At 50.9% G+C, this 141,621-nt stretch overlaps 2 protein-coding genes across 4 annotated transcripts; one reads left to right on the top strand and one right to left on the bottom strand.

Annotated features, from left to right (window-relative positions):
• The first annotated feature begins 35,601 nt into the window (after positions 1–35,601).
• On the top strand, positions 35,602–73,087 carry PCNX4 (pecanex 4). Of its 3 annotated transcripts, none has more exons than XM_077323945.1 (12): positions 35,741–35,846; positions 38,120–38,200; positions 40,759–41,487; positions 44,108–44,287; positions 46,465–46,979; positions 49,142–49,242; positions 51,324–51,446; positions 55,022–55,385; positions 60,325–60,428; positions 61,959–62,983; positions 63,234–63,420; positions 71,135–73,087. In XM_077323945.1, exons 3-12 carry the CDS (start codon positions 40,790–40,792, stop codon positions 71,384–71,386), a joined length of 3,549 nt encoding a protein of 1,182 aa, XP_077180060.1. In that variant the 5' UTR covers positions 35,741–35,846; positions 38,120–38,200; positions 40,759–40,789; the 3' UTR covers positions 71,387–73,087. The 3 variants fall into 3 exon arrangements, with proteins under 3 accessions (XP_077180062.1, XP_077180060.1, XP_077180061.1); XM_077323946.1 differs by having other exon boundaries at positions 35,753–35,846; positions 38,099–38,200; XM_077323947.1 differs by lacking the exon at positions 38,120–38,200 and having other exon boundaries at positions 35,602–35,846.
• Positions 72,587–121,897, bottom strand: DHRS7 (dehydrogenase/reductase 7). Its single transcript, XM_077323948.1, has 7 exons — positions 121,708–121,897; positions 103,365–103,517; positions 88,484–88,590; positions 85,417–85,656; positions 85,014–85,136; positions 78,884–79,099; positions 72,587–74,596 (listed from the first exon to the last, which is right to left on the bottom strand). The coding sequence occupies exons 1-7, from the start codon at positions 121,847–121,849 to the stop codon at positions 74,561–74,563; spliced, it is 1,017 nt and encodes a 338-aa protein (XP_077180063.1). The 5' UTR covers positions 121,850–121,897; the 3' UTR covers positions 72,587–74,560.
• Positions 121,898–141,621: the final 19,724 nt, after the last annotated feature.

Here is a 141,621-nt window from a genome sequence, read left to right as displayed (position 1 = left end):
GATACAGCCCAAAATGTCATTTGCCTTTTTTACCGCTGCATCACACTGCCTGCTCATGTTTAGTTTACAATCCACAAGTACCCCAAGGTCTCTTTCACACACAGTGCTACCTAGAAGCGTATCCCCCATCCAGTAGGCATGCTTTTCATTTTTCTGACCCAGATGCAGAACTTTACACTTATCTTTATTAAATTGCATCTTGTTCTCATTTGCCCATTTTTCCATTGTGTTCAGATCTCATTGAACTCTGTCTCTATCTTCCAGAGTATTTGCCAGTCCTCCCAATTTGGTGTCATCTGCAAATTTGATTAGTCCCTCCACCCCCTCATCTAGATCATTAATAAATATGTCAAAAAGTACCGGGCCGAGTACCGAGCCCAGAGGTACCCCGCTACTCACCTCTCTCCAGTCTGCTGAAACACCATTGACAACTCTTTGAGTGCGGTTCTCTAACCAATTCCCTATCCACCTAACTATCTGAAAATCCAGATTGCAGTCCTTCAACTTATCCATCAGAACTTCAACTTATCCATCAGAACATCATGGGGTTGATTCTGGGAAGGCTCAAGGGGGTGGCAGGTGACAGTGGATAGTGGTGAGTGTCCTGCATAGTGCAGGGGGTTGGACTAGATGACCCAGGAGGTCCCTTCCAACTCTATGATTCTACGATTCTAAATTCCGTCTCAACCTCCGGAAGAAGTTCCTGACAGTAAGAGTGGATTCTCAGTGGCACAGGCTTCCTCGGGAGGTGGTGGGTTCTCCATCTTTGGAGGTTTTTAAGCAGAGGCTGGAGAGCCATCTGACGGAGAGGCAGGTTCTGTGAAGGTTCAAGGAGGTAGCAGGTGACAGTGAATGAGCAAGAGGGTTGTGAGTGTCCTGCATAGTGCAGGGGGTTGGACTAGATGACCCAGGAACTACCCTCCATAATTCTGTGATTCTATGATTTTAGAAACTCTACGAAAACTGTTTACCTGCACCAGTAATTGTCACGGAGATTGGCGATGGTCTTGACCGTTGTGATGTTAACTAGGCAGGGGAAGGTGGAGGGATGGGAGGGAGGGCCAATATTTAGACGGTCTAACTTCTTGGCTTGCCTCAACCATAAGCCCGGCAGAAGAACACTCTTTCTTGCCGGCCTTGTAGAACTTGGCAGGGGAACCCATTCTGTCAGACTAGAGCTGGGGACAAGAAGGCCCAGGCTGTGGTTGAGACCTGAAGTCCTTAAATCGTTCAAAGGGGTAGTCAAACTGCGGCCCGCCAGATGTCCATGGACTACAATTCCCATGAGCCCCTGCCAGCATTTGCTGGCAGGGGCTCATGGGAATTGTAGTCCACGGACATCTGGAAGGCCGCAGTTTGACTACCCCTGATAGATCATAGTGCTCTCTGGGGCTCATGCCCAGTTGGTAAGCCTAGCCTCACCCATTTCACCCAGTCGTTATGAGGATTGAATGAGGGGAAGGGAGAACTTTTTTGGCGGCCTGGGTGGAAGGGGGTATAATGCCACAGGGTCCACCCTTCAAAACAGCCATTTTCTCCAGGGGGATTGACCTCTGTGGTCTGGAGATTAGCTGTAATTCTGGGGGATCTTTGGGACCTAGCCATTCACTGGGTTCAGAGCTCTCTCAGCCCCACCTCGCTCACAGAGTGTCTGCTGTGGGGAGAGGAAGGAAAAGGAGTTTGTAAGCCACTTTGGAACCCCTCCAGATAGTGAGGAATGGGGTATAAATAACCAGCTCCTCTTCTCTCAAATGTGTTTTGAAAATTCTGAGTTGAATGCTGCGGAACTAAGCCAATATAGCAGCTCTCCGTGTATCTCAGCTTGGTATAGTGGTTAGGAGTCGGGACTTCTAATCTGGTGAGCCGGGCTTGATTCTGTGCTCCCCCACATGCAGCCAACTGGGTGACCTTGGGCTCGCCACAGCCCTGATAAAGCTGTTCTGACTGAGCAGGAATATCGGGGCTCTCTCAGCTTCCCCTCCCTCGCAGGGTGTCTGTTTTGGGGAGAGGAAAGGGAAGGTGAATGGAAGCCGCTTTATATAAGCAGCATATAAGAACCAACTCTTCTTTTTCTTCAGTAATATCAGGGCTCTCTCAGTCTCCCCTCCCTCACAAGGTGTCTGTTGTGGGGAGAGGAAAGGGAAGGCAATTGGAAGCTCCCTCTCACCGGCAGTTTTTAAGCAGTGGCTGGACAGATAATTATCATGGTTGCATTAGGATGTTCTGAATTGAGTAAAGGGTTGGACTAGATGGCCTGGATGGTCCCTTCCAACTTTACGATTTTATAAACTGACCCCCAAAAATCCATTATCAGCCAGCTACCCAAACAGATCTAAAGGGTGTCTGCTAGAAATGGTTATTTATTTACAAAATGTATAGTCTTTTCTCACCCAGACTCAAAGTGGGTTATCCGGTTTACCACCATGCGGAGAAATCATACAACTGACAGGGAATGAAACCGGACTATGAAATTGGAGAACCATGCTTGAAGAACTGTACAGCGTGTACAAAGAATGTAACTGAGCTGAACTGCAAAGCTGGCAAGGAACAATGCTCTGAAAACAAGCCCATTTTCATAGATATTTTAAAAAGTGTATCACCTATAATATAAATGCCCTTTGAAACTGTTCCTTTTACACTTCCTGCTGAACAATAGAAGCAAGGGCCACGATGTCATTGGAAATTCATGATAAATACAGACTAGGGGAATCCTTGATTCGTCTTAAATGGATGATAAAAGGTTCACAGCAACCAGTGGGATGTTTGGGGACGAGGAGACGGGGGAACATGCAGTCCCACTGAGGGTGCCCAGAAGTGATGGGTGGAAGCTCTAGGAATTGCTGGAACCTCTATCGTGGATTGGTTGTTGCAAAGTCTATGGCTCGTCATAGTCCTGTGAGAGCTGTTTTCACGGAGCAGTTCTGTCAGAGCTCTGTCCGCCCTACCTATCTCACAGGGTGTCTGCTGTGAAGAGAGGAAGGGAAGGTGATCGGAAGCCACTTTGAGACTCCTTTGGGCAGTGAAAAGTGTGGTATAAAAACCAATTCTTCTTCCCCACATCAGTTCTTCCCTGACAATGATGAAGGAACATCAGGAAAATATGTATTTTGTGGTTTTATCTCCCACCACCTTAGAGCTCTTGTAGGAATGTTTTTGGCCCATGTCTGGTGAGGCCTAGCTGACCCAGGTAGAGATAGTTACCTCCCCATGAAGTGATTCCTGCTGCCTAAAGTGAGCAGATCTCCTATGTATGAGTGTTTTCTCCCTGTTGTTTGAGGGGTTCAGCTGGAGAATTGGCCCTGCATAACTGTCCACATGAGACTGACCCTGTTAGGCCAAATCTCACAAACAGACTTCAGTTAGAAAGTAGGTTTATGTTTGCGCAAACAGGAGCAAAGCTTAGCCTACTTTGGTGAAAACCTTTACTCAAAACTTGTTGGTCCAAACAATCTTTTATACAGTTCAACCAGGAAAATTCCATCTAGACTGCCCCTCCCAGGGCAGTCCTGGGCTGGGCTCACACTCTTTTCCCTAAATGCCCCAAACATACAATTTCAATACATCTATGTGCATTAAAATGAGCTCTTAAGTCCACCCAAGGGCGGTGATTCTACTATGCTAATAAGCCTAACTATACTGCACAAGCGTCAATATTTATGACTTTTACCTTTTCTCCAAAAAATTGGAGTCTTACAACAGGGGTCTTATCTACAAGAGGGGCACCAGGATTCTAGTTAAACAGCTTCTTCAACCCATTTTATTACCATGAGACAATGATGGTACTAATCAAGAAATCTAAATCTGACGCTTCAACGCAAAATGGGAGCCAGTACCAAGAAGGCACTAAAGTAATTAGGAAGGGAGATCAGCAAGTGAGTTTCGTTGTGTTAGTGCATGAAAGTTACTTGGAACCGATTCTTGAGGATGGTTCTCCAGAACTCACACTAACTTGACCTTGTATAATAAAAATGGCCAGATCAAGTTCTTTATCTCCAGCCCTTTCGAGTTTATATAACATCCTTTTGATCTGATGTCACCACAGAGGCACAGAGGGAGAGGAAAATAAATAAAAGGCTGAGAGCCAGTTTGGTGTAGTGGTTAGGAGTGTGGACTTCTAATCTGGCGAGCCAGGTTTGATTCTGCGCTCCAACACATGCAGCCAGCTTGGTGACCTTGGCCTAGTCACAGCATTGATAAAGCTGTTTTGACTGAGCAGTGATATCAGCGCTCTCTCAGCCTCCCCTCCCTCACAGGGGGTCTGTTGTGGGGAGAGGAAAGGGAAGGCAAATGGAAGCCACTTTGAGACTCCTTCTGGTAGAGAAAAGCGGCATATAAGAACCAAGTCTTCTTCTTCTTCAGTAATCTCAGGTCTCTCAGCCTCCACTCCCTCACAGGGGATCTGTTGTGGGGAGAAGAAAGGGAAGGAGACTGTAAGCCGCTTTGAGACTCCTTGGGTTAAGAAAAGCAACATATAAGAACCAACTCTTCTTCTTCTTCTTCTTCTTCTTCTTCTTCTTCTTCTTCTTCTTCTCCTTCTTCTTCTTTGTCCATCAAAAACCTCCAGGGTTTCATGAAGTCCTGATTGAGAAAACCTTCTCTACCTAAATAAATCAGAATCAGAATATCTTGATTGGCATAAGGAATCGGCAGAACAAAAATATTAACCTGAATATTTTTATGGCATTTTAGAACTCATGGCCAAAAGATTGTCTCTTGGAACAGCCAACAAAGATTTATTCAAGGCGTGAGCTTTCGTGTACATGCACCTCAGATCTGAGAACAGAGGAAGGGTGCCTGCACATGAAAGCTCACAGCCTTGAAAAATCTTTGTTGGTCTTAAAGGTCCTGCTGGACTCAAATTTTCTTGTGCTACTTCAGACCAACATAGCTGTCCACTTGAATCTATCTTAGAACAGCCGACAGGATCAAGCCAATTCTCATGATAGATGTAGGATCTGTCTCGCTTAACATAATCTCTATCCAGTGTTTCTTGTCTACACAAAGAGTACTTTGTCTTTTCAAACGGTCAACTAGCAAGATTCCATAATGAACAAATTTGGGCCATTCTAGTAGTATGTGGGTTAGCACGTCTGAGACTTTGCACCCATGGAGGCAGGAAGGGATTTGTTGGGATCAGTCCTCGGTCGAGTTAGATGGAAAGCGATTTAAACTAACTAACAAATACGTTATTTTTAATGAGACCTCTACCACTATGTCATTTCCGTTCCGTTGTATCTGAAGGCCTTCGCATGCCCACTTATGCATACACCTCGAATAAAACTTGGTAGCCCTTCAAGGTGCCACCGGACTCCAAACTTTATTCCAGAAGTGCGACGAAAAGGAGCAATTCCAAATAATGCCTCGGTGCCTTTTTTAAAAAAAAACAAAACTAAAAGAGAGAGGAGCCAATTCTTTAAGAGGCGCGTTGAAGTGCAAAATATGCCCATTTTGATTTCTAGACCTGCCGTCTCCCCGCATTCATTCGACTCCTGCTTTTAGCCCCCTTCCATTCTGAGGATTTTAAGTCCCTCTTTAGAGAGCACCCGTCTTCTGTTCCACCTACCGCCTCTTAGTTTAACACAGATGTCTAAGCTTGGTCTATTGTTCCAATTGTCTGTAGTTTATAAAGCTCCGCGGCGTTTTACTCTTTCTATTGTACGGCTGGCTTTCCATGAGTGTGTTGTTCGCGGCACCTCGCTTGTCTTGGCTCCTTTTTTTCCTAAGCTCATTTATGCTTTTCTCCCCCCCCCTTGCCCCCCACCCCTCTTCTGCAGACACTTGGGGAGCTTTAAATTGACTTCTCTCCCATGCTGTTTCCTTAACTAAAAATGTGCCATTAAGGCTGATTGAGGTCTTTTGAAAACACTTCATGAAAAATGAACGGGCCGTAAGAAATGAGGCTACCCGTGTTTGCAAATACCTGTTTTTCAGACAAATTGGTGGGAAGGAATCGGAAAGAATTGGGAATTTAACAACGCTATTGATAGGTGTTTATGCGTTCTCTTCTTCCCTTTTTTTTTTTTTTTTGGCACGCAATTGGAAACATGTTAAAAGAAACCCTCGGGAATAAATGATGGGGGCATTTCAGCGAGGTTTCTTTAAAAAGAGATGCCAGCCGTGAAGGCCCCAGACAAACTCTGAAATATTTGATGTTTCATACAAAGTTATTTCCCTTATTTAAATGCTAGCCCTGCCTTATCTTCAAGTTTCGGTTTGGAAACGATGGGGGGGGGGACATGACATATTTGAACCCCATTCTTAATTAACTGACTTCTGTTTCAAAAGTTCCCTCTTCCCTACAAATTCCATACAGTCATAGCCAACAGGAGCAGATTAGTTATCGTATGTATAGAAATATGGCCTCTTGTTTTGGTGTGTTTATTAGATTAAGGTGCTTTTAACTTGTCCAGCTGTAACAAAACATCGTTAGCCACTTTGAGAATCTTAGAAAGAACGACGAGGTTTTAAAAGCAGAATAAAACCATATGATTATTCTTGTTTTGTCGTTACTGATCTGTAGGAACTATGTTTTGAGATACACTGTGCAGTTATTTAAAAAATAAGGGTTTTCCTTAATCAGCGGGCAAGGACATTGAAACATCTTAATTTGTGGATCTGTTTTAAATTGTAACAAGTATAGCATTTGTAAAAATGATAATTTGTAGCAAGGACAATTTTAACCTGCCACGAGCCGTTCTTGGGAGTGGCGGGAAATAAATTTTATTATTCTTATTATTATTCTTATTATTCTTCTTATTATTATTATTATTAACAATAACAATAACAACAACAACAACAACAACAACAATAATAATTTTCAACCATGATCTTAACCTCTCACCAACCAGTAACGGATGTTTTTATCACTCATTTAGGTTTGTAATCCGAACTCCTCCCCATTATCTTTCCTGTTTTAAGACGTTGTGTTAGCAGTTCTAAAAAGAAAAATCAATGCATTTCAAATTAAGAAAAGAAAAACATACAGGAAATGTTAGCATTAACTAGTAATGTGGGATACGCCCACAAATATTACTCCAGGGCTTTTGTTTAGTTTCATTTTTTAAACACGATATCCAAGGCATGGAAAATGTCCTTTCTTGTAAAAGATAAAATACAATCACGTGCCTTAACCTTTTAAATGGTGTTTTAAGTAGTATTAGACTAGTATTTTTTTTATAAACTGGTTCATTAAGTGATTGTTAGTATATATTCAACGGATGGCTGCTGCTTTGCAAATTGATCTTTGGTGGAGAAGTAAGATATATATATACGAGGATGTAGAAAAATAAAAATGCTGATCGTTTGCATTTGGCAAATGAGTTCTTGGACAGGGGGGAAAACTCCCTTGCAACGGGTAATGCTCCAGCCGATTTGTGCACAGTCGACATTTGTAAGGCTCCGGTGACCTTTATTAAGCAATCCTGAATAATAATTCTTTGCACAGACATTATTAACAGGAACAGAAGACTGCTTAAAGTGGTAAGGACAGGGTTACTTGTGGAAAGCATTTGTTGTTTAAAGAAAGAGACCATTGTAGGGAAAGGCGTAAAAACATAACATTCTGCTTTGTTATTTCTGAGACGTGTCAGCCACACCCAGATTCTTGGTCTTGGTGAAAAGACAAACCAATAGAAATTTCTAGGAAAACGGGATCAGTGGATAGCCATGCTGATCATGCCATCCTTCAAAACAGATGAGATTTGAGGGAAATATATATTTTTGAGAGTCAAAGTTCTCATCGTCAGATACGAATGCTTACACCTGGAGTACCTTGTGGGTCTCTGAGGGCCTACTGAACTCAAATTGAATTCCAGAACTTTCTATTCAACCTTTCTGAGGGCATTATTGATATTCTATAATAAGGCCCACCTAGCAAGGGTGGCTAAGGCCTGACACCTGTATCCTTTTTTGAACTCAACTGATATTTGAGGCAACTAATTAAAAAAAGAAAAGAAAAAAAGCTGTTCTATGCTTTATTACGAAGGTTTTAACACTTTTTAGAGTTAGAAATGGGACGAACCTTTCTGTACATACGAGAGAAACATCTGGGTTAACAGACTGAGGTAAAAAAAAAACAACAACCCTGAGAGATATCTTTCATTCCTTGTGAAATTTTGAGGCAATCCATTTTTTTTTAAATTCGCTTTAATGCTCAGGACACATGGAAATTGCAAACCGAGTCGGTCGGCAAACCATCTGACACCAGAAAAAAAGAGGCCAATTCTAGTGAGTGAAGCTATTTGTGGAGGAAATCTCTATGAACATATGGAAATGTTTCTAGTTGGAAAAGGAGGGATTACATGAAGCTTAAGGGAAGCCGGCTGTTCCCAAGGAAGAAAATAGCAGCCAGCACATGAAGAAAGCAGAGAGATTTTTCTTTCCCTTGAACAAGGAGCTCCCAAATTCTCAGAGGTTCCGATTAAAACCATGATATCCAAGGTATGAGTTATCATGGCATTGGTGTCTTCAGCCCCTCCCAAGGATACAGTTAATCCTCATTGAAAGGCTACATCTCTATAATGTGATATTGTAGAAATGCCTCAGCAAAATGGCTGCCACAGGAGGCGGAGCCAACCACAGGATGTCAGGGGGTGAGTTTATGCATATAGATCTAACAGAATCTGACAGAGTGGTTTCTCAGTGGAACAGGCTTCCTCGGGAGGTGGTGGGTTCTCAATTTTTGGAGATTTTTAAACAGAGACTGGAGAGCCATCTGACAGAGAGGCTGATTCTGTGAAGGCTCAAGGGGGTGGCAGGGGACAGTGGATGAGCGAGAGGGTTGGGGGTGTCCTGCATAGTGCAGGGGGCTGGACTAGATGATCCTGGAGGTCCCTTCCAACACTATGATTATATGATGCTATGACTTTTGGGGCCTCACAATTTGAGGGCCAATGAATGCTCCTGCCTGTGTCATCCTGCCACTTGAGTGGCCAGGAGGTCCCTTCCAACTCTATGATTCTAGAAACTCTTAATGTTTCAGGCACAAGGTATGTGTGTCACAGGATGCCTTTTAAAGTCAATGTGTTGTGTAAAAATATTTCATTGTGTATGCACAGTGTGGCTTCAGTTAGGCGGAGAAAATGCTTGTGCTGTGGCGGCTGCTGAAGCCATTTTTTTTTAAATCTGCTCAGCCAATCAGAAGCCCTCCTGGGCAAAATCCCTACCCGTTTTCTAAAAACACTTTGTAGGCACAAGAAAGGGACCAAGAGGTGCCAGGACACCACACTGGGAGTTCCTGTGGTAGTGGGTCAAAAAGCCTCCTGGGCAGTATGGTTGCCATCTTCCAGGCAGGACCTGGAGTTCTCCCAGTATCACAATTGAGCTCTAAACTACAGACACCAGTTCCCCTGGAGGATGGATTTTAGGGCCCTGTGACCCATTGATGTTCCGTCCTTCCCCAAACCCAATTCTACTCAGTGGCAAAGCAAATGCTCCTCCACTGAGTCACAAACCCTTCCTGCCTGGCTTTAAAAAAACCTCAGGCCTGCCGATTTGTTATTTGTTTAGAAAATGTATGCGGCATCTCCCAGGATACCTGCATAAAATGCTTACTTGAAGTGTAATCTTTGCTATGAATTTCCTGCTTAAAGGATTTTTTAAAGGATTTTTTAAACCGGGAGTGGTCCTTGAGGCAGTCCACGGAAGGAAGCATCGATACAATACAATCGATAGAACCATCAAATTGAAAGGAATTATTATGATCCACCATCCGTACGGAGGAAGAAAGTCAGCCAAGAATACAAATTATTAGCGGATAGCTTGGGACGTCTGAGAAAAATCTTGACCTGACACCCAAAAGGGTGAATAGGTCTTGCATTTTTTATTAATTAATTAGTTAATTTATTTAATTATTTATTTATCCATCCTATGAAATGTATGGTGTAGCCAGGAAATTCAAGGATTGTCTGGCAGCCAGGAAAGCGATTTTTGGAGAGTGGTTTTCAAGGGATGTTCGGAGGATGGGGAAATGGGGTGAATTACATCGGCTACATTGCCAATTCCGTCCTGGAAAGACGCAGAAGAGATGTAGGACAGCTCTAGGAATCGCCAGAAACTCTATGGTAAAAACTCTATGGTAAAAACCATAGAGTTTCCAGAGATTCCTTGAGTTACCCCTACATCAATTCTGACTTTTCCCCAGAAGTAATTGCTACAGCCAACACAGTTTTCTTTTTTTAATTTTCCTGGGCATAGCAGCCAGGAGGCCTGGTAGCCATAGGTTGAATGTCTGCTTTTTATGTAGAAAGCCCAGTTTCCAACAAAGGATTGGGTAGCAGGTGATGAAAATGTTGGCAGAATTTCAGAGAGCTGTGGTATAAAAATCTAAAAATAAATAAATAAAATATACAAAGGAGCACCAGCTGCTTGAAGAATAACAGTTTTATTAAGAAGAGAAAAATCTTTGTATGTAAGAGAGGAGAGAGTCCTAACTGTCTAACTGACTAACAGCTCAGAAGAGAATCAGGGGGGAAGTGTTCTCAAAGGTGTAGGAAGTCCCCAATTGAGCCAATCAGAACACAGGAGGAGATTATTTGAGAAATATCAGGAAGTTCCTAATCTAAATATGCGAACTACACATCTCCTCTGATGCCCCCTGCAGGATATTCTTCATATGCTGTGGAATCATGCACATTACAGGTCTTGCATATTTTAACAGATAAACGTTCCTGTGGGGAGCTGGTTCTAGTCACAGGAGGAGGTTAGCTTTGGTAACCCAAAGATTATCAGCATTTGACAGCTGCCTGTCTTGTGTTGCATCCTATAGACCACGTTCTCCTGATACAGACAACTAATTATTTACACTTCTGAAGCTCTTCACTTAGATTCTCTGACCAGGTTTGTGCCTGCTGGCAAATCCTCCAGCCCCTATGGCTGCTTTGCGCTAAAGCTGCCTTCTAGTGAAGCTGCTGTCTACTGAGTCAGGGCCATGATCCGTCAGAGTCAACATTGTCTACTCAGGCTGGCAGCAGTTCTCCCGGGTCTCTGTTGGAGGTTTGACCCAGCACCTATTAGAGTCATAGAATCATAGAATCATAGAGTTGGAAGGGGCCATACAGGCCATCTAGTCTAACCCCCTTCTCAGTGCAGGATCAGCCTCATAGAATCACAGAATCATAGAGTTGGAAGGGGCCATACAGGCCATCTAGTCCAACCCCCTGTTCAACGCAGGATCAGCCCAAAACATCCTAAAGCATCCAAGAAAAGTGTGGATCCAACCTTTGCTTGAAGACTGCCAGTGATCCTTTTAACTGGAAATGCCAGGGATTGAACTCGCTACTAGAGTGTTCACATGAAGCTGCCTTATACTCAATCAGGCCACTGATCCGTCAAAGTCTGTATTGTCAACTCAGACCGGCAGCAGCTCTCCAGGGTCACATCGCTTCCTACCTGATCCTTTTAATTGGAGATGCTGGGAATCGAACCTGGGACTTTCATTTGTTGTGGTCACATGTTTGCATGAAATTGTACCGAATCAGACCCTTGATCCATCAAAGTCAGCATTGTCTACTCAACCGGCAGTGGCTCGCGGGACTCAGGCTGAGGTCTCACATCACTTCCTACAGGATCCTTTTAACTGGGGATGCCGGGGATTGAACCTGGGACCTTCTGCATGGGTCTTTCCCATCACCTACTGCATGGTCCTTTTAACTGGAGATGCCGGGGATTGAACCTGGGACCTTCTGCATGGGTCTTTCCCATCACCTACTGCATGGCCCTTTTAACAGGAGATGCTGGGGATTGAACCTGGGACCTCCTGCATGGGTCTTTCCCATCACCTACTGCATGGCCCTTTTAACTGGAGATGCCGGGGATTGAAACTGGGACCTTCTGCATGGGTCTTTCCCATCACCTACTGCATGGTCCTTTTAACTGGAGATGCTGGGGATTGAACCTGGGACCTTCTGCATGGGTCTTTCCCATCACCTACTGCATGGCCCTTTTAACTGGAGATGCCAGGGATTGAACCTGGGACCTTCTGCATGGGTCTTTCCCATCACCTACTGCATGGTCCTTTTAACTGGAGATGCCGGGGATTGAACCTGGGACCTTCTGCATGGGTCTTTCCCATCACCTACTGCATGGTCCTTTTAACTGGAGATGCCGGGGATTGAACCTGGGACCTTCTGCATGGGTCTTTCCCATCACCTACTGCATGGCCCTTTTAACAGGAGATGTTGGGGATTGAACCTGGGACCTTCTGGATGGGTCTTTCCCATCACCTACTGCATGGCCCTTTTAACAGGAGATGCCGGGGATTGAACCTGCGACCTTCTGCACAACAAGCAGAGGCTCCACCAGTCCCTCATTTGACTCATCTTTCTTTGGGCTACCGGTAGTCCTTCTCAAGAGTCGGGACCCGGCGGGAATTTTCCTAGCCAGTTCGCTGGCTGCTCTTTTCTCGCTTTTTAACATCTCCTGTGGTTTTCTAGTGTGCTTTATGTTAGTGGTTGTTGCGCTACGGAACTTACTATTTTAATTTCGCCGTCCGTCGCTTTCAGAACCGTAAAGCGGAAAGACAGCATGGGAACAGCGCATAAAGGAAACCAATGAATGGCCCAGGCCTTGACAGCTCACCGCCTTTGTACCGGGGGTGGCTCAGCTCCAGGTGCTTGACACTCACTGCGGTTGTTTTTCCCATCTTGCGTGCTCGGGGAATCAACCTTCATTGTCGGTATGATGATAAAGTAGGTGTGTATTAAGTGCCCTCAAGTATCTTCCGATGTACAAATTGATGACCTTCAGAATGACTTATCGTTAGCAGGTTTGCCGTTGGAGGGCTGCAGCTTCCTTGATCGAGTCTGTCCGTCTCGGGATGGGTCTTCCTCTTTAAGGAACGCAAGGGTGTGTTGGGGGGTATCAAACCCCACCAACACACCCCTCGTTATTCTCACAGTGTTGGCAAGCCGAGGGATTATCCGCGAACACTGCCCTAACTCCAAAAGAACATCTGACCCCAGACAGACCCCATTTTCCCTCTTTATCCTTTGTGCGATTCCTTCAAGGAGGATTTTCGCCCCCTAAAACACACACGCTCACAATTAATTTGTTTGCCAAAATCCTTCTTAAATCTAAGAAGATTGCAGGGAGAAAGGGGGGGTAAAAAAATAAAACCTTTCATCTCCTTGATGGCTTTGTGGACAACCTGATTGCATGGTAATTCCTCCCAGCAGCTTTGTGTGAGCTGCTACAGGGTGTGTAATTGGACTGTTAAGGGAAGTGCGAGACCCCCCCCCCCCCATGTCGGCCAGATCTGCACGTTCGTTCAGCCATTACCTTTTGTCCTCTCTCCCCCCACCCTGCCCTTGTCACTCTCCCATCAAAAATCAAAACGTGTAATTATTTTTATTTCTGCAGTAACTGGTTAATTGGGCGTGTGGGGGGGGGGGACACGGAGCCCATGCGTAAGTCAGAGGGCAGGAACTGGAGTGAGACCGCAATGGCCACCCTCCTTTGTGTCCAGCCACGGAAGACTCTCTGGTCTGCCTTCGCAGATATTGTGGTGTCCTCTGGACATCCAGTTTGGTGTAGTGGTTAGGAGTGCGGACTTCTAATCTGGCATGCCTGGTTCGATTCTGCGCTCCCCCACATGCAACCAGCTGGGTGACCTTGGGCTCGCCACGGCACTGATAAAACTGTTCTGACCGAGCAGGAATCTCAGGGCTCTCTCAGCCTCCCCTCCCTCACAGGGTGTCTGTTGTGGGGAGAGGAATGGGAAGGTGATTGTAAGCCGCTTTGAGCCTCCTTCGGGTAGGGAAAAGCGGCATATAAGAACCAACTCCTCTTCTTCTTCTTCTTCTTCTTCTTCTTCTTCTTCTTCTTCTTCTTCTTCTTCTTCTTCTTCTTCTTCTTCATCCCTTGCAAGCGCTCTGGTTTAATTTCTGCTTCTATGCACTCATATACAAGTGAATGCGGAGTTAGGCCAGATTTGTTGGCTGACTGTGGGCCACAACAATAGGCCCAGTGGAACAACTCTGTCTTACAGGCCTGGCGGAACTGCCTTAAGTTCCGCAAGGCCCGGATTTCCACTGGAAGAGTGTTCAACCAGGCTGAGAAGGCCTCAGGTCTAGTTGAGGCCAGCTTTACTTCTCTGAGGTCTGGGATCTTTGGCAGATTTTGATTGCTGGAGCTGTTTTAAGGGGGACTGGGGAGAAAGGGGTCCCACAGAGAAGACCAAGGTCACCCCAGCAAGCTTCCGTGGTCCAGCAGGGATTCGAATCTTAGTTTACCCAGATCCTAGTCTGATATTTTATCTGTTATACGGTATGCTGGCTCTGGATATCTTCGAAATGTTACATGGTGCTGTTATGGATCGCAGCTGCTGTTCATACCCCCTGGAAATGTTCTTAAAAAAAAACCCTTTTTATTTTCAGAAGTAAGAAAGAGATACAGAAAGAAAATGGATTATACACGAATTAGATATGGCAAAATTCAAAACACAATATAAATGACAGATAAACAGTGTATTCGATCCTGACAATTCCCATGCTACATTAATTTCTATTATTGTTGTTGTTGTTGTTATTAATTAGATTTCTTACCCGCCACTCGCCAACAGCTTGTGGTGGGTTACAAATGTCTATATAAAATCAATTACAATCTGGATAATCATAATAATAAATCACTGTCTGGATAATCATTGTTTATAGCAGTGGTTCACAGCCTTAGGGTCCTGATCCCGTGGGGTCTCCTGGCCCCTTCCGTGGGGTCGCCAGGACAGGTTGGCGGTGGTGGTGGCCGGTGGCTGCTGGCGGCTGCAAGCAACAGAGCCATGGCACCCGCCGCCCCCATGACACCTACAGATGGTTGAGCGCCATTGTGCCTGCGCTCCAGGCCAGGGGTAGTCAACCTGTGGTCCTCCAGATGTCCATGGACTACAATTCCCATGAGCCCCTGCCAGCAGGGTTGCCTACCCCTGCTCCAGGCGACTTTGGCTGCTTCCATCTTTATGCAATCGTAAGTCTAGCTGCAGCATTGCCCGTGGGAGGGCGGTGGAATTCGCAGGCTTTTAGCACCACCTGAAAAATGTTCTTTATGTACCATGCATGTTACACAAGCTTTTGAGGTTCGCTCCCTTTGAATTTTCCTCCACTTCCCCATCTTCTCATGACCCGCCCTTTCCCCCCTCCTCTCTTTGTTCCCTTTGAGGGGGGCAAAGCTGGCATCTGGGTTTGCGGAAAGCTCTGGTGCCAGTGTCCACGTTCAAATTAGATGTCGCCTTGTCATGGGTAAGGGCCTATTGTGGCGCAGAGTGGTAAGGCAGCCGTCTGAAAGCTTTGCCCATGAGGCTGGGAGTTCAATCCCAGCAGCTGGCTCAAGGTTGACTCAGCCTTCCATCCTTCCGAGGTCGGTAAAATGAGTACCCAGCTTGCTGGGGGGTAAACGGTGATGACTGGGGAAGGCACTGGCAAACCACCCCGTATTGAGTCTGCCATGAAAACGCTGGAGGGCGTCACCCCAAGGGTCAGACATGACTCGGTGCTCTACCTTTTACCTTGTCATGGGTGAGGAATTGTTTGAGATTGAGGGGTTGTCTGTGGACAAGGAAAGGTCCCCCCCCCCGAACTTGGGAAATAGAACTGTCATTTTCCAGTAGTAGAGGCTTCCAGTCACTGATTATGTGCTGAACTGTTTTGAGTTGAGAGCTATATATAAAACCACTAGTGGTGTTCTGTTATTGTCTCTTTGGGGCCTGCCTTCCCACAGGTTGTCTCTGGGCATCCTTCTGGCTTTGTCCATCTGTTTCTTGACCTCATTGGGTGGGTACTTTAGTTCCAAGAAGGTTTCTTGTAGATCCTTCAGGTGGGAATCTCTGTTTGTGGGATTATTGTAACGTAGCGCCTTGGGGTTTGGTATGTTTAGGATAACTAGAGGCACGCAGGTATGTTTGTCATAGAATCATAGAATCATGGAATCACAGAATCATAGAGTTGGAAGGGGCCATACAGGCCATCTAGTCCAACCCCCTTATCAACGCAGGATCAGCCCTAAGCATCCTAAAGCATCCAAGAAAAGTGTGTATCCAACCTTTGCTTGAAGACTGCCAGTGAGGGGGAGCTCACCACCTCCTTAGGCAGCCTATTCCACTGCTGAACCACTCTGACTGTGAAAATTTTTTTCCTGATATCTAGCCTATATCGTTGTACTTGAAGTTTAAACTCATTACTGCGTGTCCTCTCCTCTGCAGCCAACAGAAACAGCATCCTGCCCTCCTCCAAGTGACAACCTTTCAAATACTTAAAGAGGGCTATTATGTCCCCTGTCAACCTCCTTTTTTCCTTTTTGTCGGTCAGTCGTTTTCAGCGTAAGGTGGTCTTCAGGCAACCATTGTTTATTTTTACAGTAGCGTCCAGAAAATGTATATCTTACATAGATGGGATCATTGTCAGGTTGATACTGGGGTGCAAGTTATTGTACACTTGTGGAAAGTATCCAGGGCTTCTTTACCATGGGTCAAGACGATGAAAATGTTCTTCCCGAAATGTGATTTTATAAGCCTAGGCATATATAACACCCTCCAAAAACCATCGTTCCACGATAAACCCCCCAAACAGTTTCTTTTCTGCAGAGCAGAAACTCACATCGAAACAGCGAGCTGCAAAGAAGTGCTCCAAGTTGCCTTAATTTTGGACGATTCTGGCCTCTCCGAAGGTCTTTTTCAAGGCTCATAATAGCAAGGTAATGGGACCGCTCTGCATCTGCGAAAACCTCCCGATTCTACCCAAGACAATCTTCTTGACTCATCAGCATAGAAAATCGCCCTTTTCACTTGGGGCCGTAATAGGAAAAATTTAAGCAATACCTTTTGATTGGAGTCTTGCTCGGGAAAAGGGGGGGGAGGCGACACCCACCGCCGAGACTTAGCTGGGTGCCTGATTGGAAACAAGACGAGGCCGAGAGGCGAAAAGCGCAATTTCCCCAGTGAGGTTGTTGGGAAAAGAAAACGGCACTTGTCCCTTTTCTCCTTAATTGTCTCTGATTGCTGTTTGTGCAGCTCTATCACTTTCCGAGCCCGCAAAAGGGGGGAAAAAATCACCTTTGTGGGGGCAGACGGTTGTCTCCCCACCCTCCCGACGGCTCTGTTTCCCCAGAGAATCAAAGAAAGGCTTAAGCGGCAGCAAATCTCTTGACCATTACGACAGCAGGAGGCCTTGTGTGTTGGTTTGGCCTTTAAAATTTGGTTTATTTTAATTGACCTTAAAGAGTAGTTAAATAACAGCCTGTTCAAGCAGCATGGGGAGCCCTTGTTCATTATGAGCATCTTCTTAAGCGGGGAGTTAATGCCTCCGGCCGATTGTTTCTCCGTGGGGGCTGGCGGGAGGGGATGTGCTAATCTGGCAGAGGCATTGCTGCCAGCCCGGTGTTTAGGCCCGAGGTCATTTGAGTTGCGTTATTTCGGCGGAGGCCAAAAAGCGGTCCCTGCGGAAGCCACCGGGTCGCCCTGCCCTGTCCGTTTCCTTGGCTCTGCTCAGAGGCAGATGGAGGAGAAGGATTTTGTTGCCTTCTGAAATTCTCTTGCAGCGGGAAGAATGGCGGGCTGTGTTTCGTGGGAGGCCAAGAGTCCCTAAGGAGCTCCAGAGGCAGAAGTCTTGGCTGGATGGCTCAACATGGACGAAAATGCCTGCCAAAGCTGCAGGTGCCGATAGAAACCGTTCATGAAACCCTGTTTGAGGAAGTCTACCTTAGAGATTTAGGGGAAGTTTCCAGACCGCTGAGGACAATTGAACGTCACGTCTGCCATGTTGGAAGGGACCTCCGGGGTAATCTAGTCCAACCCCCATCAGAATGACACTGTGAATAGAAGTACTACTATTGCATATAAGAACCAACTCTTCTTCTACTATCTATTGGAGCGAGCGATTTAGGATTCCTGGACACTGGGGGACTCTGCATAGCTCCAAGGGTGTGTAGATGTTCTCCTTGAACGGGGTGTCTCTCTTTGACCATTTCTGCATGAGGCCTTCAGCCTGGACCAGGGCTCATCTGGTTGTGGGGCTAATGCCCACTTCCAGATGATGTTGCTGCCGGTCCAGGGCTGGCCCAGGGCTGCTCCGACTCAGGACCTCCATTGCCCCACGAGCACCATCAGGGCCTATGTTAGGCCAGGCCCACCTGGCAGGGAAGAATCAGGCCGTCCAGGCCTGGCCCCTCCACTGACTACGGTGTCCGAGAAGGGACAAAAAATCCCTGGGGCATTTTTTTGTTCGTTTATGAATGTGGTATTGCTTTTGCGTCACCTGTTCGCATGGCGGAACCTTGCCGCCCCGGCTGCCTCATCTGACGTCATACAGGGCGGACGAGGTCCGGTGGAGAAAATGCTTCCCAGTCTGGACCTGGGAAAAGCTCCCCCATCTGGACCCAGTGGGGTTCCGCCAGTGCAGAAAAGGTCTCTGTCTTAACCTGGGAGCTGTCCTCTGATTCCTCCTCCACTCTGTCCTCTCACTCGCTCCACATGGCCTTCCACGGAGACACATGCCTTTTCCGGTCTCTCCTGTAGAGACAAAGCCCTTATACTCTCACACACATGATGCCGGACAAGCTGGCCATTTGTGAATGGGAAAGAACTCTTTCAATTAAGCTTCTTTCTCTTCTTTTGACTGCAATCTAAATAAGAACATCTTAACGCAAGCCCGCGGCGCCACGGGCTAAATAAAACAGTAAGCCCTTGGAAGGCGGGCTGTGTCCGGGATGAGGAAGGGTGCCGATTGGCCCCTTCCCCCAGACAGACTATCGGCCCAGACAGACAAAGCGCCTGCCGATTGGTCCCTCTGATTCCTTGCTGGAGCAACTGAGAGCTGCGCGCAGCGCGGCTTGCAGTTGCTCCTTGGCCGGCGGCCTGACGCCGCGGGAGGCGCAAAGCGCCTCCTGTTGCGTCAGGCCGCCGGCTAGGGAGTCCCCAGCAGCCACTCGCAGGGCGGCTGCTGGGGACACCCTGGGCGGCAGCCTGACGCGGTGAGAGGCGCTTCGCGTGCGGCTGCCCTGCGTGCGGCTGCCGGAGACTCCCGTCCCTTATGACGACGGAGCTCCGAAAATAGAAAATGGCCACCGAGGGACCGCCTACGAGGGACCGCCTACGAAGGACCACCTAGCAGTCGAGGATGCCCCGCCGCCGCCCGCCACCGCCCGCCGCCGCCGCCCGCCCTCAACGACGGCTCCTCTAAGGTTCGCTTCCTTCCTGCCTGCTGCCCTGTCCTTCCCATTCTAGCGCCCATTCTATTTGGGTTACAATGGGCTCTTTTCCTAGTTTTTGAATAAATGAAGAAGAGTTGGTTCTTATATGCCGCTTTTCCCTACCTGAAGGAGGCTCAAAGCAGCTTACAATCGCCTTCCCAAAATGTAAGTTTACCTTCGCTTTGCAGTATACTTTTGGGGAGATTTCTTCTTCTTTTTTTTACTGCACTCAGTACCACACTTCTGCCACTTAGTAAAACTCTGCGACATTCACCCAATATGCCACTGCGGAAAGCAGCCAGGGCTGTAGGCACAAACGGGCAGGAGCGGGTGGTGTCCACCATGCCCTCGCACTCCTTGGGGACAAAGCTCAGCTCACTCTGAGTCAGCCTGCCAGGCCTGGAGGGAGAGAGCCCTGCTGACAGTAGGGCAGCTGTTGTGGAGCTGAGTGTGCAAAGCATGCTTCCTGGTGCAGCTGGGACCCAGTGGCCCCTTCGCTGCTCCCGTGCTCCCCTTCCCGAGCATGAGTGTGTTCTCTCATGTTTTCTGCACCCAGGAACAGGCAGAGCTTGCATGCCTACTCCCGCCTTAAACTGCATCCTCTCTCCCCCTCCCCCACATCCTCATCAAGCCTGCCTGTTAACTCAAGTTGTGATGTCACTTCCAGTGACATGTCACTTCCGGGTATGTGTGTGTGCAGGGAGGTGTGACCAACGGACATCACTTCTGGGGCTCCCCGAAGCCGTAAAAATAATTTCAAGGGCTCCTCCATGGTCAAAAGGTTGCAATGGCTGGATTAGACCATTTTTGTTGCCTTAGATCAGGGGTAGTCAAACTGCGGCCCTCCAGATGTCCATGGACTACAATTCCCAGGAGCCCCCTGCCAGCAAATGGACATCTGGAGGGCCGCAGTTTGACTACCCCTGCCTTAGATCATTTTTGTTTGCTTTTCCAGTTCTGTGCTCCTCCTCTGATTGCGCTGTTTATCGGTGGTCTGTGCTCTCTCTCTCTCTCTCTCTCTCTCTGAATTGCTTTTTGCCTTTTATAACCCACCTTGAGTTCATAGGTGTGCTTTTAAAAAAGGAAACACAGGCAGTATATATTTGTAAGTGGGTGTCCAGTGAAAGCCTGAAGCACAGATTCCTAAACAATAGTTTGTGGAACTCAGAGGGTCTGCAGAACTTCTGATGTCACCACAGAGGGAGAGGAAAATGAATCAAAAGCAGAGAGCCAGTTTGGTGTAGTGGTTAGGAGTGCAAACTTCTAATCTGGAGAGCCGGGTTTGATTCCCCGCTCCTCCTCCACTTGCAGCCAGCTGGGGGACCTTGAGCTTGCCACAGCACTGATGAAGCTGTTCTGACCGAGCAGGAATATCAGGGGTCTCTCAGCCTCACCCACCTCGCAGGGAGTCTGTTGTGGGGAGAGGAAGGGGAAGGCGACTGTAAGCCACTTTGAGACTCCTTCAGGTAGAGAAAAGTGGCATATAAGAACCAACTCTTATTCTTATTCTTCAGTAATATGAGAGCTCTCTCAGTCGCACCTCCCTCACTGGGTGTCTGTTGTGGGGAGAGGAAGGGGAAGGCGACTGTAAGCCACTTTGAGCCTCCTTCGGGTAGAGAAAAGCGGCATATAAGAACCAGCTCTTCTTCTTCTTCAGTAATCTCAGGGCTCTCTCAGCCTCACCCACCTCACAGGGTGCCTGTTGTGGGGAGAGGAAAGGGAAGGCGACTGTAAGCCGCTTTGAGCCTCCTTCGGGTAGAGAAAAGCGGCATATAAGAACCAACTCTTCTTCTTCTTCAGTAATCTCAGGGCTCTCTCAGCCTCACCCACCTCACAGGGTGCCTGTTGAGGGGAGAGGAAGGGAAGGAGATTGTAAGCCACTCTGAGACTTCTTCCGGTAGAGAAAAAGGGCATATAAGAACCAACTCTTCTTCTAAATCCCACTTCAGATTCATAAATGGGACCCTCTATAGGAACCTGTGTAACTAGCAGACTTGGGAGCTCGATCCACCAGGCAAGAGCCAGGGTCGAAAAAGCCCTGGCTCTGGTTGACCAAAACTCTCTTGAATTTGTACAGCCATAAGCAAGATAAGAGAACATTTATCGGGCCGATGAGACCCTATGCGGCCACATGAGGGCGCTGCTAGGCAGGTTAAAAATCCTAAGGCCGCCAGGACCTCTTTCTGCAAACCTTTACAGGAATAAAATAACAGCGTGACGGTTCCCCTTCCAAATAATACCATAGCAACAGGCTCTCCCCTTTACTTCCTGCATCCTCTTAATCAGGACGAAGTTGCCTCCTGGCTTAATTAGAAAGAGGTTTCTTTCTCATTAAAAAAAGAAGCAGCAGCCTATTTTGCCTTCCCAAACACGCCGTAAGATTAAAACGTATTAACTCAGGCTGGGCTTCTTAATGCTCTTTGTGGGATTCCTTCAGTGTTAGGGCTTTGTTACCAAGGTGGGTGACAGTCTGAGCTTGTACGGGGCAAAGTCGGGGAGTTCAGTGGGAGCTGGTAAATTTGTCCGAATGGAGCGGGGGTAGCTCTATAGGACAGCCTGCCTGCCTGCCTGCCTGCCTGCCTGCCTTCTTTCTTTCTTTCTTTCTTTCTTTCTTTCTTTCTTTCTTTCTTTCTTTCTTTCTTTCTTTCTTTCTTTCTTCCTTCCTTCCTTCCTTCCTTCCTTCCTTCCTTCCTTCCTTCCTTCCTTCCTTCCTCTATTCTGGACACTGTGCCTTCCTTCCTTCCTTCCTTCCTTCCTTCCTTCCTTCCTTCCTTCCTTCCTTCCTTCCTGCCTTCCTTCCTCTTTCTTTCTTTCTTTCTTTCTTTCTTTCTTTCTTTCTTTCTTTCTTTCTTTCTTTCTTTCTTTCTTTCTTTCTTTCTTCCTTCCTTCCTTCCTTCCTTCCATCCTTCCATCCTCCCTTTATTATTATTATTATTATTATTATTATTATTATTATTATTATTATTATTATTATTAATATACCACCCTCCCCGAAGGCTCAGGACGGTTCACAGGAAACAGGAAAAAGATACAGATAACAGTAACAACAGGTGATAACAGTAATGACGTTATAATAACAATAACCTTAACATGATTGCAAACATAACATTAAAAGTGATGATACTGTGAGAGCCTCAGCTCAACTCTTACTGGGACCCAGTGGGTTCAGCAGATTAATGGTAGTTGTAGAAGTAGGGGGGGCTTGGGGGCCAATTGGAAGCGGTGGCTTGGGTCGACCTCAACCAAATGCCTGGTGGAGGAGCTCCCTTTTGCAGGCCCTGTGGAACTCTTTAGGTTCTGTCAGGGTTATCCTTGAGAAACCCTAGAAACATTCTTCAGGCTTTGAGAAACCTCAGAAGGGGTGCAATTGTGTAGAATATGGAAGGGAAGCAGAGCTGTGGACACGCCCACCCAGGGCCCCTCCCCTTCCTGCCCACCCCAGGCCCCTCATTGGCCATTGGGGGGGCAGATAGACCGGACTATATATGGTCATAACTCTCTATAAAGTTTAATAAATTTTAAAATTTATATTAAAAATTAGTTGACTTCCACCCATTTGGGAAACCCTTCCAGGGCCATCAAGAAACCCCCGGGTTTCATGAAACCCTGGCTGAGAAAGCCTGCATGGGCTTGTGACCCACCCATGCGCCCCACCTAAGAGATGAAGTATATAAAGGTGCCAACCTCTAGATAGGACCTGGGGAATCTCTCAGAATTCCAGCTCATCTACAGACTACAGAGATATGCTCACCTGGAGCAGACTTTCTCAGCCAGGGTTTCGTGAAACCTGGGGGTTTCTTGATGGCCCTGGAAGGGCTTCCCTAATGGGTGGGATTTAATTGATTTTTAATATATTTTTAATATATTTCTGTGATAGAATCATATATAGCAGTGATTCTCAACCTTCTTAATGCCATGATGCTTTAACACAGTCCCTCATGTTGGGGTAACCCCAACCATACAATGATGCAAGTGTTCTTTCACAGAAATTAAACCAAAACTGACCCATGGCGTGAAGATCCATTGTTCAGGTTTGTATTTAAATTGTTTTTCCCCCCGGGGTTTCTCAGTCCAGTTCTGCCTCTTGTCCCACCATGCCGATCTCGCTCTTTTCCGCTGCTCCAGACAGACAAACGCTCTATCTTGATCTACCTTGCAAGGCTGTTGTGTGGATGGTGCCAGCCCACTGGCAAAGCTGCTTGCCCTGCCATGACCCCAGTGAAAGAGTCGTTCAACCCCCAAAGGAGTTCCGACCCTCAGGTTATGAACCACTGATCTACAGTCATGTTGACCCCCATGGCCAATTATTGGCTTGGATGGGGTGGGAAGGGGAGGGGCCCCGTGTGGGCGTGTCCACAGCTCTGCTCCCCAACCACATTCTGCACAAGCACGCTACTTCTGGGGTTTCTCAAAGCTTGAAGAATGATTCAGGGGTTTCTCAATGGTGAAAAAGTTGGAGGAAATGGTTTCTGTGAAGGGTGGGACCTAGAATCATAGAATCATAGAGTTGGAAGGGGCCATACAGGCCATAGAGTCATAGAATCATAGAGTTGGAAGGGGCCATACAGGCCATAGAATCATAGAATCATAGAGTTGGAAGGGGCCTTAAATGCCATCTAGTCCAACCCCCTGCTCAACGCAGGATTAGCCCTAAGCATCCTAAAGCATCCAAGAAAAGTGTGTATCCAACCTTTGCTTGAAGACTGCCAGTGAGGGGGAGCTCACCACCTATTGTGTAGCACCTCATTGAGGATCCTATCTTCCCCCGGCTCTGACCCCAAACCTCCAGGGTTCCCCAACCTGGAGCTGTCAAATCTCCATCCCGATCCCCTCCCACCCCGATCCTCAATTCCCACTGCTGGCCAGGGAGGACCAAGGCAACCCTAGAAGAGTCTCGGTTTATAATTCTCTAATTCTATCCTGTGTGATGATAGCCCATTTTTAGAGATTCACCTCCTTGCAATTAGGGAGATAATTTCCCCCGTGATTACATACCTTTGAACAGATGAAGTAGCTACAGATGAAGGAATTGGGGGGGGAGGGGGGGAGACACCACGGCAAAGACATACTCTGAATGCAAATAAGAATTGGTTTGAAATCGGAGGAAGAAAAATCTTCAGCGTTCAGAAACAGCGTTTGGGGGGGGGGTTCTACAAAAGGGAGAGAAGGCGATGACGCGGACGTTGCTCTCCCCATTACTAAAATTAGATCATTCCTTTTGTTCTGCTGAACCTTCTGCTCTATTTGCGGAGGAAATCGTATTAGCAACAGAAACTGTGAGAATCTGTCTGAACGCATTAAGGAAACTTAAGAGTCTAACGTCTCATTTGCGGCGGAAGAAACAAAAGATTCCATTTTTAGGAAGTCGTTACGCCGAATCGCAGCCTCTGCCGGAAAACAATAGATCAGCCCAATTAAAGCATTTTCACATTTTTTTTTTTTGCGATTATTGACGTAGAGATCAACTTAGGGAAACAGGGCGGTAGGCGGTCGCTAAAATTTAGCATTTTAACGATCGACAGTTTTAACGTATTAAATGCCGTGATATAATAGCTCCATGAAAATCTCACATTCTGAAAGGCATCAGCTTTCCCGACATTTCTGATCCAGCAGAAATGCAATGAATGTTGTCACTGAATAATTAATGTTTTAAATTAATTCAAATTGGAGACGCCCTCCACCTTGACAACCACCAAGGTTTACTTGGTATAGTGGTTAGGAGTGTGGACTTCTAATCTGCCGGGCCGGGTTTGATTCCCTGCTCCTCCCCCACATGCAGCCAGCTGGATTACCTTGGGCTCTCCACGGCTCTGATAAAGCTGTTCTGACTGAGCAGTAATATCAGGGCTCTCTCAGCCTCACCTCCTTCATAGGGTGTCTGTTGTGGGGAGAGGAAAGGGAAGGTGAATGGAAGCCACTTTGAGACTCCTTCAGGTAGAGAAAAGCGGCATATAAGAACCAACTCTTCTTCTTCTTCTTCTAGAGCAGTGGTCCCCAACCTGCGGGCCGCGGCCCGGTGCCGGGCCGCGTAGGCCATGGCGCCGGGCCGCGGCTCCCTCTCCCTGCCCCCCCCGCAGTAAAAAACTTCCCAGGCCGCAAGCTTGCGGCCCGGGAAGCTTCTTACTGCGGGAGGGCGGGGAGAAGGAATCGGGGCCGCACCCGTGTGGGTGCGGCCCGCAGGTGCGGCCCAATGTGCGGGCGCAGCTCGCGGGCGCGGCTCGATGTGGGGGTGCGGCCCACGGGCGCGGCCCGATGTGGGCGTGGCCCACGTGCGGGCCGCGGGCCGCACCCCAATGCCCTGCCGGTCCCCAACCTTTCTGACCACTGTTCTAGAGCATGCAAGAATGGCAGACTTTGGAAGGAAACTGTTCCCTTGGCATACTGATATGGACCTGCCTTCTGGTTGCAGGGTCTCATGCAGAAGAATAAGAATAAGAATAAGAATAAGAATAAGAATAAGAATAAGAATAAGAATAAGAATAAGAATAAGAATAATAATAATAATAATAATAATAATAATAATAATAATAATAATAATAATAATAATAATAAGAAGAAGAAGAAGAAGAAGAAGAAGAAGAAGAAGAAGAAGAAGAAGAAGAAGAAGAAGAAGAAGAAGAAGAAGAAGAAGAAGAAGAAGAAGAAGAGTAGGATCTTACATGCCACTTTTCTCTACCCGAAGGAAGCTCAAAGTGGCTTACAATCACCTTCCCTTCCTTTCCCCACAAGAGACACCCTGTGAGGGAGGTGAGGCTGAGAGAGCCCTGAGATTACTGAAGAAGAAGAGTTGGTTCTTATATGCCGCTTTTCCCTACCCGAAGGAGGCTCAAAGCGGCTTACAGTCGCCTTCCCATTCCTCTCCCCACAACAGACCCCCTGTGAGGTGGGTGAGGCTGAGAGAGCCCTGATATCACTGCTCGGTCAGAACAGTTTTATCAGTGCCGTGGCGAGCCCAAGGTCACCCAGCTGGTTGCATGGGGGGGAGTGCAGAATCGAACCCGGCATGCCAGATTAGAAGTCCGCGCTCCTAACCACTACACCAAACTGGCTCTCACAAGTCCTTTGAGAGTGAGTAGGTTTACCAGATCTCTGCATCTTGTGCAATTTAATTGTAATTTAAATGTAATTTATGTCACTAAATATAATTTATAGCCACCTTGAGCCTTCTGGGGAAGGGCAGCATGCAAGTGGGGAAGAAAAAGAATTAGTCCCTTTCTGATTTAAAGAAGAGTTGGTTCTTATATGCTGCTTTTCTCTACCCAAAGAGAAAAATATGCTGCTTTTCTCTACCCAAAGGAGTCTCAAAGTGGCTTACAGTCGCCTTCCCTTTCCTCTCCCCACAACAGACACCCTGTGGGGTGGGTGAGGCTGAGAGAGCCCTGATATTCCTGCTCGGTCAGAACAGTTTTATCAGTGCCGTGGTGAGCCCAAGGTCACCCAGCTGGCTGCATGTGGGGGAGTGCAGAATCGAACCCAGCATGCCAGATTAGAAGTCTGCACTCCTAACCACTACACTGAGCTGGCTCATGTTCTGAGCAGCAACTCATGCAGAGTTACAACCAGCAGCTTCCTCTATGGATGGCACTTGCAAATTCCACAGCGTGGTGTATTATTATTATTACTAGTAATCAAGCCTGCTGTACATAAAATACAGCGGGCGCTAGGCATGGGAGCCCCTGGCAGTCGCGCGGAGCGCAGTTGCCGGGGGCTCCCTTGGTCGGCGGCCTGATGCGCTGAGAGATGCTTTGCGCCTCTCGCCACGTCAGTCCGCCGGGCAGGGAGCCCCCGGCAGCCGCGCTCCGTGCCGTCAGGCCGCTGGCAAAGGAGCAACTGCAAGACACGCTGTGCGCGGCTCGCAGTTGCTCCGGCGGGGACTCGGAGGGGCCAATCGGCAGGTCCCTCCAGTATTTTGTCCAGAGGAAGGGGCCAATCGGCACCCTTCCTCATCACGGACACATCCCGCCTCCCAAGCCCTTATCCTTTTATTTAGTCTAATAACAGGCTGTGTTAAGATTATTTTTATTATTATTACTACTACTACTATTACTATTATTATTTCAATTTCTAATCCGTCACTCCCAAGTGACTCATGGTGGGTTACAAAGTCTGTATAAATATCCAATAAAACTTCCCCTTAAAACACAGACATAAATTTTCAATCAGGAAAAGTAAAATGAATAAGATATGGTGGAGACCCAGTTCAAACTCAACATAACCCAATCTGACGAGCTGGGTTTGATTCCCAGCTTCCCCACATGCAGCCAGCTGGATGACCTTGGGCTAGTCACAGCCCTGATAGAGCTGTCAGAGCTCTCTCAGCCTCACTTCTCTCACAGGGTGTCTGTTGTAGGGAGAGGTAGGGAAGGCAATTGTAAGTTCCTCTGAGACACAGGAGGCCTGCAGGGTGACCTTGGTCCAGTCACAGTTCTCTCAGAGCTCTGTCAGCCTCCCCCACCTCACAGGTTGTCTGATGTGGGGAAAGGAAAGGAAGGCGATAGTAAACCGTGTTGAGACTCCTTCGGGCAATGAAAAATGGGATGTAAAAACTAAACTCCTTAAGCCCTGTGCTAGACACTTTAATAGGGGAGCTTGGAAACAATAAAGACCTAAGAGAATGGGTTTTCCTTCAGGATACAAAAATAGATAGATCCTTAATTGTGCAGTCTAGATACAGAGCCCTGAATCAACATCAATTCAATTACTGTTGCAGCGTTGTATTGTTTATTGGTTATACAATTATAATGTTATATGTTTACAATTATCAGTTATTATTGCACTGTTATTCAAATGTTTTATAGACTGCTCCAAGTATTATTCTTATGTTATTATGTAAACCGCCCTGAGCCCCCGGGAAGGGCGGTATATAAATATAATAAATAAATAAATAAATAAATAAATAAATAAATAAATAATAACCATCTTCAAATACTTGAACGGCTGCCATGTAGAGGATGGAGCAGAGTTGTTTCCTGTTGCCCCAGAGGGGCGGACCAGAACCAATGGGATGAAATTAATTCAAAGGAATTTTCTGCTAAACGTCCAGAAGTTCCTGACAAAATGGTTTCTCAGTGGAACAGGCTCAGAATCACAGAATCATACAGTTGGAAGGGACCTCCTTGGTCATCTAGTCCAACCCCCTGCACTATGCAGGACACTCCCAACCCTCTCGCTCACTCACTGTCGCCTGCCACCCCCTTGAACCTTCACAGAATCAGCCTCTCCGTCAGATGGCTCTCCAGCCTCTGTTTAAAAATCTCCAAAGGAGAGCCCACCACTTCCTGAGGAAGCCTGTTCAACTGAGAAACCACTTGGTCAGGAACTTCTTCCAGAGGTTTAGATGGAATTTCTTCCTTGGGAGGGTTCTCCTTCTTTGAAAATTTTTAAGCAGAGGCTAGATAGTCTTCATACATAAATGCTGATTTCATGAACTGAGGCAGATGGTGAGTGGCTGGGCAGGAAGGGATGTGCCCGTGTTTGTCTCTTGTGGCCCTTCCTTGCCTACCCAGGGAATTGCTGGTCACCAGTGAGGGATGGTAGGCGAATTTCCTCCAAGCCAGGCTGCGTTCTGGAGATTTCATTTCTTTTTTTTTTGGGGGGGGGGGTCACTTGGGCATGACATTGTGGTCACTGTGGGTCGAGAGGTAGTTGTGAGTGTCCTGCATAGTGCAGGGGGTTGGAGTAGATGACCCAGGAAGTCCCTTCCAACTCTAGGATTCTATGAAGCTAAGGTTGGCTTTTTCAGCCCTGAGATGCCTTCATTTGCTTTGACCGGGAGATATGCCCAAACTCCTCTCTCACGTCACTGTATCTTTGGAAATCCAACAGTCAAAGATCTTCTGCATTATCATGGAATCACAGAATCATAGAGTTGGAAGAAGCCATACAGGCCATAGAATCGTAGAATCATAGAGTTGGAAGGGGCCATACAGGCCATCTAGTCCAACCCCCTGCTCAACGCAGGATCAGCCCTAAGCATCCTAAAGCATCCAGGAAAAGTGTGTCTCCAACCTTTGCTTGAAGACTGCCATTATCTATGGACTGTTCACTCTACACCAGGGGTAGTCAAACTGCGGCCCTCCAGATGTCCATGGACTACAATTCCCATGAGCCCCTGCCAGCATTCGCTGGCAGGGGTTCATGGGAATTGTAGTCCATGGACATCTGGAGGGCCGCAGTTTGACTACCCCTGCTCTACACAGTTCTTAGGAGAAAACTGATATCTGTATCGTTTTTCTTGTCCCATGTAAACCGCCCTGAGCCTTCGGAGAGGGCAGTATATAAATACAATAAATTAATAAAAACATAATTCCAGGGGCATTATCTTCAGCTCATGACAATTTAAGGTATTTGCTCTCTGGCATGGGTCAAGGGTTTCTACCTTTGCATCAACCGCTAGGCAGTCCAAGCTGACCTTTTGGCAAATATTGTGGCCTTTTCAAACAGCTGGTATCTGTAGTCATAGTTTATACCCTGGCCTTGTGATTGCCTTTAACCTGTTTGCTGCACTGTGTATCTGAACTTGCAACCGCCCACGGCTCAGTGCAATAAAGCTTACTGTACTGAAAAATTACTTAACCAGCAGTTCTCTTCTGGGTCAAAGTGAGGAATTTCTGGGATTCAACCGAGTTCTGTAGGGTCACTTACTACCATTCTGTCTGTGCTCTTAGCAGAAATTCCACCACTGATGTTTTCTTATCGGCCCAAGATGCTGAAAGTTGGCTGCGTTTCCTCCCTTTAGCGCAACCTTTCTCAACTTTTTTACCCTTGAGAAACCCCTGAAACATTCTTCAGGCTTCAAGAAACCCCAGGAGTGGTGCAATGGTGCAGTATATGGTTGGGAAGCAGAGCTGTGGACATGCCCACCCCAGGCCCCTCCCCTTCCCACGCCCCCAAGGCCCATCCTTGGCCATTTGAGAAGCACTAATTTAGAAGTTGCACAATAAAATCAGAGTCCAGTAGGACTATTAAGACCAACAAAGATTTATTCAAGGTGTGAGCTTTCGAGTGCAAGCCCCCTTCGTGAGACATTTGAATCTAATTTAGAAATTGTTATCCATGTAATCATGTAATCTTGTTTTCCACCTTGAGCCAGCAGGGAAAGGCAGACCTAAGGTTGGATACACACTTTTCTTGGATGCTTTAGGATGCTTAGGGCTGATCCTGCGTTGAGCAGGGGGTTGGACTAGATGGCCTGTGTGGCCCCTTCCAACTCTATGATTCTATGATTCTATGGCCTGTATGGCCCCTTCCAACTCTATGATTCTATGATTCTATGATTCTAAAAAAAAAAATAATGTTGTTGTTGTTGCTATTATAACAAGTGTGCGTGCCCTAAAGGCAGTCTGAGTGAACTTCATACGGGATATTACAGTGTTACCCCCATGAAGCATATTTCATTCTTGACAGTTCCGTATAAATGCCAAAGTATCCTTAAAGACTTGAGAAAATGTACTCCTTAAAGACTTGAGAAAATGTACTCACTTCAGCTAGGATCATGGCTACCAACTAGGAATATTCCTTACCTCCCCACCTCCTAAGAGGACAATTTCATCCATTATTTTTAAAGAAAGAGCCCCAGAGAGCAGGCACCCACAAAAGGTCTCAGCACAACAAAATTAGAGACCAAAAGCACTTTTAAGGCCAACAAATAAATAAATAGGGCCTTTAATTGTCTTCAACCAGGTTTTCTCAACCAGGATTTTGTGAGACTGATTCTGGGAAGGTTCAAGGGGTTGGAAGGTACAGTGGATGAGTGATAGGGTGGTGAGTGTCCTGCATAGTGCAGGGGGTTGGACTAGATGACCCAAGGGGTCCCTTCCAACTGTAGGATTCTATAATTCTAAATTCCAACTCAACCTTCGGAAGAAGTTCCTGACAGTTGGGGCATTTCTCAGCGGAACAGGCTTCCCCAACACTGGAGTTTATATATTTCATTTATTTGAATTTTCATACGGCTCTGGGCAGTTTACAGAGAACATCACAGGGTAATGACACGGAACACTGTAACAGATATAACAAATATAACAATCATAACATGTCAACCAGAACAGTATTTTAATAGGAACAGTAACACCGACAAGACCTTGGGTCGGTCGGCTTGTTCGGTCATGGAACGGGGTGTCTGAGGGGGGAACCAGCGGATAGTTTTGGGTCGGTCGTCCTCAAGCAAATGCCTGGTGGAGGAGCTCCCTTTTGCAGGCCCTGCAGAAGTGTGGGCGTTCAGCCAGGGCCCTGATCTCTCCCGGGAGCTCATTCCACCAGGTGGGGGCCAGGACTGAGAAGGCTCTGGCCCTTGTTGAGGTCCGACACGCTTCAGAGGCCAGGGATCCGTAACCAGTTGGAGATGGTGGAGCGTAAGGCTCTTTGGGGGGGGGGGGTATAGGCAGGGAGGGGGGGTCTCCCAGGTCCACTGGGCCCAGACCTCTTGTCCAATTTCTTCATGGTCCAACTTTCACAGCCTTAAGTGGCCACTGGAAATAGCATGGATCGAAGTAATCTCATCTGGATTAGCCAAATGCACACCCCTGTCTGCTGCTATGTGAACCAAATATCCCAACTGGGACACTGTCACGACCCTGGGGTGCAGTTGTAAAACAACGTTTAAGGTATTCAGAGGTTTTTTTTTTTGAAGGGTTTATTGTATTTTATTATTGTTTTATTGTAAACCGCCGCGAGACTAATTGAGAGCAGCGGTATATAAATCCAAAGAGAAATAAAAAAAAAACAATCTACATTTACACTGTTTACTCATTTCATTTACTACTAATTTACTCTCTGTACTCTTAGGATCCCCCTTCAAGGATCGCTGCCTTGTTGTGGCAAGGGGGCTTGCGTAGTTCAGTGAAGCTATGAGCTATACCGTGCAGGGCCACCCAAGACGGACAGGTCATAGCTGAGAGCTCTGACAAAAGGTGATCCACTGGAGAAGGAAATGGCAAACCACTCCAGTATCTTTGCCATGAAAACTCTATGGACAGTTCCAATAGGCATAACGATATGACGCTGGAAGATGAGCCCCTCAGGTCGGAAGGTGTCCAATATGCTACTGGGGATGAGCAGACGGCTAGTACGAGTAGTGCCAGAATGAATGAAGCGACTGGGCCAAAGCCGAAAGGACGCTCAGTTGTGGAAGTAACTGGTGGCGAAAAGACAGTCCGATGCTGTAAAGATTTTTATTCCATAGGAACCTGGAACGTCAGATCCATGAATCAAGGTAAGCTGGACGTGGTCAAACAAGAAATGTCAAGACTGAACATCGACATTTTAGGAATCAGTGAACTAAAATGGACAGGAATGGGTGAATTTAATTCAGATGACCATCAGGTATACTACTGTGGACAAGAATCTCGCAGAAGAAATGGAGTAGCCTTCATAATCAATAAGAGAGTAGGAAAAGCAGTCTTGGGATACAATCCCCAAAATGACAGAATGATCTCAGTTCGAATCCAAGGCAAACCATTCAACATCACAGTGATCCAGGTCTATGCCCCAACCACTGCTGCTGAAGAGGATGAAGTTGATCAGTTCTATGAAGCCCTACAACACCTTCTAGAAGCAACGCCAAAAAATGATGTGCTTATCATCATGGGGGATTGGAATGCTAAAGTAGGAAGCCAAAAGATAACCGGGATAACAGGCAAGTTTGGCCTTGGAGTACAAAATGAAGCAGGGCACAGGCTGGTAGAATTTTGTCAAGAGAATACAATGGTCATAGCAAACACTCTTTTCCAACAACCCAAGAGACGACTTTACACATGGACATCACCAGACGGTCAACACAGAAATCAGATTGACTATGTGCTCTGCAGCCAAAGATGGAAAAGTTCTATCCAGTCAATAAAAACAAGACCAGGAGCTGATTGTGGTTCAGATCATGAGCTTCTTGTTGCAAAATTTAGGCTTAAATTGAAGAAAATAGGGAAAAGCACTAGGCCACTCAGGTATGAACTAAATCATATCCCCGACGAATACACAGTAGAGGTGACAAATAGATTTAAGGAATTAGATCTGATAGACAGAGTGCCTGAAGAACTATGGACTGAGGTTCGCAACATTGTACAAGAGGTAGCAACTAAAACCATCCCAAAGAAAAAGAAATGCAAGAAATCAAAATGGCTGTCTGAGGAAGCTTTACAAATAGCTAAGGAGAGAAGGGAAGTGAAAGGCAAGGGAGAAAGAGAAAGATACACCCAATTGAATGTAGAATTTCAGAGAAAAGCTAGAAGAGATAAGAATGCCTTCTTAAATGAACAGTGCAAACAAATAGAAGAAAACAATAGAATGGGGAGGACCAGAGATCTTTTCAAGAAAATTGGAGATATGAAGAGAACGTTTCATGCAAAATTGGGTATGATAAGGGACCAAAATGGTAGGGACCTCACAGAAGCAGAAGAGATTAAACAAAGGTGGCAAAATTATACAGAACAACTATACAAGAGCGAGCTTAACATCCCTGATGACCACAGTGGGGTAGTTACTGACCTGGAGCCAGACATCCTGGAATGTGAAGTCAAATGGGCCTTAGGAAGTCTGAGCAACAATAAAGCTAGTGGTGGTGACAGCATTCCAGTTGAACTATTCAAAATCTTAAAAGACGATGCAGTAAAAGTGCTACACTCAATATGCCAGCAAATTTGGAAAACTCAACAATGGCCACAGGATTGGAAAAGGTCAGTTTACATTCCAATCCCAAAGAAGGGCAATGCCAAAGAATGTTCAAACTACCGCACCATTGCACTAATTTCTCATGCTAGCAAAGTTATGCTCAAAATCCTACAAGCTAGGCTCCAGCAATATGTGGACCGAGAACTTCCAGAAGTACAGGCAGGATTTCGAAGAGGCAGAGGAACTAGAGATCAAATTGCCAACATACGCTGGATCATGGAGAAAGCTAGGGAGTACCAGAAGAACGTCTACTTCTGCTTCATTGACTATGCTAAAGCCTTTGATTGTGTGGAGCACAACAAATTGTGGCAAGTTCTTAAAGAGATGGGAATACCAGAGCATCTTATTTGTCTCTTGAGAAATTTATATGCAGGTCAAGAAGCAACAGTGAGAACTGAACATGGAATCACTGACTGGTTCAAAATTGAGAAAGGAGTTCGGCAAGGCTGTATACTGTCGCCTTGCCTATTTAACTTGTATGCAGAGCACATCATGAGAAATGCGGGATTAGAGGAGTCACAAATTGGGATCAAGATTGCAGGGAGAAATATCAACAACCTCAGATATGCAGATGATACCACTCTAATGGCAGAAAGTGAAGAGGAACTAAAGAGCCTGTTGATGCGGGTGAAGGAGGAGAGTGCAAAAGTTGGCTTGAAACTCAACATCAAGAAAACAAAGATCATGGCATCCGGCCCTCTCAATTCATGGCAAATAGATGGGGAAGAAATGGAGATAGTGACAGATTTTATTTTCCTGGGCTCCAAGATCACTGCAGATGGGGACTGCAGCAAAGAAATTAAAAGACGCTTGCTCCTGGGGAGGAAAGCTATGGCAAATCTAGACAGCATCCTAAAAAGCAGAGACATCACCCTGCCAACAAAAGTGCGTTTAGTCAAGGCTATGGTATTCCCAGTTGCAATGTATGGCTGCGAAAGTTGGACCATAAGGAAGGCCGAGCGTCAAAGAATTGAGGCTTTTGAACTCTGGTGCTGGAGAAGACTCTTGCGAGTCCCTTGGACTGCAAGGCGAACAAACCGGTCAGTCCTAGAGGAGATCAACCCTGACTGCTCTTTAGAAGGCCAGATCCTGAAGATGAAACTCAAATACTTTGGCCACCTCATGAGAAGGAAGGACTCCCTGGAGAAGAGCCTAATGCTGGGAGCGATCGAGGGCAAAAGAAGAAGGGGACGACAGAGAATGAGGTGGCTGGATGGAGTCACTGAAGCAGTAGGTGCAAACTTAAATGGACTCCGGGGAATGGTGGAGGACAGGAAGGCCTGGAGGATCATTGTCCATGGGGTCGCGATGGGTCGGACACGACTTCGCACATAACAACAACAACTCTTAGGATCCCTGTTCCATTGCGTGAGGAAGCTTGCCTGCTCCCAAAAGCTCACACCTTGAGTGAATCTTTGCGGGTCTTGACGATGCCTCCCCCAGAGGGGGGAGGGGGGCTCAGATTTTGTCGCCTTAATTTGAGAGCCAGGCCCACGGCCTTGCTCTTCCCTGCTGGCTGCAAGCCTTGTGTAGGGTCGACCAGCGCTCCTTTTGTGCAGAGCAGTGCGATCCTGGAGGAATCCATGGAGGAATCCATGGCAATCCCTTTATGCACCATGCACTTTGGAGGAGGGGGGTGGTGGTGGAGAGGGGAGACCCAGCAACCCAGAGCCCCCTGCCTTAATTTATCCGGGTGGCGGGGGGGGGGGGCTGCCTTCCAAGCCAGCAGCTTTATGGGTGGGGGAGGCCTTGAGCAGGTCTCCTCGGAAGCCAGCGCCCTTCCCTCCCGGGGCGTCCCGGTTTCCCGGCCAGGCGGCCATTTCCTCGCCTCCTCCTCCTCCTCCTGGTCGTCCTTTTCGCGGGCTCCGCCAGGGGGAGCGGCCGGGGACGGCGAGCGGGCCCGGGGCTGCTGCAGCGACCGCCCTCCTTCGCCTCGCTCGCCTCTCCCGGGGCTCCGCTCGGCCCAGCTGCAGGCCGCGCGCCCTCCCCGGGGAAACCGGAGCCGAGTGCGGGTATTGCCACGGGGCGGGGGGTGCGCGCCTGGCGGACGCTCAGGGGAGGTGGGTGCACCTCGGTAGGTGCAGGGCTCGGTTGCACTCTGCGAATGCTCAGGGGCGGAGTCGGGGGGTGCAAGGCTCGTTTGCCCTCTGCCAAAGGTAGCGGTATGAGCTGGGAGGTGCTTGGCTCGCCAGCGCTCAGCGGTTGAGCTGGGAGGGTGTATGCCTCGTTTGCACTCTGCGAATGCTCAGGGGAGGAGTCGGGGGGTGCAGGGCTCGTTTGCACTCTGATTGCTCAGGGGAGGAGTCGAGAGGTGCAGGGCTCGTTTGCACTCTGCGAATGCTCAGGGGAGGAGTCGAGAGGTGCAGGGCTCGGTTGCACTCTTTGGGTGCTCAGGGGAGGAGTCGGGGGGTGCAGGGCTCGGTTGCCCTCTGCCAAAGGTAGCGGTATGAGCTGGGAGGTGCTTGGCTCGCCAGTGCTCAGGGGTTGAGCTGGGAGGCTTCATGGCTCAGTTGTGCTCTGTGTATGCTCAGGGGAGGAGTCCAGAGGTGCATGGCTCATTTGCACTCTTTGAATGCTCGGGGGAGAAGTCGGGGGGTGCAGGGCTCGTTTGCACTCTTTGGGTGCTCAAGGGAGGAGTCGGGGGGTGCTGCATGGCTCAGTTGTGCTCTGTGAATGCTCAGGGGAGGAGTCCAGAGGTGCATGGTTCGTTTGCAGGCTGTGAATGCTTAGGGGAGGAGTTGGGGAAGTGCATGGCGGGTTTTTACTCTGAACGCTCAGAGCATGAGCTGAGGGTTCATGGGTGCATGGGAACTCTGCAATGTTAAGGGAATGAAGGGGATGTGTGTATGTGCTCATGTATCATTTGCACTCAGCCAATGCTCAGCAGATGAGTTGGCCTGTAACTACCTGTGTGGCTGGGTAGACCAGCGACGGCATATCGAAGCTGCTGCCTGGAGGATACTTGGAAAATTTTGTGGGTGGAACTAAGAAAGGGTAGGATTTGGGGAAGGGGGGCCTTTAATTAATTAACTAATTTATTAATTTGGGATTTATATTCTGTCTTCGGAAACCCATTGAATGGATATAATGCATGGTATGATGCTGCTGAATCCATCATCCAGTTAGAATTCCAGGAGATTCTCCAGCCCTCCAGCTGGAGGTTGGCAACTCCGCAGCATTTGTGGCCTGTCTGTTAGGTCTGCAGGAAACCAGAGCAGCTTTCTCCGGGGGCATCTCGCCCTCTTGGTATCTAGCTAGTTGTATCCAGGAGTGGGAGGTAGCTAGGCAGATACCATTTCAGAGGGTTATTGTGTTGGTTCCGTCCAGCAGCACCTACAGGTTATTGTGTTGGTTCCGTCCGTTCCGAGATGTTCTTGTTTGTCTCCAAGATAAAGTAGTACTGAGATTACAAATAGGGATACCTGATGATATAGACCAGGGGTAGTCAAACTGCGGCCTTCCAGATGTCAGTGGACTACATTTCCCATGGGCCCCTGCCAGCATTTGTAGTCCACGGACATCTGGAGGGCCGCAGTTTGACTACCCCTGATACAGACAGATTCAGGTGTGTAGCTGTGTGGGTCTGAAGCAGCTTACTCAACATTTTTACCCTTGAGAAACCCCTGAAACATCCTTCAGGCTTCAAGAAGCCCCAAAAGTGGCAAGATCGGGCAGAATATGGTTAGGATTTGGGAAGCAGAGCTGTGGACATGTCCACCCAGGGCTCCTCCCCTTCGCACCCCCTCCAGGCCCATCATTGTGCCTACACACAAAAGCTCACCCCTTGAATAAAACTTTGTTGGTCTTAAAGGTTCATCGTGGGACTCACAGTTTTTTCTGCAAGTGGCCAGCATGGGGTCCCACCTGAATCTCCCTGCATTTATAGCTAGGTATGCTACACCCTGCATCTCCTGCATTTGTTTGTTCCCTGCCATGGACAGCCGAGGCTTGTCAGGTTTGGGATGCTAAGGACAGTAGTCCCAATTTAGCATTGGGAGGGGAATGCGGCAAGGAATTCTGGAGTGGCCACCATGCAGTGGCAAAGAATCTCTGTTCTTCTCTGGTCTTAAAAATGCTACGGTTTGTTGCCAGATGTCAGCTTTGTCTAAAAGACAAACAAAAAGGGAATGTGGGAGGTTGTACACACACCTAGACATAGTGTGTGTGTGTGCTTGTGTTGTGTTTCGGCAGTTGCCAAGAGACTAGGCCCAATGAAAGTGGTTTCTTTCATCTTCTTGTCTCGCTCTGTCCTTTGTCAAAAAAGAAATAGTTGGTCTCATTTTAGGCCATTGGGATGTTAAAACGGTGCTTGTGAGCGGACTTCAGCACCCCCGGATTGTCAGAGCTTCTGTTGGCATTTAATCAGGTACGTTGGTTGCACATGTTCTTGCGTTGCGTTCTGTATGACTTCCATGGTCAGAGGTTCCAGTGGAGGAGCTGGGTTTGATACCCAGCTCTCAAAGGTCTTTCGCCCCTACCTACCTTGTAGGGCAGGGGTAGTCAAACTGCGGCCCTCCAGATGTCCATGGACTACAATTCCCAGGAGCCCCTGCCAGGGGCTCCTGGGAATTGTAGTCCATGGACATCTGGAGGGCCGCAGTTTGACTACCCCTGTTGTAGGGTAAGGGGACCAGATTTTAACATGGGTAAAGCGGGACACCATTGACTGGGGGGGGGGGGTTCTTGATTAAACATTTGGTCTATATGGGGCAACAAAAGGTTGCATAGAACGCAAAAATAGTATTGTAATATATATTTTAAAATTTCAATATAAGTACTATTGGCCAGGTACCCCCAGATGTCCCTCCAAAAGTGGGACAATCTGGTCACCTTATGGTAGGGTGTCTGCTGTGGGGGAGGGAGGGGAGGCTATTGTAAGCTTTGAGACTCCTTTCGGCAGTGAAAAGTGGGGTATGAAAATCTGGAGAGCCAGGTTTGATTCCCAACTCTTCCACATGCAGCCAGCTGGGTGAACTTGCTCTAGTGATAGTCCTGTTAGAGCTGTCCTCTCAGTGCAGTTCTATCAGGGCTCTCTCAGCCTCGCCTACCTCACTGCTGCGGGGGGAGGAAGAGGAGGCAATTGTAAACCACTTTTGAGATTCCTTCAGGCAGTGAAAAGTGGGGTATAATAACCAACTCTTCTTCTTCTAAAGGCATAATAAAGGCATTAGCTGTCCCAAGGCTCTTTTAATGTTCCAGATCAGTATTTTTAATCCATTTTCTTTCACGGAATATGCAATACAAGGAGAGTTGGTTTGTATATCCCGCTATAAGAGTCTTAAAGCATGTATGTTAAAAGAGGATGGCAAACCATATCAGCTGGTCGCTTTTTTTTCTCTTTTACTTTTCTGTAAATGCTTTATATAATATAATAAATAATAAAATTACAAAAAAAAGAGTCTTAAAGCAGCTTACAAACACTTTTCCCTTCCTCCCCCCACAACAGAAACCCCATGAGGTAAGTGGGGATGAGAGAGCTCTGACAGAACTGCTCTGCGAGAACAGCTCTAAGAGAACTGGGACGGATCCAATATCACCCAGTTGGCTGCATGCGGAGGAAGGGGGGGAATCAAACCCAGGTCTGCTGATTAGAAGCTGCCGCTCTTAACCAGTATGCCACGCTGGTTGCCAGCGTATGCAATACTATATTATTGAATTCCCCCCTCCTGCCCCCCTTCCCAAGTTACAAGGCATCTTTGGGATAGATGCATGTGGTGCACAGTTCTTGGGCAGATTTCCAGTGAGGCCTCTGTGCCTCGTGGCCTTCTGCCAACTCCTTAATTGACGATTATTTGCTCTGCTCCGGTTTTTTGAGGGCTTGGAATGCGGTCTTTAGAGCAGGGGAAAGAGTTCCAAGTAGCTTTTTTTTGGTGTGCAGCCAGGTTGGTCTGAGGCAGCAGAGAAAAATTGGGAGTCCCAGGGGCACCTTTAAGACCTGCAAAGTTTGATTCTAGGGGTCAGCTTTTGTATGCCAACACAGATCTTCAGACCAAAGTTCGTTGATCTTAAAACAGGGGTGGCCAAACCGGGGTTCTCCAGATTACATGGACTACAATTCCCATGAGGTCCTGCCAGTGTGCTCTCAGCCAGGGTTTCGTGTAGGAAACCTTGACGGGCCCTGGAAGGGTTTCCCAAATGGGTGGGAGTTAACGAATGGTTAATATATTTTTTTAAAATTTCTTAAATGTTTATCAGGGGATATGATGATATATGGTTATGTTGATCTGCCGCCCCCTCCAAAAATGGCCAAGGAGGGGCCTGGAGTGGGAGGGAAGGGGAGGAGCCCAAGGCGGGCGTGTCCACAGCTCTGCTCCCCAACCATATCCTGCACGATGGCGCCACTTCTGGGGTTTCTCAAAGCCCGAAGACTGTTTCAGGGGGTTCTCAGTGGTTAAAAAGTTGAGAAAGGCTGCCTTAGAAGTTTAACAACGTTAGATTCCAGAGGCGCCTTTAAGCCAGGGGTAGTCAACCTGTGGTCCTCCAGATGTCCATGGACTACAAATCCCATGAGCCCCTGCCAGCATTCGCTGGCAGGGGCTCATGGGAATTGTAGTCCATGGACATCTGGAGGACCACAGGTTGACTACCCCTGGTCTAGATCTCCCACAACGAGGGTAGAAGGTAACGTGTTGGTGGAGTTAGATGTTCATGTTTTCGTCGGCCCCAACCAAAAGCCTGGTGAAAGAGCTCCATTTTACAGGCCCTGCTGAACTGTGCTAGCTCCAGCAGGGCCCGGATGTGCTCCGGGAGCTCATTCCACCAGGTAGGGGCCAGGTCGAAAAATGCCCTGTCCCTGGTTGAGGCCAGACATACCTTCTCAGCACCAAAGACCACCAGTTGGTCGGTACTGGCAGACTTTGTCCACATCCAAAACGATGTGCGACTCCCAACGCCCCTCTATCGCTTCTCTTGCTTTCATTGCAGAGAGGATGAGTCCCGCCCGAAATCCGGCCAGATGAGCATGGGTCCGGACGTGCCCCTTCTGGATTACCACAAACGAAGCTTCCTCTTGAGGCGCCTCGCACAGACCGCGTTGGGCGGCCCCCGGCTGAAGCTGGGCCAGAGCGCGCCGGCTTACGTCTACGTGAATCAGATCGTTCTGCTCCTGATGCCATGGGCGCTGGGAGGCGTGGGGACCATCCTCTATCAGTTAGACGTTCTGCCAGACTACGGCGCAGCCTCCCTTTCCGGAGGACTCATGCTCGCTGCCGCTTCGGTCATGCAGGGGACGGCTTGGGAGGCAAGGCGGAGGAGGGAACCAGTGGAAAGTGCGCCAGTGCGCAATAACCTCGCGGACGAAGACGTGTGGGAGTTTGCGAGCTGTGCCGGTTCGGAAACAGTGAAATTCCTTATTCCAGGCAAGAAGCATGTCGCCAACATGGTTGGGCACTCCGTTCTCGCTGGGGCGCTGTGCGCCGTTGGGACTTGGTACTTGCTACCTAATCGACTCACCTTGCTGTACGGCGGGAATGTCGGCGTTTCGGTCACGCTCTTTGTGGTCGGGTGGCTGACGGTTTGTGTAGGGGAGTACTCGTTAATTGTGAACACTCCTGCGGAGTCTGCCGCTTTCCAAGTGCTGGACCCCTATGAGATCACAGCTCTGATGAGACCTTTCTACATTTTCATCTTCGTCGCGGTGGATCTCACCGACAGGTAAAATAGTCCTGCGTTGTCTGGGAGAAAGAAGAGTGGGGGCCTATCCAGGGGGAGTGTTCTGTAATCCACTCGCATTGGGACTTGTATTTTTAAAAATTGTTTTTATTGTATTTTCATCATATAAGAATATAAGAGCCCTGCTGGGTCAGACCAGGGGTCCATCCAGTCCAGCCTCCTGTCTCACACAGGGGCCAGCCAGTTCCTCTGGAGGGCCAGCAACAGGGCAGAGAGGCCGAGGCCTTCCTAAGGACATCAGGAGAGCCCTGCTGGGTCAGACCAGGGTCCCTCCAGTCCAGCCTCCTGTCTCACGCAGGGGCCAGCCAGTTCCTCTGGAGGGCCAGCAACAGGGCAGAGAGGCCGAGGCCTTCCTAAGGACATCAGGAGAGCCCTGCTGGGTCAGACCAGGGTCCCTCCAGTCCAGCCTCCTGTCTCACACAGGGGCCAGCCAGTTCCTCTGGAGGGCCAGCAACAGGGTAGAGGGGCCGAGGCCTTCCTAAGGACATCAGGAGAGCCCTGCTGGGTCAGACCAGGGGTCCCTCCAGTCCAGCCTCCTGTCTCACACAGGGGCCAGCCAGTTCCTCTGGAGGGCCAGCAACAGGGCAGAGAGGCCGAGGCCTTCCTAAGGACATCAGGAGAGCCCTGCTGGGTCAGACCAGGGGTCCCTCCAGTCCAGCCTCCTGTCTCACACAGGGGCCAGCCAGTTCCTCTGGAGGGCCAGCAACAGGGCAGAGAGGCCGAGGCCTTCCTAAGGACATCAGGAGAGCCCTGCTGGGTCAGACCAGGGGTCCATCCAGTCCAGCCTCCTGTCTCCCACAGGGGCCAGCCAGTTCCTCTGGAGGGCCAGCAACAGGGCAGAGAGGCCGAAGCCTTCCTAAGGACATCAGGAGAGCCCTGCTGGGTCAGACCAGGGGTCCATCCAGTCCAGCCTCCTGTCTCACACAGGGGCCAGCCAGTTCCTCTGGAGGGCCAGCAACAGGGCAGAGGGGCCGAGGCCTTCCTAAGGACATCAGGAGAGCCCTGCTGGGTCAGACCAGGGGTCCATCTAGTCCAGCCTCCTGCCTCACACAGGGGCCAGCCAGTTCCTCTGGAGGGCCAGCAACAGGGCAGAGAGGCCGAGGCCTTCCTAAGGACATCAGGAGAGCCCTGCTGGGTCAGACCAGGGGTCCATCCAGTCCAGCCTCCTGTCTCACACAGGGGCCAGCCAGTTCCTCTGAGGGCCAGCAACAGGGCAGAGAGGCCGAGGCCTTCCTAAGAGCATCAGGAGAGCCCTGCTGGGTCAGACCAGGGGTCCCTCTAGTCCAGCCTCCTGCCTCACACAGGGGCCAGCCAGTTCCTCTGAGGGCCAGCAACAGGGCAGAGAGGCCAAGGCCTTCCTAAGGACATCAGGAGAGCCCTGCTGGGTGAGACCAGGGGTCCCTCTAGTCCAGCCTCCTGCCTCACACAGGGGCCAGCCAGTTCCTCTGGAGGGCCAGCAACAGGGCAGAGAGGCTGAGGCCTTCCTAAGGACATCAGGAGAGCCCTGCTGGGTGAGACCAGGGGTCCATCCAGTCCAGCCTCCTGCCTCACACAGGGGCCAGCCAGTTCCTCTGGAGGGCCAGCAACAGGGCAGAGAGGCTGAGGCCTTCCTAAGGACATCAGGAGAGCCCTGCTGGGTGAGACCAGGGGTCCATCCAGTCCAGCCTCCTGCCTCACACAGGGGCCAGCCAGTTCCTCTGGAGGGCCAGCAACAGGGCAGAGAGGCTGAGGCCTTCCTAAGGACATCAGGAGAGCCCTGCTGGGTCAGACCAGGGGTCCATCCAGTCCAGCCTCCTGTCTCACACAGGGGCCAGCCAGTTCCTCTGGGGGGCCAGCAACAGGGCAGAGAGGCCGAGCCCTTCCTAAGGACACCAGGAGAGCCCTGCTGGGTCAGACCAGGGGTCCATCCAGTCCAGCCTCCTGTCTCACACAGGGGCCAGCCAGTTCCTCTGGAGGGCCAGCCACAGGGCAGAGAGGCCGAGGCCTTCCCCTTATGTTGCCTCTTGACTGTATATACACCATGCAAACACATTTTCCTACAGGTTTACGTATCACAGTCAGTCGAACAGATTGTAAGCAAGCATCTAAATTGACATTGCATATCTGAATCAGGTGAAATATAAGCATTTATCTAGTCAAGCTTATGGATAATTAATTTTAGTTGACCAGACTTGAGGTAGGCAATGTCATAATATGCAACATCTTATCTTAGTCTTAATTATCTATAAACCAGCACTGACCTGGGTAGTCAGTGATGAAAGCTAAGTAGGGTCAGCCCTGGTTAGTCCTTGAATGCGAGACCACCACAGAAGTCTAGGGCTGCTGAGCAGAGGCAGGCCATGGCAAACAACCTCTTGTCTTGAAAACCCTACTAGTTGATGGGACAAGCTGGCAGTAAGTAATAATAGGACATAATAAAAAAAAGGATTGTATTTTAAAAGTCCCATCCTTTAAACCTCGGTTATCATCTTTTCTGATTATTCCTGCACGTAGTTCAAGAAGATAATGGAAATAATTCCTGTAAAACAGCATGGCAGGGCAAAGAGTCTTGGGAGCCCTTACTTCGGTCCCAGAAATGATACTTTTGTCCATTTCTATCCAGGTTCACGGCTGACGTGCCCGGTTTAAAGCTGGCGAACCAGATTTTGCATGTTGTGTTTTTGGCTTTGCCCGTCTTCTGGCTGCTGGGGGTTCTGCCTCCTCTGGACGCGCTTTTCCTCTGGGGAATGGAGCAGCTGTTGGAGTTTGGCCTTGGAGGTTCCCCCATGGCCAGCGACGTTAGGTAACTTCTTACAGCTTGTGGGGTGGTGAAGGTGGGGAGCCTTGGAGCTACGGGCAGGCCTGCCTGTTGTTACGTTTTGGGTTTTGGTGAGCCCTCCTGATAGTTTGCAAAACTTCATACAAACACCACAACCCTGCTGGGTCAGACCAGGGGTCCATCCAGTCCAGCCTCCTGTCTCACTCAGGGGCCAGCCAGTTCCTCTGGAGGGCTAGCAACAGGGCAGAGAGGCCGAGGCCTTCCTAAGGACATCAGGGAGAGCCCTGCTGGATCAGACCAGGGGTCCCTCCAGTCCAGCCTCCTGTCTCACTCAGGGGCCAGCCAGTTCCTCTGGAGAGCCAGCAACAGGGCAGAGAGGCCGAGGCCTTCCTAAGGACATCAGGAGAGCCCTGTTGGGTCAGACCAGGGGTCCATCCAGTCCAGCCTCCTGTCTCACTCAGGGGCCAGCCAGTTCCTCTGGAGAGCCAGCAACAGGGCAGAGAGGCCGAGGCCTTCCTAAGGACATCAGGGAGAGCCCTGCTGGATCAGACCAGGGGTCCCTCCAGTCCAGCCTCCTGTCTCACTCAGGGGCCAGCCAGTTCCTCTGGAGAGCCAGCAACAGGGCAGAGAGGCCGAGGCCTTCCTAAGGACATCAGGAGAGCCCTGTTGGGTCAGACCAGGGGTCCATCCAGTCCAGCCTCCTGTCTCACTCAGGGGCCAGCCAGTTCCTCTGGAGAGCCAGCAACAGGGCAGAGAGGCCGAGGCCTTCCTAAGGACATCAGGAGAGCCCTGCTGGGTCAGACCAGGGGTCCATCCAGTCCAGTCTCCTGTCTCACACAGGGGCCAGCCAGTTCCTCTGGAGGCCAGCAACAGGGCAGAGAGGCCGAGGCCTTCCTAAGGATATCAGGAGAGCCCTGTTGGGTCAGACCAGGGGTCCATCCAGTCCAGCCTCCTGTCTCACACAGGGGCCAGCCAGTTCGTCTGGAGAGCCAGCAACAGGGCAGAGAGGCCGAGGCCTTCCTAAGGACATCAGGAGAGCCCTGCTGGGTCAGACCAGGGGTCCATCCAGTCCAGTCTCCTGTCTCACACAGGGGCCAGCCAGTTCCTCTGGAGGCCAGCAACAGGGCAGAGAGGCCGAGGCCTTCCTAAGGACATCCCTGCTGGGTCAGACCAGGGGTCCATCTTGTCCAGCCTCCTGTCTCACAGAGTGGCCAACTCTGTCCACATTGATAATTTATAAACTTCTATCGTGTCCCTTTTAGTCCATTTTAATCAGTGTGCATCCCCTAACACCAAACTTTCAAGTTAGATAAGTCCCAAACTGTTCAGCCTCTTGTATATCTTGAGAGTGCCAGTTTGGTGTAGTGGTTAGGAGTGCGGACTTCTAATCTGGCATGCCAGGTTCAATTCTGCACTCCCCCACATGCAACCAGCTGGGTGACGTTGGGCTCATCACGGCACTGATAAAACGGTTCTGACTGGGCAGTGATATCAGGGCTCTCTCAGCCTCACCCACCTCACAGGGTGTCTGTTGTGGGGAGAGGAAAGGGAAGTCGACTGTAAGCCGCTTTGAGCCTCCTTCGGGTAGGGAAAAGTGGCATATAAGAACCAACTCTTCTTCTTCTATTTGGGAAGGAGCTCAAACTCCCTAATTATCTTGTTTGCCCTTCTCTATGTTTTTCAGCAGTGACCTTTTTGGGATATGATGACCACAACTGCACACAGTATTCCAGTTTAGGCTACCCCATAGATCTAAACAGGAGCTTTATTATATCGTCCGTTTTATTTTCAGTCCAAGGAAGAAGAAGAGTTGTTTTTTACATGCTACTTTTCTCTATCGGAAGGAGTCTGATAGTGGCTTCCAGTCGCCTTCCCTTTCCTCTCCCCACAACAGACACCCTGTGAGGGAGGGGAGGCTGAGAGAGCTCTGGCAGGACTGCTGTGTGAGAACAGCGCTATCAGGGCTGTGACTGGCTCAAGGTCCCCCAGCTGGCTGCACGTGGCGGAGCAGGGAATCAAACCCAGCTTGCCAGATTGGAAGCTGCCACTCTTAACTCCTATACCGCGCTGGCTCTGTCTTGCCACAATTCGGGAGGGGAACCATCTTGCCACAGATCAGAAGGCCTTGCTGAAAATTGTCAGAGATAAATAAACGAACAACTGAATTTTCTCTCATTGGTTCCTTTTGTTCTCCCTTTCAGGCTGCTAGGGATGGTTCTCATCTCTGCAGGGACAGCCGTTGCGTCCTGTTTCATCCCCAGCTCCGTCGGCGTTGTCCTCTTCATGACTGGATTCGGATTTGCCCTGAGTCTGAATCTAAACCAGGCCGGGTTTGCCCTCAGGGTTGTTGTGGTCCGGTGCTTCTCTGTTAAGAAGTTTCAGGACATGACCGCTTCTTCCTGGACACGGTTTCCATGGAGGGAAGCCATTTTCTATCCGACCGTCCTCATGTTGGCTCTCCTAGAGGCCGGCCTTTTGCACTACAAGCTCGGATCTGAGGCGTTCTCGAAAACCAGCCTCCAGGCGGTTACGAGCTACGTCCTGATGGCGCTGCTCCTGGTTACGTGGCTGCTCCAAGAACTCCAGGCCGTGGACGTGTTTGGAATCTTCCGGAACCCGCTTTACCCAAAGGGCGTCTCGAGCGTGAAGGGGTTTGTGGAGAAGCATAGAGCACTTTCGAGAATGGGTGCTTTCCGGAGGATTTTAACTATTGTGGGTAAGGTCACCTTCTGTATTATGTGTCCCATCAGGAAGAAGTTCCTGACAGTCAGGTTCCTCAGTGGAACTGGCTTCCTCGGGAGGTGGTGGGTTCTCCTTCTTTGGAGATTTTTAAACAGAGGCTGGAGAGCCATCTGACGGAGAGGCTGATTCTGTGAAGGCTCAAGGGGGTGGCAGGTGACAGTGGATGAGGGAGAGGGTTGGGAGTGTCCTGCACAGTGCAGGGGGTTGGACTAGATGACCCAGGAGGTCCCTTCCAACTTTATGATTCTACTAGTAAAAAAGCCCATTGTATGAAGAAGACAATGGGCGCTAGCAGGTGGGGACCAGAGCGAGCGGCAGGTGAGGGACAGAGCGAGGGACAGGCTACCTGAAAGAGGAGGCGGACGGCGGCTCCTCTGCATTTTTTTGTTCTTCTGCGGCTTTCCCGGCGGCTCCATTGTGTTCTGGGGCCATGAGGGCAGGGAGCACCCAGCAGCTGCGCTGTGGGCGGCTGCTGGGGCTCCCAAGGCGCCGGCTTGAAGCGGCGAAAGGCTCCTCCAGGGTTTTTTTTTTTCTGCTGGCTCTCTTTGAGCTGAAAGGCTCCTACAGGAGTTTTTTTTTCTGCTGGCTCTCGTGGGCGTGCCGGCTTGGAGCTGAAAGGCTCCTCCAGGGTTAATGTTTTTCTGCTGGCTCTCCTGGGCGGCGGCTTGGAGCTGCGAAAGGCTCCTCTGGGGGTGTTTTTTTTTTTCTCTGCAGCTTCTCGGCGGCTGGAGTCTTGTGTTTGCGTCGGCGGCTCCCTTGGGGGCCGGCCTGACGCGGCGAGAGGCGCTTTGCGCCTCTCACCGCGTCAGGCCGGGAGCAACTGCGAGCCGCGCTGCGCGCGGCTCGCAGTTGCTGGGGCTGGGAATCGGAGGGACCAATCGGCAGGCGCTTCGCGCCTGCCGATTGGTCCCTCCAGTTGTCTGTCATGAGGACGGGTCCAATCTGGACCCTTCCTCATCCCGGACACATCCCGCCCCAGAACCCCTTACTGTTTTATTTAGTCCGTGGCGCCCGCGGCGCCACGGGCGGTGTACAGATGATTCTAAATTCCATCTCAACCTCCAGAAGAAGTTCCTGACAGTGAGAGTGGTTCCTCAGTGGAACAGGCTTCCTCGGGAGGTGCTGGATTCTCCATCTTTGGAGATGTTTAAACAGAGGCTGGAGAGCCATCTGACAGAGAGGCTGATTCTGTGAAGGCTCAAGGGGGTGGCAGGTGACAGTGGAGGAGCGATAGGGTTGGGAGTGTCCTGCATAGTGCAGGGGGTTGGACTAGATGACCCAGGAGGTCCCTTCCAACTCGATGATTCCATTGATAATTTGGAGCAAGTCCTGAAAACCCTGCATACGTAGCTTCTGGAATCTGTGTTGTGAATTCCACGTGGGCATGGAGATGTTGTCATGCATTGGGTAGCAATCACCTCATATTCCACAGGGTGGAATAGTCATTAGAGTCCAAATTAACCCGAACCCGGGGTCCCCAACACCCACGGACATCTTTCCTAGAATCTGTCAAGTGTTATTTCTGAAAGTGGGTGGGGCTAGGTGGCGCTTATGCCCAGCAGGGCTTCTGATTGGCTGTGGAGAATGAAAGGCATTCCATTAAAGCTGGCTTAGTGTAGTGATTAAGAGCGGCAGCTTTTAGTTTTAATTTGATTAATTTGGGTTTGATTCCCCTGCTCTTCCACATGCAGCCAGCTGGGTGACCTTGGACCAGTCACAGTCCTCTTCGAGTTGTTCTCACAAAGCAGTTCTGTTAGAACTCTTGGTTGAAGTGGTTAAGAGCAGTGGCCTCTAATCTGGAGAGCCAGGTTTGATTCCAGACTTCTCCACATGCAGCCAGCTGGGCAACCTTGGGCAAGCCACAGTCTTGTTAGAGCTGTTCTCACAGAGCACTTCTGTCAGAGCTCTCTGAGCCCCACCTACCTCACAGGGTGTCTGTAGTGGGGAGAGGAAGGGAGGGAGATTGTAAGCCACTCTGAGACTCCTTCGGACAATGAAAAGCAGGGCATAAAGACCAACTCTTCTTGACCCTGCATCGAGCTAGTTATAGGACTAAAGCTTGTATCTTTACTTCCTGACATCTTTATATATGAGAATAAATGTTTCCATCTTCCCCCCACCCCTCTTTAATTTCAGTGTCACCGTTTGCGATGATAGCATTTCTTTCCTTGGACAATTCTCTGCATCGTCTTCCTTCCGTGTATATTTCCCTTGGATTCACAAGGAGCTTTAGGATGGTAATTTCTGAGTATTGTACAAAAGTGGCGTAGAACCATGGGGGAAGGAGCACACCTTCCAGGGAAGTTCTGTTGCGGCACAAAGTGTAAATCCAGTATGCTAAAGCAGTGGTCCCCAACCCCCGGTCTGGAGACCGGGACCGGTCCGTGGATCAGTCGGTACCGGGCCGCGGCTCCTCCTTGTCCTCCTCCCCGGCTGCTGCCTCGGGGGCTGCCCTGTCACTCTGCTGCTGGCTCACCTTTGGTGCTCTCCAGCGGCCGCCATGGCTGGGGCTCCTCCTCGGCATGGCACTGCGCAGATGCTGCTGGCAGCGCCCCCCCCATGGGCGGTGGGAAGTCAGGGGCGCCGGTGGGAAAGCAAGTGGAGCAGGGGCTCAGGCGGCAGTGGCAACGTCCCTCAGCAAAAGACTCCCCCCTGGGCCTCAGTAAAATTGTCAAGCGTTGACCGGTCCCCGGTGATAAAAAGGTTGGGGATCACTGTGCTAAAGGATGACTAACTCCAAAGTTGTGCCTTATAAGAGCCGTGGCTTGAAATCTTGGTGCCAAAGGTTCATAGATAACATTGCTAGAATTACCCTTTGCCTGGGATATGGAAGAAGAGTCACCGTACAAAAGAGCCAGAGTCTAGTAACACCACAAAGACTAACATTTGTGGCAGGGGAGGAGCTTTCGTGGGTCACTGCTTATTTCTTCAGATGGGTAGCTGTGTTAGTTGGTCCCTAGCCGTTGTAAAGAGCCAGAGTCCAGTAAACCTTAAAGCAGGGATTTCCAGCCAGGGGTACGTGGATTCCCCAGGGGTTTGTGGGAGCTCTGGAGGTTGTCCATGGTATTTCCCCTCCCACCTTAATGGATTCAGCCACAAGCTAGGAAACTGGCTGCTCCCCCTCCCATCTCCCGAGTTCAGGTTCTTGGTTTCTGAGCCTGGGAATGGGTGGGGCCTGCTTGCCTATCTCCACATTGAACTGCATTGTCTCTCCCCCACTCAGTCTTGGAGCCTGCCGGTTAATTGTTACTGTGTTTTTATTTATTGTTTCTGAATTGTTATTAGCTGCTGCGAGTTGGCTAGCCAGGAGTAGCGGCCTATAAATTTAACTAATAAAATAACCATCTAGTTCCCTTTTAAAACTAATATTATCATCTTAAAAGGTAAAGGTATCCCCTGTGCAAGCACCGAGTCGTGTCTGACCCTTGGGGTGACGCCCTCCAGCGTTTTCATGGCAGACTCAATACGGGGTGGTTTGCCAGTGCCTTCCCCAGTCATTACCGTTTACCCCCCAGCAAGCTGGGTACTCATTTTACCCAGTTTTAAAACTCTAATTTCTCTAGCTGCGAATTTCACGTTTCGGTCATGTTTTAATACTCTTCCGTTAGCTCCTTTCCTCTCCGTGCTGCCAAGCTGCAACCTCTGAATGGAGACCTTAGTAGGGGGCATTTAAGGCAAGCTAGAAGCAGGGGTGGCTTGCTGTGGCCTTCCTCTGCAGCAGATTTTGCCACCATGCACAGTGAAAATCCAGTTGCAAAGTGGATTAAAAGTGCGCTATTAATTTGACTTTATATACCGCCGTTCCCTATTGGGCTCACGGCGGTTTACATGATAAAAGAATAAAAACACAATAAAACCCCATAAATATTCTAATTACATTGCTAAAATTAACAAGACCGAAAGATCCCGGCAGAAAACTGCTATCTTTATTAAATTGCATCTTGTTTTCATTTGCCCATTTTTCCGTTGTGTTCACATCTCGTTGAACTCTGTCTCTTATCTTCTGGAGTATTTGCCAGTCCTCCCAATTTGGTGTCATCTCCAAACTTGATGAGTAGTCCCTCCACCCCCTCATCGAGATCCCTGTCTCTCCTCAAACCAGTGTCAGCTTCCCTCGGATGTGGTTACGGAAACCTAATCCCTGTGTCACCTCTGGGCCTCGGGAAGGGAGTTTGCTAGAGGGCCTGGAATTCCAGAAGCCGTTTCACTGTGGGAGGCCTGCAAAATACAGTTGTGTTGCTAACTTTTAAAAACTAGGAAAGGCGATTGTGGGATGCAAGCCAACCCGAACCTCGGCTTAAACCGGTCTCTCTTCCAGGTGTGGCAGAATACAGAGTGTGCTCTCTTAGACACGGTGGTGGTGTCCGCGATTCAGCTGCTGGTGTTCAATACCGACCTTTGGTGGAACAGAAGCCTCGATACAGGAACCCGGCTCTTGCTGGTAAATCCATTCTGCTGTCCCTGTCGGACGGAATGTGCACAAAGCGTGCGTTTCCCCTTTGCCTCCATTCCTGTTTCTACAAATTTTGGCTTTCATTCTTTATGTTTAGTGCTAGAAAAACAAGGTTGGGATGATGATGATGATGTCATCAGCCAGTCAGTCGTGTCCAATTCTTGGCGATTGTATGACTCAGCTGATCTTTTGATCCCGCTTCCTGTAGTTTTATAATGCAGTGTCCATTTATATATATGTGTGTGTGTGTATGTGTATATATATATATATATATATATATATATATATATATATATATATATATATATAATTTTTATTTTTCCAGAAAAGATAGAAATAGAGTAGATCCATATAATAAACATTAGTGAAGCAATTGTTTAGAATCTAAGCATATTAGAACCCGTTCCTTTCCCCATCTGATTTACCTTTTTCGATAGTTTAGATAAGAAGAAGAAGAGGAGTTGGTTCTTATATGCCGCTTTTCCCTACCCGAAGGAGTCTCAAAGTGGCTTACATTCCCCTTTCCTTTCCTCTCCCCACAACAGACTCCCTGTGAGGGAGGTGGGGCTGAGAGAGCCTTGATATTACTGAAGAAGAAGAAGAGTTGGTTCTTATATGCCGCTTTTCCCTACCCAAAGGAGTCTCAAAGTGGCTTACAGTCGCCTTCCCTTCCTCTCCCCACAACAGACACCCTGTGAGGGAGGTGAGGCTGAGAGAGCCCTGAGATTACTGAAGAAGAAGAGATGGTTCTTATATGCCGCTTTTCCCTACCCGAAGGAGGCTCAAAGCGGCTTCCAGTCGCCTTCCCTTTCCTCTCCCCACAACAGACACCCTGTGGGGTGGGTGAGGCTGAGAGAGCTCTGATATCCCTGCTTGGTCAGAGCAGCTTTATCAGTGCTGTGGCGAGCCCAAGGTCACCCAGCTGGCTGCATGTGGGGGAGTGCAGAATCGAACCCGGCATGCCAGATTAGAAGTCCACACTCCTAACCACTACACCAAACTGGCTCTCCCATTGTTCCTGAAAGGCTTCTTCTGATTTTCCATTAACCATTAATGTCAGTTTAGCCATCTTGGTGAGATCCGCCAATTTGCTCAACCAGTCTTCAATTGACGGTAGCTCCTGCGTTTTCCATTTTCTAGCCAGCACTAATCCTGCTGCCATCGTCGAATAAAAGAATAGACTTCTTGTGTGTGTTGGGAGGCACTGCGGTGGTAGACTTAATAGCATGTATTCAGGCTTCATAAGAAAGTTCAACTCCCATATTTTCTGCATTATTGTATGAACCTTAGCCCGGAACTTATACATTTTTTCACATTTCCACCACATGTGATTGAAAGAACCTAGTTTATCTGCACATTTTCAACACTTATCACAACTTTTTGCAATTGCAGCCATCACTTTTAGTGTTACATATAACCTATAGGACATTTTATACCAGTTTTCCCTAAGAATTTGACTGTTGGTAAGCTGTGTCCATTTTGACCGTGTCCAACCTCCTTGCTCTTTGTCAGCCTGGTTTCTTTTTTCCACTGACCAATCCTAGCATGATTGCTTCTTCTATTGAGTTGGATCCCATGATATGGCCAAAGTAAGTGAGCCGGAGTTTCGTGATTTTGGCTTCTGGTGATAGCTCAGGCTTTATGCTTTCTAAAAAGGTAAAGGTATCCCCTGTGCAAGCACCGGGTCATGTCTGACCCTTGGGGTGACGCCCTTTAGCGTTTTCATGGCAGACTCAATACGGGGTGGTTTGCCAGTGCCTTCCCCAGTCATTACCGTTTACCCCCCAGCAAGCTGGGTCCTCATTTTACCGACCTCGGAAGGATGGAAGGCTGAGTCAACCTTGAGCCGGCTGCCGGGATCGAACTCCCAGCCTCATGGGCAGAGCTTTCAGACTGCATGTCTGCTGCCTTTCCACTCTGCGCCACAAGAGGCTCTTTATGCTTTCTAGTATTTCCTTATTTGTGACTTTTGCTATCTCTGGAACCTGCAGAAGCCTTCTCCAGCACATTCAAAGAAATCAACTCTCCTCCTTTCCCATTTCTTCACCGCCCAACTTTCACCGCCGAAAGTGGCTATTGGAAAAATAATGGATCGAACTAATGTACATTTGGCAGTCCGGCTTCCGTCCTTGCTTTTCCCTGTTTTGTTCAAGCCCGGCTTTGCTGAGCAACCCAGAGCATTTGACGCTTTATTTCCATACTGAGGTTGGGATATTGACCATTACAGCTCTATTTGGCCGGGATCAACATACCTTCCGGATAGATTCAAGTGGGTCGCCGTGTTGGTCTGAAGTAGCACAACAAAATTCGAGTCCAGTAGCACCTTGAAGACCAACAAAGATTTATTCAGGGCATGAGCTTTTGAGTGCTTGCACCGTCTTCCAAGGAAGAGTGCTTGCATTCGAAAGCTCACGCCATGAATAAATCTTGGTTGGTCTTCAAGGTGCTACTGGACTCTGATTTTATTATACCTTCCATATGAATGTACTGGTCCACTCTGGTCATCTTAAGAGGTCCTGTTTTGGTGGCCCCTGCCACCTGAAGCTGGATGGGTAACAGCCCAAGAAAAAATAAGAGTTGTTTTTATACCCCGCTTTTCACTGCCCGAAGGAGTCTCAGAGTGGCTTACAATCGCCTTCCCTTCCTCTCCCCACAACAGACACTGTCTGAGGCGGGTGGGGCTCAGAGAGCTCTGACAGAACTGTGCTAGAACAGCTCTAATAGGACTGACTGGCCCAAGGTCACCCAAGCTGGCTGCCTGGGGAGGCATGGGGAATCCAGCCCGGCTCTTCAGATTAGGAGCCGTCTCTCTTAACCATCAATTACTTCAAAGCCAGTACAATCATTAAACTATCTCTGTCCGGTTTCTTGGCTGTGGCACCAAAACTTTGGCGCTCCCTCTCCAGGGCAATGAGTCTGTCCCTCTCTAACCGTGTCTCCTACCAGTGGGCGGAGATCTTTTTTGTGGTTGGTTTTCTGTTGTGTTTTGTTGGGTGGTTTCATCATGTAAAATCAATGTTTTTAATTGTTCAGTTGTTTTCTACTTGCTGCGTTGGGGAACCTTGATTGGGTGGAAAGGCAGCATCAAAATGTTTCAAGTAAATAAAAGTAAATAAAGTAAATAAAAGTAAATAAAATGGTTCCTCAAGAGGTTTCAGGTAGCAAAACAGAGTAAATGCTCCATCACTCTGTTCACTGAGTTAGCATCTGTGGTCTGATTGCACTGGATGGTATGCTGTAATCCCCAGCTTGGTGTAGTGGTTAAGAGCGGTGGCTTCTAATCTGGGGAGCTGGAATCGATTCCCTGCTATGCCACATGCAGCCAGTTGGGTTCCCTTGGGCTAGTCACAGTCCTGTTACAGCTGTTCTCACAGAGCAATCATGTCAGAGGTCTCACAGGGTGTCCATTGTGGGGAGCGGAAGGGAAGGTGATCGTAAGCCACTTTTACACTCCTTTGGGCAGAGAATAAAAACCAACTCTTCTGCTCAAACTTCAGCCAAAAAGGTGGACTATAATTAAAAAAAAAAAGATCCACACGAAACTATTCTTTCTGTTTTGCTAGGTCGGCTTCATCCGGAATCGACTGTTTCAGTTTGTCTCCAAACTGCAGTTTGCAATAACCGTCCTCTGGACATCCTGGACAGAGAAAAAACAGCGCCGGACGTCCTCAGCACCCCTCCTTGTGCTCAACGTGGTCTTCTTCCCAGTCCTCCTGACCCTCATAGCGCTCTGCGCACTGCTGTCTTCCCCCCTGCTGCCCCTCTTCAGCCTCCCCATCTTTCTGGTCGGCTTTCCGAGGCCCCTCCGCAGCTGGCCGGGACCAGTGGGGGAGACCGCCTACCTGTGTCCGGACACCGTCTATTATCAGCAAATGGTTCCCAGCTTGACATCGGCTTTGCAGGCCGCTTTCTTGTCTGGTAGCCTGGGTAAGTCGGCTTTAAAAACTGGGTATCGTGCACAATGACATAATGGCTCTAGAATCCTAGAGTGGGAAGGAGCCATGGAGGCCATCTAGTCCACCCCCTGCTCAGTGCAGGATCAGCCTCAAGCACCCAGGAAAAGGATCTGTCCAGCCACTGCTTGAAGACCACCAGTGAGGGGGAGCTCCCCACCTCTTTAGGCAGCCCCTTCCACTGCTGAACTAGACCCATAGAATCCTAGAGTGGGAAGGGGCCATAGAGGCCATCTAGTCGAACCCCCTGCTCAACGCAGGATCAGCCCTAAGCATCCTAAAGCATTCACGAAAAGTGTGTATCCAACCTTTGCTTGAAGACTGCCAGTGAGGGGGAGCTCACCACCTCTTTAGGCAGCCTATTCCACTGATCAACTGACTGAAATTTTTTCCCTGATACCTAGCCAATACCTGATACCTCGCTAGTAGTTTAAGCCCATCCTCTGCTGCCAACAGGAATCTCTCCCTGCCCTCCTCCAAATAACAACCTTTAAAATACTTAAAAGACAGCAATCTGTCCCCTCCAAACCTCCTCTTGTCCAGGCTGAACATTCCCAAGTCCCTCAACCTATCTTCATAGGGCTTGGTCCCTTGGCCCCAGATCATCTTTGTCGCTCTCCTCTGTACCCTTTCAATTTTATCTACGTCCTTCTTGAAGTGAGGCCTCCAGAACTGCACACAGTACTCCAGGTGTGGTCTGACCAGTGCCGTATACAATGGGACAATGACATCTTGTGACTTTTGATGTGATGCCCTTGTTGATACAGCCCAAAATGGCATTTGCCTTTTTTACCGCTGCATCACACTGCCTGCTCATGTTTAGTTTACAATCCACAAGTACCCCAAGGTCTCGTTCACACCCACTGCTCCCCAGAACTGCATCTCCCATCTAGTCTGTTACTCACCTTTGCGACCCAGATATAGAACTCTGCACTTCTCCTTAATGAATTGCATCTTGTTCTCTTTTGCTCACTATATCTGTTCCACATAATATATTTCTGATAAGGCCTAGGAGGAAGAGCTGGTCTCATGGCTTAAGTGCATGACACTTAATTCCCACACAGGGTGGCTATCCCGCCCCTGAGTGCCTCCTCCCCCAATCGGCTTTCCTGTCCATCCAGCGGCCAGCCAATTGCCTGCCACCCCCCACCCCTGACTGCTCCCTCCTCCTTCCACTCCTCTCTGAGGCTTGGAGGCTTGTGAGTTCCCTAACAGCTGCCTGCAGCCTTTCCAGGTCCTGGGGGGGATGGAGAGGCCATCCACCGAGTTCTTCCACCACCACCCCCTCAATCTAGCACCCATTGTATTCCTGAATGCAACGGGATTGCGCCTAGTATTACATATATTACATATATTGGTAGATGACCATTTTATATGTTCCTTTTTTGGTCCTGGCCCCAGGTTGGCGGAAGGCTCTCCTTGGTGAGATTGGGTCTCCTCGGGTCTTTAAGCACTTCCGCAGGGCCTGTAAGATGAAGCTGTTCTGCCAGGATTCTGGTTGAGGCTAAGAAAAACTTTGTTAACATGCTGGCTTCCCTGCTTGAGGCCTCTTAACTGCCCACAGATTAACATCATGCAACCTCCCCAAAGGTTGGTAATTATAAAATAGGCGGCTGTTTCCTTTTATTTTTAATACTTTTAAAACCCACTTATGCTAATTGTCAATTTGTTGTACATGGATTATTTGCATGATTTCATCTGTTGTGTGCCACCCTGAGTCAACTGAGAAGGGCAGGGCGTAAGAGTAAATTTCTTCTTACTACTATTGTGACGCTTTGAAACCTATTATCCTGGGAAGAATTTTCCCTGTGTGCATCCACTTGGATATCCAGGTTGCTTCGATGGTAAATCTTTTTGGGCTCCCTTGGGTCATTTAAAAAAAGGCAAAGGAGTTATTCTCTTCTGCTGAACAGTGGTACATGGAAAGGTCACCTGTTCTCCCCGTGTCATTGGAGCACGTGAAGTTGCATTCTACTGAATCAGGCCCGTATTTGGAAATTTTAAAACAGAGGCTGGAGAGCCATTTGAGGGAAAGGCTGATTCTGTGAAGGTTCAAGGGGGTGGCAGGTGACAGTGGATGAGCAAGAGGGTTGGGAGTGTCCTGCATAGTGCAGGGGGTTGGGCTAGATGACCCAGGAGGTCCCTTCCAACTCTATGATTCTAAATTCCATCTAATCATTCCTGACAGTTAGAGCGGCTTCTCAGTGGAACAGGCTTCCTCGGGAGGTGATGGCTTCTCCATCTTTGGAGATTTTTAAGCAGAGGCTGGAGGGCCATCTGACGGAGAGGCTGATTCTGTGAAGGTTCAAGGGAGTGGCAGGTGACAGTGGATGAGTGATAGAGTTGGGAGAGTCCTGCATAGCGCAGAGGGTTGGACTAGATGACCCAAGATGTCCCTTCCAACTCAATGAGTCTGTCAGAGTCAGTATGCCAAATCTGACCTCCAAGGTCTCAGGCTGAGGTCTTTCCCACCCCCTCCTGTCTGGTCCTTCTAACTGGCGATGCCGGGACTGAACCGGGAACCTTATGCATGCCAAGCAGAGGCTCTGCCACTGAGCCTCATTGTCTTGTGGTGATAAAGTTGTCAATCTTGACAAATGTTGAACATTTAGTATTTTTTTTCCCAACGCCTCATCTTTTGACTCCTCCGGCACTCCTGTTGACATGGCAGCACATTCTGTTGCTACTGCCCAGCTTATATAAGCAGCTCCCAGGACTCAGCAAGCGGCTGTGGGATTTCCCAGCACGGCCTTTGTACACTGCTCAGAACCAAGTGTGAACCCAGAAGGGGGTTCACAGTCATTGTCACGCATAGGTTGTGGTGACCTTATTCTGGAATAAGCCTGTAAAGTGGGAGAGAATACTAATTTTTGGCAGAGTTGGCTTCTATTCTACTGGTGATCACGATAGGTCGGAATTGGAGAGAAAAGTGTTGGGAAATTCCCCGGCAAAGAAGAGAGATGCAGTCGTGAGATACCGTCCGCTTGCTGATTTGAAAGTGCAGTGCTGGGGCAAGCCTGCTTTGAGGATCCAAGTGGTTTTTAAAAATTAATTTGTAGAAGAATTTTACCTGGTCTTTAATGGGAAAAGACCTGACTAAACATTCCCTGAACAGGGAATATCGCTTTAGGTCTTAAGATCAAGGTGTGTTTTTTCTCTCTTTTTTTTTTTTGACTGCTAAGCACAATTGCGAGTGATTCATTATTTAATTTTTTTGCAAAGCAGGAGAATGTACTCCCATTAGCTCAGCAGGGTAGAATGGGCTGTTTTAATTTTTAACTAATATAATGGGTTTTGTGGATCGCGCTCAAGTGCTAACGTTGAACTCTGCCAAGAGAGGGAGTTTCGGCAATGCCGGAGATTTCCTTTAGGATGCTTAGGGCTGATCCTGCGTTGAGCAGGGGGTTGGACTAGATGGCCTGTATGGCCCCTTCCCACTCTAGGATTCTATGAGTCTAGTTCAGCAGTGGAAGGGGCTGCCTAAGAGGGTGGGGAGCTCCCCCTCACTGGCAGTCTTCAAGCAAAGGTTGGATACACACTTTTCTTGGATGCTTTAGGATGGTTAGGGCTGATCCTGCGTTGAGCAGGGGGTTGGACTAGATGGCCTGTATGGCCCCTTCCAACTCTATGATTCTGTGATTCTATGATTCCTGATGACTGATAAACAGCCAGCTGGCTTTTGCTGACATACCTCCTACCCTGCCTGTTATTCAGGAAATAAGACATTTTACATTAACTAGGCTGATAAAATGGTGTGGACCATGGAGGTTACACTGTGCTGAGGCTAACTGGTTTGGGTCTGCTTAGCATCTGACCCCCCTGAAACCCTGCTTGCCCCTGAAAATTCAATATAATTCACTAACAAGATTCTTGTATTCTTAGTTGTATAGTGGTTCAGAAAAGATCGGCAGATTGCAGCTTCTCCCTGTTCTGAATCTAAAGTGAATGGAGAAGCTGCATCAGCCAAAATTCTCCCTTCCTGGTAATTGCCCATGCAGCAACCCTGCCCTGTGGGCAGGAAAGGAGTGGGGACCTTATTAATCCATTTTGACACCTTTCTGCCCAGTGATGGACATTGTTGTAAAATAGTGCTGTCTGTTACCATGAATAAAGCTTCAGATTGGTGTACAGGTTCACAGCAGCGTCTTCTAATCTGGCAAACTGGGTTTGATCTCCTGCTCGTCTACATGCAGCCAGCTTGATAGAGCTGTCCTCAGCAGTTCTCTCGGAGCTCTCTCAGCCCCACTTACCTCACAGGGTGTCTATTGAGAGGACGGGAAGGAGAAGCGATCGTAAGCCGCTTTGAGACTCCTTCGGGTCGTGAAAAGCCGGGTTTAAAAACGAACTCTCATTTATTTTTGCTGGAAGGGGGGAAAAGTCCCACATTTGCAATTCAAAGCAGAAAGTCTTTCCGGAATCTCATAGCTATTGTTGCTTTGAAGCAATTATGGAAACTGTATATGACCATCTTTTCCTCAGCTGGCAGTCTTCTTTGCAGTAAGGACGCATGCATGCACTACAGACGGATCTTCCTGCCTTCTCAGATCTGTTCTTGAAATGGCCTGGTGTGCCTTCATTTTCACTTCATGTTTTTTTCAGCAATAAATAGTAACCCTAAGCTTCCCTGTCCTCATGCAGTCTTCATTCCTAGCGCAGGTTTGGCCAAACTGTTACTCTCCAGATGTCCGTAGACTACAATGACCATGAGCCCCTGCTGATTCGCCATGGTGGCAGAGCCTCATGGTTATTGTAGTCCATGGAAATGTGAAGACCCACCGGCCAATCTGTGCAATAGCTCAACTCTCAGGTTCCTGCTTAAGTGGCGTCAGGATTGCGTCCATGGCGTAAGTGGTGCGGTGTTCTTTTTTTTCCCACCTGGCAGCGACCATTAATGGGTTTTGTTCCTCTCCCAGGCCTCTGCTCACCTGGGTCTCACTACTTGTGCCGATTTCAGGACAGACTGGTGTGGATTCACGTGTTGGAGAGAGGCTTCACTTACTGCTGCGTTAACATTAAGGTGACTATGGGCTGCTTCCAGAAGTGCGGCGTTCTAGCCTCAGCTGCTATAGAATGTCTTCCGTGTGTTTTGACGTTAAAGAATGGCTGCTGTTTGTGAAGGTTCTTATAGCCCAGGGGTGGCCAAACTGGCTCTCCAGAAGTCCATGGGACTACAATGACCATGAGCCCCTAGCAGGAGCAGCCTTGTTATAGTAGAAGAACCGAGCAGCTTAATGAATATGCTCTTCTGAGCCACAAGGAGCATACAGCTTCCGTATTCTGGGCCGGCTTAGTAAGCCCAATGCAAAACGGCCCCTACACCGCCAAGCATATGGTCAAGGCCATGCTATCTGGGAAGGATATGGTCTTTCCTTCTCCTCCTTGGCTCCCCCCCCCCCCATCACAGTTTAGGTTCTCCCAGTTGGGGTTAGCTAGGTGGAGGGCTATGGGTTTTCTGTCTGTCTGTCTCTCTCACTCTCACTCACTCACATTTGTTGATTGCCACTCCCAGACCCAGTCCATATAAAGAAACACCGTTGGTTTCTCATGGAAATATAACCAAAAGCAAACAAAACCAATAGGCAAAAAGTGGTATCTTCTTGAAATGTATTAAACGCAGTCCTGGGTTATTTAAATGTTCGGGTTGCAAAAACATTTAAATAACCTAGGACTGCATTTAATACATTTCAAGAAAATACCACTTTTTACCTGTTGAGAGCCAGCTTGGTGTAGTGGTTAGGAGTGCGGACTTCTAATCTGGCATGCCGGGTTCGATTCTGCACTCCCCCACATGCAGCCAGCTGGGTGACCTTGGGCTCGCCACGGCACTGATAAAACTGTTCTCACCGAGCAGGAATATCGGGGCTCTCTCAGCCTCACCCACCTCACAGGGTGTCTGTTGTGGGGAGAAGAAAGGGAAGGCGACTGTAAGCCGCTTTGAGCCTCCTTCTGGTAGGGAAAAGCGGCATATAAGAACCAACTCTTCTTCTTCTTCTTCTTCTATTGGTTTTGTTTGCCCCTCCCAGACCAGCTGAATTTGTGGCTGCTTATATTAAAAATGTGGAAGTGCAGCCCCACAGTGCCCACCCACTCAAAACCCACCCACCCTTTTCCCCTCCTGTTCAACTCAGTGGACCGCCAGTCCCGTGCTGTAGGGGAGACTGGGTAGATGGCCCTCATTGTGACCTCAACCAAACGCCTGGTGGAAGAGCTCAGTCTTACAGACTCTGTGGAACTGTGATAGTTCCAGCGGTTTTTATTTATCGTAAGCCACCCCAAGCCTACATGCAGGGAAGAGTGGTATAGAATCGAACAAATTAAAAAAACTATATTAAAAATATTCTGGCTGGCTCTGCCTTCTGCAGTAACCACTTCATGGCTGCGCCCCCTGGCCTGTGCCCAGATTCCACAGGTGCCTGCAGGATCCAAAATTTGGGGAACCCCGATCTCAACCATGAATCTAAGGATGGTCAGAACCAAGCCATCCTATTTTTAGCTCGTCCATGCAAATACACAAACGCCTTTGTCTGATCCGCCGTTTGCCTTTCAGGGGCTAGAGCTGGAGGAGACCTCGTGCCACACTGCGGAAGTCCGCCGGGTGGACGACATTTTTGAAACGGCTTTCGAATCCGAGGACCGCCCTCAGAGGCTTTCCATTAACCGTCACTTCGGGAGCGTCTTAACCCCATGTGCGGTTCTGCCCACGAAACTATATTCGGACGCCCGCAATGTCTTGTCCGGGATCATCGATGTACCGGAGAACCGGTGGCATATGAAAGATGATTTTGTCAAGGTCATCTTGTGGGTGCTGGTCCACCATTGCTACACGAAGTTAAAAAGGCCGGCGTCGCCCGGCGAGGCCCGGAAGCGAGAGTCTCCCCCCTTGATGCCACCCGATGTTTTGAGCAAGGTCGGAGAAAGGATGAGCCTGGGGTTGTCCCGGTCTGATCGTCTCAGCATGGAGTCGATAGAGGCCTGGACCGATAACAGTCACTTCTTAGAACGTGAATCCAGCAGGAGAACCTCAGCAGCGCGAGGAAGTCTGCCGAAACTCTTCTCGTCTCTCCCCGGAGCAGTAGACATGGCGGATGAACTAGGAGAAAGTCGATTTTATGAATCGAGGCTTCCTGCTTTACCTGCTTTAGGCACCGGAAAGCGGCGGATGTCACGGCCACCGCCAGGGCCACCCCCTGTGACATTCAATAGCCGCTGTTCTGAACTGCTGGCCGTTCCGAGGCAGTGGAGAATGGCAGCTTACCCAGGAGCTGAGCTGAAGGAAATGGAGCAAGCGTTCCCGGAAGACTGGTTCCATTTGGTCCTCCGCCAGCTCTATTTCTCTCGCTTAAAAGACGATCATTTCGGTCCGCTTGAAGATTTTGTGACAGACCCCGCACTGCGGGAAGTGTACCTCCAGGCGGTCTTGCCCTGTTGGATCGGTATGTTTGGAGCAGATCACAGTCTTCCCTCTCCTGGTCAGATATTCCGAACGTACAACGGAGACATCCCCTGGTCAGCGTGCCGGCGTTGGCTGGCAGGAAATCCGGAGCTGCTTCAGATGGCGTTGAAAGCATTCAGGTAACGGCCTCAAGTGGAGGGGTTTGGCGGTTATAGGCGGAGCTTCCGTGGGAATCGTCTTGCCCGCAGCCAATCTGAGGTAGGGGGTGGAGCCTAGGGGGTGCCATCCCGCCGGTAAGCACCAGTGTTCCAAATTCCCCTCCCTTTTTGCTTTGAAGGTTTTATATCCTGCTTTTCATGACCCAAAGTACTGAAAGGCAGGCCTAAAGCCCCACTCTCCCGCCTCGTGTCATGTGATCTATCCTTTCAGATACACCGTAAAGCTCCTGGTGGACAAAGCAAGCCTGGGTCCTTTCGAAACCTCCGAGGAGCTTCTGAGCTGCCTGGAAGGCTATGAAAAGGACTGGTTTATTGGGGTGGCCTCTGGAAAGGAGTGGCAACAGGCAGTTCTCCAAGAAAAGCCCTTCCTGTTCTCCTTGGGGTTCGATGCTGATAAGGTAAGTGGAGCGGCTGGCAGGAAATCCAGGCGGCTTTGCTTCGCCCACCAAACACCTGAAAACAGCGTTTCTCATCTTTATTTTTACCATTGAAACATTCTTCAGGCTTCAAGAAAACACGGAGGTTGCGCAATCGGGCAGAAAACACTTGGGAAGCAGAGCTGTGGACATGCCCACCTGGGGCTGTTCCCCTTCCCACCCCCTCCAGGCCCATCATTGGCCATTTGGGGGGGGGGGGTCTACATGACTAGATATGGTCATAAATTACCGGATAAAATAAATTACCTCCCAGCCATTCGGGAAACCTTTGCAGGGCTTTCAAGAAACCCCAGGGCTTCACGGAACCCTGGCTGACAGCCTGCTCTGAAAGTTTGTCTCTTTGAGGAGGGCAGGGAGCGGTTCTTGTGGCCAGCAGAGAATAGGACCTGCAGTAAATGGTTTAAAAGACATGTAGAATGGTACTAGCCAGATATAAGGAAAATAATTTCACAGTCCCAGTAGTTCAGCAGTGGAAGGGGCTGCCTAAGGAGGTGGGGAGCTCCCCCTCACTGGTGGCCTTCAAGCAGCGGCTGGACAGATCCTTCTCCTGGATGCTTGAGGCTGATCCTGCACTGAGCAGGGGGTGGGACTAGATGGCCTGCATGGCCCCTTCCCACTCTGGGATTCTAGGAGTCTAGTTCAGCAGTGGAAGGGGCTGCCTAAGGAGGTGGGGAGCTCCCCCTCACTGGCCCTCTTCAAGCAGTGGCTGGACAGATCCTTCTCCTGGATGCTTGAGGCTGATCCTGCACTGAGCAGGGGGTGGGACTAGATGGCCTGCATGGCCCCTTCCCACTCTAGGATTCTAGGAGTCTAGTTCAGCAGTGGAATGGGCTGCCTAAGGAGGTGGGGAGCTCCCCCTCACTGGCCCTCTTCAAGCAGTGGCTGGACAGATCCTTCTCCTGGATGCTTGAGGCTGATCCTGCACTGAGCAGGGGGTGGGACTAGATGGCCTGGATGGCCCCTTCCCACTCTGGGATTCTAGGAGTCTAGTTCAGCAGTGCAAGGGGCTGCCTAAGGAGGTGGGGAGCTGTCGTGGTTCGGTCCTTGGTGGCTTGGGAACGGGACCGAACCCCGCCATCAGAGGCGCCCGCGATCACGGAGGTAGGGCATGGTGATCATAGGCAAGCCGGCAGCTGGGCGCCCCACCCGCTCGTTGAGGTGGCAATGGCCGCTAAAGAACCTCAATGTCCCCCTCCACCTTTCGACAAGGGCCCGGGGATGGCCCTTTGTTCCAGGAAAATGGGCCATCAGGAACCCCGGAAAACCTCGCATATGTGCATGAGTCATGATTGTATCAGCATGTTCCCTCCGCAAGTACTGGGTGGGGCAATACAGCCTAAGGAGGTGGGTTTTGTATAAAAGGGAGCTTCCACCTGGAGTTCGGTGGAAGCTCTTACTCCATACCAGCGGACTCCACGTTGCTGAAATAAAGCTTGTTCCTGTTGTATCGTTCACCAGGCCTGGCGTGACGTTTTCTTCAAAGGGGCACCCTGTTTTTCAGTTAGCAAGCGGGTTCCCGACATCGTAAGAGCTTCCCACCGAACTCCAGGGTCGGCATCGCATCCGAGCGCTTATCGGGACGGATCCAGAGATGGCGTTTTCAAGCAACGGGGCGGTCTCGACCCCCACGAACCCCGGGAACATGAGTTTAATGTCCCCGGGAGATTTCCTCCGAAAATCGGGGGGCCAGGAGCAGCTGTCCGGGACCCCGAGACCCTCGGCAGCGGCGGCCAAGGGAAGGCGCCGGGCCATGGGCTTCCCAAGCACGGCGGGGAGCGCGCCGAGGCCTGGGGGGTTGGCCCCAACCTGGGACACCCAGCTGAGGCAGGCGCTTCGCCCGGTAGGACCTGAGGAATCCCTAGAGGACCTGCGGCGGGCCATGGCGGACTTGGCCAGGCGCTTGCAGGCAGCTGAAGCCCGTGAGCAAGCTCGGGCCGGGCCCGGGGGGACTGGTAATACAACGGCGGAGGGGATCGCGTCGAGTGAGGACGTCTCCAGCGACGAGGACGAGCCCGGTACTGGTGAGCGGGCCCCGGACCCCGACCCGGAGCAGTTTTCAGTCCCGAGTAGGCGAGACGGCCAGCGGAGAGGCGAGATAGCAGAGGATCTCGGGGGAGTGGGTGAGCCGACGGGGCGGCGAGAGCCGGACCAACGCAGGAGCGACGTGCAAGGCAGGGAGCGGCACGGCGTCGTTGGGCAAGTTGGTAGCCGGTGGAGCGGAGCAGGACGAGACGGCGGACGCCGAGAATCCCGGATCCGGAGGGGGTCGGACTACTCTCCAAAACGTTCCCCCCCAGAGCTTAAGGCGCGTTTCGACGGGACGCCGGACGACCTCCCGCAGTTCCTCCTCCACGCGCTGACGCATGCCCGGAGGTATGGAGACCGGTATGAGGACTCCGAGGACTTGGTCTGGGGGGTGGCATCGTGTCTCCAGGGCAAGGCGGGTCAGTGGTACCTAGGGTTCGCCGAGCGCGGCGACCCGGCAACTCGGGACCTGCAGGACTTCGTGGTCGCGCTCCGCCGACGATTCCAGGACCCCCAGGCTGAGGACAAGGCAAAGAGTCGGATCAAGGGACTTCGACAAGGTACTAGGGGGGTTATGGACTATATAGACATTTTCCGGAGGGAAGCAGGCAAGGTGTTCTCCTGGAACGAGGAGACCCAAATCGAGTACTTCCGGGAGGGCCTTAACCCGAAGCTCAGGGAATGGGCCGTGATCAAGGGGACGGAAGAAGATCTGTCTACACTGGAGGGGTGGTGTTTTGTGGTCGCCAAGCTGGAAGCCAGCCTGGGTTGGGCCGCCGCACCCCCCCGGGAGGCCAAAGGCGGGTCAGCCGAGGCGCCGAGACCGGGCCCCGACAACTCTCGCCCCAAACGACCCCCGAACCCCGAGCGGGAAAGGAGACGCCGGGAAGGTCTGTGCCTGAAATGCGGGGGGTCAGGACATTTCGCAGCAGCGTGCCAACGGCAAGGGGGGGAGGACCGCGGGCTCTCCCAGGGGGGAGGTGCGACACGCCCCCAGCAGGCACGCCGGGCGGAGGACCTCCGCAACGAACCGGGAAGCGCCCAGGCGACGGGAAACGGCCAGGACCTGCTGTAGACGGCGCCGGGCAGCAGGTCCCGCGGTGCGAGGGAAAACCCCTGCAGCATGAGGCGCGACCTCCGAACGTGGTAATTTTAGAGCTCCGGAACCCGGAGAACGGACTAAGTTGGGTGGGGGAGGCTCTTTTGGACTCTGGATGCGACCACAGCATGGTCCACCCCCAGATAGCCCGGGCTTTGGGGCTACCGAAGCGCATTCGGAAGGTTCCCCTGGTTTTCGTCCAGATGGACGGCAGCCCGATTCAGGGGGGACCTTTCGGGGAAGAGGTGGGTCCTATCGCCATCCACATAGGGGACCACCAAGAGCTGCGGTGGCTGATCCAGGTCCCCGTAGCGGGATATCGGGCGGTGTTGGGCCTGGATTGGCTGAAGGAACACAACCCTGTGGTGGACTGGCGGGCGGGGACCCTGAAGTTCGACTTGACGGTGGGTGCACGGCATCGGGTCCCCCACGAGAATTCCAGCCACAAGGGGACGGCGGCGCGTCCCAGGGGAGCGGCGGCGGCGCAGCAGGAGAAACCAGAGCCCGAGGTCCCGCCAGAGTACCGAGACCTCGCAGCCGTTTTCAGCGAGCGGGAAGCGGACGAGCTACCCCCACACCGCCGCACGGACTGCGCTATCAACATCCCAGAGGGGGCGGTACTACCCAAAGGGCGCATCTACAAGATGAGTGAGGGTGAGCTCAAGGACCTCCGGGAGTTTTTGGATAAAAATCTGGCCCGAGGTTTCATCCGGCCCGCTTCCAGTCCCATGGGAGCTCCAGTCTTGTTCGTCCGGAAAAAGGATGGGTCCCGACGGCTGTGCCAGGACTACCGGGGCCTCAACGCCATCGCAGCGGGGAACGCTTACCCCCTCCCGCTGATCCCGGATTTGCTGGCCCGGCTGGGCAAAGGGACTCTGTTCACTAAACTGGACCTAAGGGAGGCGTACTACCGGGTACGCATCCGGGAGGGGGATGAGTGGAAAACAGCGTTTAACTGTCAATTGGGACAATTCGAATTTAAAGTGATGCCGTTCGGCTTAAGCGGGGCACCTGGGGTTTTCATGAGTCTAATTAATGAGGTGTTGCAGGACCTTCTGTTTCAGGGGGTGGTGGTTTATTTGGATGACGTCCTGATCTACAGCCAAGATCCCCAAGAGCACGTGACCCTGGTGAGGGAGGTGTTAAAGCGCCTGCTGGCAAACCACCTATACGTGAAGCTGGGTAAGTGCGAATTCCACCGTCCCTCCCTGGACTATTTGGGCTACCGCATCTCAGCCCAGGGCATAGCTATGGACCCCGAGAAGGTGCAGGCGGTACTGGCCTGGGAAAGGCCCCGCACCCGGAAACAGCTACAAAGCTTCCTGGGGTTTGCTAACTTTTTTAGAGGCTTCATCCCCAGATACTCCTCCGTAGTGGCTCCCCTCACGGACTTGCTAGGTACCAAGGGGAGAGGTCCTCGCGCCACGCGGCCCAGCGCAGCGCTCGGCTGGAATGAGAAATCGGAGGCAGCGTTCCTGGCCCTCAAGCAAGCTTTCGCGTCTGAGCCCACGCTACTGCACGTCGACCCAACCCAGCCGATGGTGGTACAAGTCGACGCCAGCGACGCAGCAGCCGGGGCGGTTCTCCTGCAGCGAGACAAGGCGGGACAGCTGAGGCCGGCGGCCTACCTCTCACGAAAATTCGCCGAAACGGAGCGGAACTGGTCTACCTGGGAGAAGGAGGCGTTTGCGATTAAGTTCGCCCTCACCGAATGGCGGCATTGGCTGGAGGAAACAGAGGAGCCGTTCGAGGTCTGGACAGATCACAAGAATCTGGAGGCGCTCCGGCAACCGCGATCCCTGAACGCCAAGCAGATGAGGTGGGCGGAGTTCTTTTCGCGGTACAATTTCAAGCTTGGTCACATCCCCGGCAAAGAGAATTTCCTCGCGGACGCCCTCTCCCGTCTGCCGCATTATGGGGAGGGGTACGCTCCCTGCACCAGGTCCGTGTTTGGCGAGGAGCAGCTGGGACGGGGGGTCGTCACTAGGCGGCGGGCCAGGGAGGAATGGGAGCCCGACCCGGCGACCGCCCCGCTCCGAGACCACCTAGTGGCAGCCTATGGGGCAGACGAGGAGCTGGCTGAGCTCCGGGACTCTTTGATTTTGGACTCCGGTCTCTGGCGGAGGGGGGAGGCTGTCTACGTCCCGGAAGGGCTACGACGGGAAGCCCTCAGCCTCTGCCACGATGCTAAGACCGCCGGGCACTTCGGTTTCGTAAAATCCTGGAAGTTGGCCCGGCGGCGGTTTTGGTGGCCCAGTCTGCGGCGGGACACAAAAGCTTACGTCAGTGGTTGTCCTGTCTGCCTGACCTGCAAGCCGGGGGTTGGCAAGCCGAAAGGTCTGCTGCACCCGCTCGAGGTCCCGACCCGGCCGTGGTCAGTGATCTCCATGGACTTTATAACAGACTTGCCTCCCAGCAAGGGGAAAACGGTGATCTGGGTGGTGGTAGATCTATTTTCCAAACAGGCCCATTTCATTCCTTGCGCCAGTGTCCCCAGTGCTTCACAGTTGGCTCGGATGTTCCTGGATCACGTGTTCCGACTGCACGGGCTGCCGGACAAGGTGATTTCCGATCGGGGCTCACAATTCGTGTCCCGGTTTTGGCAAGCTTTCCTGCGCCTGTTAGACATCGAGCAAGGGCTGAGCTCCGCTTACCACCCCCAGACGGACGGGCAGACCGAGCGGGTTAATCAAGTACTGGAGCAGTACTTGCGGTGTTTCGGTTCCTATCATCAAGACACCTGGGTGCCCCTGCTCCCCCTGGCCGAGTTCGCGTACAACAACGCAGACCACAGCAGCACGGAGATGTCGCCTTTTGCCGTCGTCTACGGGACAGACCTGAGACACTTCCCGGAGCTTGGAGAGGTCCCCGCCCGGGAATCGGCCGACCTTCGCGAGTGGGGGAAGCGTGCCGGGAGCTGCTGGAAGTCGCTGCAGGAGCAGCTCCACAAAGTCAAGGCAGCGCAGAAAGAGGACGCCGACCGGAAGAGACGACCAGCTGAGGAGATCCGACCGGGGGATCGAGTTTACCTTTCCACCCGGAACCTACGGTTGAATTTGCCCAGCAAGAAGCTAGGCCCTCGGTTTTTGGGGCCTTTCGAGGTCTTGGCCCCGATCAACGAAGTTTCGGTCAAGCTCAAGCTCCCCAAGAACCTCCGGCACATCCATCCCGTCTTTCACGTGAGCCTTCTAAAAAAAACTCCGGACGGTGACGTTTGGCACCCCGTGTTTTCCCCGCCAGCGCCCGAGGTCCTGCCGGGGGGGGAGCACCACGAGGTGGCGGATATCCTGGACTCTAGACTCCACAGGGGGAAGTTGCAGTACCTCGTGGAATGGAAGGACTTCGCTTTGGGGGACCGGGAATGGGTCTGGGCAGCGGACGTCCTTGCGCCCCGACTCACTGAACGTTTCCACAAGCGGTATCCTGGCCGCCCCGGGGGGTTGGAGAATGGACCTTTGGGGGGGCAGAATGTCGTGGTTCGGTCCTTGGTGGCTTGGGAACGGGACCGAACCCCGCCATCAGAGGCGCCCGCGATCACGGAGGTAGGGCATGGTGATCATAGGCAAGCCGGCAGCTGGGCGCCCCACCCGATCGTTGAGGTGGCAATGGCCGCTAAAGAACCTCAATGTCCCCCTCCACCTTTCGACAAGGGCCCGGGGATGGCCCTTTGTTCCAGGAAAATGGGCCATCAGGAACCCCGGAAAACCTCGCATATGTGCATGAGTCATGATTGTATCAGCATGTTCCCTCCGCAAGTACTGGGTGGGGCAATACAGCCTAAGGAGGTGGGTTTTGTATAAAAGGGAGCTTCCACCTGGAGTTCGGTGGAAGCTCTTACTCCATACCAGCGGACTCCACGTTGCTGAAATAAAGCTTGTTCCTGTTGTATCGTTCACCAGGCCTGGCGTGACGTTTTCTTCAAAGGGGCACCCTGTTTTTCAGTTAGCAAGCGGGTTCCCGACAGGAGCTCCCCCTCACTGGCCCTCTTCAAGCAGTGGCTGGACAGATCCTTCTCCTGGATGCTTTAGGCTGATCCTGCACTGAGCAGGGGGTGGGACTAGATGGCCTGGATGGCCCCTTCTCACACTAGCATTCAATGAGTCTAGTTCAGCAGCGGAAGGGGCTGCCTGCTTGCAAAGCGAGAGCAAAAAACAGAATTTGGCGAGCTGCTGGAAAACCGTAACACTTTGCCTGTGTGTCAAGTGTTTTGGTTTTCCAGCAGCTGGCTAAATTCTGTTTTTTTGCTCTCACTTTGCAAACAGGCATCCCCTTGCCGCCTGGAATGCTGCTCAGGGGCTGTTCCTTTGAGTGGCTCCCTCCATCCCCGCAAATTTTCTATCACGTTTCTCTTCTCTTCCTTGTTTAGCATTTCTTCCTTTCCATAAAATCCCCCACTCCATATTAACCTTCAAGTGGATAGAGGTGCTCCACCTTTTGGCAGGGGCTCATGGGAATTGTAGTCCATGGACACCTGGAGAGCCATAGTTTGAGCACCCCAGTGTAAGAGGAAGGATGACTTTCATATGCGATTCTTTCTGCCTTGTCTTGAAGGGCGTCTGCACCAGCCGCACGCTCTCTCTTCGGGAATTCCCGCTGCCGGTGGGGAAGCTCTGCTGCGAAGCCGTGCGGGGCCAGTGGGCCAACCTGTCTTGGGAGATGCTCTACGCCACCAACGACGACGAGGAGCGCTTCAGCATGCAGGCGCATCTCTTCCTGCTGAGGAACCTGACCATGCAGGCGGCAGATCCGCCACACGGCTCCCCGGTCTATTCCTCCGGCCCACTCCATGTGCCTTTGCTCTAGGAGTTTGGGCTTCCGCGGAACACAGCACATCCTGTGGAGCTAAAGAAAACGGGTCTCTTTGAAAGAGCGAGGAAACGTCCTTGAGAAATCGGAGATGCCCCCTGGATGAGTTGTTGTTGGGTGCAAAGTCATGTCTGACCCATCGTGACCCCATGGACAATGATCCTCCAGGCCTTCCTGTCCTCTACCATTCCCCGGAGTCCATTTAAGTTTGCACCTACTGCTTCAGTGACTCCATCCAGCCACCTCATTCTCTGTCGTCCCCTTCTTCTTTTGCCCTCAATCGCTCCCAGCACTAGGCTCTTCTCCAGGGAGTCCTTCCTTCTCATGAGGTGGCCAAAGTATTTGAGTTTCATCTTCAGGATCTGGCCTTCTAAGGAGCAGGCAGGGCTGATCTCCTCTAGGACTGACCGATTTGTTCGCCTTGCAGTCCAAGGGACTCGCAAGAGTCTTCTCCAGCACCAGAGTTCAAAAGCCTCAATTCTTTGATGCTCGGCCTTCCTTATGGTCCAGCTTTCACAGCCATACATTGCAACTGGGAAGACCATAGCCTTGACTAGATGCACTGTAGTTGCCAGGGTGATGTCTCTGCTTTTTAGGATGCTGTCTAGATTTGCCATCAGTACTTCAGCACAAAATGTTCAGGCTTTGTCTGGTCTTGTACCAATCACAACCGGCAATTTGGTGGACCCTGGGCAGGAAATTTAATATACCTCATAAGCTGAAAGGCAAGGGAGGGTCTGTTATAGATTTGTGAAGCCATATGGATTCATCACAATCAAAATGGACACTGACCAGAACAGTGCATGGCTGAGGGAGGCGGTGTAGGATTGTGTATCATGGCGACAGCCAAGATTCGGACACGACTGAATGGCCAGCAACAACATGGGTTCCTATTGAGAGCAGGCACGGCGGAGTGGCTGAAAAGGGGGCCCTCTAATCCGGAGAACTGCGTTTGATGCCCCAGTCCTCATCCACATGGTGACCTTGGGCCACTATCAGTTCTCTCAGGGCTCTCTCAGCCCCACCTGCCTCACAGGGTGTCTGTTGTGGGGAGAGGAAGGGAAGGGGGTTGTCAACCGCTTTGAGGCTCCTTTGGGTAGTGAAAAGCGGGGTATAAAAACCAGCTATTTATACCAAGAGACTTCCAGGAGTAAAGTTATTTTTCTGACTTTGGATATAACAGTCTGAAGACATCCCCCTTTTGGTTATAGTTTATTTATAGTGTACAGTTTTATTTGCATAAAAGGAATGCCTGAAAACGCTCAATCATGCCTCTCTTGTTCACATCACAAAAGGAGCATATGTGATTATGTCTGCTTTGGTAAAAAGGACCGTGGGTTTTTTTTTCTAGTCTAGTCCAAGAGTGGCCAAACGGTGGCTCTCCTGGTGTCCACGGACTACAATGGCAGGGGCTCATGGTCACTGTAGTCCATGGACACCTGGAGAGCCAGTTTGGCCACCCCTGCTCTATGGCAGGGGCTCATGGTCACTGTAGTCCATGGACATCTGGAGAGCCACAGTTTGGCCACCCGTAGCCCCACACAGTCCTAGGCCTGGTTGAGGGTGATTGTCCTACGTCCGTGTCATCAGGAGTAGCCCCATAGCAGTTGTGTTTTCCAAGAGGCAGCCTTGTGACGAGGAGCCGGAAATCTTACTAGGACCTCCCGTGAGGCATATGTGCTTCATTGTTTAAAATAATATATAAGATTTGTGCTTATTGCTTTCGGCCTACTTGGCATTACATGCGAGTTTCATCTAGGAGGTCCATCAGCAACGAAAGGCAAAGGAAATGTCTGTCAGCTGGAGGCATCTGATCTAATTCAGCGCCTGAAGCATCTTGGGGTCAGGCTTTCCTCCCCCCTAGACCAGGGAGGCGTTTCCTGGGGGCCTGAGCTCCCAGCCTTGCAATATTTCAGAGGTAGAAAGTATAACGTTGAAAGCTTGTGTGTATCCCCCCCCCCCCAAGCCTTGCTGCCTGAGGAGAAAGCGTTGAGAGGGGGGCGCAGGGTTTGAAAAGTCTACAGCAGGGGCACTGTGGCACCCGATTACACATTTCCTGGCATCCACCGAGCGGATTAAGAAGCAGGTGAGTTTTTGACTGGCTGGGCAGGTATCGAAAAAGACTGCTTTGGGAGCAGCTGTCAACACACCACAAGGGTGAAGTACCGTATATACTTGTATATAAGCCGACCTGCATATAAGCCAAGGCACCTCATTACACCACAAAATGCTGGAAAAACTTATTGACTCACATATAAGCTGAGGGTGGTGTTAGATAGTGGCTTTTTCTCCTTCCCTCTCCCGTTTTGGGCAGGATTTTTTCCCCTTTTCTTCCCACCCTCTTCCTCCCTCCTTTTCCCCTCTGACCTCTCTTGTCTTTATTCCTTCCTCTAGGGGAGTATCCTCCTGCTCTCTGCTCTCCCTCTGAGACAGAGGCTTCAGAACTTCCTGTAACACGTGCTAGCCTCATGCTAACCTCCTTAAGGCAGGGGGGGGGGCGGCAGAGACTGCTCTTTCCCTCCCAAGCTTGCTGCATCTCTGTTGTTCCTGCCTTTGCTTCTTCAGGCAAGTATACTTATCTCCAACCCCCACCCTCCAGTTATGTCTGGAAGCTGTTTTTTTAATGCCTGCATATAAGCAGAAGGGGACTTTTTCAGCTTAAAAAACGGGCTGAAAAACTCAGCTTATATGCGAGTATATACGGTAGTTCTAAAAATATTTTCATTTTAAAAGGCATCTTGTTTCAGCAGAGCTGCTAACTGTCAAGCTGAAGAGTTACTCTTAGAGTTCTGCATCACCTCTCTCCCTGACTGTGTGGCTGGCTCCGCCTCCTGAGGCAGCCATTTTGAATTCCAAAGGGGCCTGCCGGATCAGAAGGACTGAGTAGTCCGCATTAAAGCAAACTCTGCTCAGTGGAAGGACAGCATTGGCGGAGGCCAGGTAAAATATATCTACATCTATACTATATATAAAAAAGAATCACTTGTGACTATTCATGTTACCATATCAAACGGCATCCTATTCAAAAGAATACATTTAAACAGGCTTGACAGGTCAGATTATGCGATGGCCAGAAATAAAGCGACGCATTTAAACAAATTGAAGAAGGGGATGGTGGCCGCTTCTCTGCCTGATGCTCGTGTTGGCGCAAAGGAGCAAGAACAGGAGTCTTCACGAAGTCTTTTTGTAGTAAGAAACATCGGCATCCTGCGGAAAGAATGAAAAACGTAAAATTCTGAGCTTGTTTCTTGTACCAGTGACTACGGGTTCATCTGCTAAAAGTTAGTAGTAGTTGAATGTCACAGGGATGCCCAAGCAGGGACCATGGACTACCAGGACTTGGCCACAAGCCAGGAAGCAGGACACTCCTGTTGCCCCCTTCCCCTACCTCTGTGCTTAGGAGGGGGCGGGGCCTGCACACCTGCTCCCACCTTAAACCACCTCTTGTCTCTCCCCCTCCGCCTTCCTTGTGCCTGCCGGTTAACGTGATGTCACTTGTGCTGACCTGTCATGGGGGCATGGCAGGGGGTGTGGCCAGTGGACACCACTTACGGGGCTCCTCAAAGCCAGAAAAATTATTTCAGGGGCTCCACTACGGTCAAAAGGTTGAAAAAGGATGCCCTATCGGACGGGCAGGGAAGACTCTCACAAACTAAACCATTGGCTTGAGTGGGGAGAGTAGGCCCCATCCTATCAGCAGAACTTTATTCAATGCCTGGAATCTACATAGGTAGAAATGATATGCTACAGGGGTAGTCAGACTGCGGCCCTCCAGATATCCATGGACTACAATTCCCATGAGCCCCTGCCAGCAGTTGCTGGCAGGGGCTCATGGGAATTGTAGTCCATGGACATCTGGAGGGCCGCAGTTTGACTACCGCTGTGCTAGAAACTGGTCTTGTAGTGGTGCGTTGACTGGGACATAAGAAGAGTCTTCATGGATCAGGTCAACAATCCATCTAGTCCTGCATCCTGCCTCACACTGTGGCCAAAACTGAATACCAAAAACTGTGTATGGGATAGATTGTACAACGAGGTATACTAAAAATGATCTCAAAGACTGATTAAAGAAATCTAAATAATCTCATGTATATCCGGTTTGTAGATCAATTACTTTAATTTCTCAATTACTGGCCTGGAGCAGTTTGTGGCCTGCGTACGGTCATGAGAGACGCTCTGTATGTCAGGAGATCTTGAAGCAATCGAAATAATCTTGTTATCCGGTTTTGGGGATTAATTCTTTTAATTTCTCAATTACCGGCTTGGAGCCGTTTGTAGTCTGCGTACGGGCATGAGAGACGCTCTAGTTGTCAGCGCTGAAACTGAGAATGCTCTGTAAGACTAGCAGGATGTATGCCTGCATTTGATGAAATGGAATGAAGCAAATTCATAGCCGGTGTACTTGTCATTTCGTGCATTGAGAAATGAAAATAATTAATGAAACATACGTGAATGAGAAGATCATTTAGAATATTTCTTCAGTTTTGAGATCGTTTTTAGTGGACTTCATCGTACAGGCTGTTCCATACGCCGCTTTTTTATTTAGTTTTGACAATAATGTGTATCTTCTTTGTATCGTTGGCACCTCACTGTATCCAACCAGTTCCGCTATAGGTCCAACTATAGGGCCAAAGCTTTCCACTGTTGTTGCCTCCTGGCTCGGTGATCCAGAGGGTGACTGCCTCTGAACATGGAGGTTCTATAGAAGCCCCTGCACTCTCAAACAGGCTCTGATAAGCTACATGCCCATGTGAGTACATCAGCTTCTTGATGGTCCTGAAAGGGTTTCCTGAATGGGTGGGAATTAATTTTTTTCATATATTCTTAAAATGTGTTAAAACGTTTATTGGGTGATTTGGCCACATATGGTCATGTTGGCATGCTCCTCAATCCCAAAATGGCCAATGATGGGCCTGGAGGGGGAGGGGAGGGGCCCCGGGTGGGCGTGTCCACAGCTCTGCTTCCCAACCATATTCTGCACAATCGTGCCACTTCTGGGGTTTCTCGAAGCCTGAAGAAGGTTTCAGGGTTTTCTCATGGTCAAGTAGTTGACATAGGATGGATTAAATTGTCCAGAAGGGCTGCCTATACAGGCAGCTTCTCAGGGAATCCACACTGCATTTTTGGCATACGTTGTGACTCTAGTCCATCTATTAGCTCGCCCCCCTTTTTAGTACAGTTCGGTAGGGTCCTCCCCACCCCACCCCTACATCTGTTTTGAGAAAAACAGCCTTTCCATACTTGGTCTCTGAGCAGTAAAAAAAGAACCTGCTGTCAAAATGGAAGATCAAGAGACTGCACACCTATGCCCAGGGTTGTTCTACCTGGCACAGAAGTCCCAGAATTGTAGTCCATGGACATCTGGAGGGCCGCAGTTTGACTACCCCTGTTTTAAAGCAATTTTCACTGAGGCTAACCTTTGGATATTCTTGCTGAACTACTCGAGCCCTGTGTAATGAGTAACTTGGTTATCCAGCCACTGAAGAAGGCACGTTTGGCTGAAATGTGCATGGTCAGGGTTGCATTATGGTCCTTTTTGGAAAATACTGAAGATTTTATTCTGTTTCGAGGCTATTCTTTGGGCCTATATATTGTTTGCAAGCATTTTGTAATAAACATATATTTTGCATAATTGATTATTTTAACTGCGTATTATTTGTAAGAATTTTAACCATTAGCCCTTTATATTTTGATTTCTTCTACTGCATCTCTGCCATATTTGTTATGTAGTAGTGTCATAGAATCATAGAATCATAGAGTTAGAAGGGGCCGTACAGGCCATAGAATCATAGAGTTGGAAGGGGCCATACAGGCCATAGAATCATAGAATCCTAGAGTTGGAAGGGGCCATACAGGCCATAGAATCATAGAATCATAGAGTTGGAAGGGGCCATACAGGCCATCTAGTCCAACCCCCTGCTCAACGCAGGATATAGAATCATAGAATCATAGAAGGGGCTGTACAGGCCATAGAATCATAGAATCATAGAGTTGGAAGGGGCCATACAGGCCATAGAATCATAGAATCATAGAGTTGGAAGGGGCCATACGGGCCATCTAGTCCAACCCCCTGCTCAACGCAGGATATAGAATCATAGAATCATAGAGTTAGAAGGGGCTGTACAGGCCATAGAATCATAGAATCATAGAGTTGGAAGGGGCCATACAGGCCATAGAATCATAGAATCATAGAGTTGGAAGGGGCCATACAGGCCATCTAGTCCAACCCCCTGCTCAACGCAGGATATAGAATCATAGAATCATAGAGTTAGAAGGGGCTGTACAGGCCATAGAATCATAGAATCATAGAGTTGGAAGGGGCCATACAGGCCATAGAATCATAGAATCATAGAGTTGGAAGGGGCCATACAGGCCATCTAGTCCAACCCCCTGCTCAACGCAGGATTAGCCCTAAGCATCCTAAAGCATCCAAGAAAAATGTGTATCCAACCTTTGCTTGAAGACGGCCAGTGAGGGGGAGCTCACCTCGTTAGGCAGCCTATTCCACTGCTGAACTACTCTGACTGTGTCCTGGGATCTGCCTTGATATTTGTACCCTGAAATTGGTGGGAAGGCCAATGCAAAACCCAAGCAACTCTGCCACAGAGCAATTGTTGCTGACAATTTCCATGTTTCCGCCAAACACGAAAGACCTGTATAAAAGGCTACCAATAATACCCCACAGTCCAGGGCTGGCAAACGGTGGCTCTCCAGTAGTCCATGGACCACAATTCCCATGAGCCCCTGCCAGCATGTTACCTGCAACAATATTAAGAATGTAAACACTTCAAGTCTTGTATAATCGGTAGCTTTTTTTACACAGGTGTTTCCTTACATTTTGGCAGCGGCTTCCCGGTTGTCCTTTGTTTTGTTTTTTCCATCTCTATCAAACGGGGCCTGATAATTTCTCTGGAAAATCTCAAATCTATTTAGTGCATTGTTTTCATCTCACCCTTCCATCCTAGATACACATTTCTCCTCTCTCTTACTTTCACAGCCCTCTTGAGGTGACAAACAAGTAACCTGAGGTCACTCAGCAAGTCACACAGAAGAATAGGAATTTGAACGTAGGCCTATTCTGCACACAATAGATAATGCACTTTCAGTGCACTTTAGGAGTAGATTATCCTGTTCTGCACAGGAACATCCAGCTGCCAAAGCACACTGAAAGTGCATTATCCTTCCACGGACGCTGCCTCCTGGCTCTGGGATTCAGAAGATAAGTGCCCCTGAACGTGGAGGTTCCCCTCCATCCCATTGCTAGACATCTCCCACACAAACCTATCCAATCCCCCTTTCAAGTGGCCATCACCACATCCTCCGGTGGCGAAATCCACCTTTGAATCACTCTCTTGAGGAGCGGGGTATAAATAAATGTCAAAATGCGGGTGAGGCCATGCACCGGCTATCCTTCTGGCCGTTAATACAGATCGCTCCATCTGGCGTAACGCCCGAGGTCGATTGCATGCGAATGAGGTTGACAGCTGAACGTACCTCTCCGCTCTTGAAGTTCTGGATCCGCCTCTTGCCCATGCGGTTCAGCAGCCACCAGGCCCAGGTGGGCGCGTACTGCCAGAGGTAACAGACCGTCAGGTACGGCTGGTCGCTCACCCAGGCTTCTTTCAGGTCGTTCACCATGCTGACCAGCGTTAGCTGGACGCAGCGTTCGGTTGTCATCTTATGCGACTGGTCCCCGACGTTCACGTTGGTCTAAAACGGGGAAGAAAGGAGCCGCGTCAAGCAATTCCTGTGCTACCTGCTTTCAGCAAGACTGTTGTTTTGTGCACATTTCAAAAATTATCCTCTAGAGGTGCCGTAAACAAACCCCCTTTCTTTTGGCTTTACAGTTGCACATCTGTGAGCGGAAGTTTCTGGGTAAGGTTAACAAGCTCAGGTTGGGAAATTCCTGGATATTTGGATCTGGGGAGGGGAGAATGGTTGGCAGAGGTGTGATGTCGTAGAGTCCACCCACCCCAAGCAGCCATTCCCCTCCTCAAACCCCAACTTTCTTGGGCTCCACTCCCAAAATCTCCCGGTATTTCCCAACCTGGAGCTTGGCCATCTTAGTGTTATGGCCATGGAAATACAAAGTTGTTGTTGTTGGTGGTGGGGTGTTTGTAGGGTGGGGAGACTTTTCTAATCTTTCACAATTCCCTGTGCCTTCTGGAAAGGGCCCACCCCAAACTCCAAAACCTACAGAAGCACATCTTGTCTTCCCTTTTACTTAGAATCCTAGAGTTGGAATCATCTAATCCAGGGGTAGTCAAACTGCGGCCCTCCAGATGTCCATGGACTACAATTCCCTGGAGCCCCTGCCAGCGAATGCTGGCAGGGGCTCCTGGGAATTGTAGTCCATGGACATCTGGAGGGCCACAGTTTGACAACCCCTGATCTAATCCAACCTCCTGCACAATTCAAGAACTTGCAACTACCTGCCCACCCATAGTGACTCCAATTTCATGCCCAGGTGATGCCCACCATCACCAAAAATCTCCAGAATCCAGCCTGGCCTGGAGGAAATTTGCCTACCATCCCACAGTAGTGGTCAGCAGTTCCCTGGGTGTGCAAGAAAGGGCCACAAGAGCCAAACACTGGCACATCCCTTCCTGCCCACCCACTCACCATCTGCCCAGGTTCATAAAATCAGCATTTCTGTCGGATGGCTCTCCAGGCTCTGCTTAAACATTTCCAAAGATGGAGAATCTACCATCTCTTGAGGAGGCCAGTTCCACTGAGAAACCGCTGTAACTGTCAGGAACTTCTTCCAGATATTTAGCCGAAAATTCTTTTGAATTAATTTCATCCCATTGGTTCTGGTCTGTCCCTCCGGGGCAAGAGAGAACAACTCTGCTCCATTCTCTACAGGGCAGCCTTTTAAATACTTGAAGATGGTTATCAGATCCCCTCTCAGTCGCCTCCTCTCCAGGCTAAACAGACCAAGCTCCCCCAACCTTTCCTCATACATCCTGGCCTCCAGACCCCTCACCATCTTTGTTGCCCTCCTCTGGACACATTCCAGTTTCTCTACATCTTTCTTCAGTTGTGGTACCCAAGTGAGGTCTTAACAGAGCAGAGTAAAGCGGTAACATCACCTCACGTGATCTTGACAATATGCTTCTTTTAATACAGCCCAAAATCCCATTTGCCTTTTTAGCCACTGAGTCACACTGCTGACTCATGTTCAATGTATAGTCTACTAAGACCCTGAGATCCTTTTCACATGGATCTCTACAAAGAAAAGTCTAACCCATCCTATAGTGATGCATATGATTTTTCCTACCTAAATGAAGAACTTTACATTTGTCACTATTGAAATTTATTTTATTCATTTTAGCCCAGGTTTCTAGCCTGTCAAGATCATCCTGTATCCTCATTCTGTCTTGTGGTGTGTTTGCTACAACTCCGAATTTAGTGTCAACTGCAGATTGTGGCTGAAAAGCTACACTGGCTTTGTGCTGTTAAAAGCAGAAGCCAGACATCTATTGCTAGTTATGGTTCTTAGGATTTTTAACTTATGAGCTTTTCTTGTTTTTAATCTTGTGGCCTACCGCTAGAAAATCTCTAGAGGAGGGGTGGCCAGACTGTGGCTCTCCAGATGACCATGAGCTACAATTCCCACGAGCCCCTGCAAGCACGCTGGCAGGGGCTCATGGGGATTGTAGTTCATGGACATCTGGAGAGTCACACTCTGGCCACTCCTCTAGTGAGACACCCTATATGGAGATTTAACAATCCAGCCTGTTTACTGTTGTTGTCCTCTACAATTTCTGAAATAAGTGCAAATGACTAGTAGGAACGAAGCAGTCCCACCCGATCCGTGACAAAATGCAACTGTCCCCATACAGATTGCAACACAATCCTTCTCAGACATGTTGCTTTTGGACCATGCAGAGATATTTCAGCAAGAAAAGTCAGTTGTTTCAACGCCAGGCTTTCTGGCCCATCTTTCAAACAGAAAACAGTCTCGCAGACGGAGACACACAATCTCTTAACAAAAATCTGACCAGAAGTCAGATGACAGCACAAATTAGGTTTCGCCAGGGTGCATTTGCTAGGGGATTGCGGATTAGTCAACCCGGCAGAGAGAATCTCGTGCAAACAAAGCAGGCCCTTGTAAACGCTTCTTGCGCGTCCAAACATACCATGACTCAGGGTTTGGACACAGTGGCAGAGAGATCCCGACAGCCAAAAGCTTCCATATGTCAAAACACCTCCACAGAAGGAAATTCAGCCTAGCTTCCTACTCCGCAGGACAGCACCCCACTGTTAGGAGGATTTTCAGGGTGGACCACGGAAGCTTGCAAGGCGAACAGGGGGTTCTGAATTCGAACTCTGATCCATCCAGGTCAGTAATGTCTCCTTGGACTGTCACACCACTTACTAAATGAATTTTTTAAAACAGAGATTTTTTAAAAATGCAAATAAACCAGGGAAGATGTTTTAAGCAAAAGCGGAAAAGTAGAATGCCCGGAATTAGAAAAGGTCAACAAATTGTCTATGCGGATAAAGAAATGAACTGGAGCCCTCCCCAAACTACAAATTACCATACAGTTCCCCTGGACGAGTTTTTGATGATGGACTCTATGGAATACCAGAGCTGGAAGTCCTAAAGTGACACTACAGAGCTCCCTCCTCAGGGAAACCTGCCCCAAATCACCAGGAATCTGCCAAGTTAGTTTTTATTAGTATTAACCTCTCACCAACTAGAGATACCAGGGATTGAACCTGGGACGTTCTGGCAGGGGCTTATGGTAACTGTAGTCCATGGACATCCGGAGAGCCACAGTTTGGCCACTCCTGTACGAAACATACACAGCTGCAGGCACTAAAGACGGCTGCTCACAGTTAAGGCCACACCAGAGCTGCCACTAAGCCACCACCAAATTTAAAGGGCAGGGGGCAAAAAAGCCATTTTGCAGCTTGTTGTTGTTGTTGTTGTTGTTGTTGTTATGCGATTTATTACCCGCCACTCCCTTGCGGCTTGTATGGAAAGGGGTCAACCAAGAGGAAAGGGGTCGTTCCCTCTCCATTTTCTCCACCACCTTCGGCAGTAGGGGTGGGAGTCGGATATTTTTCTGCCATGTTGGAGGGTTTTGATGTCTTTTAATGGGAGTTTTAATGGGGTTTTAAGACTATTGTTACCTGCCACGAGCCTGCTAGGGAGTGGCGGGAAATAAATCAAATAACAACAACAACAACAATTTAATTTCTCAAGTTTGCCAGAGCCCTGTCATTGGCAAAATTTCCGGTACAAAAAAAGAGAGACGAAGGCGGTAGGGGGGAAAGGGCTGCTTCCTAGTTGTGGGGGCAAAGATGCCGTCGCTGCTGGAATCTAGCAAAATGCTCCAACTGGAAGAAGACTGACCTCTGAACATGATCATGCTCTCCCCTTGTCACCCATCTGCCCCGCCCATCTGCCGGGTAACGTTATCCAATCTAGCCTCCGCTTCCAACAGGAGGGATGGTAAACGACATTTTTTAAAAGTAAAACCCCTGTTTGATTATTCCTCGAGGAGCAAATTCATTCTGAACTTGGAATCGACACAGTTCCCGACTTGAGGCTCAGAGGATGGTCGTTTGAGGCCACGCTCCCATCCTGTCCCGCCTTGTGACTCAGAGCCGTTAATGCATGGCTTTAATTCAGGCAAAGAGGTTTTATGATCCTTGTGACTGTTTTAAAACAAGCCCCTCTCTTTCCCCCCCACCCCCGCAAGTTGGCCTCATGGTCTTAACCCACTGACCCCTCACCCAGTGCAACCCCTTCTTTACTAAGGTGGCCAAACCAGGCCAAAACCCTGACGAATGAGGGGTGGGGAAGGTGGGGTTTGGAGAGAGTGCTCAGAAATGATTCAATGAATTAAGCCTCTGAAGTTGCCATTTTCTCCCGAGGAGATCAGCTCTGGAGCCCAGGGTTGCCAGCTCTTGGTGGGGACGTTCCTGGAGGCCTTAGGGGTAGAGCCAGGAGTGGGCAAGATTGAGGGCAGGACGGGACCTGAGGGTTGCATGACCCTCCAAAGCAGCCATCTTCTCCCAGGGACTTGACTTTTTAAGTCTGGAGATGACTAGTAATCTCAGAAGATCCCCAGGTCCCACCCTCATATGTCCACCCTCCAAAGTACCCATCTTCTCCCAGGGAACTGATATAATTCCAGACGATCTCCAGGTCTCACCCTCCAAAGCCCACCCTTCAAAGCAGCTTTCTCCACCTGGGGACTGGCATGCCAACTGCACCCTGAAAATCAGCTGCAATACCAGAAGAACTCCAAGCCTTCCCCAGAAGTTGGCATGCCCAGCTCCTAGGAGGACCCCCCACGTTCCTTTTGTTTGCTCTGCTTTACAAGCTTTGTTTCGTTTAGAGCTGGAGGGACATCAGGCCAACTGCTGCGTGTCTTATCCATACACGGAGAATGCCATGTTTCCTCTGAGTCATGTGGTGCAACTCAAAACCGACTGCTCACCTAAACCTCTCCAGTACAATGCCTTTGCAGAGTCGGGTTTCCATTTCAAGACTACAGAGCTTTTATACGAATCAAATTGGGGAATCCAGTGGTAGATCACGATGGCAACTTGCACCCTTGGCCAACCCCATCCATGGCCAGCCCTCTGCTATCTCAGATTTTGGGCCATACGGAACATGGGAACACAATCCACTAGCTAACTCTCTTAATGAGATAAGAGAATCCATGTTGGATCATGCCAGTGGCCCGTCCAGTCCAACATTCTGTGTCGCACAGTGGCCAAAACCCAGGTGCCATCAGGAGGTCCACCAGCAGAGCCAGAGCTCCAGAAGGCCTCTCACTGTGGTCCTCCCAAGCACCAAGAAGACATAGCATCACTGCCCCAGACAGAAGAACATAGGAGAAGCTATGTTGGATAAAGCCAATGGTCCATCTAGTCCAACACTCTGTGTTACACAGTGGCCAAAACCTAGGGACCCTCAGGAAGTCTACCAGTGGGGCCAGAACTCCAGAAGCCCTTCCATTGTTCCCCCTAAGTATCAAGAATACAGAGCAACACTGAGAAGCCATGATGGATCAGTCCGGTCACCCATCCAGTCCAACCCTCTGCGTCACACAGCGGCCAAAACCTAAGTACCATCAGGAGATCCACCAGTGGGGCCAGAATTCCAGAAGCCCTCCCACTGTTGCCCCCCCCCTTCCAGGCACCAGGAATACAGAGCATCCCTGCCCCAGACAGAGTGTTCCTGCTAGGGGTGGCAGGAGACAGTAGATGAGCGATTGGGATGTGAGTGTCCTGCATAGTGCAGAGGGTTGGACTAGATGACCCAGGAGGTCCCTTCCAACTCCAGGATTCTATGGTTCTATGATTCTATGATAGACCTTAAGTGGTAGATAGCTGCTGATGGGCCTCTGCTCCATGTTTCCCCAGTCCCCTCTTGGAGCTGTCCATGCTTGTAGCCACCACTACATTCTGGAGCAGCGAATCTTCATCACACTCTGGGTGAAGTCCTTCGTTGGGCATCTTTAGCCCACTGACCCTCTCCAATGAAGATCAGCTCAGCTAACGGCAATCCCTTCCCCTCTGCAGAGGGAGGAGACATTGTTCTTGGAGCAGAGCGGGACGATGCGGACAATTTTTTTAAAAGCATTCCAACCCGCCGTACCTTCGAAACCTCTTCAGTAAACACGTTCTGTATGATCTGTGACTGGACCGGCCCAGGGCAGATGTTGATGATGCTTATTTCGGGATACTCGGTCAGCTCAGGCCGGAGGGAGTTGAAGAAACCCTAGGAGACAAGCAAGGGGTTAACAAACCACATCTGTATACAGCTGTTCCTTCTCCAAGGCTTATCTGTTCCACTTAATATATTTCTGGTAAGGCCTTGGAGGAGGAGCTGGTCTCATGGCTTAAGTGCCACTCAGCGGATGTCCCGCCCCCGAGTGCCTTTTAGAATCCCTTACGGCTACACCAAACTGGAGGATGCCTCCCCATTCTTTGGAAGTTTCTTGCTGTGAGCCATGGAATCAGAAGACGGGGGAACAAAAAATAACCCCCCCAAAACTCACCATGAGGGCATGTTTGCTGGCGCAATACCCAGTGGCCAAGGGAGCTCCCATGATCCCCATGACACTGCTGATGGTGACCACCTTCCCCTGTTTCCTCTCGATCATGTGACTCAGGACGGGCTTTGTTAAGGAGATGGTCCCCAGGTAGTTGAGTTCCATTATGGCGTTGTAGACGTCGATGCTGGTGTCCACGTAGAGCGAACGCTGGGATCGGCCACCATTGTTCACCAGGATGTCGATCTGGGGGGGGGAGACGGGGAACGAGTTAAGATTCTGGGGGCCTTATTTAACCACAGAGTCAACAGCTCAATCGAGAATGAATGACGAAGGATGCAGGTGCACGGTGCTGCCAGAGAGGGCACCAGAGGCAAACATGGCTCAGCACGGAAACCAAGATGGCTCTTGTTTAGAAGAACATGAAATCTTTGGGAGTGTTAGGCAGGGTGCTCGAATGACTAGGATGCAAAGGGGGGAGCAGATGGAAGATTTGCATGGGATGAAAAGGGCTTCTTGGGAATACTTTACAGACAGTTGTGGGAATCCCTGTGAAAATCATGCAAAGATGTATACCAGAGAATGCACCTGCGTGTTTTCATTACTTTCTGTGAGACCTGGTATGCTGTACTTCCTAAGAAAAGAACCTGCAACAACCGTTATTGGAGTTAAAAGATCTCTGTGGATTAAGAACATCAGATGAAGTTGGATCACAGAGTAGTTCAGTAGTGGAACAGGCTGCCTAAGGAGGTGGTGAGCTCCCCCTCACTGGAAGTCTTCAAGCAAAGGTTGGATGCACACTTTTCTTGGATGCTTTAGGATGCTTTGGGCTGATCCTGCGTTGAGCAGGGGGGTTGGACTAGATGGCCTGTATGGCCCCTTCCCACTCTGTGATTCTGTGATTCTATGATTCTATGGATGCTGGATCAGACCAGGGGTCCATCCAGTCCGGCATCCTGTCTCCTCTGAAGGCCTACAACAGGGGATGGAGGCCAAGGCCTGCCCATGATATTGCCCCCTAACACTGGGATTCAGACGTTGACGGCCTCTGATTACGGAGGTTCCCTTTAGCTAATAGCCACTAATAATTCTCTCCCCCATAAATCTAATTCCTTTTAGAAACTGCTGCCTATTGTGGCCATCACTACATCCTCCAGTGGCAGATTTTAATCACTTGCTAAGTAAAGCAGAATTTTCTTTCATCCAAAATCTACACTGCCCATGAGTTTCATTACATGCCCCCAAGTTCTAGTGTTTTGGGAGAAAATGTTATAAGCCAACCCTCATGAAAACATACCAATGTTTCAGGTCATGCCTGAACTGGACTGAGTCAGAAGGCACAGAGAAGAAAAGGAGGACAAAGCAAGGAGGTTTGCATCTGCAATCTATACAAAAACTGGGAATGCAGCAGTTGCAATAAAAAGCCAAACTGCTGGACTTATCAACTGAGCAGATAAGTAAACCTGTCCCTTAGGCTTACAATAAAGTAACAATATCAATATTTTGCTATATATTAAGCTATACCAATTAAGCTATACCAATTGGAAAAACTTAGAATCATGGAACAACAGTTGGAAGGGACCTCCTGGGTCATCTAGTCCAACCCCCTGCACCATGCAGGACATTCACAACCCTCTCACTCCTCCACTGTCACCTGCCACCCCCTTGAACCTTCACAGAATCAGCCTCTCCGTCAGATGGCTCTCCAGCCTCTGTTAAAAAATCTCCAAAGATGGAGAACCCACCACCTCCCGAGGAAGCCTGTTCCACTGAGGAACCGCTCTGACTGTCAGGAACTTCTTCCGGAAGTTTAGATGGAATTTAGAATCATAGAGTTGGAAGGGACCTCCTGGGTCATCTAGTCCAACCTCACTATTAGATCAGTATAAATAATTCCAAATAGGAATGTCTAACGCCTTAATTACGCAAAAGAATTCCTCATATATACTCTGGCCAATGGCTTGTCCCTGTAGACAGCTCCCACTTGTTATCTACCGCAAACATCTAGAACAATCTAGTTTCAAATATTTTTGCAACTAGGGCAGGCAAAGAATCAGGCAGGAGAGAGGGGGGGGCGAAACAGGAGTAAAGGTTATCTCTTATCTGTTGGTGACAGGGGGAAGGTTGGGCAGGAAAGCAGTGTAATGTGGAGGGGAAAAGCCACACACAAAAAGGGAAGAATAACCTGCAAATTGCTCAACACTCCAAGGAGCTATTTCTGCACCCAGGAAAAACAAACCACTTTTACCCTTTGCTGGCTTCAAGCTTCAAAAAGGACTGTCAAGGGGGGTTTGAGCTATACAGGTGAAGAAGTATAACCCAGATGTTTCTCTCGGCAGGAACCGGGCCACGAATTGTTGGTTAAGCATGGGAGAACGGAGAATATTTGGGGACCTCAAATGGCCCAATGCTAAAAAAACTGCACTCTCCCAGTCCTCCCTCCAGATGTCCATAGACTACAATTCCCATGAGCTCCTGGGAATTGTAGTCCATGGACATCTGGAGGGCCACAGTTTGACTACCCCTGGTCTAAAGGATTACCCGAACGTAGAACATCAAAACCCTCTCTGCTCATGGGGTGCAATGAATACACTCAGAAGCCCCAATACTGCGGCTACTTCTGCCCAACGATACCAAGTGCAACAAATGTAAACAGAAAATCACCCCAGGAGGCCAAAGAAGTATTCACAAGTTAGTCTTGATTCATAAAAAATGCTAACAGTGTCAGTTCTACATGTTCACGAAGGAGAACAAATGAAAACCAGTGATGAGCATAATCTTTGTTACAATTTTTTGTTGTTGTTTAGTTTACAAATAGGTAGCTTCACTGGCCAAAACGCCTCGTTACTAGTTGATGAACATTCCATGGAGACATCGATGTTATTTTGGAGACTACGGAAATATTTGGAACAACAAGGAAGTTAGACAGAGGGGCAGAGTTTGCACTTACTTTGTTTATTCCGTTGTCAATCCTGTTGAATTCAGATCCTGCCCCACTCCCAAGCACGGCCAGCAAAGGACTGACCTACCTGAGTTATAGTACCGAAAAAGAGGACGGCCAGGGAAGACTCACCCTTCCGAAATGCTTAAGGATAGCGTTTGTCGCAGGTTCATGGGTAGCTCTCTGGGTCAGATCGAGCGGCACGATAAGGATGTCCTTGTCACTGAGTCGACTGATTTCTGTATTTATAAATAAAAATTGAGGGGAAACAGATTACTTTTGGAAGCAATGGGAACGGTGCATATTTATTATGCCCGGATACAGAGAGGAGCTGTCAATAAATCGAATAATAAATCAATAAATATTCACTTGGTGCTGTGGTTAAGAGCAATGACCCATAAACTGGAGAAGTGGATTTGATTTCCCACTCCTCCTCTGTATGCAGTCAGCTGGGTGACCTTGGGCCGGTCCCAGTTCTCTCAGAGCTCTCTCAGCCTCACCTACCTCGCAGGGTGTCTGTTGATGGGGAAAAGAAGGGAAGGCGACCGTAAGCCACTTTTGAGTCTCATTTGAGTAGTAAAATGTAGGCTACAAAAAAAGCCCAGTTATTCTTATTGTCAGATGGCTCTTATTGGCATTAATCTTTGAGTGTGAGTCCCCAAGAAGAGTCCTGCCAGAGCTGATCACCCCTCCTAGCATCCTGATGTCCGTCTATTAACCTGCAGATTTCGCAGAAAGGAGGCCACCTCACCTTCCAGTCCTGCCACTAAGCCCCTTCTAATTTTGTTCCAGGGTGGGCCTTTGGACCAGCACAGAGACACACCACAGCACCCGCTGACCTCTTTCCTGGCGCCCATCATAGGATTTTATCGAAAGGGGGCAGGGCCAGCTGCAGCTTGTACCCAGCAGGACTTCTGATTGGCTTTGCAGATTAAAAGCCATCCTGTTAAAGGTTAGAACCTACAGCCAATTTTAATGTTTGCCTTAATTTGTCATCTGCCTTTTTATATACAGTTAGAGATTAGAGATGCCAGCCTCCAGGTGGGGCCTGGGGATCCCCTGGAATGACAGCTCCTCTCCAGACTGCAGAGATCAGTTCCCCCGGAGAAAAGGGCTGCTTGGGAGGGGGGACTCAGGGATGCCAGCCTCCAGGTGCGGCCTGGGGATCCCCTGGAATGACAGCTCCTCTCCAGACTGCAGAGATCAGTTCCCCTGGAGGAAAGGGCTGCTTGGGAGGGGGGACTCAGGGATGCCAGCCTCCAGGTGGGGCCTGGGGATCCCCTGGAATGACAGCTCCTCTCCAGACTGCAGAAATCAGTTCCCCCAGAGAAAAGGGCTGCTTGGGAGGGGGGACTCAGGGATGCCAGCCTCCAGGTGGGGCCTGGGGATCCCCAGGAATGACAGCTCCTCTCCAGACTGCAGAGATCAGTTCCCCTGGAGGAAAGGGCTGCTTGGGAGGGGGGACTCAGGGATGCCAGCCTCCAGGTGGGGCCTGGGGATCCCCTGGAATGACAGCTCCTCTCCAGACTGCAGAGATCAGTTCCCCTGGAGAAAAAGGCTGCTTGGGAGGGGGGACTCAGGGATGCAAGCCTCCAGGTGGGGCCTGGGGATCCCCTGGAATGACAGCTCCTCTCCAGACTGCAGAGATCAGTTCCCCTGGAGAAAAGGGCTGCTTGGGAGGGGGGACTCAGGGATGCCAGCCTCCAGGTGGGGCCTGGGGATCCCCTGGAATTATGGCTCATCTCCAGACTGCAGAGATCAGTTCCCCCGGAGAAAAGGGCTGCTTGGGAGGGGGGACTCAGGGATGCCAGCCTCCAGGTAGGGCCTGGGGATCCCCTGGAATTATGGCTCATCTCCAGACTGCAGAGATCAGTTCCCCTGGAGGAAAGGGCTGCTTGGAAGGGGGGACTCAGGGATGCCAGCCTCCAGGTAGGGCCTGGGGATCCCCTGGAATTATGGCTCATCTCCAGACTGCAGAGATCAGTTCCCCCGGAGAAAAGGACTGCTTGGGAGGGGGGACTCAGGGATGCCAGCCTCCAGGTAGGGCCTGGGGATCCCCTGGAATTATGGCTCATCTCCAGACTGCAGAGATCAGTTCCCGTGGAAAAAAGGGCTGCTTGGGAAGGGGGATTCTCTGGCATTGTGCCCTAACCACTCTAGGCTCCAGCCCCAAATCTTCAGAGGTTTTCCAGTCTGGACTTGACAACCCATCCACCTCAGGTGGGTGGAGGACCTGGGGACCTGGTGACCCTAAAATGACATGGTAAGAACAGCATAATACGTATGACTCAGAAGGCGAGTGAACAAGGCCCTAAATATAATAGAAACAGTAAAGCAATCACAAGATTGTAGAACAAGGCATAAGGGTATCATAGAGCCTACAACAGACAACGGAATAAAAGCTGAATTAGAGAACCGTGCCATAAACAGGCCGGGTGCCTGCAGGGGATGGGGAAAAACAACATTCAGCCATCTAAAATAGCACTTCTAGAACAGCCCTGCAGGCTGTTTTTTTTTGGGGGGGGAGGGGAAGTTAGCCCTCTAAAAAGATTAAATAAAAGACAGAATCCAAAAAAACATTGAATCAAAGAAAACCTATTAACTATGGCTCAATATACACCAGGCTTTCTCAACAGGGTTTCCTGAGGGCCCTGAATGAGTGGGAATTAATCTTTTATATCATAGAATCCTAGAGTTGGAAGGGACCTCCTGGGTCCTCTAGTCCAACCCCCTGCACTATGCAGGACACTCCCAACCCTCTCGCTCACCCACTGTCACCTGCCACCACTTGAACCTTCACAGAATCAGCCTCTCCGTCAGATGGCTCTCCAGCCTCTGTTTAAAAATCTCCAGAGATGGAGAACTCACCACCTCCCGAGGAAGCCTGTTCCACCGAGAAACCGCTCTAACCAGGGCTGGATTTACATGAAAAGAGGCCCTAGCCTATTCCACTTATGTGGCCCTTTCAACTCCCATTTTTAAGTTTATAAATTACATGAGAGATAATAAAATACATCATTACTGTGATATATATCAATATGTTAAATGAAACATGTTGTGATTGGTACTAACCTTTATAAAAAATGTGGAATATAGGCCCCTCTTGATCTTGAGGCCCTAGGCTGAAGCCTACTTAGCCTATAGGAAAATCTGGCCCTGGTTCTAACTGTCAGGAACTTCTTCCAGAGGTTTAGACAAAATTTAGAATCATAGAATCAAAGAGTTGGAAGGGACCTCCTGGGTCATCTAGTCCAACCCCCAGCACTATGCAGGACACTCCCAAGCCTCTCGCTCATCCACTGTCACCTGCCACCCCCTTGAAGCTTCACAGAATCAGCCTCTCCGTCAGTTGACTGTCCAGCCTCTGTTTAAAAATCTCCAGAGATGGAGAGCCCACCACCTCCCGAGGAAGCCTGTTCCACTGAGAAACCGCTCTAGCTGCCAGGAACTTAGACAGAATTTCTGGTCTGTCCCTTTTTAAATTTTTTACAAAATTTGTTAAACATTTATCGGTGATATGACCATATCTGTGATATGACCATATATAATCAGATCAACCCCTGGAGAGGATGAGAAGGGGAGGGAGACTGAGGAGGACAGTTTTGTATAACCAACAACATCTGCAGGAGCCCTTCTCCCTCCCTCCCTCTCAGAACTCTATCAATGTGTTCTCCTCGTGGACCTGTTTGTACTGTTACCACTGTTACAATTATCAGTTAGTAGTATTAATGTTATAGAATCATAGAATCACAGAATCATAGAATCATAGAGTTGGAAGGGGCCATACAGGCCATAGAATCACAGAACCATAGAATCATAGAGTTGGAAGGGGCCATACAGGCCATAGAATCACAGAATCATAGAATCATAGAGTTGGAAGGGGCCATACAGGCCATAGAATCACAGAATCATAGAATCATAGAGTTGGAAGGGGCCATACGGGCCACAGAATCACAGAATCATAGAATCATAGAGTTGGAAGGGGCCATACAGGCCATCTAGTCCATGGTTATGGTTATACTAGTAAAATAGCCCATTGTATAAAGCAGACAATGGGCGCTAGCAGATGGGTGGCATGCGAGGGGCGGAAGGCTACCTGTTAGAGGAGGCTCCTGGCGGCTCCGCGGCTCCTGACGGGTGCTCCTCGGCGGCACTTGGCAGATTTTTTTTTCTTTCCGTGGCTCCTCGGAGGGGTGTGTATTTCTGCGACGGCAAGAGCAGGGAGGGCCCGGCAGGCGCGTTGTGTGCACGCGTGCTTGTTTTTGGTTTTTTTTTTTCTGTCGGTGGCTCCTGGGAGGTGTTGTTTTGCGGCGGTGAGGGCAGGTAGGGCCCGGCAGGTGCGTTGTGCGCACGCGCGCTTGTTTTTGGGTTTTTTTTTCTGTCGGTGGCTCCTGGGAGGTGTTGTTTTGCGGCGGTGAGGGCAGGGAGGACCCGGCAGGCGCGTTGTGCGCACGCGCGCTTGTTTTTGGGTTTTTTTTCCTGTCGTTGGCTCCTGGGAGGTGTTGTTTTGCGGCGGTGAGGGCAGGTAGGGCCCGGCAGGCGCGTTGTGCGCACGCGCGCTTGTTTTTGGTTTTTTTTTTTCCTGTCGTTGGCTCCTGGGAGGTGTTGTTTTGCGGCGGTGAGGGCAGGTAGGGCCCGGCAGGCGCGTTGTGCGCACGCGCGCTTGTTTTTGGGTTTTTTTTTCTGTCGGTGGCTCCTGGGAGGTGTTGTTTTGCGGCGGTGAGGGCAGGGAGGACCCGGCAGGCGCGTTGTGCGCACGCGCGCTTGTTTTTGGGTTTTTTTTTCTGTCGGTGGCTCCTGGGAGGTGTTGTTTTGCGGCGGTGAGGGCAGGGAGGACCCGGCAGGCGCGTTGTGCGCACGCGCGCTTGTTTTTGGGTTTTTTTTTCTGTCGGTGGCTCCTGGGAGGTGTTGTTTTGCGGCGGTGAGGGCAGGGAGGACCCGGCAGGCGCGTTGTGCGCACGCGCGCTTGTTTTTGGGTTTTTTTTTCTGTCGGTGGCTCCTGGGAGGTGTTGTTTTGCGGCGGTGAGGGCAGGGAGGACCCGGCAGGCGCGTTGTGCGCACGCGCGCTTGTTTTTGGGTTTTTTTTTCTGTCGGTGGCTCCTGGGAGGTGTTGTTTTGCGGCGGTGAGGGCAGGGAGGACCCGGCAGGCGCGTTGTGCGCACGCGCGCTTGTTTTTGGGTTTTTTTTTCTGTCGGTGGCTCCTGGGAGGTGTTGTTTTGCGGCGGTGAGGGCAGGTAGGGCCCGGCAGGCGCGTTGTGCGCACGCGCGCTTGTTTTTGGGTTTTTTTTTCTGTCGGTGGCTCCTGGGAGGTGTTGTTTTGCGGCGGTGAGGGCAGGGAGGACCCGGCAGGCGCGTTGTGCGCACGCGCGCTTGTTTTTGGGTTTTTTTTTCTGTCGGTGGCTCCTGGGAGGTGTTGTTTTGCGGCGGTGAGGGCAGGGAGGACCCGGCAGGCGCGTTGTGCGCACGCGCGCTTGTTTTTGGGTTTTTTTTTCTGTCGGTGGCTCCTGGGAGGTGTTGTTTTGCGGCGGTGAGGGCAGGGAGGACCCGGCAGGCGCGTTGTGCGCACGCGCGCTTGTTTTTGGGTTTTTTTTTCTGTCGGTGGCTCCTGGGAGGTGTTGTTTTGCGGCGGTGAGGGCAGGTAGGGCCCGGCAGGCGCGCTGTGTGCACGCGTGCTTGTTTTTGGTTTTTTTTTTTCCTGTCGTTGGCTCCTGGGAGGTGTTGTTTTGCGGCGGTGAGGGCAGGTAGGGCCCGGCAGGCGCGTTGTGCGCACGCGCGCTTGTTTTTGGGTTTTTTTTTCTGTCGGTGGCTCCTGGGAGGTGTTGTTTTGCGGCGGTGAGGGCAGGGAGGACCCGGCAGGCGCGTTGTGCGCACGCGCGCTTGTTTTTGGGTTTTTTTTCCTGTCGGTGGCTCCTGGGAGGTGTTGTTTTGCGGCGGTGAGGGCAGGTAGGGCCCGGCAGGCGCGTTGTGCGCACGCGCGCTTGTTTTTGGGTTTTTTTTTTCTGTCGGTGGCTCCTGGGAGGTGTTGTTTTGCGGCGGTGAGGGCAGGGAGGACCCGGCAGGCGCGTTGTGCGCACGCGCGCTTGTTTTTGGGTTTTTTTTTCTGTCGGTGGCTCCTGGGAGGTGTTGTTTTGCGGCGGTGAGGGCAGGGAGGACCCGGCAGGCGCGTTGTGCGCACGCGCGCTTGTTTTTGGGTTTTTTTTTTCTGTCGGTGGCTCCTGGGAGGTGTTGTTTTGCGGCGGTGAGGGCAGGGAGGACCCGGCAGGCGCGTTGTGCGCACGCGCGCTTGTTTTTGGGTTTTTTTTTCTGTCGGTGGCTCCTGGGAGGTGTTGTTTTGCGGCGGTGAGGGCAGGTAGGGCCCGGCAGGCGCGTTGTGCGCACGCGCGCTTGTTTTTGGGTTTTTTTTTCTGTCGGTGGCTCCTGGGAGGTGTTGTTTTGCGGCGGTGAGGGCAGGGAGGACCCGGCAGGCGCGTTGTGCGCACGCGCGCTTGTTTTTGGGTTTTTTTTTCTGTCGGTGGCTCCTGGGAGGTGTTGTTTTGCGGCGGTGAGGGCAGGGAGGACCCGGCAGGCGCGTTGTGCGCACGCGCGCTTGTTTTTGGGTTTTTTTTTCTGTCGGTGGCTCCTGGGAGGTGTTGTTTTGCGGCGGTGAGGGCAGGTAGGGCCCGGCAGGCGCGTTGTGCGCACGCGCGCTTGTTTTTGGGTTTTTTTTTCTGTCGGTGGCTCCTGGGAGGTGTTGTTTTGCGGCGGTGAGGGCAGGGAGGACCCGGCAGGCGCGTTGTGCGCACGCGCGCTTGTTTTTGGGTTTTTTTTTCTGTCGGTGGCTCCTGGGAGGTGTTGTTTTGCGGCGGTGAGGGCAGGTAGGGCCCGGCAGGCGCGTTGTGCGCACGCGCGCTTGTTTTTGGGTTTTTTTTTCTGTCGGTGGCTCCTGGGAGGTGTTGTTTTGCGGCGGTGAGGGCAGGGAGGACCCGGCAGGCGCGTTGTGCGCACGCGCGCTTGTTTTTGGGTTTTTTTTTCTGTCGGTGGCTCCTGGGAGGTGTTGTTTTGCGGCGGTGAGGGCAGGTAGGGCCCGGCAGGCGCGTTGTGCGCACGCGCGCTTGTTTTTGGGTTTTTTTTTCTGTCGGTGGCTCCTGGGAGGTGTTGTTTTGCGGCGGTGAGGGCAGGTAGGGCCCGGCAGGCGCGTTGTGCGCACGCGCGCTTGTTTTTGGGTTTTTTTTTCTGTCGGTGGCTCCTGGGAGGTGTTGTTTTGCGGCGGTGAGGGCAGGTAGGGCCCGGCAGGCGCGTTGTGCGCACGCGCGCTTGTTTTTGGGTTTTTTTTTCTGTCGGTGGCTCCTGGGAGGTGTTGTTTTGCGGCGGTGAGGGCAGGGAGGACCCGGCAGGCGCGTTGTGCGCACGCGCGCTTGTTTTTGGGTTTTTTTTTCTGTCGGTGGCTCCTGGGAGGTGTTGTTTTGCGGCGGTGAGGGCAGGGAGGACCCGGCAGGCGCGTTGTGCGTACGCGCGCTTGTTTTTGGGTTTTTTTGTTTTTTTTTCTGTCGGTGGCTCCTGAGAGGTATGTTTTTTTGTGGCGGTGAGGGCAGGGGGGGCCCGGCAGCCGCGCTGTGAGCACGCGTCGGAGGACGTGTGCTCATCGGCGGCTCCTGACGCGGCTTTTCAGCGCTTGTCGGGTTTTTTTCCCCCCCTTTCGGTGGCTGCTCATAGGTTTGCGTTGTTCTGCGGCCATGGAGCGCTCCCAGGCTGGTAGGTTAACGTGGCGAGAGGCGCTTTGCGCCTCTCGGTGTGTCAGGCCGCCGGCCAGGGAGTCCCCGGCAGCCGCGCTCTGCGCGGCTGCCGGGGGCTCCCTGGCCGGCGGCCTGACGCGGCGAGAGGCGCTTCGCGCCTCTGCCGCATCAGGCCGGTGACAAAGAAGCAACTGCGAGCCGCGCTGCGCGCGGCTCGCAATTGCTCGGGGCTGGGAATCGGAGGGACCAATCGGCAGGCGCTTCGCGCCTGCCGATTGGTCCCTCCGATTGTCTGTCCGGAGGAAGGGTCCAATCCGGACCCTTCCTCATCCCGGACACATCCCGCCTCAGAACGCCTTACCATTTTATTTAGTCCGTGGCGCCCGTGGCGCCACGGGCGGTGTTAAGATATGTTATGTTATGGATTGCTTCTTGCATTGTTTTTACGTTTTATGTAAACCGCTCTGAGCCTCCGGGGAGGGTGGTATATAAATATACCAGCACATCCAGGTGAAAATGTAGTCTGTAGTCTGGAGATGAGCTACAATTCGAGGGGACCTCTAGGCCCCACCTGGAGGCTAGTCATGCTAGAAGGAAATATTGTACACATTGCAATATCCCTCCGACTTTCCATTTCCTTCCAGAGGCAGGATGTTTGCACCCCCTCCATCACGGCTGTTATATTTCTGGAAACTCTGAAGCCACGGAGGAATAAAATCTCTGGGCGTGACTCCCCACACACAAGCCAAGAGTCGCAGTCCTGTAGCTGAGAGCACCCGGCAAGGATTCCACCGGAAGACCAATTAATCTGTTGTCCTGTGTTAAACGCAGACAGGCAATTACATCCCATTACGTGTCCTGTGAAGTCCTACTCTGGAGCGCAGCCCGGTCCAGAAGGATGTCAAGAATACCGGTTTCTCCGCTGATCCTCAGCCACGGGGCTCTCAGCCAAGGAAGTTTGGAATGCAGTTCTCCGAGCCCCCGTTGAGAAAGCTTTACGTGCATTTCCAAACGGGGTCAGGGTTGATGCTGACGCCAGAGACCCGTGGCCGATGTCCCCGTGGCAATCACGACAGGCGGAGGGAAACGGTGGCTGCTACCTTTGCCCCAGATCACGTTCTGTGCCAAAAAGCTGCTGTCGGACTCCGGCACGAATGTGCCCAGGCTGATAAATGCCTCCAACCCCACACTCTGCTTCTGTTCCTGCAGGTTCAGCAGGGTGTGAGCTTCCCAAGCGCTGCAGACAAGGCCTGTCCCCGTAATCAGGACAGCACATCCCGAATATGTCCCTTCGTTAACCTCGGAAAACAAGAACAACAAAAAAAATACCTAACTGGAATTTGCTGGGGCCTGAACAGTTAGTTGGAAGCCTGTGCAATTTAGGCAACGGGCTGCAAAATTATATCAACGCTTAGTGTGCGCAACTTAAACAAGAAAACTCTTTAAGCTTAAAACACACACAAAGCCCGTAGGCCATTGTTGAAACATTATTATACGCATTGTGCAATATTGGGCCATAGACCTGGCACACTTTGACACCCACTGGCTCTTCCTCAGAGGTCTAATTTATGACACGCATATGAATTTATGCATGATTTATGACACCGCTATGAAGAGAGGTTGAGGGACTTGGGAATGTTCAGCCTGGAGAAAAGGAGGTTGAGAGGGGACATGATAGCCCTCTTTAAGTATTTGAAAGGTTGTCACTTGGAGGAGGGCAGGATGCTGTTTCCGTTGGCTGCAGAGGAGAGGACACGCAGTAATGGGTTTAAACTTCAAGTACAACGATTTAGGCTAGATATCAGGAAAAAGTTTTTCACAGTCAGAGTAGTTCAGCAGTGGAATAGGCTGCCTAAGGAGGTGGTGAGCTCCCCCTCACTGGAAGTCTTCAAGCAAAGGTTGGATACACACTTTTCTTGGATGCTTTAGGATGCTCTGGGCTGATCCTGGGTTGAGCAGTGGGTTGGACTAGATGGCCTGTATGGCCCCTTCCAACTCCATGATTCTATGATTCTATGAATATGAAGAGCAGCCAGTCAAATAAATAAGTTATGAGGTCAGGGTTTTTAAAGACAACAAAATCGCTCAAAATGGATCAGATGGAGTATGTCCATTTAGGCTTCCGAGAAATTCTGACAAGCACCCGTGAAATCAGCGCTGGAGAGAAAGAGCGAACCTGTCCCAAGGCTATATCACTGTCCCACTCCAAACCGGTGAGCCGATATCCTAATTATACTGGTTTATGGAATCAGGAGACTCAGAAGCAAACAGAACTGGAAGAGACCATCAAGGGTCATCTAGTTCAGGGGTAGTCAACCTGTGGTCCTCCAGATGTCCATGGACTACAATTCCCATGAGCCCCTGCCGGCGTTTGCTGGCAGGGGCTCATGGGAATTGTAGTCCATGGACATCTGGAGGACCACAAGTTGACTACCCCTGATTCTAATTCAGCCCCCTGCCTTCTTGAGGACTTAAAAATCACCCCCTCCTGACAGTTGTTCATCCAGTCTCCTAAAATTTCCAGCAAAGGAGACCCCATAACCCTACGAGGGAGGAGATTCCATCTACGAACAGCCCTCCCCGTCAGAAAATGCTTCCTAGTATTGAAGTGGAACCTGCTTTCCTGGAATTTGAACCCAATGCTCCACATCCTTGGCTCTAAAGCGGCAGTAAACAAGCTGGCCCTCTCTTCAACATGTTTACCCTTTTCATAGTTAAAAACAGCTCTCCTCTCACCCCTTGTCCTCCTCTTCTCCAAGCAACACATATCCTGCTCTCTCAGCCTCTCCTCGTAAGGCCTAGATTCCAACCCCTCAGTCATCCCAGGCACCCTTTTCTGAACACCCTCCAAATTGTCCATCTCCTTATTGTACTGTGGCATCCAGAACTGGACACCATATTCCAAATGAGGTTTAAGCAATGCAGGATAGAGTGGTATTATAACTGCCCTGGCTCTAAATCAGAGTTTCTCAACTTGTTTACCACTGAGAAACCCCTGAAACATTCTTTAGGCATTGAGAAACTCCAGAAGTGGCACAATCGTGCAGAATAGGGCTGGGAAGTGTCATATCCACCCTCCTGTTTTCCGAGGGAGGTTTGACTTAGAGGCTTAACTGAGAATCTCCTCTTCACCCCTCCCCTACCTCTAAGTTCCTAACATTCCCCCTGGGCCTTCCCCCTCAACCCCATCACAAGGTTTATGGTCCACAGAGGCTCTCTCTCTATCTCTCCTCCGCTCTGAGAACTCACTTTTATCTATCCGTGTCCTTGGTCTGTCTGGTAGGTATTGGAAATTCAGTGCCGAAAACAACAGGAAAGGCAGACTGAGTGTCTCCTAGAATTCGTGCCTTTTCGATCAAAAGTTTTTCCTATGAGAACCCATTTTCCCGCTTGAACTGTCCCTCTATATATACCCCCTATGCTTGTCTCTGTCTATGTTTCCTGACATGCTTTGTCTTGCTGTGCCTTATGGAAACCTTCAACAAAGACTGACTTCTTAACACCACATGTCTCTGGGTCAGATCTGGGCGAGGGGGGTCTCTTCTGGTTGAGCGGACCAGCCTACGGTTTGTGACAGGAAGCAGAGCTGTGGACACACCCAACTGGGGCTCCTCCCCTTCCTACCCCCTCCAGGCCCATCATTGGCCATTTGGAGGGGTCGACATGACCATATATGGCCATATCACCCAATAAATGTCTAACAAATTTGAAAAATGTATTAAAATTAATTAGCTCCTACTCATTTAGGAAACCCTTCCAGGGCCATCAAGAAACCCCAGGGTTTCACAAAAACCTGGTTGAGAAAACCAGCTCTAGATTTTATGCTCCTAGCAATGCAGCGTAATTATACAGATTATGCAAACAAAGTTGGGGGAATATTATTAGTTGCTGTATTAATTTCTCCAAACGGCATCTCCAGCATCAACAACACTTTTCTTTCTGCATGCCACAGACAGGCCATGCCTGACTGTTGCCAACCTCCAGGTGGCGGAGATCTCTTGGAATCACAACTGGTCTCCATTTTATTGAGATCAATTCCCCTGGAGAAAATAGCCAATGATAAATATGGAGGGTGATAACTGAGATTTTGATTTGTGTCAATATATGAATTGTAAAAATATGGCAAAATCTTTGCGAGGGTTGGTTCACTTGAACTCCCAGGCATAGTGTACTCAGCAAAATGAGGACAATTGTGTATTGTAACTGCACCAGCTTCAAAGCCTGTTCCTAAGAACGGGCCTTGAAAGGGCCCTGTCCACTGGCCCCCGGCCACGCAGCTTAAGGTGGCTTTGGACCGCAGCTCGCAGCCAGATCAAGTGGGGCGGGTGGGGGCTGGGCAGCTCATTAGCAGGGCCAGGACAGAGCTCCTTAACAGGCTGTCCGCAGGCCAAGAGGCCCTTGTCAGCAGGCCCAGCATAGCAGGCCAAGAGGCCCTCATTAGCAGGCCCTCCACTACGACCCTTTGCCCAGGGCCCTCTCCCCTTATCTGCTGCTGGCTCCAGGCACTGAGACGTCTGAGAGCAAAGAGGCTAGACTCCAGGGATGGAGGGCGGGAGCTGCAGGGGCAAGGCCAATCAGGGCAACACTGGCTGCACCCTGATTGGCCCTATTCTAACTTGGACAGCCAGACACATCCCACCCCCTAGGCTGTTTCACAAATATATAGAGGAACAACAATGGATAAGGATAAACTATACTGTCTCCTTTAGCAAGAATAAATATGTTTACTTCTTACACACTAGTAAAACGTTCAAACCTAAAGCTTCAACAGTAACTTTCTTCTGAGGTAAAACTGGTTTTCAGAGATACATTTCCCCCCACCCCTGTTTATACCAAGTCACAACTGGTTCTGTGACAACTTCCTTTTTTAACACTCACAACATAGAATCAGAAGTTATTTCTCATTTTCTGACTTACAAACATGACCAGAGAGACTCACTCTCTCACTCTCAAACACACAAAACAGCCACTAACTGTCAAAGCTAACAGAAATGGCATTCTCCCATCATGCATCACTTCAATATCTGCGAGGGTGCAGGCAAGGATGGGCAAACAAAAATTCCAAAACTTTGGAGGATGGACCGCCCCCCCCCCCATTGCACTGCACTGTACAGATATCTCTGCCCTCTTCAAACTCTATCCTTTCTAGCCCCCACCGCCAAATCTCCAGGAATTTTCCCAAATAGGAGTTAGCAACCTGACCATGACCCTTTTTTCCAGCACTGTGATGAAAGCTATTTAGGCAACAACGTCCAATTAACGATTAAACCTCATCAGGCCTCTCATTGGCTGAGCAAGAGTGTGCTTCATTTTCCAATGTTTGGAGAGTAAACATCACATGGAGCATAAACTCACCCTTCCAAGGCTACCACCTTTCCCCTAGAGATTGCCAGTCACCGTAGACCTGGAAGCAATCAGCTCAAAAGTCCCAGGTGGAAGCAGGGATGCCAGCCTCCAGGTGGGACATGACGACCCCTGGAATCCCAGCTCTGCTCCACAGACTACAGAGATCAGTCCCCCTGGAGAAAAGCTGCTGTTATATACGGCGAACGGTACAACTGCCTGGGCTAACAGGGTTCATGGATGTTTCGATCCTGCATTGAGCAGGGGACAGGACTAGACGGCCTTTGTGACCCCTTCCAACTCTAGGATTTTTTTTTAAATAATATTTTTATTTTTGTTATATATAAGCGCTTACAAAGAGAAAGAGAAAAAGAAACGACCAGCCGAGCAAATAATTATTGATACATATAAAGATATAGTCTGTTTTTATCTTAAAGAAGAGAGAAAAAAGAAAGAAGAAGAAAAAAAGTGGCCAAGTAATTAATGCTTATAAGGGTAAGATCTATTATTTTCCCAAATAATATATGGTCAGTTCGCATCATACATCGGCCCTAACCTAAAGGTTACTGCTGCCTTTCCCAAGAAAGACCAAGTCTAGGATTTTTATTTAATTATTTTTCGATTTGTATACCACCGGCCTTGGAAAGTCTCGCAGCGGCTTACAAATATAAAACAATACTTTCCACAAGAACCCCATAAAAACAATCCTCACCGCAAACCATGCAGATGGCGAACACTACCCTAAAAGATTTTTAAACACCCCACCCCCTATCCCCCAGTTCAGCCAAGTTCTCTTCCAATGGGAGCGGGGAACCAGATCTAACCTATCCGGAGGATCCTCTGATGGTAACGCCAAGGCCCTGTCCTGGCTTCAACCATATGCCTGGCGGAAGAGCTCCATCTTGCAGGCCCTGCGGAAAGCTGGTATGATTCCATGGGTGCATTCCATGATTGTTAATCAGCAAATGAAGCTTAGGTTTGGAAAGGAAGGAAGTGGGGGTTGACCGGTCCCCCCTGACCACTAGCAGGGGATGGGGAGAGGGGGAGGGTTTCCAGATCCAGCCAGAGATTTGGGGATGGAGTCTGTAGAGGACAGGGACCTCAGTGGGGTACGGTGCCATTAAGGATGCCAGCCTCCAGGCGGGACCTGGAGATCCCCCATAATTACAGACCCTCTCCAGACTACACAGATCAGTTCCCCGGAAATATCCAGGAATCTCCCAACTTGTATTGGGTAACTCTAGGTGGATGTCACCTATCACGGCAGAAACATTTGTGGCGCCCAAACCCGCTGGTTAGTGGCCTCAGCCAGGGCCAGGCCCAGGGCCTTTTCAGTCCTGGCCCCTACCTGCTGGAATGAGCCCCCAGATGAGCTGAGGGCCCTGTTGGAACTCTGCTCATCTATGAATCTTCAGATGACCAGGGCCCGTTCTGCATCGTACGTCCCTCCACGTTTGTACGGATTTCACATCAGGGGGGGGCTTCAGATCGCACGCTGCTTTTCCGCTCAACTCGGTGGTTCCCCCCACCTGAGGTTTTTCTCAGTGGAAGAAAGAAGTATTAAGTCTGCATTCACTCTGGACAAATGCAGGGCCTGCAAAACGGAGCTCTTCCGCCAGGTCTTCCGCCAGGTCGTTGTTTTTCTGTATTGTATTGGTATGTCCCTTTAATGGGGGTTTTAATGAGGACTTTGAGATGGATGATGGATGGATGGATGGATGGATGGATGGATGGATGGATGGATGGATGGATGGATGGATGGATGGATGGATGGATGGATGGATGGATGGATGGATGGATGGATGGATGGATGGATGGATGGATGGATGGATGGATGGATGGATGGATGGATGGATGGATAGATGGATAGATAGATAGATGTGATGGACGGACGGACAGATGGATGGACAGATGGATAGACAGATAGTACATTTTAAAATCCAATCAACACGTCTTACCCAGGCACTTCTTCTTCACTCTCTCCAGTTCATTTTCCCGTCTTGCTGAGAGCGCCAGGTGGGAGCCGATCTTTGCTAGCTGGTAGGCCATCTCCTCGCCGATCCCACTGGACGCTCCCGTGATCCAGACCACCTTCCCGGGAAGCTCATTTTCTGGCCGGCGGGGGGGGGGAGAGGAGGAGAAAGGAGAGAAGTAAATATCAAGGTAACCATTTGCAGAGATATTTGCGACCCTGGGCCATGTGGGTCAGGGCAAAAGACCTGCAGAGCTGGTTTGCCATGGCCTGCCTCGGTGGTCTCCCATCTAACCTGGGCCGACCCTGCTTCGCTTCTGAGATCTGACAAGACAAGGCTAATATGAGCTACTATACATGACAGGAACAGGCAACTGGGAACCCCACAGTCAAATAAGGTCCCTAAGATTTCCTCTGGACACTTAATTCTCTGCCTGCCAGTTACTTTGCCCCAGCTGGGATTTGAACCCGGGGCTCTCAGTTCACGGTTTCCAACCCCCGCCAGAACCGTCACCAGCCCAGGAGGCCTTTATAAGACAAGCGTCTTAAGTGCTAATCGCTTCATCTCAGTTTGAAGAGTATTTTGTGTGTCTGTGGGCGTGTGCACATTTTTTGTGTGTAGCTCTGAGTCCCTGGGGCAAGAAACGCGTAAATTAATAAAGCACAAATCCGTAAATTAATAAAGTACGCTTCTACAAACCAGTAAAATGCTACTTCTACGTGTTGCACTGGATAAACACCGCTGTTTTATGACTCCCAATACCTGGACATCCAGGGGATGACACTGTGCACCATTTAATATTTTACCGAGTTACTTGGTAACAAAGCTGAGGGCCAAAGTACACCTGAGAGCATCCACATGGCCGACAGAAAGATGCCGCTGCCATTTTAAAATGCTCTTGGGGGCAGATCCTGACCATAAGAAGTTAAGAAGAGCCCTGTGGGTCTCCCTAGTTCAGGATCCTGTCCCACACAGTGGACACCTGTTACTCTGGAGGGTTAACAATAGGGCAGAGAAGTCTTCATGAGAACATCAGAAGAGCCCTGCTGGGTCAGACCAATGGTCCATCTAGTCCATCCTGTCTCACACAGTGGTTTATCAGTACTCCTGGAGGGTCACCCATAGGGCATAGAGGCCAAGGCCTTCCCTTGATATTTCCTCCTGGCTCTCAAATTCAGAGGATTAGTGCCTCTGAATGTGGAGGATCAGAACATCCAGCCTTGCTGGATCAATAACAGAGCAGAGAGGCCAGGGCCTTCCCCCGATTAAGGTAAAGGTAAAGGTATCCCCTGTGCAAGCACCGAGTCATGTCTGACCCTTGGGGTGACGCCCTCTAGCGTTTTCATGGCAGACTCAATACGGGGTGGTTTGCCAGTGCCCAGTCATGACCGTTTACCCCCCAGCAAGCTGGGTACTCATTTTACCGACCTCGGAAGGATGGAAGGCTGAGTCAACCGTGGGCCGGCTGCTGGGATTGAACTCCCAGCCTTATGGGCAAAGCTTTCAGACGGCTGCCTTACCACTCTGCGCCACAAGAGGCTCTTCCCCCGATTAGAACATGGGAAAAGCCCTGCTGGGTCAGACCAGGGGTCCCTCCAGTCCAGCCTCCTGTCTCACACAGGGGCCAGCCAGTCCCTCTGGAGGGCCAGCAACAGGGCAGAGAGGCCGAGGCCTTCCTAAGGACATCAGAAGAGCCCTGCTGGGTCAGACCAGGGGTCCCTCCAGTCCAGCCTCCTGTCTCACTCAGGGGCCAGCCAGTTCCTCTGGAGGGCCAACAACAGGGCAGAGATGCCGAGGCCTTCCTAAGAACATCAGGAGAGCCCTGCTGGGTCAGACCAGGGGTCCCTCCAGTCCAGCCTCCTGTCTCACAAAGGGGCCAGCCAGTTCCTCTGGAGGGCCAGCAACAGGGCAGAGAGGCCGAGGCCTTCCTAAGGACATCAGGAGAGCCCTGCTGGGTCAGACCAGGGGTCCATCCAGTCCAGCCTCCTGCCTCACACAGGGGCCAGCCAGTTCCTCTGGAGGGCCAGCAACAGGGCAGAGAGGCCGAGGCCTTCCTAAGGACATCAGGAGAGCCCTGCTGGGTCAGACCAGGGGTCCATCCAGTCCAGCCTCCTGTCTCACACAGGGGCCAGCCAGTTCCTCTGGAGGGCTAGCAACAGGGCAGAGAGGCCAAGGCCTTCCTAAGGAGATCAGAGGAGCCCTGCTGGGTCAGACCAGGGGTCCCTCCAGTCCAGCCTCCTGTCTCACTCAGGGGCCAACCAGTTCCTCTGGAGGGCCAACAACAGGGCAGAGATGCCGAGGCCTTCCTAATAACATGAGAGCCCTGCTGGGTCAGACCAGGGGTCCCTCCAGTCCAGCCTCCTGTCTCACACAGGGGCCAGCCAGTTCCTCTGGAGGGCCAGCAACAGGGCAGAGAGGCCGAGGCCTTCCTAAGGACATCAGGAGAGCCCTGCTGGGTCAGACCAGGGGTCCCTCCAGTCCAGCCTCCTGTCTCACTCAGGGGCCAGCCAGTTCCTCTGGAGGGCCAGCAACAGGGCAGAGAGGCCGAGGCCTTCCTAAGGACATCAGGAGAGCCCTGCTGGGTCAGACCAGGGGTCCCTCCAGTCCAGCCTCCTGTCTCACACAGGGGCCAGCCAGTTCCTCTGGAGGGCCAGCAACAGGGCAGAGAGGCCGAGGCCTTCCTAAGGACATCAGGAGAGCCCTGCTGGGTCAGACCAGGGGTCCCTCCAGTCCAGCCTCCTGTCTCACACAGGGGCCAGCCAGTTCCTCTGGAGGGCCAGCAACAGGGCAGAGAGGCCGAGGCCTTCCTAAGGACATCAGGAGAGCCCTGCTGGGTCAGACCAGGGGTCCCTCCAGTCCAGCCTCCTGTCTCACTCAGGGGCCAGCCAGTTCCTCTGGAGGGACAACAACAGGGCAGAGAGGCCGAGGCCTTCCTAAGGACACCAGGAGAGCCCTGCTGGGTCAGACCAGGGGTCCCTCCAGTCCAGCCTCCTGTCTCACACAGGGGCCAGCCAGTTCCTCTGGAGGGCCAGCAACAGGGCAGAGAGGCCGAGGCCTTCCTAAGGACATCAGAAGAGCCCTGCTGGGTCAGACTAGGGGTCCCTCCAGTCCAGCCTCCTGTCTCACACAGGGGCCAGCCAGTTCCTCTGGAGGGCCAGCAACAGGGCAGAGAGGCCGAGGCCTTCCTAAGGACATCAGAAGAGCCCTGCTGGGTCAGACCAGGGGTCCATCCAGTCCAGCCTCCTGTTTCACTCAGGGGCCAGCCAGTTCCTCTGGAGGGCCAGCAACAGGGCAGAGAGGCCAAGGCGTTTCCCTGATATTGCTGAGAGAGCTCTGTGAGAACTGCTCTGTGAGAACAGCTCTAAGAGAACTGTTACTGGCCCAAAGTCACCTTGTTGGCTGCAGGTGGAGAGGTGGGGGTTCTCCAAATTAGAGGCCGACACTCTTAACCGCAACACCAAACAGCAAAACTTCTCTCCCTCCCTCCTTGTGAGTCGCTTTGTCAGTGGGAGTGTTGATACGCTACCAATAACTGACCCTACAGTCCTTGCCAGGAGTAGTCAAACTGTGGATGTCCATGGACTACAATTCCCATGAACCCCTGCCAGCATTCTCTGGCAGGGGCTCATGGGGATTGTAGTCCATGGACATCTGGAGGGCTGCAGTTTGACTACCCCTGGTCCTCACCCTCAAACCCCACAAACTGCACAGGATTGCACAAAACAGATCTAGAGTTCTGCGGCACCTTTAACACCAACAAGGTTTTATTCAAGGTATACGAGCTTTTGTGTGCACGCACGCTTCCTCAGATACGATGCCATGTGCATGCACACGAAAGCTCATATACCTTGGATTAAATCCTGTTGGTGTTAAAGGTGCCCCTGGACTCTAAATTAGTTCTGCGGCTTCAGACCAACCCGGCTACCCACCGGAACAGAACTGCACGGTTAATTTTCCAGGCAGAGTAAAGAGCTCTCCCTCCCATCTGGTCTCGTGGTTAAGAGGGGCGGTCTCTAATCTGCAGAGCTGGGTTTGATTCCTCACTCCTGCTCCACATGCGGCCAGCTGGGTGACTGTTCTCTTCGAGCTGTTCTTGCAGAACAGTTCTCTCGGAACTCTCTCAGCCCCTCCTACCTCACAGGGTGTGTGTTGCAAGGAGAGGCAGGGAAGGCACTTGCCTCAGCTCCTCTGAGACTCCCTCAGGTAGTAAAAAGTGGGGTATAAAACCCAACTCTTCCACTTCTAGTCACAAGCAAAACGGGGGCTGCTTTTTCGCTGGAACGTGCCGATACAAGACGGAGTCCAGCACAAACTGTTCTCGCCCGTCTAAAAGCTTTTGAAACTGGCAGCCGATCCAAATGACTGCCGTGCGGAAACTGGCACGGACAGTAATAGCTGTTTACATTAGACTGGAAGAGGAAACCGAGGTCTCCCCCTCCCCTGCCATTCCCAAAGCAGATCTGCCCTTAAAGGGAGCCCAGCCCATTTCAGCCAGCAACTGAGAAGCAAACAGGGCCACATCATTGCTAGAGCCAGAGTGATGTCCTGGTTAAAGGGGGTGGGGCTCTAATATGGTGGGCCGGGTTTGATTCCCTGCTCCTCCTCCACATGCAGCTGGCTGGGTGACCCCGAGACAATCATAGTTCTCTTAGAGCTGTTCTGGCAGAGCAGCTCTCTGAGAGCTCTCTCAGCCCCAACTACTGAGCAGGGTGCCTGTGGTGGGAACATGTTTATCAGTGGCTTTGGGACTCCTTCAGGCAGTGAAAAGCAGGCTATGAAAAGTAAAAACAACTCCTCTTCTTCTAGGGTTGCCAGTTCTGGCTGGGAAATATCTGGAGATTTTGAGGGGGGAGCCCGGGGAGACCTTTAAAGCCCTAAACCAAGGGTGCCCAAACTGTGGCTCTCCAGATGTCCGTGGACTACAGTCCCCATGAGTGCATGCTGGCGGGGGCTCATGGGAATGGTAGTCCATGGATATCTTGAAAGCCACCCTTTGCCCACCCCTGCCTTAAACAGTCTGAGACCTGTGAATCTACAGGACTGCCTTTGCCCTTACATTCCTCAAAGAGAGTTGAAATAATCAGAACATCTGCTCAGGATCCCTGGCCCAAAGGAGGTCAAACTGGCCTCAACCAGGGCCAGGGCCTTCTCGGCCTTGGTGCCATACCGGTGGAATGCTCTACCTAAAGAGATCAGGGCCCTGTGGAGTCTTAACCCGTTCTGCAAGGCCTGCAAGACAGAGCTGTTCCAACAGGCATAATTCAACAGGGGAAGACCCGTCAGCCGTGATGCAAGCAAAATTATTTGGGGGCAACTAGATGATGTTTATGTTTTAATCCAAATCATTGTTTTTACTCGTGTTGTCACCAGCCCTGAGCTATATTGGAAGGGCGGGCTAGGAAAATATTCCATTATTATTCAGCAGGGGTAAAATGCCAAAGGGCTGGCCTTCCAAAACATCAATTTCCTCCAGGAGATCTGGGCCATCTGGCGATCAGCTGCAAGAGTGGAATGTCTCCAGTTGCCGTCTGGAGGTTGGCCACCCAAAACTGTCACAAACAACCGCCATCTTGTTTGATTGCCTCGCCTGGTTTTGCAACGGGGAAAAAATGCAGGGGAGAGAGGAGGGGGGCGGGCAAGGGCCATCCGTGGGGCCGTATGAGATCATGTGCCGCCTTTCACATCGCCTGTCTCTGGTCCTGCCCTTCTACCCACATCCAGTGACACAACCTAGAGACAGTGTTTTGCTCAGCTCTATGAATCACCCACAAGTTGACTCATATCTGGCAAAGTGGCAGCATTGACATGCCATCACTGTGCAGTGGGGAAAGACTCTGAAAACAAGGAGAAGGAGAAGGAGAAGGAGAAGGAGAAGGAGAAGGAGAAGGAGAAGGAGAAGGAGAAGGAGAAGAAAAAGGAGAAGGAGAAGGAGAAGGAGAAGGAGAAGGAGAAGGAGAAGAAAAAGGAGAAGAAAAAGGAGAAGAAAAAGGAGAAGAAAAAGGAGAAGGAGAAGGAGAAGGAGAAGGAGAAGGAGAAGGAGAAGGAGAAGGAGAAGGAGAAGAAAAAGGAGAAGAAAAAGGAGAAGAAAAAGGAGAAGAAGGAGAAGAAGAAGGAGAAGGAGAAGAAGAAGGAGGAGGAGAAGAAGGAGGAGAAGAAGGAGGAGAAGAAGGAGGAGAAGAAGATTTTTATGCCCAGCTTTTCACTACCCAAAGGAGCCCCAAAGCAGCTTATAAGCACTTTTCCCTTCCTCCCCCCACAACAGAAACCCTGTGAGGTAGGCGGGGCCGAGAGAGCTCTGAGAGAACTGCTCTGTGAGAACAGCTCTTACAGGACTGTGATTAGGCCAAGGTCACCCAGCTGGCTGCATGTGGAGAGGGAGTGGGGCATCAAACCCGGTTCTCCAGATCAGGGTCTGCCGCTCTTTAACCACTCCACCACGATTGTATACCACAGAGGTTACCGGTGGAATGGAGCCACTCTGAGACGCCTCCAGGTGGTAAAAAACGAGGTACTACAAACCAGCTGTTCTCTTCTTCAGGAAGGCTGGTCCTGTGCAGACTGGAAAGGGTGCCAATTTCCCACGGCAAAGCCCAAACTGGACACCATTCTTCCTTCCCTTCTCCCAGGGAGCTCCATTCTATCATCCTCCTTTTCTCCTCACAACAGTCTTGTAAGGTACGCCAGGGCACGAGAGAGAGAATGATTGGCCCAAGGTCATGGCAGAGTTTTTGGCCTGAGTTCATAGCAGAGTGGGAATCCGAACCCCGAACGAGGGCCCAGTCCCCCGTTCCAGCCACCACCCCACATTGCAAGCTGGGCACTGAAATCGCACATGGGAATGGCCGGGAGACACACCCTCCACGATCGTTGCTCAGGAGAGACACACCCTCCATATTCCGGTTCTCAAGGCCAAAAAACGGCTGTGTGTGCATGCCAAAGGTAAACAGCCACAGGTGTCACAAGACTACGCACCGCATCACAGGTGGCAAAAAACGGGAAAGTTGTGCCAGAGGTGTCAGTGTGCGTTTATGACACAGCTTTGGTGCACCGCTGCTGATAAGGAAATGGACGCCTGCAGCCGAGAGATCTGCATAGGGAGAGAACAGAGCTTCCTCGGTACATGGGGGGAGGGTTTGTAAGTGATCTCCCCCCTTCTGCAGGGCAAAACAGGCCATCTAGGTACCATCTGCTTTGATACCTGCGATTTCGCGCTGCATTGAATAAAAAGGGATTGGAGGACGGTAACCTAAGAGGTTGAGCCCAAAAACGGGACTGTGGGTAAGCACACTGTGCTAATGTACAGGGTGGCGTGGATGAATTGTCAAAAGCTTTCACGGCCTGAATCAACTGGCTGTTGTGGACTGCGTGGTCATGGTCCGGTAATTTTAGTCCCTACCGTTTTGTCAGTCACTTTTCAGTACCTCTGAAGATGCCGGTCACAGGTATTAAAAATATCAAGCCACAGCCATGCAGCCTGGAAAATCCACAACAACCAAGATCACAAGAATTGTCTCTAAAGCGGTTTCTCAGTGGAACAGGCTTCCTCGGGAGGTGGTGGGTTCTCCATCTTTGGAGATTTTAAAGCAGAGGCTGGAGAGCCATCTGACGGAGAGGCTGATTCTGGGAAGGTTAAAGGGGGTGGCAGGTGACAGTGGGTGAGCGAGAGGGTTGGGGGTGTCCTGCATAGTGCAGGGGGTTGGACTAGATGACCCAGGAGGTCCCTTCCAACTCTATGATTCTATGATTCTACATGTACTAATGTCAAGCCAGGAGGTCCCCGGTTCAATCCCCGGTATCCCCAGTTAAAAGAACCAGGCAAGACGTGACCGGAAAGACCTCCCCCTGAGATCCTGGGAAGCTGCTGCCAACCTGGGTAGACAATACTGATCTTCGTGGACCGATGGGCTGGTTCAGTAGAAGGCAGCTTCCTTTGTTCGTGGGCATTCAGGCTCTCCCAGCTCCGGCTCAGCCAACACTGCACCACATTTCTGTGAGAAAGCTCAGTAGCTCCCTCCATTTCTGGAACTGTGTCCAGGAGGGCATTTGACGGCTCCCAGCCTGCTCTGGTCTTTCGGAAGAGCCTGTGTGACCTGGCTCTGGGCTTCCAGTACAGACCTCCAGGTGCCATTCCTCCGGGCTTCGCCCTACTCCCGGGCGAGACAACATTTGTGCAAGCGGCGGAGATGGGGTTGAGATGTAATTTGTTTAACTGAGGCAGGTTTTGCATACAATCTTATCTGTGGAGGACTTTCAGACTTGTTGTCTTACGCCACTCTCAGCCTTCAGAGACAGGAGTTGACAAACGTTCTTAATGGGACAGAATTTTTAAAAACAATGGAGAAGTAACAACATTGCAGCTGCCAAATTTTAAGGGGGTGGATTTTGCTTCTGAACGGGCTTGAGGTTTCACAAAACCACAGCGACAGGTTGTCAGGAGCACCCGTCAGGGTGGCACATGGCAGGACGTGCTAGGATTTCCTTGGAGCTTGGGGGTAAAAACCATAGAGTTCGGGGGAATCCTAGAGCATCCTGCGATACAATGTTTCCCATGTGGCCAGTGGCTGGGAATGACCCGACCTCTTGAAATGGACACGGATTAGGGTTGGCACAGACCCACTGATGAGGAAATTCCTGCTGTCTTTGCTCTGGCAAGAGGTGGGGGAATGCCGGCACTGGAATGGCATTCTGGGGTGGTATTTCTAGGCACAGACCCGAAAGTGACATCACTCTGTTGTGGGATACTCTAGGGTTCGCAGAAAGTCTGTGGTTTGTACTATAACGTTCCAGAGATATTCTACAGCAGGGGTGGTCAAACTGTGGCCCTCCAGATGTTCATGGACTACAACTACCATAAGCCCCTGCCAGCATGGCCCATTAGCACATAGAATTGTAATTTGGCCTTGTGTTCTAGAGTGTCCCACAGTGCAGGGACACTGTATCAAAGGATGCTCTAGGATTCCCCAAAACTATATATTTTTTTACCATTGACTTTTACCCAGGGAAATTGTAGAACGTCCTGCGGTGGAGGCACCAAATCACTGGTCACTCTAGAATTCCCCAGAACCCTATGGATGTTAAAACCATGGAGTTAAAAGGTAAATCCTAGAAATGCGGTGACCTCGCTTCACAGGATGCTCTAGGACTCCCCCAAACTCTATGGTGTTTACCATAAAGTTTCATGAAAATCCTAGAGCATCCCGCAATGTGGCAAGTTGTTCCAGGATGCTGCCCCCACCCCTGTCTCCTAACAGGGCTGCAAGTCAGAGGAGGAGACTCAAACAGGCCCTACCACAACTTCTTGGTTTACCCAGAATCAACTCGCCCAGCTCAGTCTGCTGAAAATCCACTCTGATCGTAGAGAGAGCATTCTAGACTGAGCAGCAACAATTTCACAACAGTGTACGTTATTTAATTAAATTAATTCCTGACAGAAGGATTGGTGGGTCCGTCTTCTCAGATGCCTTCTATAAAAGTTAAAAACGGGGTGCCATGACTTCTAATCCCAGAGTGTTGGATTGGATGGGCCGCTAGGCTGATCTGACATGGGATTAGAACCAAGCAGTATATCAATTATTATTCTTCTTCGAGTCTTCTTCTTCTTCTTCTTCTTCGAGTCTTCTTCTTCTTCTTCGAGTCTTCTTCTTCGAGTCTTCTTCTTCGAGTCTTCTTCTTCTTCGAGTCTTCTTCTTCTTCGAGTCTTCAAGTTTTCTTCTTCTTTGAGTCTTCTTCTTCGAATCTTCTTCTTCGAGCTTCTTCTTCCAGTCTTTTTCTTCTTCAAGTCTTCTTCTTCGAGTCTTCTTCTTCTTCGAGTCTTCTCTTCGAGTCTTCTTCTTCTTCTAGGGTTTTCTGCATGTCGAGCAGAAGCACTTCCCCTCAGCTACGGCTCCACCACTATTTCCTGATAAGGGCAAAAGGGGAGGGGATTTGCAGACAGGGAGGGAGGGAAGGAGGACATCTCTGCCAAGCACAGCCTTTCTCCTCCCTGTCCCAGTAACTTTTATAAAAGTTTTGTGTGACCAGAGCCCCTGGAAAAGGGAAAGAGTTTAGCTACATGGCTCACAGCCTATGACTCCAATCACACCAACCAAAGAATTTGGCACCATCCGGGGGTCTACTTGTCCGAGGGGGGGGGCGCTGGATTTGCACCTGTTTATGTATTTTTCTTGTAGGCCACTGTGGGTACTGCTTGGAGAAAAGGGGGATGTAAAAGTGGGTCCATCTCCTTCTGGGCATGGAATTGGGTCCACTGTGGGTGGGCAGGTAGGAATGAATTTCCTGCGTTCTGCAGGAGGGGTTGGACAAGGCCAGTTAGGCCTATACATATACTCTTTCTGTGTGCTTTCAAGAAAACATTTCTCCACTCAGTTCTTCAAGAAGCAACATGTTAAGCAAAGCTTTTGCCCGAATGCTAAAGACCGACGATCAGCGTTACGCTTAACCTCACTCCCATATCACAGAATCATAGAATCATAGAGTTGGAAGGGATCTCATAGGTCATCTAGTCCAACCCTCTGCACTATGCAGGACACTCACATCCATATCACTCATCTACTGTAACCTGCCACGCCCTTCACAGCAGCCTCCTGCAGCAGCTGTTTTGTGGCTGGCCCCTCCTCCTGCAGCAGCCATTCTGTGTCTGGCCCCGCCTCCTGCAGCAGCCATTTTGTGGCTGGCCCCGCCTCCTGCAGCAGCCATTTTTATGGCTGCACCCACCATCCTGTGTCAAAATTTCTGAAAGTGCCCACAGGCTGGAAAACACAGGGGCCTTTAGCACTATACCAGAGTTTCAAGAAGGAAATGCTTCCTCTGCATTTGACTTTCTAGGTCATAAGTCACGGGGGCAATGTATCTTTCCATCACAGGCCAAGAGCTGCAAACAAATGCAGGCAAACATTTGGGTTTTCCTAAATGCTTGGGACGCTTGGGACGCATGTGCCAGCAGGCATTTCCTCCAACAATAACTCCTTTGTTTCCCTTTTTTTTCCCAAACCCACATAGCGCCTGGTGGTTATTTGATATTTTATATATATATGTGTGTTCTCTAGAAACGGACAGGCCCAGTTTACTTTGCGAGTTACTTCCAGTTTTAGCTGCCTTGGACAGTACGATTGTAAGAACCGGTAAAAGGGCGTGTTTTGGCCGCGGCTTAAAACCACTGGAATACCCATTCCATCTGTTACAGTTTTCGCAGCAACTGAAAATCCGGAGCAAAGGAAGAGGACAGGCAGCCATGGAGAGCCACCGGGTTTCTGGAATTACATGGTGAACGAAAGAACATTGGCATAGCAATTCGATTTCATTGGGGCATTCCCCAGAGCTGAGACCCTGCGCTTGTCTACCTGGAAGGAAGCCCCGCCGAACGCAGAGGGGCTTTGGGGCAGGTCCGTGGCTCAGTGGCAGAGCCTCTGCTGGGTATGCAGAAGATCCCCAGTTCAATCCCCGGCACCTCTAGTTAAAAGGACCAGGCAGGAGGGGATGAGGAAGACTGACCTGGATAGACCAATGATCTAACTCAGGGGTAGTCAAACTGCGGCCCTCCAGATGTCCATGGACTACAATTCCCAGGAGCCCCCTGCCAGCGAACGCTGGCAGGGGGCTCCTGGGAATTGTAGTCCATGGACATCTGGAGGGCCGCAGTTTGACTACCCCTGATCTAACTTAGTATAAGCCGCTTCATGTTTATTAGGGAGGGGCTGTGGCTCAGTGGTGGACCCTCTGCTTGGTATGCAGAAGGTCCCAGGTTCAACCCCCGGCTCCTTTAAGGACCAGCCATTTTATTCAAAGCACCCAGTCAAAACAGGCTCCCGGGTCACCACCTTGTTTTCATATTTTCTTCCTCAGTGACCCAATAGAAGTATTCGCTATGTTAACAAAAGTTAAAATTACAAGCTTGCACGTAATACATTAACATCCTGTTATTATTTCCAGGACATTCTCATCATTCAGTGCAAATGCAGCCTGCCTTGGTTTCAAATAAAGGAATTCTCAATATCGGTCAAGCTTTCCGTATTTTCTGTCTGTTTAAAAAATGCATTTTTAAAAAAATGATCGAACTATCTCTTATGTACCGTCTCTTCTCCTCGTTTTAAATAAAACTGGCCCAAGAATATCAAACAAACCCGAAAAGTTTTTGTGTTCTCAAACAGACATTGGGGAGTCTACGAGTCGGGGGAAAAACAGATGTTTTAATGCCACGAAGCAGAGTTGATTTTTTGGATGGAAACCACGACACCAAAGGGACTTAATAACAGTCTGGATTACTCTTGTGTTTTGCGAACATCCCGAAAGGACCGATTGGCACACTGTCTCTTTAACGGGTAGAACGGGGAGAAATGCTGAATCAAGCTGGGGAGGCTTAAATTACAAAACAATCTGAAAAACTATCGAGACCAATAGTCATGGATCCTCAATGTATGTTTGAAAACACAGAAACCTTTGTGGTTTGATTGATGTTATTAGCCTGATATTATATTGAGTCGTTGAGAGAGAAAATACGAAATCAAGGAAATCAATCGCCTCCTGCCTGGCCCTGCTAACTGGAGATGCCAGGGATTGAACCTCGGACCTCCTGCATGTCAAGCAGATGATCCACCACTGAGCCACAGGCCCCTCCCCCTCTGCGTTCGGTGGGGCTTCCTTCCAGGTAAGCAACCTGTTTTGGCTCTGTGCTCAGTTTCTTCTCTGCTGATCTTTAAAAGACCAGGCTGGAGGGGATGGGAAGGACTAGCCTGGATAGACCAATGACCTTTCGTATAAGCTGCTTCCTGTATTCGGGGATATTGGAGGGGTTTGCCTTCCTCTGGGCACAGAGCAGGGTCTCTGGGGGAGTGTGGGGGAGAGATGAGTGTCCTACGTTGTGCAGGGGATTGCACTAGATGTCCTTTGGAGTCTCCGTCAAGCTCTGTGTTTCCACAAAAACACTGTGCTTTGTGCATATTTTCCACGCTTTCCCCTTGCATCTTTTTGCCACCATGCACAGAGGGGAAAGCGACAAGAACTAATATTTCAATATTTCAAAAGCCCCTTAAAAAGTCCTCACAGCAAGGAAAACACCAGCCATGGGATGCCAGGAAAACGTTACTGATATGGGCAGCCCCTTTACAGAGAAAATAAAATGTACACTTTCCCATCTACATCGGGGTTCCCAGCCATGGAGGCCACTGACACCTCCTTGACACCCACCAAGTGCTTTTAAAGGTCAAGCGTGGCTTGCCTCCCGTGGCGGCCATTTTGTGAACTGTATCAGAATTCCAAAGTTGCCCACACACCGAAAAAAGCTGAGGATCTCTCATCGAGATGGTGTGGCAGCGTGCTCTAACTGCATTCTTCCCCAAAAGATCAGAACAAAGTACATATGGTGAAGAGTGTACAGGCACAGGGCAACTGGAACATGATGGGCAGTGGGTTCAGGGCAGACAAAGGAAACACTACTTTACACAGAGAGCGATTCAAATGTGCAATTTGCTGACATAGGATGTGGTGACAGCGTTAAAGGGAGATTAGATAGATGCGTGGAGGGTAAGTCCATTGATGGCTAACAGCCGGGGTGGCTGGGGGGAACCTCCGTATTCAGAGGCACTAAACCTTTGAATCCCAGTGCCTGGGGGCAACATCAGAAGGCTTCAAAGTCTATGCCCAGGTGTTGGCTGTCCAGAGGAACTAGTTGGCCACTGTGAGACAAGACGCTGGACTAGATGGACCCCTGGTCTGACCCAGCAGGGCTCTTCTGAAGTTCTTAGGAAGGCCTCGGCCTCTCTGCCCTGTTGTTAGCCCTCCAGAGGAACTGGCTGGCCCCTGTGTGAGACAGGAGGCTGGACTAGATGGACCCCTGGTCTGACCCAGCAGGGCTCTCCTGATGTCCTTAGGAAGGCCTCGGCCTCTCTGCCCTGTTGCTGGCCCTTCAGAGGAACTGGCTGGCCCCTGTGTGAGACAGGAGGCTGGACTGGATGGACCCATGGTCTGACCCAGCAGGGCTCTTCCGATGTCCTTAGGAAGGCCTCGGCCTCTCTGCCCTGTTGCTGGCCCTCCAGAGGAACTGGCTGGCCCCTGTGTGAGACAGGAGGCTGGACTGGAGGGACCCCTGGTCTGACCCAGCAGGGCTCTTCTGAAGTTCTTAGGAAGGCCTCGGCCTCCCTGCCCTGTTGTTGGCCCTCCAGAGGAACTGGCTGGCCCCTGTGTGAGGCAGGAGGCTGGACTGGATGGACCCCTGGTCTGACCCAGCAGGGCTCTCCTGATGTCCTTAGGAAGGCCTCGGCCTCTCTGCCCTGTTGCTGGCCCTCCAGAGGAACTGGCTGGCCCCTGTGTGAGACAGGAGGCTGGACTGGAGGGACCCCTGGTCTGACCCAGCAGGGTTCTCCTGATGTCCTTAGGAAGGCCTCGGCCTCTCTGCCCTCTTGCTGGCCCTCCAGAGGAACTGGCTGGCCCCTGTGTGAGGCAGGAGGCTGGACTGGATGGACCCCTGGTCTGACCCAGCAGGGCTCTCCTGATGTCCTTAGGAAGACCTCGGCCTCTCTGCCCTGTTGCTGGCCCTCCAGAGGAACTGGCTGGCCCCTGTGTGAGACAGGAGGCTGGACTGGAGGGACCCCTGGTCTGACCCAGCAGGGCTCTTCTGAAGTTCTTAGGAAGGCCTCGGCCTCCCTGCCCTGTTGCTGGCCCTCCAGAGGAACTGGCTGGCCACAGTGTGAGACAGGAGGCTGGACTGGATGGACCCCTGGTCTGACCCAGCAAGGCTCTCCTGATGTTCTTAGGAAGGCTTTGGTCTCCCTGCCCTGTTGTTGGCCCTCCAGAGGAACTGGCTGGCCCCTGTGTGAGACAGGAGTCTGGACTGAATGGACCCCTGGTCGGACCAGCAGGGCTCTCCTGATGTCCTTAGGAAGGCCTCGGCCTCTCTGCCCTGTAGCTGGCCCTCCAGAGGAACTGGCTGGCCCCTGTGTGAGACAGGAGGCTGGACTGGAAGGACCCCTGGTCTGACCCAGCAGGGCTCTCCTGATGTCCTTAGGAAGGCCTCGGCCTCTCTGCCCTGTTGCTGGCCCTCCAGAGGAAATGGCTGGCCCCTGTGTGAGACAGGAGGCTGGACTGGATGGACCCCTGGTCGGACCAGCAGGGCTCTCCTGATGTCCTTAGGAAGGCCTCGGCCTCTCTGCCCTGTAGCTGGCCCTCCAGAGGAACTGGCTGGCCCCTGTGTGAGACAGGAGGCTGGACTGGATGGACCCCTGGTCTGACCCAGCAGGGCTCTGCTGATGTTCTTAGGAAGGCTTTGGCCTCCCTGCCCTGTAGCTGGCCCTCCAGAGGAACTGGCTGGCCCCTGTGTGAGGCAGGAGGCTGGACTAGATGGACACCTGGTCTGACCCAGCAGGGCTCTTCTGATGTTCTTAGGAAGGCCTCGGCCTCTCTGCCCTGTTGCTGGCCCTCCAGAGGAACTGGCTGGCCCCTGTGTGAGAAGGGAGGCTGGACTGGATGGACCCCTGGTCTGACCCAGCAGGGCTCTCCTGATGTCCTTAGGAAGGCCTCGGCCTCTCTGCCCTGTTGCTGGCCCTCCAGAGGAACTGGCTGGCCCCTGTGTGAGACAGGAGGCTGGACTGGATGGACCCCTGGTCTGACCCAGCAGGGCTCTGCTGATGTTCTTAGGAAGGCCTCGGCCTCCCTGCCCTGTTGCTGGCCCTCCAGAGGAACTGGCTGGCCCCTGTGTGAGACTGGAGGCTGGACTGGACGGACCCCTGGTCTGACCCAGCAGGGCTCTCCTGATGTCCTTAGGAAGGCCTCGGCCTCTCTGCCCTGTTGCTGGCCCTCCAGAGGAACTGGCTGGCCCCTGTGTGAGACAGGAGGCTGGACTGGATGGACCCCTGGTCTGAACCAGCAGGGCTCTCCTGATGTCCTTAGGAAGGCCTCGGCCTCTCTGCCCTGTTGCTGGCCCTCCAGAGGAACTGGCTGGCCCCTGTGTGAGACAGGAGGCTGGACTGGAGGGACCCCTGGTCTGACCCAGCAGGGCTCTCCTGATGTCCTTAGGAAGGCCTCGGCCTCTCTGCCCTGTTGCTGGCCCTCCAGAGGAACAGGCTGGCCCCTGTGTGAGACAGGAGGCTGGACTGGATGGACCCCTGGTCTGACCCAGTAGGGCTCTCCTGATGTCCTTAGGAAGGCCTCGGCCTCTCTGCCCTGTTGCTGGCCCTCCAGAGGAACTGGCTGGCCCCTGTGTGAGACAGGAGGCTGGACTGGATGGACCCCTGGTCTGACCCAGCAGGGCTCTCCTGATGTCCTTAGGAAGGCCTCGGCCTCTCTGCCCTGTTGCTGGCCCTCCAGAGGAACTGGCTGCCCCCTGTGTGAGACAGGAGTCTGGACTGAATGGACCCCTGGTCTGACCCAGCAGGGCTCTCCTGATGTCCTTAGGAAGGCCTCGGCCTCTCTGCCCTATTGCTGCCCCTCCAGAGGAACTGGCTGGCCCCTGTGTGAGGCAGGAGGCTGGACTAGATGGACCCCTGGTCTGATCCAGTGTTCTTATGATGCCCCGTGGATGCTTACGAAATCAAAACAAAACTAAGAAGCCAAAGAGAACAACAAAACTTCTCTGTGCTTGCACGAATCCTCTGGTAGCCCCTCTCCACAGAAGTTTGGCCAGCAGCATACAAGTTTTCCTTCAGGCACACTCCCTACCTTTTGGGATTCTTTGCAGATGCTTTAGCTACCCTGTCCCGCCTTTATCTTCAAGTTGTGGCTTTGAGAGGCAGTTTTAGACCAGCCAAGATCTTATCACACTGCAACTAGATGTCTTTATCTGATGCTTTATGAAGGCTGCTTGTCTACACGGTAAGCTGCTCAGCTGAAGAAGGAGGGAAGGGATACTTAGAGCAAGGCCTAGCGCAGGGGTGGCCAAACTGTAGCTCTCCAGATGTTCACGGACTACAATTCCCATGAGCCCCTGGCTCCTTCTGTTCCCTGCTGGATGCTCCCCCATGGAGATGGGTCCCCAGCAGTTTGCAACTCCCTCGATACAAATCATGCTGCGTCTGTTTGAGTTTTGGACTACAGCCTGGGAGAACTGGGTTCGAATCTCCATCTCCCTTGCTGGGTGACCTGGGCCACGTGATCTCAGCCTAATTTGCCTCATAGGCTTCAGAAGAGGAGAACAACACAATTTCAGTCCGAGATCTGACTCTTTTTGACACTCCAAAGCTCACGCCCCGAACATCTTAACTGTCTGTAAGGCATGACCGGGCTCGAGCTGCTCTACCTCACAGGGTTGTTGCATTTGATTATTGAAATCCCTTTGCGTTTCTCCTCAAGTGTGGGCCCCCAAGCAACTTAGACCATTCTCCTCACCTCCCTATTTATACTCACAACAGCCCTGCAAGGTAGGAGAGGCCGAGAGGTAAGTTGGGTTTTGAAGACAAAAGGAAGGAAAGGAGGAAGCCGTTTTCAGTCTTGTTTTGGGGAGAAAGGCAAGGGGGGGGGAGGGAAGGACGGACAGACAGATAGACGGGTAGACAGGTAAACACCTAGATTCAGGTTGGTCTGTCTGAAGCGGCAGAACACAGTTCAAATCTGGCTGCACCTTTAAAACCAACCAAGTTTTATGCTGGGCATCTTGTCATCCCTTTTGGTATACCCCCCCCCCAAAAAAAAACTGTCCTCAGAATTAAACTTTGTTAGAGAGAGGGCTACAATATTAAGGGACCTGCCCTCCTCCTCCTCCAGAAATCCAACACCCCTGGGGCCAGAGCCAGCGGACTCTGCCGGCTTTTAGTTTGAAATTTTTTAAATGGTTGCTTGTCAGTGTTTTTTAGACTTCCTTTGGACATGTTTTGGCCGCTCCGGAGCCTGCTGTCAGGGAGGGGCTGCCGATAAACCGAATGAAAAATGGCTACGATGATGGAGAATGCCCTTCGCTCTACTTTGTACGCCGCCCTGCGCTGGCTTGCGAGGCAAGCGGTCTACAAATCTAACTCATTAAACACCTTAGCGCGCAGTTTGGACCCGCAGGCTGTTACTCCTTCCCGTGTCTAAAATCCGCCTTTCAAAACGCTCTCGCTTCCCGTCGCATCCAGAGCAATGCATCGAGCTGCCCCACCGGCGACCCCCATTTGTAGGCCAACGGTGCCGCCGGGAGGAGGGAGGGGAAGTCGAGCCAACGCCCAGCCCCTTGGCAAGACCCCCCCCCCAGCCCGCCCTAGAGATCCCTCCCAGCCCCAAAACAGGACTCCGCGCTGGATTCCCCCCGCTTTTCCCGCCGATCGGACATGGACGGCTTGGCTCCTTCGGGGCGCTGCCGCGGGGCCGCCCCTTGGCCGCAGGCGCCGCTGCCACGTCCCTCGGGCGGACTCACTCACTCACTCACCGGGCTTCTTGCCGCGCCACTCGAGCCACTGCAGGGTGAGGTCTCCGTCGGCGCGCACGAAGCGGACGAGCAGCAGCAGCAGCAGCGCCAGGGCCAGCACGGCCGCCGCCGGCAGCAGGCAGCCCAGCAGCACGCACGCCATGGCGGCTCCCTCTGCCTGGCCCCGGCCCCGGCGCTTTAGCGGCCCTCCGACGGACCCGCCCCGGGCGGGGAGGAGTCGCCGCTCGCCCCGCCGCCCGCGCCCGGCCGGCCACGCGGCGCTGCCAGCCTCCAGGGCGGCCCGGGGGATCGCAGCGGCACGGCGGCTCGTCTCCCGACCACAGTTTTCATGGCTTCTGGAGGAGGGCGGGGGGGGTCTGTGGCATTGGACCCCGCTGAGGTCCCTGCGCGCCCCAGATCTCCAGAAGGGCGACTGGGAAAGACTGACCCCTGCTGGTCCCCTGGTGGAGACCGAAAGAAGCATAGAGCTGGAGGGTCATCTAGTCCAACCCTCTGCACAGTTCTGGAATGTGTATCAGGCCACTAGTCCAGCCAGCGGAGGCCTTCCTAAGAACATCAGAAGGGCCCTGCTGGGTCAGACCAGGGGTCCATCCAGTCCAGCCTCCTGTCTTACACAGGGGCCAACCAGTTCCTCTGTAGGGCCAGCAACAGGGCAGAGAGGCCGAGGCCTTCCTAAGGACATCAGGAGAGCCCTGCTGGGTCAGACCAGGGGTTCCTCCAGTCCAGCCTCCCGTCTCACACAGGGGCCAACCAGTTCCTCTGGAGGGCCAGCAACAGGGCAGAGAGGCCGAGGCCTTCCTAAGGACATCAGGAGAGCCCTGCTGGGTCAGACCAGGGGTCCATCCAGTCCAGCCTCCTGTCTCACACAGGGGCCAGCCAGTTCCTCTGGAGGGCCAGCAACAGGGCAGAGAGGCCGAGGCCTTCCTAAGGACATCAGGAGAGCCCTGCTGGGTCAGACCAGGGGTCCATCCAGTCCAGCCTCCTGTCTCACACAGGGGCCAGCCAGTTCCTCTGGAGGGCCAGCAACAGGGCAAAGAGGCCGAGGCCTTCCTAAGGACATCAGGAGAGCCCTGCTGGGTCAGACCAGGGGTCCATCCAGTCCAGCATCCTGTCTCTCTCAGGGGCCAGCCAGTCCCTCTGGAGGGCCAGCAACAGGGCAGGGAGGCCGAGGCCTTCCTAAGGACATCAGGAGACCCCTGCTGGGTCAGACCAGGGGTCCATCCAGTCCAGCCTCCTGTCTCACACAGGGGCCAGCCAGTTCCTGTGGATTCGAGAGTCTGGAAGGCCAACAACAGAGCATGGAGGTCAACACCTTCATGTGGACATCAGAAGATCTCTACTGGATGAGAACAACAGGCCATCTAGTTTGACCTACTGCCCCATATAGTGGTCAGCCATTTCCTCTGGATGGCTAGCAAGAAGGCACAGAGGCCAAGACGTCCCCCTCCTGGCTCTGCGATTCAGAAGCTCAGTGCCTCTGAATGTGGAGGTTCCCCTCAGTCACCAGGGCCCGTAGCTCTTCCGGGAGCTCAATCCACCAGGTTGGGGCCTGATCCAAAAAAGCCTGGTGTATATAATTATCATGCTCCCCTCCCGTTAGACATCTCTCTTGTAAATAGGAAACTGCTATACTCTGTAGACTTTCCTCACATTGAAAGTGCCCCAACCCCCGAATCACCATAGTTGCCCTCCTTTGTCGTTTTCCAGCTCTCCGATGTCCTTTGGGAGATACGGGGACCCAAACGGTACAAGGATCCCAAATGAGGCCGTCTCATAGATCTAAAACTTCCCACCAGATTTTCGCTGCTGTTACCTTCAAATTCCCCTGTTGTATTCAGACGCTATTTCTTGGACCAATCCTGGGAAAGTTGTATCCTGTGCCAAACCACAGAAGGTTTCCCGCAAAAGGACACACCCAGATCAACTACCTGAGTACCTCCCGGAAACCACTTTGCAGGCTCCTCTCCCTCCTTCTTGGACTTCTGTTGCAATTGTTTGGTTCGCATACCTCTTGGATCAGGTAGTAGCACCCTTCTGGACCTCCTCCCCTCCTGAACCTCCCCTTTTTCATAAGAACATCAGAGAAGCCATGTTGGATCAAGCCAATGGCCCATCCAGTCCAACACTCTATGTCCTACAGTGGCCAAAACCCATGGGCCATCAGGAGGTCCACCAGAGCGTCACTGCCCTAGACATAAGAACATGACATAGGCCATGTTGGATCAGGTCAATGGCCCATCCAGTCCAACACTCTGTGTCCCACAGTGGCCAAAACCCAGGGGCCATCAGGAGGTCCACCAGTGGGGACAGAACTCCAGAAGCTTTACTAGGAGGTCCACCAGTGGGGCCAAATCCTCTCCCCGTTTTCAGGTCTGTGTTCGTGCATAAGGACACATTGTTTTTCAATTCTGTTGTAGCTGTATTTGTGATTAGAAGGGTTTGGAATTTGGGTCTACTTCTAGTTGTGTGTCTGAGAGCTTAGTCACCGAATATCTCGTGGAGCTTGAATCAATTAGTCTCTGTCACGCTTTTTCCTTGGGAATGTCAGGCAGGGAGAAAATTTCCACATACACTGACTAAAGGGTTCTTTGCTTATCCTGCTGGAGACCCAGAAACAAGGGGACTGCCCTTTCTCTCGGTCCAGTTTGGGGAACACGACCCATGTAACATGCACATTTGTGAGTGGAGAGAAATGTACCCAAAATCCCACACATGCCATGGCAGAAGCACAGAAGGCACACAAGGTATCATGTCGTATTAATAGATCTTCTTGTCTGGTACAGGGCCCCTTATTAGCCATGGATGATGATAAGGATAGTGTTAAACATCTTTTTTTTTAATTAGCATTTTTATTTTAAGAAAATAGATGAGAAATATAAGGCAGGGGTAGTCAACCTGTGGTCCTCCAGATGTTCATGGACTACAATTCCCATGAGCCCCTGCCAACAAACACTGGCAGGGGCTCATGGGAACTGTAGTCCATGAACATCTGGAGGACCACAGGCTGACTACCCTTGATATAAGGGATACAAAACAGAAAACTATGTATAAACGCATATGATTCAAAAGTTACTACAGATTGCAGAGTATATAAAACAACCCCTCCAAAAAATACTCTCCAATGTTCTCTTCTTCAGAATCTTTACAATAGTCCTTATTTCAATTTTTATTATTATTGTTATTATTTCAATTTATTTCCCGCCACTCCCAAATGGCCCGTGGCGGGTTACAGTGTCTTAAAACCCCATTAAAACTCCCATTAAAAGACTTTAAAATATCACAGCATGGCGGCACAATAATAAGATCCCCTTCCTACCCCCCCTTCCTAAAAAAAGGGGGGGTGGAGGAGAAGGAGGTCAACGGTGTTCAAGAAGAAGCCCGGGGGAGAGCAGTCGATGTACCCCAGCAGCCCCAGCCTCAGCCATAGACCTGGCAGAAGAGCTCCATCTTGCAGGCCCTGTGGAACATTGAAAGGTCTCGCAGGGCCCACAGCTCTCCCGGGAGCTCATTCCACCAGGTGGGGGCCAGGACCGAAAAGGCCCTAGCCCTGGTCGAGGCTAGGCATGCTTCCCTAGGGCCAGGAACGACCAGAAGATTCTCACACACAGAGCGCAGAGCCCTGTGGTTGGCATTTTCGAACTGCTAAACCAGGGATTCCCAACCGGGGCTCTGTGAACGCTCCCAAGGGCTCCCCGATCTTTCCCCTATATTCTGTCTTAATTATGCCTGGCATCGCAGCGAGAGCAAGGGACTGGCTGCTTCCATCGGCCTGGGAGTGGCGTTCTTGGGGAGGGGTGGGTTACCGTACCTGGGAAAGGGGGCGGAGCCTGGATGCCTACTCCTTCCTCAAACCTGCTTCCTTTCTCTCTACCCCCATAGTCCACGGGTGTGGCAAGGAGGTGTGGCATGGAAAATATTTCAGGAGCACCTCAAAAGGTTGAACACAGCTATGCCTAACATTTCAATTCATCTGTTTTACTACTATATTAGGAGAAGAAGAAGAGTTGGTTCTTATATGCCACTTTTCTCTACCCAAAGGAGTCTCAAAGCGGCTTACAGTCACCTTCCCTTTCCTCTCCCCACAACAGACACCCTGTGAGGGAGGGGAGGCTGAGAGAGCCCTGAGATTACTGAAGAAGAAGAGTTGGTTCTTATATGCCGCTTTTCTCTATCCAAAGGAGTCTCAAAGCGGCTTACAGTTGCTTTCCCTTTCCTCTCCCCACAACAAGACACCCTGTGAGGGAGGTGAGGCTGAGAGAGCCCTGATTTTACTGAAGAAGAAGAGTTGGTTCTTATATGATGCTTTTCTCTACCCGAAGGAGTCTCAAAGCGACTTACATTCACCTTCCCTTCCTTTCCCCACCACAGACACCCTGTGAGGTACATGGGGCTGGGAGAACTCTGACTGCTCTGTGAGAACAGCACTATCATGACTGTGACAAGCCCAAAGTCACCCAGCTGGCTGCATGGCCAGGAGCAGGGAATCAAACCCGGCTCGCCACCGCCCTTAACCGCCACACCATTTCAGCTTCATCGCTGCATATTCCAAATGGATTATACGGGCATATGGAGTGGAGAGAAACGTACCCCAAATCCCACACGTGCCTGACAAAATCATAGAGACACGGAAGACGCATAAGTCATGGCATCATCATAATAATTACTCTTGGCTGGTACCTGGAGGCTTATGGACAGGAAGCAGACGACAGCGTTAAACTTCTTGATGAATGCTAAGGCAGAGCTTTCCTCCTGACTGAGTTGCCTGGAAGATCTTCTTAAGGAGCAGCTGATCTTAATCTGTCCTACATATAAATCAGGCTTGGTGGAATTACATTCTGATGTATCTGATGAAGCCAGGACTGAGTCAGCATCCCAGGACTAAATTATCTTCAGGGTGTCGCTGGATTCCTGATTGGTTTGATGGGCATCTGAAGAAGAAGAAGAAGAAGAAGAAGAAGAAGAAGAAGAAGAAGAAGAAGAAGAAGAAGAAGAAGAAGAAGAGTTGGTTCTTATATGCCGCTTTTCCCTACCCGAAGGAGGCTCAAAGCGGCTTACAGTCGCCTTCCTTTTCCTTTCCAGAAGGAGCTGCTACTGCAGGCCAAGGAGCAGAGGCCAATCAAAATGGAGTGGCCCATCCAGTCCTTCTTCGCCCAGGACTCTGTTTTTCTAACCTGAGTGCTCCCACCCTTGGTAGTTTTGTTGTGTTGTGACGTGACCATTTTAATAGGTTTTTAATGGGTATTTTTAGCTGGACTTTCTGTAACCTGCCACGAGCCTGTTGGGAGAGCCAAGTAACAAATATAATAATACTGATGATGATGATGATAATGATGATGATGATGATAATAATAATAGTAGTTGTCATAGTAGTATTCTCTCCTTGCTTTCTGGGTGTTCCTAACTCAGGGAACATATCCGCCCTGGAGCAAACCCCCGCAAAGGCATTCTTAATGTTTCAAAGAAAGCCAAATTTTCCACCCCCAAAAAATGCGCCCTCGGGTGTAAATCTGACTTTTGCACCCCCTTAAACCTTGAGCCGGCTGCTGGGATTGAACTCCCAGCCTCATGGGCAGAGCTTTCAGACTGAATGTCTGCTGCCTTACCACCCTGCGCCACAAGAGGCTCTGTTTTCAGAGGTAGGACATGACAAGAAGGAAACCTCTCTGGGCTAAAGAGCCCCAGTTCAACAGTGAGATTTTTTTGTTACATTGGTACATTGCCCAGAGCCTCTTGTGACGCAGAGTGGTAAGGCAGCCGTCTGAAAGCTTTGCCTATAAGGCTGGGAGTTCAATCCCAGCAGCCGGCTCAAGGTTGACTCAGCCTTCCATCCTTCCGAGGTCGGTAAAACGAGTAACCAGCTTGCTGGGGGGTAAACGGTAATGACTGGGGAAGGCCCTGGCAAACCACACCGTATTGAGTCTGCCATGAAAACGCTAGAGGGCGTCACCCCAAGGGTCAGACATGACTCGGTGCTTGCACAGGGGATACCTTTACCTTTACCTTACATTGCCCAGTGCACAATTGCAGCTTGCAGAAGACTTCCACCCTGTTGTATCTAGATGATCCAGTTTCATTATCCTTCACTCCCGAATGACAACACCCGACTGACCAAATAGAAGGGCATTTTCAGTTGCCATTCCTTTCCAACTGACCCTCGGGGGTTCCAAAACTCTGCCACTAGCAATATATTTCTGAGACCTCAACAGGTAGTCACATGAAACTGGATCTCCATTTTCTCCCCAGTATATTTTTTTTAATGTATATTTATTTATTAAACTTGTATGTCGCCGCTCCTAGGCTGGCTAGCTCATGGCAGCTCACATCAGCCATAAAATACAGTAAAACAATGAAACATAATTAATTGTATTCCTGAATGCAACGGGCTTGACCCCTAGTAAATTCATAATGAATAAAAGTCACAGACAAGGTCATACAAGACAACACGAATGATACCTTATTTGATACCAACAGTCTCCATCAATGGGGGAATTATTCTCAAAATGGCCGACAGAATTTTGGGTATTCCAAAAATAGTTTCTGGACCCTTATCGCTCAGCATCATTTTTACCAGTTGCTTCTCTTCTACGCAATCGTATTTCGATGTCTTCATAGGGAATGTTGATGCATCAAAAACTTAGGACAATCCAACAATAAAAAGTATCCAGGACACTGGATCTGTGCAAACAAGTTCTTTCATTAAATGGGATTTGGGACTGTGCTTTACGATCCAAAGAAAAAAAACACCCTTTCACTGTAGCAGAGGACTCAAAAAGCACGGGGTAAGGGGGTGCAAAAGCCAGATTTCTTTTTGGCACCCCCTTACCCCGCGCTTTTTGAGTCCTCTGCTACAGTGAAAGGACTTCTTTTTTTTTGGCGCAGAGTGGTAAGGCATCAGTCTGAAAGCTTTGCCCATAAGGCTGGGAGTTCAATCCCAGCAGCTGGCTCAAGGTTGACACAGCCTTCCATCCTTCCGAGGTCGGTAAAATGAGGACCCAGCTTTCTGGGGGTAAATGGTAATGACTGGGGAAGGCACTGGCAAACCACCCCGTATTGAGTCTGCCATGAAAACGCTAGAGGGCGTCACCCCAAGGGTCAGACACAACTCGATGCATGCCCAGGGGATACCTTTACTTTTACCTTTATCTCTGAAAATGCCAGCCATGGTTACTGGCGAAACGTCAGGAACAGAAACTACCAGACGATGTCCATTCAACCTGGAATATCCACAACAGCCCGGCACTTAAAATGCCATATGAATTCAGACCCTTAGGATTACCTGCTTCCAGATGGAGTCTGGAGTTTCCCCAAAATTACAACTCCTTGCCAGAGATCTGTTCCCCTGAAGAAAAAGGGCCCTTTCTGATATTCAACCCTATCACAACACACCTTTACTGAGTTCCCTCCCCAGATTCCACCTTCCCCATGCTCAGCCCCCGAATCTCCAGGAATTCACCAGTCCAGAGTTGGCAATCTAGATTTGCAAGCATCCATCGGCCAGCAATCTTTGAACCGGAAAACACACTCGTTATCTGATTGGGGTTTCTTCTCTCCGGAAAAGAAAATGGCGTGCATACGGTAAAGACGGTTACAGATTAGGCAACTCTCTGACCTTGCTAGGCTCTTTGGAGGTTGTTTTTTCATCACAGAAAATGTTGGGCTTTTGTAACCCTTTCTCGTTGGGATGGGAGAGGTTCCAGATCTATAAAGGCCAACACCGTTATGGTTTTACATATGTGACGTTGCTCCAAAAGTATAGAACGAGACATTCAGGTGGTTTTCATTGGAACAAACATTTATCATAAACTTCACAACTTTAGGCAGAAAGAAAAAACTGGGGTTTGGAGACCAAGACGTATGAGGAAAGGTTGGGGGAGCTTGGTCTGTTTAGCCTGGAGAGGAGACGACTGAGAGGGGATCTGATAACCATCTTCAAGTATTTGAAGAACTCCCAGAATGGCAACTATCCCAAGAGGACAGAGATCAGTTTCCCCAGACAAAATGGAGTCCGTGGCATTGTACCCCAGTGAGGCCCCTCCCCAAATCCTGCCTTTCCCAGTAGAAAGCTTTCCTAGTCCACCACCTTTAGGTTTTATTGTCTCTTTAAGGACCTGCAGTGCTTTGAAGGTTAACAGGGGCGCCCTCTACTGGGTCTTCCTCAGCAGGACACAAACCTCTCTAGATCCCAGAAAAAGGGGGGCAGAGGTGGTCTTCTCTCTGAAAGCTTTTTTTTTTTTTAACTTTTCTGCAGACCTGCGTTTATAGAATCATGGAAGGGTCCATAGAAGCTATCTAGTCCCACCCCCTGCTCAGTGCAGGATCAGCCTCAAGCATCCAGGAGAAGGATCTATCCAGCTGCAACTTGAAGACCGCCAGTGAGGGGGAGCTCCCCACCTCTTTAGGCAGCTCCTTCCACTGCTGAACTAGACTCCTAGAATCCTAGAGTGGGAAGGGGCCATCCAGGCCATCTAGTCCCACCCCCTGCTAAGTGCAGGATCAGCCTCAAGCATCCAGGAGAAGGATCTGTCCAGCCGCTGCTTGAAGACCACCAGTGAGAGGGAGCTCCCCACCTCCCTAGGCAGCCCCTTCCACTGCTGAGCTAGACTCATAGACTCCTAAGGTGGGAAGGGTCCATCCAGGCCATCTAGTCCCACCCCCTGCTCAAGGCAGGATCAGCCTCAAGCTTCCAGGTTCTGTCCAGCCATTGCTTGAAGACTGCAGGTGGAGCTCACCACCTCCTTAGGCAGCTGTGGATGGTGAAAGTAAGATATATATTATACCTGGGTATCAGCTTTTTAAGCTGTATCATAAATACAATATGGGATTTTAAACCATCTGTATGCTTGTAAACTTTGTAGGTGCAAGCCTGGACACGATCCATGCTTGCCTTGACCAGGGCCTGTTTTTGAGAATTTAGAGGCCTCCATTTATTTATTTTGGCTTGCTGGTCTATATATGTGATTAAGTAAGTAAAAAAGTTTTAAAGTTTTAAAAGAAATATTTAACCCTTAAATTAATCATATATTTATGAGCCTCTTGTGGCGCAGAGTGGTAAGGCAGCAGACATGCAGTCTGAAAGCTCTGCCCATGGGGCTGGGAGTTCAATCCCAGCAGCCGGCTGAAGGTCAACTCAGCCTTCCATCCTTCCGAGGTCGGTAAAATGAGTACCCAGCTTGCTGGGGGGTAAAGGGTAATGACTGGGGAAGGCACTGGCAAACCACCCTGTATTGAGTCTGCCATGAAAACGCTAGAGGGCGTCACCCCAAGGGTCAGACATGACCCGGTGCTTGCACAGGGGATACCTTCACCTTTACCTTAATCATATATTTATGGAGTTTGGTGCCACACAACGCAAATATAATAGAACATTTCTTTCTTCTCTTTTCTTTCAGCAGCCCCCTCAGTGTCCATTGCCTGTAAAGGAGCTAATACATTACAAAATTAATTGCACATTTCTTGCATGCTCTACTTATGCATACCCCATTGAAAAAGGCGGCTATGCCGAAACATGTTTGGCCATTGGCATTGAGACATTAGTATGTTCATGGGATCGGATTTTATCTGAGGCTCTACATAACACCTTGGGGTGTTTTTAATTTAAATTGTATTATTAATAAATATTCACATTGTTATAATAACTACTTTATGTTTTAGAAACTTTATGGTGCAACCCCATTAGGCCCACGGACATTTCCTTTTTATTAAAGTTACAATGTTTATTTTCCTTTTTAACAAACATTTTCTTATTCTCTTATATTCATGGGGAAAAACAAAGAGCTAGTTTTACAAACATTTCAAAAATTCGTCCTCGTGTCTTTAACATTCATCAGCTGGTCTTTGCTTTACCATATTTGTTAGCTTTGCCATCCGGGCAAGTTCCCTAAGTTTCTCGCACCATTTCTGTTTTTGTAACCTTTGGCGGTCCCAGACCCTTGTTTGGGTTAAGATTCTTCTCCTTTTTTGTTATGAAAAAAATAAGGAACCCTCTTTGGGTCAGTGGTCTTCAGGGAGCACGGAGACTCTCCTGTTGACTGCTCCTTAGAAGGCCAGATCCTGAAGATGAAACTCAAATACTTTGGCCACCTGATGAGAAGGAAGGACTCCCTGGAGAAGAGCCTAATGCTGGGAGCGATCGAGGGCAAAAGAAGAAGGGGACGACAGAGAAGGAGGTGGCTGGATGGAGTCATTGAAGCAGTAGGTGCAAACTTAAATGGACTCTGGGGAATGGTAGAGGACAGGAAGGCCTGGAGGATCATCGTCCATCGGGGCACGATGGGTCGGACACGACTTTGTACCTATCAACAACAACAAGACCCTCTGGAGCAATTATGTTTCTTGGGTGCTTTCTGGAAAGACAGGCCCCTAGTGCGCATGTGTGCAGCGCAAAGGCGCCACCCTCTGGCCTCTCTTAGGAGACACATGGAGAGGAGCAGCAAGACGGAGAGTTGCTAGCAACAAGTTGGGAAATACCTGGAGGATATGTTGCCCCCGCTGGCCAGCTGATGGGTCCTGGAATCAGGAGACCCCCCTACACACACACTGGCAGGGCTGACATCCCTAGGGGCAGCCTGCGAAAGGCAGGTTTTGGGGAGGGGAGGACCGTCAGTGGGTTACAAGGCCATGGAGTCCACCCTCCAATGCAGCCCTTTCCTCCAGGGGAACTGATCTCTGCAGTCTGGAGATGAGCTGTCATTCCAGGGGATCCCCAGGCCCCACCTGGAGGCTGGCATCCCTGAGTCCCCCCTCCCAAGCAGCCCTTTCCTCCAGGGGAACTGATCTCTGCAGTCTGGAGAGGAGCTGTCATTCCAGGGGATCCCCAGGCCCCACCTGGAGGCTGGCATCCCTCAGTCCCCCCTCCCAAGCAGCCCTTTCCTCCAGGGGAACTGATCTCTGCAGTCTGGAGAGGAGCTGTCATTCCAGGGGATCCCCAGGCCCCACCTGGAGGCTGGCATCCCAGAGTCCCCCCTCCCAAGCAGCCCTTTTCTCCAGGGGAACTGATCTCTGTAGTCTAGAGATGATCTGCTATTCCAGGGGATCCCCAGGTCCCACCTGGAGGCTGGCATCCATATGCCATCAAAACCAAAGTCCTGCCTTTCACTGCTTAGCTTAACAGCTTGTAGCAGCGCTTTACCAAAAAATTGTTTAAAGTACGTTGCATTTCATGTTAAGGATTCCTTACAGTTGTAGAGCCATAGAGCTTGAAGGTGCCCTACAGGCCATCTGACCCCACACCCTGCTCAATACAGGATCAGCCCAAAGCATCCTAAAGCATCCAATAAAAGTGTGTATCCAACATTTGCTTGAAGACGGCCAGTGAGGGGGAGCTCCCCACCTACTTAGGCAGCCCCTTCCCCTGCTGAACTAGACTCCTAGAATCCTAGAGTGGGAAGGGGCCATCCAGGCCATCCAGTCCCACTCCCTGTTCAAGGCAGGATCAGCCTCAAGCATCCAGGAGAAGGATCTGTCCAGCCGCTGCTTGGAGACGGTCTGAGGGGGAGCTCCCCACCTCCTTAGGCAGCCCCTTCCCCTGCTGAACTAGACTCCGAGAATCCTAGAGTGGGAAGGGGCCATGCAGGCCATCTAGTCCCACCCCCTGCTCAATGCAGGATCAGCCTCAAGCATCCAGGAGAAGGATCTGTCCAGCCGCTGCTTGAAGACCACCAGTGAGGGGGAGCTCCCCACCTCCTTAGGCAGCCCCTTCCACTGCTGAACTAGACTCCTAGAATCCTAGAGTGGGAAGGGGCCATCCAGGCCATCTAGTCCCACCCCCTGCTCAGTGCAGGATCAGCCTCCAGCATCCAGGAGAAGGATCTGTCCAGCCGCTGCTTGAAGACCACCAGTGAGGGGGAGCTCCCCACCTCCTTAGGCAGCCCCTTCCACTGCTGAATTAGACTCCTAGAATCCTAGAGTGGGAAGGGGCCATGAAGGCCATCTAGTCCCACCCCCTGCTCAGTGCAGGATCAGCCTCCAGCATCCAGGAGAAGGATCTGTCCAGCCGCTGCTTGAAGACGGCCAGTCTGCATCTTCTTTGGGTGTAGTTTGAATTGCCAGCCCTCACAAGAACCCCAGGCACCAGCTTGTTCAAGGGGACCAATTTTTCCAAGCCTGCCCAAAAGATTTCATGCATCTCTGGACAAGGCCTGGAGTAGACGCTGCGGACCGGGTTTGCAGAGATGCCGGACCTGAAGTTGTTTGTGTCAAAACAAAAATGTAGCCATCTGTTTTGATAAAAATACCACTCATTCAGCGTTTTATTATCTTCGTGCCGGCATGGAGAAGGAACTTCGATCGAGCCGGTAAAGTCACCTTCACAGTGTTGGACAATGCTGTTTTCAGCTTTCTGAGGCCCTGTTCTGCAGAGGAGAGCAGCAAGAATGATCGGGGGGGGGGGGGGGAATGGGGACCAAGCACTCATAGGAAAGGCTGAGGGATTTCGGGATGTTCAGCCTGGAAAAGAGGAAGTAGAGGTGGGACGGGATGGCTCTCTTGAAGGATCGGAAAGGTTGTCACTTGGAGGAGGGCAGGGAAAGGTTCCTGTTGGCAGCAGAGGACTGGACCTGCAATAATGGCTTTAAACTAGGAAGTGGCTGGCCCCTGTGTGAGACAGGAGTCTGGACTAGCTGAACCTCTGGTCTGATCCAGCAGGGCTCTTCTGATGTCCTTAAGAAGGCCTCGGCCTCTCTGCCCTGTTGCTGGCCCTCCAGAGGAACTGGCTGGCCCCTGTGTGAGACAGGAGGCTGGACTAGATGGACCCCTGGTCTGACCCAGCAGGGCTCTCCTGATGTTCTTAGGAAGGCCTCAGCCTCTCTGCCCTGTTGCTGGCCCTCCAGAGGGACTGGCTGGCCCCTGTGTGAGACAGGAGGCTGGACTGGATGGACCCCTGGTCTGACCCAGCAGGGCTCTCCTGATGTCCTTAGGAAGGCCTCAGCTTCTCTGCCCTGTTGCTGGCCCTCCAGAGGAACTGGCTGGCCCCTGTGTGAGACAGGAGGCTGGACTGGATGGACCCCTGGTCTGATCCAGCAGGGCTCTCCTGATGTCCTTAGGAAGACCTCAGCCTCTCTGCCCTGTTGCTGGCCCTCCAGAGGAACTGGCTGGCCCCTGTGTGAGAGAGGAGGCTGGACTAGATGGACCCATGGTCTGACCAAGCAGGGCTCTCCTGATGTTCTTAGGAAGGCCTCAGCCTCTCTGCCCTGTTGCTGGGCCTCCAGAGGAACTGGCTGGCCCCTGTGTGAGACAGGAGGCTGGACTGGATGGACCCCTGGTCTGACCCAGCAGGGCTCTCCTGATGTCCTTAGGAAGGCCTCAGCTTCTCTGCCCTGTTGCTGGCCCTCCAGAGGAACTGGCTGGCCCCTGTGTGAGAGAGGAGGCTGGACTGGAGGGACCCCTGGTCTGACCCAGCAGGGCTCTCCTGATGTCCTTAGGAAGGCCTCGGCCTCTCTGCCCTGTTGTTGGCCCTCCAGAGGAACTGGCTGGCCCCTGTGTGAGATAGGAGGCTGGACTGGAGGGACCCCTGGTCTGACCCAGCAGGGCTCTCCTGATGTCCTTAGGAAGGCCTCGGCCTCTCTGCCCTGTTGTTGGCCCTCCAGAGGAACTGGCTGGCCCCTGTGTGAGAGAGGAGGCTGGACTGGAGGGACCCCTGGTCTGACCCAGCAGGGCTCTCCTGATGTCCTTAGGAAGGCCTCGGCCTCTCTGCCCTGTTGCTGGCCTTCCAGAGGAACTGGCTGGCCCCTGTGTGAGAGAGGAGGCTGGACTGGAGGGACCCCTGGTCTGACCCAGCAGGGCTCTCCTGATGTCCTTAGGAAGGCCTCGGCCTCTCTGCCCTGTTGTTGGCCCTCCAGAGGAACTGGCTGGCCCCTGTGTGAGATAGGAGGCTGGACTGGAGGGACCCCTGGTCTGACCCAGCAGGGCTCTCCTGATGTCCTTAGGAAGGCCTCGGCCTCTCTGCCCTGTTGCTGGCCCTCCAGAGGAATTGGCTGGCCCCTGTGTGAGACAGGAGGCTGGGCTGGATGGACCCCAGGTCTGACCCAGCAGGGCTCTCCTGATGTTCTTAGGAAGGCCTCGGCCTCCCTGCCCTGTTGCTGGCCCTCCAGAGGAACCGGCTGGCCCCTGTGTGAGACAGGAGGCTGGGCTGGATGGACCCCTGGTCTGACCCAGCAGGGCTCTCCTGATGTCCTTAGGAAGGCCTCGGCCTCCCTGCCCTGTTGCTGGCCCTCCAGAGGAACTGGCTGGCCCCTGTGTGAGACAGGAGGCTGGACTGGATGGACCCCTGGTCTGACCCAGCAGGGCTCTCCTGATGTTCTTAGGAAGGCCTCGGCCTCCCTGCCCTGTTGCTGGCCCTCCAGAGGAACCGGCTGGCCCCTGTGTGAGACAGGAGGCTGGGCTGGATGGACCCCTGGTCTGACCCAGCAGGGCTCTCCTGATGTCCTTAGGAAGGCCTCGGCCTCCCTGCCCTGTTGCTGGCCCTCCAGAGGAACTTGCTGGCCCCTGTGTGAGACAGGAGGCTGGACTGGATGGACCCCTGGTCTGACCCAGCAGGGCTCTCCTGATGTTCTTAGGAAGGCCTCGGCCTCCCTGCCCTGTTGCTGGCCCTCCAGAGGAACTGGCTGGCCCCTGTGTGAGACAGGAGGCTGGGCTGGATGGACCCCAGGTCTGACCCAGCAGGGCTCCCCTGGTGTTCTTATGCCTCTGAATACGGAAGTTCCCTTTTAGTCACTTGCCTAGTAGTAGGGATGGACGTATCCTCCAAGGAGCTGTCTCCTCTCCTTTTAAACCTGTCTATGCCAGGATGAAAAGTTCTTGTACCTTCAACTTTAGGCCAGAAGAGGGCATTTCACCAGCAGCCTCTTCTTTCAGCCCTTCAAATTATCCTACCCTTCCCTCCCAAGCCTTTAGGGGAGTAGAAACCGTTACACCAACAAGCTTCCCCAGAAGAGTAGGCATTCGAACCTGGGTCTCCCAGATCCTAATCCGAGACTTGAACCACTACACCAGGCTGTTGCAGACTGTGAATGTCAAAATCTGCACAATTCAGTTCACTGCACATTTATTATTTGTGTTGAAAGGTCACCCACCCGTTGCACAGATAGCACCCACCCGTTGCACAGAACACTCCTAACTGCTACACCACACTCACCAGCTTAACATCTTGGACTGGATGGATGGAAGCTTGCCAACCGGCCGGAGAGTCCCTTTAAGAAAGACTTAAAATCATAGAATCATAGAGTTGGAAGGGACCTCCTGGGTCATCTAGTCCAACCCCCTGCTCTATGCAGGACACTCACAACCCCATCGCTCATCCACTGTAACCTGCCTCCCTCTCGAACCTTCACAGAATCAGATGGCTTTGTCAGGTGACTATTCAGCCTCTGTTTAAAAATCTCCAAAGTTGGATAACCCATCACCTCCCGAGGAAGCCTGTTCCACTGAGGAACCTCTCTAACTTTCAGTAACTTCTTCCGGATGTTGAGACAGAATTTCTTTTGAATTAATTTCATCCCATTGGTTCTGGTCCGTCCCTCCAGGGCAAGAGAGAACAACTCGGCTCCATCCTCTACATGGCAGCCTTTTAAATACTTGAAGATGGTTATCAGATCCCATCTCAGTCATCTCCTCTCCAGGCTAAACAGACCAAGCTCCCCCAACCTTTCCCAACCTTAATGGGGAGTTGTTTACCAGTTCTACATATTGAGCCTTTCTTAATATGGAAAAAGACAAAATGGCCCATTGGGACAACCCCCTGAAACCTGAAGTGGTACAGTCTATACCAGGGGTGTCCAAACTGTGGTTCTCCAGACGTCCATGGACTACAGTTCCCATGAGCTCCTGCCAATTGGCCTATGCTCTAATGAGGACAGCTGCTTAAATTGGTGATGGACTAGGAAAGCTTTCTACTGGGAAAGGCAGGATTTGGGGAGGGGCCTCACTGGGGTATAATGCCACGGACTCCATTTTGTCTGGGGAAACTGATCTCTGTCCTCTTGGGATAGTTGCCATTCTGGGAGTTCTCCAGGCCTCACCTTGAGGTTGGCAAGCTTAGCAACTAACTCTCATGGCTTAAAAAGGATAGGTGTCATTCCTAAGTCTTCCACCTTTGTGTTCGGAAATACCTGGAGGTTTTGGGGGTGGAGCCTTAAAGAGGGCGGGGCTTGGAGAGGGGAGCGTGCTCAGTGGGGGGGCAATACCATAGAGTCCACCCTCCAGAGCAGCCATTTCCCCCAGGGGAACTGAACCCTGTAGCCTGTACCTTGAAGATCTGTAAAAGCGAGAGCTCCAGGCCCTACCCGGATGTTGGTAACCCTTAGGGAATGGTTATGGCCTGGATAGGGCATAGTTTGAGTCACACACATCTTTTAGTCTCCTGTTTAACTTTTGAGATGTTGGCAGAGTTTAAATATGCAAGAGGGCCCAGCACAGACTCTCTTAAAAGAATAAAATAGTTTTGTTTAGAAGAGAAACAACTGTACAAAAAAAGAGGAGAGAGAGAGAGAGCCCTAGCTAACTGTCTAACTGATGTTTTGCATTTGTTCGGTTTCTTCTGGAGGCAAGCAAGGAGAAAGTGTGCAGGAAGTCTCCAAATGAGCCAATCAAGGCACTGGAGGAGATTACTGGAAAAGTATCAGGGAGTTCCTATTCTAACTATGCTAAATATACATCTTCTGTGGTGCCCCCTGCAGGACATTCTCCATATGTTTTTTAATTATGCACACTACAGATCTTGCGTATTCCAACAGGAGGATCCATCCATCTCTTTCTGCTCTGCTCAGTGGGGTGGGGCCGGCTGGGCTCCCAGTGGCACAAAAACACTCCCAATTTAAACACTCCCTAATGAGGGTGGGCGGAGATGTCCCTGCTCAGAGGTGTGGGCAACTTGGGCCACCGCCAAGGCACTGCTGTTCTTACGTAGGCCCCGGCCACAAGTTTAATGCCTCGATAAGAACTAGGCCAGAGAGGAGGTGGAAACGCCACGCTTCACAGTTCTGACCCAGCTCCTCCAAGGGCACCACGGGGTGGGACTCCGCCTCCAAATAACACAGGACTGCCAGCCCACGAGTCATTCACTCCTCTGCTCCCGTCATACCGACTCAAAATTGCTCCCTGTCTTGATATCATTAAGATACAGGCCTCCCTGCCTACACTTGGAGCAACAGAAGACGGGAACGGGAGCCATTGAATACCCAAGCAGTGACAGCCGAATACGATTTCTTCAGCAGACGCTCTTTCTTTGGAAATGTGTAGTTTCACCCTAGGGCTACCAACTCCTAGATACAGATGCCAGGCTGAACCTAGGCATCCCCTGGAATGACAGCTCCTCTCCAGACTGCAGAGATCAGTTCCCCTGGAGAAAAGGGCTGCTTGGGAGGGGGGACTCAGGGATGCCAGCCTCCAGGTGGGGCCTGGGGATCCCATGGAATGACAGCTCCTCTCCAGACTGCAGAGATCAGTTCCCCTGGAGAAAAGGGCTGCTTGGGAGGGGGGACTCAGGGATGCCAGTCTCCAGGTGGGGCCTGGGGATCCCCTGGAATAACAGCTCCTCTCCAGACTGCAGAGATCAGTTCCCCTGGAGAAAAGGGCTGCTTGGGAGGGGGGACTCAGGGATGCCAGCCTCCACGTGGGGCCTGGGGATCCCCTGGAATGACAGCTCCTCTCCAGACTGCAGAGATCAGTTCCCCTGGAGAAAAGGGCTGCTTGGGAGGGGGGACTCAGGGATGCCAGCCTCCAGGTGGGGCCTGGGGATCCCCTGGAATAACAGCTCCTCTCCAGACTGCAGAGATCAGTTCCCCTGGAGGAAAGAGCTGCTTGGGAGGGGGGACTCAGGGATGCCAGCCTCCACGTGGGGCCTGGGGATCCCCTGGAATGACAGCTCCTCTCCAGACTGCAGAGATCAGTTCCCCTGGAGGAAAGGGCTGCTTGGGAGGGGGGACTCCAGGATGCCAGCCTCCAGGTGGGGCCTGGGGATCCCCTGGAATGACAGCTCATCTCCACACTGCAGTTCCGCTGGAGGAAGGGGCTGCTTGGGAGGGGGGACTGAGGGATGCCAGCCTCCAGGTGGGGCCTGGGGATCCCCTGGAATGACAGCTCCTCTCTAGACTGCAGAGATCAGTTCCCCTGGAGGAAAGGGCTGCTTGGGAGGGGGGATGAAGGCATGCCAGCCTCCAGGTGGGGCCTGGGGATCCCCTGGAATGACAGCTCCTCTCCAGACTGCAGAGATCAGTTCCCCTGGAGGAAAGGGCTGCTTGGGAGGGGGGACTCAGGGATGCCAGCCTCCAGGTGGGGCCTGGGGATCCCCTGGAATGACAGCTCCTCTCCAGACTGCAGAGATCAGTTCCCCTGGAGGAAAGGGCTGCTTGGGAGGGGGGACTCAGGGATGCCAGCCTCCAGGTGGGGCCTCGGGATCCCCTGAAATGACAGCTCCTCTCCAGACTGCAGTTATCAGCTCCCCTGGAGGAAAGGGCTGCTTGGGAGGGGGGACTCAGGGATGCCAGCCTCCAGGTGGGGCCTGGGGATCCCCTGGAATGACAGCTCCTCTCCAGACTGCAGAGATCAGTTCCCCTGGAGGAAAGGGCTGCTTGGGAGGGGTTACTTAGGGATGCCAGCCTCCAGGTGGGGCCTGGGGATCCCCTGGAATGACAGCTCCTCTCCAGACTGCAGAGATCAGTTCCCCTGGAGAAAAGGGCTGCTTGGGAGGGGGGACTCAGGGATGCCAGCCTCCAGGTGTGGCCTGGGGATCCCCTGGAATGACAGCTCCTCTCTAGACTGCAGAGATCAGTTCCCCTGGAGGAAAGGGCTGCTTGGGAGGGGGGACTCAGGGATGCCAGCCTCCAGGTGGGGCCTGGGGATCCCCTGGAATGACAGCTCCTCTCCAGGCTGCAGAGATCAGTTCCCCTGGAGGAAAGGGCTGCTTGGGAGGGGGGACTCAGGGATGCCAGCCTCCAGGTGGGGCCTGGGGATCCCCTGGAATGACAGCTCCTCTCCAGACTGCAGAGATCAGTTCCCCTGGAGGAAAGGGCTGCTTGGGAGGGGGGACTCAGGGATGCCAGCCTCCAGGTGGGGCCTGGGGATCCCCTGGAATGACAGCTCCTCTCCAGACTGCAGAGATCAGTTCCCCTGGAGGAAAGGGCTGCTTGGGAGGGGGGACTCAGGGATGCCAGCCTCCAGGTGGGGCCTGGGGATCCCCTGGAATGACAGCTCCTCTCCAGACTGCAGAGATCAGAGATTATCATTCTACATGTAGTTTAAACCCATTTCTGCGGATACAGTCTTCTGCTCCCTACAGGAACTGCTCACGGTCGTCCTCCAATAGGGGAAAGGCGATCCCCAGACCCCAACTGGGGGACTGGCAACCCTTCCCCGATCCTGCCACACTTTGTGGAGTGCAGCTGTTGTGTATGGGGCCACACGAATGATCCAACGCTGGACCGAGCTTGTGGTCCACAATAGGATCGAAGCAGGCATGGTTTCGACCAGTGCACTGCAAGGATCCCAGCCACAGGATCCAATCCATTTAAATGAGTCAGTCGGGATCTGGTCAATCGTGCATGGCCATGAGTGATCCCTTTGTTCCTTGTTTGTGTGTAGGGGAGAGCCAGTATGGTGTAGTGGTTAGGAGTGTGGACAATCTGGCATGCCGGGTTCGATTCTGCACTCCCCCACATGCAGCCAGCTGGGTGACCTTGGGCTCGCCACGGCACTGATAAAACTGTTCTGACCGAGCAGAGATATCAGAGCTCTCTCAGCCTCACCCACCCCACAGGGTGTCTGTTGTGGGGAGAGGAATGGGAAGGCGACTGTAAGCCGCTTTGAGCCTCCTTCGGGTAGAGAAAAGCAGCATATAAGAACCAACTCTTCTTCTTCTTGTGAACAAGTTTGGGGTTTTCTGGGGAGGGGCGTTCAGTGTGGCGTTAGTACTACTTGGATCCT

This window comes from Paroedura picta, chromosome 2, assembly GCF_049243985.1.
Source record: "Paroedura picta isolate Pp20150507F chromosome 2, Ppicta_v3.0, whole genome shotgun sequence".
NCBI classification, from domain to species: Eukaryota; Metazoa; Chordata; class Lepidosauria; order Squamata; family Gekkonidae; genus Paroedura; species Paroedura picta.
This window is presented reverse-complemented; position numbering and strand designations above follow the sequence as displayed.

What these genes read in the sequence shown, in the direction of transcription:
- DHRS7 (XM_077323948.1), bottom strand. Translation starts at nt 121,849, where the DNA reads ATGGCGTGCGTGCTGCTGGGCTGCCTGCTGCCGGCGGCGGCCGTGCTG. An exon ending in CCAGCAAACATGCCCTCATG is followed by an intron (nt 85,137 to 85,416) that starts GTGAGTTTTGGG and finishes CTTGTCTCCTAG; the next exon opens with GGTTTCTTCAACTCCCTCCG. An exon ending in TTACTGAAGAGGTTTCGAAG is followed by an intron (nt 79,100 to 85,013) that starts GTACGGCGGGTT and finishes TCCCCGTTTTAG; the next exon opens with ACCAACGTGAACGTCGGGGA.
- PCNX4 (XM_077323947.1), top strand. Translation starts at nt 40,790, where the DNA reads ATGAGCATGGGTCCGGACGTGCCCCTTCTGGATTACCACAAACGAAGC. An exon ending in TCACAAGGAGCTTTAGGATG is followed by an intron (nt 49,243 to 51,323) that starts GTAATTTCTGAG and finishes TCTCTCTTCCAG; the next exon opens with GTGTGGCAGAATACAGAGTG. An exon ending in TGGGGTTCGATGCTGATAAG is followed by an intron (nt 63,421 to 71,134) that starts GTAAGTGGAGCG and finishes CTTGTCTTGAAG; the next exon opens with GGCGTCTGCACCAGCCGCAC.